Source organism: Tupaia chinensis, unplaced genomic scaffold, assembly GCF_000334495.1.
Source record: "Tupaia chinensis unplaced genomic scaffold, TupChi_1.0 Scaffold000272_1, whole genome shotgun sequence".
NCBI lineage: Eukaryota > Metazoa > Chordata > Mammalia > Scandentia > Tupaiidae > Tupaia > Tupaia belangeri.
Genome location: NW_006159754.1, coordinates 5141183 through 5259771, shown reverse-complemented (window position 1 = coordinate 5259771; position 118589 = coordinate 5141183). Strand labels below are relative to the sequence as shown.

General features: G+C 36.4%; 2 protein-coding genes across 2 annotated transcripts in view; both read left to right on the top strand.

The window, feature by feature from the left end:
* The first annotated feature begins 12139 nt into the window (after nt 1-12139).
* Nucleotides 12140-89743, top strand: GPR149 (G protein-coupled receptor 149). The gene is made up of 4 exons (XM_006149762.1): nt 12140-13120; nt 13972-14164; nt 20706-21154; nt 89171-89743. Exons 1-4 carry the CDS (start codon nt 12140-12142, stop codon nt 89741-89743), a joined length of 2196 nt encoding a protein of 731 aa, XP_006149824.1.
* A 13234-nt stretch (nt 89744-102977) lies between these two features.
* DHX36 (DEAH-box helicase 36) overlaps nt 102978-118589 on the top strand; it is a 48908-nt gene continuing 33296 nt past the window's right edge. The window contains exons 1-5 of the mRNA XM_006149761.3: nt 102978-103295; nt 109720-109844; nt 110828-111062; nt 114827-114865; nt 116476-116646. Coding sequence (XP_006149823.1) covers nt 103056-103295; nt 109720-109844; nt 110828-111062; nt 114827-114865; nt 116476-116646 — 810 coding nt within the window. The 5' untranslated portion in view covers nt 102978-103055. The remainder of the gene's footprint in view (nt 103296-109719; nt 109845-110827; nt 111063-114826; nt 114866-116475; nt 116647-118589) is intronic.

Below are 118589 nucleotides of genomic sequence, written 5' to 3'. Positions count from 1 at the left end.
GGGGGGGAGGCATGGAGGGCAACCGTGGATGCCAGGGACAATGGGGAAGGAGGATGGGACATAGCAGAGGGTGGGGGATGGGGAATCAAGGATGGCAAAACAAAAGGCAAGGTATGCAGGACATAAGAATTGGAAAATTATTTGCTGAGAACATGTATGTTGATGTGCTTGATTGAGCCAATGCACAGTGTATTTTGGATGGAAAATTCATTTGTGTGTTGTGATGGTGTATAGTGAAGTAATGTAGAAAATGAAAAAAAAAATAAAATAGTTTTAACTTAAATCAAAGAAACACTAAGGGACTTTGCTTAAAACTTAAAACCTCGCCACCTGCTGGCTCCATGCTTGTTATTTTTTTACATGAAAGGATGGGAATTGTATGTTGTTTAACAGCGACATAAACAGTAAAGGAAAACTCTTCTCTGGATATATGCTTAAGTATGTTTTATTGATTTTATTAACCAAATATAAACTAATGTGTAACTTTATTATTTTAATGTGTCTCAAAATCTCATAGAATAGGTTTAAATATAGTGACACATTCATCATTTCCATTATCAAAAACTAGACTTATATTTTGAAAGATTCATTACTTTCTTTAATGAGAAATGAACTCTAGAAGTATAGATTTTTCAGGACTGGAAGAAGTGTTTTATGTCAGTCTAACTTTTAGCCAAAATCATTAGTTATCTTTAAAACTTTCTAAACCAGTGGGAACCCTGGTGTTCTTTGGATACTTCCCACATTAGAGAATGTCATTACTTCAAGAAAATACTCGTTTGAATTTCAGTGTTCTGGTGAGTTTTTCATTTTTAATTTCTTCCTTTCTTTTCTTTTTTTTTTAAATTTTGCCAGAGGGTATGTGTGCTCACCAGAGAGAGGACAGAGAGTGAAACCAAGAGAGACCACACCAGGGGGGCATAGTCATGCCACAATCCCTTCTCCTTCACTTCTCCCTCCTTTCAGGATTTTGGACACACACACACACACACACACGCACACCTAACATTTTTTAAGCCACTCAGTTGCCCATATGGGATCCAATCACAGTAAGCACCAGGCCATGTGCTGGCCCCATTTTTATATATATATATATATATTTATTTTCATATATTCACATTAAATCTTTATAGTTCTACTTCTGCCTAGTCCTAATTTCTCTATTTGGTAAGTCAAAGAATAAATCTAGTCTTATTTCTATATAAAAGCCCCACAAATGTTCAGAGACAGCTATCATAAGTAAGTCACAAGAAGAAATTCTAGCACATAATATGCGCTCTATAAATACAAGCTAAGATTATTTTATCATCAAAACACCTGTTTTGTTTGTTTTTCAGACTTTTAATACATATTTACTTCAAGATCTCCTTAGTTAGAATGTTTTAAAGAACTCTCTCAGGTGGTGTGATGGTTAAAGGCGCTGGACTCCCACATGGCCGACCGTGGTTTGAGTTCCAGTCCTGGTGGCTTGCTTTCTCACTTTCCCTCTCTCTCTCTCTCTCTCACTCACTCTATCCTCTGTCTCTCTCTGGTCAAATTAAAATGAATAAATAAATAAAGTAATCCTTAAAAAACTAAAAGAACTCTCTCTACCTCAACTTTTATATTCATGACACTCAAATTATTTTCAGAATTGAGAATCTGAACCTACGGTGATAGGATGCTATGACTCTATCTTCATCTTACTTTTTTCCCCTTTTTTTCTCTTTTCATAAAGGCAGGTTAATTCCACTCCATGAAACAAATACTAATTGAGTGCCTATTCTATGCATGGTATTATGCAATCTGAACTCTTCCTCCTCTAAGAGAAAATTATCAGGCAGGTTTTTGTTTGTTCTGTTTTTATTTGCCAGAGGGCCCATGTAGACATAGATCCCAACAGGCTGGGAGAGCTAGGAGTGAAATTATAACAAGAGACCATATTGAGGGTACCATCTTTCTGCAAATAAATAAACCCTAAAAATTTGTTTTTAAATTATTTGATTAGATGGGCCAGCACTGTAACACTGTGGTTAAGCACTCTGTACTGGGAGCTGGATCCCACATGACCAATCACAGTTCAAATCCTAGCTGCAGCTGCTTGAAAAATATACCAGGAGTACTTGTGTACATGCCCAACCCCCTGATGGGATGAAGAGATGGAGGAAAAAGGAAAGGACTGTGGTGTGACCATGCCACATTGGAAGGTTCTCTCTCTCTCTCTCTCTCTCTCTCTCTCTCTCTCTGTGTGTGTGTGTGTGTGTGTGTGTGTGTGTGTGTATTTGGCACATGCACACACCCTCTGGCAGTGGAAAAAATATATATTTGACTGTATATACAAGGATTTATTCCTTGATTCTCTATTTTATCCATTGCTCTATAAGTCCATTTTATGCAATAATCTATACTTTATTATAAAAGATACTTTCACAATGCTTGATACTAGTGAGAATACAGGAGAAACAGGCAGTCTTAACACATGTGAATTGCTGCTACTATTATTGATGCAACTTTCTGGCAGGCAGAGAAACAAATCTCTCAAAAGTTAAAGCAATCTGGCTTGGCAATTTCAATACTAAAAATTTACTATGCATATGTCTGTATAAAATGATGATTTATTTTAAGGTAATGTACAAAGATGTTCATGCAACACTGTTTTTAAGTCAAAAAAATAAGGAATTGATTTTAAAATGTAGAATGTGTGCCTATCCATTTGTGGATACCTCTTATCCTGGCTTTGCTAGGCCGGCCGTATTCTGTCCACCCAGTGCCTCACTACCAGCAACACAGTACATTAGCCCAGATACCTCAAGTTTGCTCTCTCTTCTCTTTCTGTTTCTCTCTCCTCTTTCTCCTTCACCTTTTCTCCCCTACCCCCACTTTCCATTACATTCCATTAACCTGAGCATCACATCTAATGATCATGTGCAGAGTAACTTCTGTGCTTCTGACCAACTGAACGTTAAAGGAAAGGGAGGCAACAGATACACCAAAACTGCTTCTCTTATTTCCTTCCACTAGAGAACCCAGAGCATATAATGGTGTTATGTTTTACTTCAGAAGAACCTGCCAGTTATGGACATAAATGTCCTAGAAACTCATCACTATTTACTCTAAGGTCTGAGGATGATTTGCTCCTGAGCTTTTAAAGTTCTTCAGGGTGGGGAACCAGCAGTTAGCGTAATGGCTATGTCGCTGGACTCCCATGTAGTATACCGCGGTTCGCATCCCAGACCCGGTGGCTGAAAACTCACACCGGGTGTGTGTGCATGTGTGCCCAAGATCCTGAGAGGAGAATGGAGGAGAAGGGATTGTGGTGTGACCATCCCCCCTGGGGGGTGATTTCTCGCTTTCTGTCTCTATGTCTCTCTCTGTCTTTTTGGCGAGCACACGCGCCTATAGCAAAAGTCTCTCCAAAAAAAAAAAAAGTTCTTCAGGATGGGCGTTATTAGCCTGTCTAGGAAGGTAGACTGATTGAGCCATAGGAGAGATTAAGCAACTTGCTGAAGAATTAAAAGCGAGTAATAATGAAAGCTAGAAATCACATTCAGGTGGTAAGATACCACCCTTTCCATCATGGTGACTAGAAAATCAATACCACTTTTTACCTCTGTAAGACTCTTATTTCTAATTCCTTACAATATTTTGTTTTCATTCAATATTTTAGGTCTTTCATAAATAAATAAATAACCTTTCCACTTCAAATAGGCCCAAATCTTGGGATATTTCTTACTACATATTTTAGAGAACATCTACCTTTGTGAGTAGACGAAGAATAAAGAAAGAGAAGAAGGTCGATTTAATTTCTAGCTGTCACTGAATTGCAGTATCATCTTGAACAACCAATTTCGCTTGCATGCTTTAACTTCTCAGCTGTAGAATTTGGAAAAACTTCACTTCTCCCCAGGGAAGTAAGAACAACTCAGGTAATTTTTCTAAAACCTTTGGAGCTCAATGATATTAAATGAAAAGAAAGAACAGGAGGCCATTTGCATTGTTCTATTATTGATCTAAGAAATACGTATTGCCCCAAGAATTCCTCTTCTCTAGCAATTTCTCTGATTTATCAAGGTTCATAGTATGTTTGCAAAGGCAAAAAATCTAGAAAACAGGGCAGAAAAATAAAGTACCTACCTTTGTGCCTCTATAAGCCAGGAACCTATCTGAATAACAAAGTTCAAATTTGAACCCCTTCACTAAGCAGTAGTATGACTTTAGATTGGTTATTTTCTGTCTCTCTGCCTCAGTCCTTAGTCTGGAAAATGTGGCTAAACTTAATATCCATATCATAAGATTTTAAAGTTAAATTAGTTAATTCACGTAAATAATTTAGAAGTATGCTTGGAACATGACAGAAAACAAATAAATGTGATCTGTTATTATTGTTGACATTTTACTATTAATAATTATATGGGACTGCAGATGGCATAATGGTTATGTTGCTGGACTCCCACACAATTGACCGCAGTTCCGCAGTTCAAGTCCCATACCCAGTGGCTTAACACTAACACCCGTACATGCGTGCAGTGCTCAAAACCCCAAGAGGAGAATGGAAGAGAAGGGATAGCAGTATGGCCATCCTCCCTGGGGGCGGGGGGATTTCTCTCTTTCTTTCTCTCTGTCTCTCTGGCAGTGCATGCGCCCTATAGCAAAAATCTCTCTCTAAAAAAATAAATATAACTTATGTATGAACATATATTTTATTATCAAATATTATATATTTTTATGTGTGTTAAAATAGATAAGGAGAAATAGATGTGTCCAAATTCACAAATGACCCAAATATTCTACATATCAAAAATAAATTTGCATTGAATTACTCTTCTTTCAGATAAACCAAGGATCAACAAAGTTGTTTCTGAGCAGGGCCAAAAATAAATATTTTACACTGTCTCTTTCAGAAGTACTCAGAATTATACTTTGTTTTAGCCTGAAAGCAACCATTAAAAAGAAAAGAAAGGGGGACCAGCAGGTGGCGTGGTGGTTAAGGCACTGGACATTCCCGCATGGCGACCATGGTTTCAGTTCAGGAAAGGAAAGGAAAGGAAAGGAAAGGAAAGGAAAGGAAAGGAAAGGAAAGGAAAGGAAAGGAAAGGAAAGGAAAGGAAAGGAAAGGAAAGGAAAGGAAAGGAAAGGAAAGGAAAGGAAAGGAAAGGAAAGGAAAGGAAAGGAAAGGAAAGGAAAGGAAAGGAAAGGAAAGGAAAGGAAAGGAAAGGAAAGGAAAGGAAAGGAAAGAAAAAGGAAGGGCCAGTAGGTAGCATGGTGGTTAAGGTGCTTGCTGGATCCCACAGGGGCCAACTCTGCAGTTCAAGTCCTGGATTGGAGACTCAAAAACCATGCCAGGTATGTGTGCATGAGAGCCCAAATCCCAGGAGGAGAATGAAGGAGAAGAGATTGCAGTAAGTGCACACACCCTTTGGCAAAAATTAGGGAAAAAAAAAAAAAAGAATAAAAGAAAGAATGTGCGTGGCTGTGATCCAATAAAATTTTAATTCTATATGCATATATGTGTGTGGGTGCATGTATATATATATGCACCCACACACATATATACAAATTACGTCCAACTGTTTTTGTGTTTCATCCATGGACTTGATTTTTAAATTTTTATAGAATTTTACATTTGAAAGACTTTTGAAACAGTTCCCCAAAATGTCCAAGGTTGCCTTTGGGTTGAACAGGTTTCAAAAGATCACATGCATGGAGTTAGTGCTCTGACTTGGAGACAAGTTCAATTCTGTCCTTAATTTAGCTTGTAGACAATATTAAGATATTGTAGGTTTCTAATGAGTCACTGAAAGAGAGGAAAATAAATCACAGCATTTGAGATATTCTACGATGCGAAATTGCCAGTCTCCCTCAGAAAACTATCAGCTTAAATAGTTATTTCATATACACACACAATCATACAAATGAGAAATTCATATTTTTTACATATTTATGCTTATCATATATTTATATATTTATCATCAATTTGAATGTTATATTTATTATGTATTTCTATTTTAAGTTACATATACATTCATATTATTAATACACATATGGATTTTATTTATATTTTTTTGTGTCTGTGCATTGGATCATTTGTAACTTTTTTTCACTTGATATTTGATGAACTAGTAAGATCCGCCAGCTGAGCCAGTACTCTTAAAATATTTTTGTTGCACAACACTAAACAGTACCCCCTTGTTATCCATGAAGGATTTATCCTGGGACCAGCAAGGACAGTATAATCTGAGGATGCTCAATGAGTATAGCCTATGCACATCTTCTCATGCACTTTAAATCACCTCTAGTTACTTAGAACACCTCATCAGTTGGGGCAGGCAGTTAGCATGATGGTTAAGGGCTCTGTACTCTCACATGCCTGACTGTAGTTCTAGTCCTAGACCTGGTGACTTGCTTTCTCACTTTCCCTCTCTCTCTCTCTCTCTCTCTAGTGAATTAAAGAGTAATAAATAAATATAATTAAAAATTAAAAAATTTTTTAAAAAGTACCTAAGTTTCTTATAATACCTAATACAATGTAAATGTGATGCAAATAGTAGTTATACTGTATTTTTATTCTATTTGTGTTTATTTTTTATTGTTTTATTGTTATGACTTACTTTTTTTCCTAAATATTTTCAAATCCACAACTGGTTGAATTCATGTAAATAGAATCCACAAAGGCAGAGGGTCAGCTCCATTTTTAGAAACAAAGAAGTAGTATACCTTCATAATTAATTTTATCTGTGATTTTTTTTAACTTTCATAAAACAAGAAAAAAATGTTTCCATTTGGTCCTGTGGTTTCTTTTTTATTATCAAAGTCCCACATTGCTAATAATGTTACCTTACAGTATTCCACAAGAATTTTTTATGCTGTTTTCTAGTCTGAGGAATTTCAGATACTGTATTCAGAGAATTTTCAGATACACTGTGTGTTCAGAGAATTTTCAGATACACTGTGGACTTATAGAGAAATAAATTGCCTACAGTGCTTTTCAAAGGTATAATTACATAAAGGGCTTCATAAAATACAAGTCTAATTAAATTATTGCCACATAACTCTCTGTAGATTGTTTACATTCTCTGTCATTTATTTCCATTCAGTTTCTCTAATTTAACATGCTATAGGTCAATTAACAGTCTGTAATACTATGTTACGTATAGTACATTTTAAAAACATACATGTTTTAAAGTAGCCAAAGAAGCAGTGGGCTAAAAATAAGTTCTCAACTTAACTGTTCTGACATATCATAATTTCTATTCAAATCAAGGTAAATTTGCATATTAAGTAATTTGATGAGAGAATTTTAAATAATTGAAGACATAATCTCTGTCATTAGTGAGACAGAGGAACAAGCTGACTCACAGGAACTGGGTAAAAAATTTTAAGGCATAGAGACTTCTCAGAAATATTCTTGATCTACTAAAAAGATATCTTGATTATTTGAAGCTACTTCTTACCCCCACACATCCCCAAACAGGGCATTTTAAAGAAATGAGATTATAGTAACAACTTTCAAGAAACTCATTACTTACATATAACACTGTATAAACTCAATAACAATTCCTTACCAATATATGTTTTATAATATATATTCAATGCATTATAAAACATATATGTATGTATTATATATATTTTATATAAACATCCTACTAAGATATGTGTATATATGTTGTTTTATGATACATATATAATGGTTTATAAAACATATACACACACAAATACATATACACAATGCTTTATATAAAACATAAGAACTGGTAAAATATTATAAATTAAAATTTTGAAAAATGAGACATTTAAAAATGCTTTGTAGGGGGAACCAGCAGTTAGCGTAATGGCTATGTCGCTGGACTCCCACGTAGTCGACCGTGGTTCGTGTCCCGGACCCGGTGGCTTAAAACTCACGCCGGGCGTGTGTGCGTGCGTGCCCAAGATCCCGAGAGGAGAATGGAGGAGAAGGGATTGCGGCGTGACCATCCCCCCTGGGGGGTGATTTCTCGCTTTCTATCTCTATGTCTCTCTCTGTCTGTCTGGCGAGCACACGCACCCTACAGTGAAAATCTCTCCAAAAAAAAAATGCTTTGTAGGAAAGGGAAGCAGAAACAAAATTTTATGATTGTCAGTATCATTGGAAGTGTTTCCAAAGAGGGAGTACTATGAGGGAATAACTAGAAAATGTACCTGTGCTGGGGTTAAGAATGCAGAACCAGGGCCAGTGTGTGGCATGTGGTTAAGGAAGCTGCATCCCACATGGCTGATTGTGTGGTTCAAGTACAGGACCCAGCAGACTGAGAAACATATCAGGCGTGTGTGTATATGCCCAAAATCCTGAAAGGAGGGAGGGAGGGAGAAATGAAGGGAAGGGGATAGTGCTGGGACCATCTCCCTTGGAGAGTGCATTTACTTTCTCTCTTGTTTCTCTCTCTCTCTCTCTTTCTCTCTTCAGCAAGTGCAGGCACCCTCTAGCAAATTAAAAAAAAAAAAAAAAAAAAAAAAAAAAAGAAAGAAAAGAAAAAAATGGAAAACCTGACAATAATTTTTCAATTTGGCTCCACTTACTAAATATGTGACCTTGGACAAATCAGTTAATCTCTCTGTGCCTATGTTTTCTCACTTATGCAATGGGGGCAATAGTATACCTAACCACATTAGGATGAGCTAAGATGCCATTCGGTAATAATCAGCCCCAGAACACAGTGACTTACATGGCAAGTTTTCTTTTTTTCTTTTTTTTAAGAATTAGGGACAGCAGTTGGCGTAATGGCTATGTCTTTGGACTCCCTTGTAGTTGACTGCGGTTTGAGTCCCAGACCTGGTGGCTTAAACTCATGCCCAACGGGTGTGGTACATTCCCAAGATCCCGAGAGGAGAATGGAGAAGAAGGGATTGCAAAGAAAAAGGGATTGCGGTGTGGCTATCCTCCCTGGAGGGTGATTTCTCACTTTCTGTCTCTCTGTCTTTGTCTTTCTAGTGAGAACATGTGCCCTATAGCAAAAACCTCTCAATTAAAAAAAGATATATTTAATTTTATTTATTACCATTATTATACTTCAATTTGCTATACTGCACCTGCACTCACCAAAGAGAGACAGAGTGAGAGAGAAAGAGAAAAAATGCAAAAAGTAAGCCACCAGGTCCAGGACTCAAACTGCAGTCGATCATGTGGGAGTCCAGCACCTTAGCCACCAAGCTACTCACTGGCCTCCACAATATATGTTCTCTCATATTAAGCTTACAAGCCAAAGTGTCAGCTAACTTTCACAAAGTACTCTCAAAATAAGCAGATATTACTGTTCTTTGATAATCTCAAAAATAAACAAGTAAAATGCCTAACGCATCCAAAAAAAATGTTGTCAAGCCCTTTGCTCTTGACCAATCTGCTTTTGTTTTGTCGGAACCACTTCCACCCCTTGATAACCACTGCTTTGCTTGTGCTTGATCTCCAGGATGGTACGAGTAAAGCCACGTTTCATCTCCTGTTACAATTCTTAGAGGACATGGCTCAAGATCCAGATCTCACTTGTTGGAAATTTGTACTGAAAGCTCTGCTCCTGTCTTCAGCTGTCTGGTCACAACAGTTTTGGCACCCATTGGGGCAAAAAAGTTTGCTCACCATTCATTTTTTCTGTTAGAATTGTGTAAGCTGAACCAATTGAAATGTATATGGGGCTAGCTATTGTTTCTGCTATTAATCACTGATTGTCTTCAATTAACAGTCCAGCAGTAGCCAACATCATAACACAATTAAGAGCAATTACCGCACGAGCAGCATTAACTTTTTGCTCACAAATTGATATGGATGGTCTGCCACTGCAGACATCATCTTTACCATTGTCTCATCTTTTTCTTAAGACAAGTTATCCATTTGGAAACTGCTAATTTATTTGGGGCACTGCCTCCATAAACATTCTATAAAGTACCAGTGATTTCACAACTCTTTCACACAAGTTTCTTCATAAATTTTATGTTTGTGCTTGCTTCTATTTTAGCAGAATTCATATCGCTCTGAGAGGGGCGCTTTTCAAACTGATGTCTTCTTTTTTCTTTGTGTCTCCAGGTAGACCATGTTCAGACATGTTTAACAAGTTAATAAAAATCTATTTTTACTCCGACGTTTTTGAAATCATGCATAGTTTTTCATAATATGTATGCATTCGTGTTTTTGAAGAACCCTTGTATCTTTGCTATTCCAAGAAAGGATAAGGTCTGGGAGACAAGACAGAATGCATGCCACAGAACACTAAAAATATTCAAAAACAATGCCTGTTGATCACTGTAATTACTAAATCAAAATTATTTTCAAATGAATTTACTCCCAGGCTCACCTACCCAGCACTGCAAGGTCTATTACTGTCAGTAGGGAGAGCTAGAGCGCTGAGCTAGCTTTCCCACGTGGGTTTTATTTTCCATTTAGCTAAAGGAAGGGCAAAGTCACAGTCAACATGTCAAGATAAGTAAACTGCCTACTGTGTTTATCGAAGGGTGTGGCTGGCAACAACTAGCACAATCATTTTCTGCTCGGACAGATTCAGATTCAAAAATGCGGTCTTAGTTTATTTCTAAAATGAAAGATTACAGTTCTATTACCACTCCCATTCGTTTAAATAGTTACCATCTCAACTTTTTCTTTCTCTTTCTCCTGCTTCCATTAAAATCTCCAGCACCATGTGGGGGTATGCAGCCATCAGGTTGCGAAGCTGAACTGAGAAGGAATGTGCCCTGAAACGTCCTGAGAAATGCACTCCAAGTCTACTGCTAACAGCTACTTCTTAGCGAAGCCATGCTTCTTGCAAAGCTGACAATTCAGAGATGAAACTATTGCATGCAGACACCCTAAATACTCTGTGGTTAAAAATGGTTTTTGTGTGGCAACCTTCCTTTGAGGCCCTGTGTAATGTCACCTGACCTTAAGAACAACTAAAAACATGTATTTGAATGACAGGAGAAGAAAATATACACTTATTAAGAATAATGTCTACAGCTACTCCTCTACTCCAGGACTTGCATAATCTTGTTTATTGTGATGAGAACCATAATGACATTGTCGAGTGTATTTCTCAAAAGGAAATCTGGTAAATGTTATTCATACAAATGGCATTGATGATATTCTTCCAGTGGATTATGAAGCAAGGAAGTCTAGAACGAAATAAAAGCAGCTCTTTATCGGACCAGCTATGGTGTGCTACACAGGTGGGAAAGTGCTACTCTGCAATGCTAGAACCACATAGAAGATCACGGATTTGAATCTTAGGTAGACCTCAAACACACCAAGGAGCCTGGTGGTGGGGGTATCACAATGTGATGAAACCCTGATAAGCGACCCTTCTCTGTGTGTGTGTGTGTGTGTCTTTCAAAATAAACTTTAAAACGCAGCCCTTTAGTTAAGGGAGTAGTTTAGAGTTCTCAGAGGTGATATCTGTAGTTTGCGTCAAGCCTGAGCAAGTATCTGGGCTAGTTTTGTATGTCAGATCCAAGGGGGAAGGCTTAGCAAGGACAATGCTTCTTGCCTTGAATGAGGCAGGCCAGCAAGATATACATCATTTTCCTCATACACTGAACTCCCCTCCCTTTTTTTCCCTGCTTTTCTCTTGCTTGAAGCTGACTCCTCCTTCCTGCAGCTCTGAGGATCACAGCCTGTTTGAAGAACACTGTGGTTTGGATGGGAGCCTGTGTTCAGACTCTGACTGGCTCTCTCTCTCTCTCAGCAGAGCTGAAACCTGACAATCTCTCTGCCTCTGAATCCAGCTCTGGAACCAAATGCATCGGTTTTACTGCACTTGAAAGTGAATAGTTTGATTATCTCAAGCTACAAGTTGCTTTGCTCCATAACAACGACCCAAAAGGATTCAGACATCACTGCTTTGCTACCTGAGGAGTTTCGCTTTCTTGCCTGAAACTTGATGGTGGGAGGGAGTTTCTGATTTGCTTGTTTTTAATTGAAAGGCTGAAAAGTTTCTTATTGATGCTTGAAAAGGAACCCAGATTTTAAACATGGGTTGAGTCGGATCTGAAGGAGATATGCCTGAACATTTTCTGCAGGAGTGACCGGGAACATCTAGAGGAAAACTTGGTAGGAGAAAGGAGCTGTGATTTGCAGCATCCATGGTTTATTTTGAGAAAATGATCAGACTCACTGAAGAGGGAAATTAAAAATTGACCAAGGACAATGTCTTCCCTTCTCAGGAACCTATCAATAAATGACTCTAGCCTGTGGAAAGAAAATCATAATTCTACGGAGCTTTTCAATCCTCCAGGAACTCTGAATATATATCTGTTTTGCCTGACATGCTTAATGACTCTTGTAGCCCTGGCGGGCGGTATTTATTCACTAGTTTCTCTGCTGAAAATGCACAGCAGAACTGTTGTGTCCATGCTTGTGGCTTCCTGGTCTGTGGATGATCTTATGAGCGTCCTGTCGGTGACCATCTTTATGTTTTTGCAGTGGCCCAACGAGGTCCCTGGCTACTTCCAGTCGCTGTGCACCACCTCCGCCTTACTGTATTTATGCCAGGGTCTCTCGAGCAACGTGAAGGCGACTCTCCTAGTGTCTTACAACTTTTACACGATGCACAGGGTTGTGGGGAGTCAGGCTGACTCCAGCAAATCCGGCCAGGTGCTCGGTGTGGCTCTGGCTGTGTGGGCGGCGAGCTTGCTGCTCTCCGCGCTCCCGCTGTGCGGCTGGGGCGCCTTCGTGCGCACACCCTGGGGCTGCCTGGCCGACTGCTCCAGCTCCTACGTGCTGCTCCTCTGCGCGGTGTACGCTGCGGCCTTCGGACTCCTCGCGGGCCTCTCGGTCCCGCTCACTCACCAGTTGCTGTGTTCAGAGGAGCCGCCGAGACTTCATGCCAAGTACCAGGAAATCTCCCGCGGAGCTTCCACTCCCGGGACCCCTCCTACTGGGGGGCGCGTGCTTGCCTTGTCCCCAGAGGATGCTCCAGGGCCAGCCCTGCGGTGCTCCGGCGGCTGCTCCTCGAGCTCCGACACTGTGTTTGGACCTTGTCTGCCCGCTGCTGCTGGGGCTGGAGCCTGCAGGCGTGAGAACCCGGGGGTTCTCTATGGCACCAGGAGCTTCACCGTGAGCATAGCGCAGAAGCGCTTCGCTTTGATCCTAGCGCTGACAAAAGTCACCCTCTGGCTGCCCATGATGGTAAAAGTGCAGTTGCTCACAACGCGTGGGTGTGTGTGCAGACAGTGTGGGTGCGTGTGGGGACCAGCGTGGCTGGTTTGGGAGTGCCCACGCGCAGTTAAGTCCGCCCCAAACGTGTCTCGCTCGGTGTTAAAGAGAGGGACTTTGAATGAGGCGGTGCACCGGTAAAACTACTTAGCCGCGAAGCCTCCACTAAGCGCTTGTGGTTTGGAAATTGAGGGGGTTGGGGCGCGCTTCGGTCGCGAGCAACTTAGTTTCCTAGATTTGTCGTGGCCAAGAGTGTTCGCGTCTCTCACAGCAAAATCTGGCAGTATTCAGAAAAGGAGAGGAAAGTAAAAAACCGCCCATCGAAGAAGGCAGAGACCAGAGAGGAGCGTTCCACTGTGGAGCGAAGAAAGAGGGGACAAACAGCCTAGAGGCTTTTGTTCCAGTCTCCGGGTGGGAGCCATTTGAGGGGTTGGGAGTGGTTGAGGTGGGGAGTGGCGCCCTGGTCATGCGCGCTTGAGCAGAGGCGAGAGATCTGGGAGGTGACAAAGGGCATTTGGAGTACCAGATGCCAGTCCCATGGACGCCTGCCGGTTTCCCTCGGTTATGTCCCTATGCTGCAGAATGCACCTCCCTAGTGGAGACTTGAACTGGCAGCTGGTGCAGTCTAGCACTGGAGCAGAAAACCCCGAAACCCTGTGCGTCTTGCCCGTTCCCAAGTCGAGTGTGCCAGCCCAGGAGCAGAGCTGGCTCTCTATCAGGAAAGGGGGACTAGAAATGGGGGCGAGGTCAGGGTGCCTGCGGGAAAGGCTTGCGAAGTGCAAGATGCGACTCCGAATTAGGTCTGAAGTTCTCTGCCTTTGCAGATTCACATGATGGTCAAGCACGTGGTGGGGTTTCAGAGCCTTCCATTCGAGACACTCAGCTTTCTACTAACCCTGCTGGCCACCACTGTAACTCCGGTGTTTGTCTTGTCCAAACGCTGGACCCACTTGCCCTGTGGCTGCATCATTAACTGCAGGCAGAACACGTACCCGGTGACATCAGATGGGGAAAAAAGTAAGTCCTCGCCAGCGTGGTGGTTGGGAGTATGCATGCATTCAAACACGCGAGACCGGCTGACTGAGAACGCTGCCTGAGTAGGAGAGGAAGAGTCCAGGGACAAATGTACAGTAGATGGTAAATAAGGAGAACCAAATCATGAAACAGTTCTTAGCATAGTGCTGGAGTACTGTTTTAAGAGGTGAGTTTTAAACACCCCCGTGAAATACTTGCACATTGAACAATTATTTCCAGGAAAGAAAGGAAGAGAGTAGAATTCATTCAACACCGCGAGTCAACAAAAGCTCTTAAACGTTATAGCCACCATAGCACCCGGCACCAAGTAGAAAATAAATTAGCCTCCCAAGTCTACACAGAGAAAGCAACATAGCTCCGAGACACCTGCGACTGAAAAATTAAACATTTGTTATGTTGGCCAATATTATCAATGGAACAGTAAAGAAAAGCATTCTCAGGTTTTCACCGCTTGTATTCTTCGGGGATTTGGAGTTTGCAGAGTTAAGAAACCAAAGTGCCTGAACCACACTTGGAACCACAGGTAGGAACCACAGTTCCAAAACAAAATTTAAATACAGGCCTCTGCTGTTAGAGACACACACAACAGCTTTTATTAGCTTCAAGTAAGAACAAATGTGGCATATTTTGTCATTATATGTTCACGTATGAATCTAGCCATGTCTTTTGCTTAAAAATATGGATATGTTTCAAAGAATACATCTAGAATGGGAGTGGGACACAGGCTCAACTACAAAATTTTTTATAATTGTTTTCATATTGGAAGACAGGAAAAGTGGAGGAATGAGCTGTATATTTTGAGTCTGCCAAGAAAAAAAAAAAAAAAGATAGTACTTTGTCATTCCAGGCAAAAAGATAAGATATTCTACTGTTTTATAAATTGAAGAATACATTAGTGTATGCTGACTTAACTGTCCCATTGTCTTTTGCTTAATAAGCAAGTCTATTATTCTTTAACAAAAAGAAAGATTGGATAAAACACAATCTGTCTCAGAATACCTTAGAATTGTAAAACTGCAGAATATCAAAGTATATTCTGTAATCAATTCAGCAAAAGTGTTATTTTATAATATTAATAAGTCATGAAATAGCCCTTTCCATGTATTGATGACATTTAAAATTTTCAAAGTCTACATATTTTTCAAATAACCAGAAGATATTTGTATCATTAAGATTGTCATAGTTTTATGATTGATAGATGCCAAATTCATCTGTACTTTTAAAAATAATCACATTAATGATGTGCTTCTGGGTATTGCTACCCAAAGCAATAGTGACAGAGAATATTAATAACAAGCCTTTATGGGCCACTTATTAAAGATGCAACATATAAGAAATCACTTATAAGCCTGAAGAATCGAAGAGTCTAGCAAATGCTAATATATTAAATATGAAGTCTTATCATTTTATAAGGAAGCGTGATTTCAATAATAAAGCATGTGAGAAATATTAAGCTGCTTATAGTTCAAATGGCCCGATTTGCTCTGGGCTATGCCATAAAAAATTCTAAGGATAAAAACTGATGTTTTTCCTGTCTAAGAAAAAATTTTCCTGTTGCTAAGATGACAGAACAGAATTTTGAAATCCCAAAGGCTGCTCATAAGTAGGGGGCCCACATGTTTGATCGGCTATAGTACTTTTAATTCTTTGGGAGCATAGCTCCAGTTTTAAGTTTAAACTTTTTTCCTTCATAAAGTTTCCCTATCTTTACATTCTTCATCAGTGAATTCCAGAAACAAGAAAGGGAAAAGATATTTTCCTAATTCATGCTTACCATTGGTTAATTTTGAAGATATCATTCTCTATCTCTGCTTCACTGAATGAGAAATGAGAGATGTGCAATCAGAAAATAAGTATTAGTATTGGGAATTGTTTGCATAAATAATCATCTTCTCTTGTTTCCAACAATAGTCTGTATTACAGGTATCTCAAAACAAAAGCATTTGCTTTGTTTTGTTTTAAAAGAGGTTAAAAATAGAGGTCTCAGGTGGCAACCATCTGGGTTGGATATGGCTTTCAGATGCATTTTGTTTATCTGACATGATGTTTTCTGTTTTGTTTAAACAGCTGAAAATCAAATATATTATATAAAAATCAGATTTTTAACTAGTATATTTTGGTAAAATCACAATCGCTGGTGACATCTTGCCATATAAGTTGGTATAAGTTATTTACATCTAAAATTAGAATTGGCAACATGTGATTAAGAGAAAACAAAGTTTATTTATGTTGTATCTAGGGTTGTGGAACAAAGAAACTTTAGCCTTCCAAATACAACACTCTGTTTATTTTCAATAGTGTGGTATAGATTTCAAAAGATCCCAGATGATATTCTAATGACCTTTAAGTTTCTTACAAGTTATTAATAAGTGAAAGGTCTACACACAAAAAAAGTTTCAAAAAAACAACTTAATCTTTTTTTAAAGTGGATTAAATTCTGGAGTTATAAACTCTATATTCAAAGTGTTCCCTCTTATAAATAAATAAAACATCTTTGAAGAGGTTTTTGCTATAGGGCACGTGAGCTCGCCAGGAAGACAGAGAGAGACAGAGAGACAGAAAGCAAGAAATTACCCCCCAGGAGGGATGGTCACTTCACAATTCTTTCTCCTCCATCCTCTTCTCAGGATCTTGAGCATGCACGCACACACGTCTGGCGTGAGTTTAAGCCACCGGGTCCCAGACTCAAACCATGGTTGACTACATGGGAGTCCAGCAACATAGCCATTAAACCAATTGCTGGTCCCAACCACCAGTCATGACACAACAGTCTACTCCCAGTCTTAGCCATGTGGCTCATGGGTGTGCACATTACTCAGGAAAGTCTCCAGCTGTGACATGAGAACCTTCCACATGAGTCAGCATTATAATGTTGCATTTACTAGTGTCCCACTATACACTCCCAATAAATCAATATCATTTCTCTTGAAATCATATTCCATTCATTTAGTACCATTTGAGTCACCTGCTGGTCCCTATGTAAGTTTTATTTTTAAACCAAATTTTAAGTTACTTTTAACTGATTTTAATTATGGGCCAAAATTTTAAGATCAGAATATGTCATATAAAATATATAAATCTAATTTATCTGAAAAATCAGAGTAGCTAACAGCAAAGCCCCTGTGTCTCCACAGTTGGCTGGAGCTGAAAAACGAGCTTTAGACAGAGGGAGATCTTTCCCATTTGCTATAATAAATGCCTAATATTTTTAAATTATTAATGTTAGCTAACTGGACTCAATATATATTTAAGGTTTTCTACCTTAAATTAACAAAAAAAAAAACAATAATAAGACATAGTTTTTGCCTTTAAGGAACTTAAAGGTGATCAGTTTTGACTCTCACAATAACCTTTCTTTCAACATAGTTTTGATTTTACTATGTGAATTTAAATACATTTTATAGAGGTTTTTCCTTTTGCAATCAGAATTGAGTCAAACATTGTCAATTCTGTAATATTGTTATAACTTATTATTTTAGGTAGCTTTAGTTACCTCAGTCAGAATTCACCTTTCATGTAAAGTCAATAATAAATGTTTTCACTGGCTACATTTCATAATTAATCCACTTCATTTGACTTAAAAACAGTATATCCTGATCATTCTGCTTCCATTAACATATTTTTTCTCATGATTCTGATTAGCAATAAAGCAATTTCTCATAGAAGGCCATTAACTGTAATTTCTGGAAACAGTTATCTTTAAATTCAGATCTTTTTTACCAGGTGACTAATCTTATGTAGGCTTCATCTATCAGCTTCGGTTTTCTCAAGTGTAAAGTAGGAGAGGGCCAAAAAGCTGTTTATGGTATAGAGTTGTCATTTGTTAAATGACATGACCTATGTGCATGGCTTGACCTGGGAATGCTCTGTAACATCATGGTCTTTCTCCCATCTTACTTTCTTTTCAAAGCTGACCTCAGACTGCCTCTTGCACTTCATGGCATGAAGGCAAATTCTTCATTCACACATTTCGCACACTCCTGCAAAAACATGACTCATGGACTAGCAGTTGGCATAATGGCCATGTCGCTGGACTTCCATGTAGTTGACTGCGGTTCAAGTCCTGGACCCAGTGGCTTAAACTCACCTTGGGCATGTGTGCATGCATGCCCAAGATCCCAAGAGGAGAATGGAGGAGAAGGGATTGTGGCATGGCCATTTCCCCCACCCCCACTCTGGGAGGTGATTTTTCACTTTCTGTTTCTCTGTCTTTCTGGCAAGGGCATACACCTTATAGCAAAAACCTCTCAAAAAAAAAAATCTCATTTTTGCTCTATATATTTCATATTTCAGAGTTATTTTATACAACTAATTAAAAAATAGTAACAGACACTAGTTTTATCAACTGTTCTATCAGAAAATTGGGAGTTTGTTACATTTTCTATTTTCTTAATGGTCCTGAATTGACATTTTGTCACTCTATATATTTCCTTTTTGGAGAAAAGGAAAGTCCATCAATAACTTAAAACTTATTTTAGTTTTCTTCACTTTTTGTGCTGCTAATGTAAGTTAAAAATCTTGTTTTAATTTTACTGAACTATATTACTAGAAAGAGTAAATAGAAATATAAATGAGGTTTCTCTGTCTTTCTGGCAAGGGCATACACCTTATAGCAAAAACCTCTCAAAAAAAAAAAAACTCATTTTTGCTCTATATATTTCATATTTCAGAGTTATTTTATACAACTAATTAAAAAATAGTAACAGACACTAGTTTTATCAACTGTTCTATCAGAAAATTGGGAGTTTGTTACATTTTCTATTTTCTTAATGGTCCTGAATTGACATTTTGTCACTCTATATATTTCCTTTTTGGAGAAAAGGAAAGTCCATCAATAACTTAAAACTTATTTTAGTTTTCTTCACTTTTTGTGCTGCTAATGTAAGTTAAAAATCTTGTTTTAATTTTACTGAACTATATTACTAGAAAGAGTAAATAGAAATATAAATGAGACAGTATGTGATATTTGAACGTCTGTTTCTCTTTTTCCATTTACTTTGAATAGAAATTTTTCTTGTTTGCATCCTGGCTCAAACACATGAATGGTAATGATAAATTCCATTTTTCAGTTAGTAAAATTGGTTTGTAAATCTTAGATTCTGGAACATTTCAGTAATGAAATCAGCCTGTGAAAGACACAAGGGCATATTGTAAAATGAATCAGAATTTGTCCGTTTTTCCTACAGAAACTTGATAGCTTTTCACACATATTTTCCCACCAAAGATAGCTAAGCATCTAATTATAAAACACTGAACTACCAAAGTAGAAAATGTGTTTGAAAAAAAGCCTTGTTTGGGGCTGGCTGCATGACTGAATGGTAATGGACTGGTTACAAGAGGCTGGATTCCACATGGTCACCAAGGCTTGAATCCCAGGCTTAGTCAACCTGAAACATGGTAGGCACACATACAAGTGCCCTATGGGAAGGAGGACTGGAGGAAGGGGGTCACTGTGTAACCAGATCCTGCAGAGGTTTCATCTCTCTCACTCTTTGTCTCATATAGACACTATCACATGGATGTCCATGAACTTTATCAAGAATAAAGGGGAAAAAATTTTAAGCCTAAGTTTTGAAAGACAAACACTAAAACATTAAATTTCATTTTGTCTATTACCTTAATATAACTTCATTCTTAAACTTAAAAAGTCAGTACTGCATGACATTTACATGTAAATATTGTATCACTTTCTCTCACATTCACGTTTATTATTTTAGTAACACTTGGTATTATGTCCACCAACTAATGGTACTATGTTTAAAACACAGTATTTTAAATCAGAAATCGTTTTATGCATTTCTGCTAAACTCCACTTGTAATTAGGTGATTCAGTTCACAAAAATATAAATTCATGTTTTACTAATTTAATCCTATTTATTTGTATCATAAAAGTACATGCTATTTTTAAAAGTTTAAAAGCTGTATTGTAACATAGCCTAATTTTTAATGTATATATTTATAGACATAAATGTTAGAAATAGTATATGTTAAGTTGTTTTAAACAGTTCTATCTATTGATAGTGTTGTGTTGTCAGATGTATAGTTCATATAATAGTAAGGCTACTTAATAATTAATTTCTAACAAAATGAAATATAAGAAATATATTTTATATCAAATAATATGATGTATAGAATAATGATAGACTAAAAAAGCTAAAATTGAATGTATTTGAGAGTTTCTTAATTTATGGCTAAATTTTCATTATGTAAAATTGCTTTAAAGACTGAAAGGATCCTTGCGATGATATACATTTCAACTCTCGCATTGTGCAAGAGTAAAAAATTGGGCCCAGTGTGATGATTATTTTGGGAGGCATAATTGACAAGAAGTGGAGACAGTTTTTAAACTCATAATAATCAGATTGAATGCACTTCCTATTTTGTTATATATATAGATAAAAATAGATGATAGATAAATAGATAGATTATAGATAGATAGATAGATAGATAGATAGATAGATAGATAGATAACTGTTTGTATCCACCATACTAGCCATGAAATTTTGTTCTTGTTTTCACTTAGCCAAGAGGAAAGGCTTTGAATTCAATCTATCATTCCAACAAAGCTATGGAATTTATAAAATAGCACGCGAAGATTACTATGATGATGATGAAAATTCTATATCCTATCACAACCTGATGAACTATGAGTGTGAAACTACAAAAGACTCTCAGAGAGACAACCGTAATATCTTCAACACCATTAAAGTAGAAATCAGCACCACGCCTTCTCTGGACAGCTCCACACTGACAGGCGTCAACAAATGCACGAATACTGATATTACAGAGACAAAACGAGATTCCGACCCAGAAAATGGTGTGACTTCTGACAAAACAGGAGGTGATATTAACCATGAAGAAAACACATTTTTGGAAGGGCCAGAAAGAAGACTATCTCACGAGGAGAGTCAGAAACCAGAGCTTTCAGACTGGGAGTGGTGTAGGAGTAAATCAGAAAGAACCCCTCGTCAGGTACGGTAAAGGTTGTTCTTCCTGTGAAATTAAAAGCGAGACTACATATTGTAGGCATGAAAAAAAGTGATCAGTTGCTTATTTCCTTCCATCAAGTTCAAATTTAATTTCATTTCTGTCAGTTAATTTCCATAATATTTAACTTTATTCCAAAGTGTCTTTTGAAGGACTTTTTAGTTTTTCAAATTATACATTTTCATTCGTATTCTGGAGTCAGCAAAGTTAAATATTACCTGTGGGGACTAGCAGGTGGTCTGCTGGTTAAGGCACTGGATTCCCACATGGCCAACCTAGAGTTCAAGTCCCCGACCTGGTGGCTTAAAAGTCACACTGAGCGCATGTGCGTGCATGCCCCAAGATCTCAGAACGAGAATGGAGGAGAAGGGATTGTGGTGTGGACATTTCCCTCTGGGGAATGATTTCTCACCTTCTCTCTCTCTTTCTGACTCCCCAGAGAGTGTATATGCCCTATGGCAAAAACCAAACAAAAAACAAACAAATTCTCTGTGAAAGAGGTAGGAGCATTCTTTTTCAAACTCAAGTAATTGTAAATTCAAGCTAGACTTCTGGAACTCATGCTCCAAATTAGTTTATATATTGCATTGTTCTGTCTTCTGTCCCTAAAATATCTCCTAAGTACACAAGAGCTTTTCCTTTATGGGCAAATATCTATACAACCAGCAGTGAGATGGGTTGTCCTACTGCAACTGTACCAGACAGCTTGCCTGTCAGTCCTCTGTTAGTTCTTCCAGCACTCAGCAGGCAAAAAAAATGTTTTATTCTGGAATGTGTTCTGCCTTTGCAAACCCCGCCAAAGGTCCCATCCCCTTAAAGATGAAAGAATGGCTTTATAAAACAGAAAGAATTCATGCCTAAATCTTACTTCATTTTCTTCTAGATCCCAGCCTGCCTAAAAGATGAGGGATTCTTCTTATTTTATTGACATTGCAGTGTTTTTTGATGTGAGATTTTTCTTTTCTCCAACCCTCCTATCTGATCATCAAAATTGCCCCTGTTTTCCATATTATTGATTTATTAAGAAGAATGTATCTTTTTCTATATAATTTCATAAAAATTAGTCTACTGGTACCTAGTCTCTGGATTCAAAAAACAGAATTCTAAAAGCATTCTGGTAGAAATAATGCATTCACTAATCAAAACTTTAACATCAACCATGAACAGGAGCAAAAAATATGAGATATTCTGTATTCTCATTAAGTAAAACTACTAGTCTCATTCTGATACCACCATGTATAAAAGTAAATTGAGGGAACCAGCAGTTAGCGTGATGGCTATGTCGCTGGATTCCCATGTAGTCAACTGGGGTTCACGTCCCAGACCCTGTGGCTTAAAACTCACGCTGGGCGCGTGTGCGTGTGTGCCCAAGATCCCGAGAGGAGAATGGCGGAGAAGGGATTGCGGCACGCGCCCTCTAGCGAAAACCTCCCAAAAAAAAAAAAAAATAGTAAATTCAATAGTAAGACAAAGTATAAAAAATATATTATTAAAAAGATAATCATTTAGTTATTAGGAATATCAGAAAAGTATGACTAACTATTTGCCATAAATGTTACAGTGAAATGTGAAGGCCCAAGGGACACAGTGCTCCATATGTTTAGAACAATGTTCCCTCCAGCTAAGAGTGGAATGCTACACATCCACCATCGAGTTGGTCCTGAACACTCTAAACCTCCTGGTTTTCTTGCATTAAAAAATTGCTAAGCAGGACCAGCAGATGGCATAATGGTTATGTCATTGGACTCCCACATGGTCGACTGCAGTTCAAGTCCCGGGCCCAGTAGCTTAAAACTTGCCTCAGGCACATGTGCATGTATGTACAAGATCCCGAGAGGAAAATGGAGGAGAAGGGATTGCTGTGTGGCCATCCCCTCCCGGGGGGAGGGGGTGATTCTCACTTTCTGTCCCTATATCTCTCTCTCTGTCTCTCTGGCAAGTGCATGTGCCAGAGAGCAAAAAAACTCCCTAAAAAAATTGTTAACTAATATTCATGATGAATTGTGTGTGTATGTGTGTGTGTGTCTCCCAGTAACTTACAATTAACTTATGTATTATTCTCCCATACCAACCTCATGGTTACCCCTTTAGGGGTTACAGGTCTCTCAAATTTTACACATGCTCTTCTGATTTACTACATTATAACAAATGTATTTACTTTTAACACAACATCTTGTTTATTTTTGCTAGTCTGAAGCTTTCTAAAGATGATATAGTATATACAATCTCCTGGAACTTGTTTTTTTTTCACCCAATATTACTTTAAATGATTTAATTTTTCTAAAATTTTGTCAAAACATTGAGAATTATCAACTAAAATATAACTTATAGCCTTGAGCTAAAGGCCTTCATTATATAATATTTTGGGACAAATTTTCAAATAACTACACTTAGAAAGCTATGAAAGAATCAGACACTAATTACACGTAAGTATATTGTTCTATGAAAATAATGAAGCATGGCTTACCCACAAACCTCTTTAAGGCAAAAATAAAATTATATCTAAAATTATAAAACTATGATTACTCCAAATATCTTTTTGTTCTACTTCTTCTTCACATTTAATTGTTGTACATCTCCATAGCACACAATATAGTTTTTCAAAAACATGCATTACATTACTATCAAATCAATAATACTATCATATATCTTTTCCATTGGAGAACTTTAAGTTCTTATATCTACCTAGTATTTCCTCCCGATGCCCCTTCCAATCCTCTCATCCATCCCTTGTCCTGTAGTGTCTAATATCCATATTTATCTTTTCTACCATTATATTTTTAGATCTTTCAGTTTACTCCAGGTATCTTTCCACTCTAAAGGCTATGGGACCAGCAGTTGGCATAATGGCTATGTCACTGGACTCCCATGTAGTTGACCGCGATTCAAGTCCCAGACCTGGTGGCTTAAACTCACGCCAGGCATGTGTGCGTGCATGCCCAAGATCCCGAGAGGAGAATGGAGAAGGGATTGCAGTGTGGCCATCTCCCCTGGATGGGGTGATTTCTCGCTTTCTGTTACTCTGTCTCCCTCTTGTCTTTCTGATGAGCGCATGCGCCCTATAGCAAAAACCTCTCCAAAAAACATAAATAAAGACTACTTATTAAATATTAGTATTTTAACATCTGTATTGAGCAAGTAGTTCAGGAAACCTATCTGAAATGGTGGTTATGAAAAAACTGATTAATGATAAAATTGGTAGTATTCAGGAAAGGTAAAACTGTATTTCCAGATATCATTGAAATTAACTAATATGCTATCCTAAATTTAAAAACAATAGTAAGAAATCCTAAACCACAGAATGATGTTGACATGATCTTCCTTTAGCAAAATTGCCTGTGATGCTTTAGGTTAAAATTAAATTACCACATTTTAAATTAGAAAGTTCTACAAAATTTAAATTACAAAATTTTAAATGTTAATAAAAATAACTTTAGATCTAACTTGTGAGAACTTTTCCTGACTAAAGACAAGTTTTTAACTCTTAGTGCTATTTTGTAGCAGCAGGTATTAAATGAGGAAAGAGGGTGAGAAAGCATTTCTATTTTCATCCTTTTCTTCTAAGTGTTTTTTTTTTCTCTTCAACAGTGTTAACATATGTGTCTTATAGTGATACATTAAACTGTGACAAACTCTTCAGTTGCTCTTTGAAAGCACTACTCTTTTGGTTTTCTTTGGTTAGCTTTCAAATCTTAGGCTCAATGTTTCAAGTTGCATCTAACAGCTTATCACTGAATAGTGTGTTTCTTAGGATTTTTTCCTTGCATAGAGGGCCTATATACTTGTCAAAGAGAGAGAGGAAAAGAGAAACTGAGAAAGCACCCCCCATGGACATGGTCATGCTGCAACCCCTTTTCCTCCATTTCTTCCTTCTTGTAGCATTTTGGGCATCCACATTCCTGGACTATCTTTCAAGTCAGCATGTTTTTCTAGCCTCAGGCTCTGGGACTTAAATGATGTGGTTGGCCATGTGGAATCCAATCATCTTATCCACCAGGTACAGACTAGTTCTCTTCTAAGGATTTTTAAAATCAGATTTGATTTCAAATATATTTATTGGACCCTACTTTATTTTTACAATATGCTGTGCTCATTTTTCTTTTTTATTAGTAAACTAATTCTCAGTATATTTTGTTGCAAGAACTGGTAGGAAGGAGGCTATCAGATCAAGGTTAATGTGTAAAAAGATGGCTGTAGAATGGCTTTGGGGGGCCAGCAGGTGGTTTGGAGGTTAAAGCAGCTGGAACTCACAAGGCTGACTCTGTGGTTCAAGTCCCAGAGCAGTGGCTTGAAAATCACTGCAGGTGCATATGTGTGTGTGCCCAAAATCTCAAGGAAAGAGAGGCAGAGAAGGGATTGCAGCATGGCCATGCCCCCAGGGTATGATTTCTCACTTTCCTCTCTCTGTCTCTGTCTGTGTCTCTCCGGGAAGCACACATGCCCTATATCAAAACCAAAATAAGGCGGGGGGCGGGTCACTTCAGTAGACTTATATGTGATCCAATTAATTTGATCAGAGTGGAGGATATTTGCAAGACTGAAATTCAGTGTTAATCCTGGCAACATTATTACTTCTTTTTGAACTTCTAGTAGATACGCTCCTTAGCAGTTCAGTGTTAAGATGTTCAGAAGAAATAGAAATACGTCAGAACTCTTTAGTAGGAAACATTCAATGTGGTAGCCATTATTTGACTTTGGTTCTGAAATAAAATAATTTTTAGAACCCCAAACTTTGTCAACAAAGAAAATATGCCTTATAAAATAATTTAGTGGATTGTGGGTGATAACTCTATTCTTCTCTTTTAGTACTGAGATCATGAAAGTACCCATGATTCCATCTTATTTTGATATCTACTTTAGAGTTTTATAAGGTCACTTTTTTATTATTGTAAATCAGAAAGAAACATATGTTGCAATTATGTCACTTAAACCTGTTTATAATCCTACATCATAGCTCTCAAAGGTAAAAGGTACTCGTTACACAATAAATATATATAAATATATATATATATATGTCTGTACATATATAAATTTATAAATTAATATAAATACAAATTTTATTTTATATATGTACAGACATATATATACACACACATACATATATTAACAATTCTGAAATAATCCTTCTTTAATGAGAGACTAGCAGACAGAAGTGATCATATCTGAATTTGTTACACAATCAGCTTAAAGGATAAAGTCAATGACTAATTTTAAAGTCACTTGAGAACCAAGGAAATTTTATTTTCATTTAAGAAAAATGTTTTAATTATCTAAAAATAGCTATACAAATCAAAGTTATATTTCATGATTTGTTACCAGAGCTCAGTGGCAGCATCATTTTCTATAATCTTTTTTTTCAAAGAGAGGTTTTTGTTCTAGGGTGTGTGCACTCACTGGAGAGACAGAGATAGAGAAACAGAAAATAAGAAACTACCCTCCAAGGGGGGTGGCCATGCTGCAATCCCTTGTCCTCCATTCTTCGTCCTACCCACGCACACACACGTATGTCCGGTATGAGTTTCAAGCCACTTATTCTGGGACTCAAACCGTAGGTGGCCATGTAGGAGTCCGGAGTCCCTCTATAGTCTTTTTTTAATAGCATAATTTATTTGACTAATTTCCCGAGGAAATAGAAAACAAAAACCAGTTTGACTATTTGGGGCTCTGTAGATCAAAGATTCTCAAATTTTAATGTCCATACAATTCAAATGGGAATCTTATAAAAAGTTGGAACTGATGGTGTATAGCGATTTAATGTACAAATAGTAGTAATAAATAATGATAATAATTTTTTAAAAGAAGCATTACTCTACACACTAATCACTAAAGAATTGATATGAGTTTAAGGAGCAGGGAAAAATTATTTTTTCCATTTAATATATGCCCCATAAAGTAAACTAAGATTGGAATACTTTAATTTAGATATCCCTTTCCTATTCCTAAGAAAGTTCATCTTTTCTTTTCATTTTAAAAAAGAAACTATTAAAAAATCAGCCATCACAAGATGTTAGCATTTCCTATAACATTGCTAGCTTAATAAATACAGATGCTTAAATACAAATCTGAGTAATTTTTGACATATTTTTTAACTGGAATGACCACAGTAGAAAATCTATCTACCACTTCCTATTAGTAGCTTCTACCAGTCCTCCCACACCGGAAATGACTATCTGGAGTGTAGATGTTTTATTTTTAACTGCATCCTCTCATTTGAACTAGCTAATTCATCACTTACTGTTCAGAGACCTGAAAAATGGTTACACTCTTTTCTTATAAAAACATTACTAACCTTTATTGTTTTTATTATTTTGAAAGTAATACTACTGTAAGAAAATTAGAAATTCCTGAAAAAAAAAATTTGCTTTTAACCACCCAGTTAATCACTGTTAACATTTTGTCACAAAGACATGAAGTTCTTTCCTATGTGTATATTTTTTAATTTGGGGAAGAAAAAAAATGGGTTCATACTGAATGTACTGTTTTTAGAATCTGCTTGTCTCCACTTAGCAGTATAACTGTCACCTCATTTGAATTGTTTGAGCCCTTTGTGTCATTATCTTGTATAGGTTAGAGCAGCTATTTGGAGTATGACTAAAAATTCATACATGGATGTAAATTTATTCTCATATATTTAAAGTCTTGGAAACTGAAGTTAAGGGAATTTTATTCTTGACTAATTCAGATATTTCATAATACATTTTGTGATTTCACAGCATGCATCATTTGTGGCTATGAGTAAAACAGAACTAACTGCTCACTTTCTAAAAATTCAAGGCAATTCGTATTAGACCAAACTTTTTTCAAAGCCTACATTCCACCCTTTAAACAAAGAATTCCATTAATGTTCTCTAAAAAGTCTCATGACAAAATGAGTCTTTAAAGGTTTTACATTAATGGGGCCAGCAGGTGGCATGGTGGATAAGGCACTGGACTCCCATGTGACTGATTATAGTTCAAGTCCCAGACCCGAGGCTTGAAAATCATGCCAAGTGTGTGTGCATGTGTACCCAGAATCCCAAGAGAAGAATGGAAGAGAAGGAACTGTAGCATGGCCATCTCCTATGGGGAGTGATTTCTCACTTTTCCTTTTCCTGTCTCTCTCTTGCTAGCCCACATACCCTATGGGGGGAAAAATGAACTAAACTTAAAAAGAGAAAGTTTTTTTATTAAAACCACCAGCTATAGTTGGAATCTCTTTATGACCTTCTATCAAGTTTACCCCCTACTTGAACTCCAGTGACTTGAAAATCACTGTATTTTTAAAACTTTTTATTGTGAACTAATTTTAGACTTACAAAACAATCATTAAAAAGTCTAATTTTAGACTTATAAAACAGTAAAAAAACTATTTTTATAGTTATTATACTATACTATACTACTATACTATACTATACTATTCTATACTATACTATATACTAAACTATACTGGATGAATATATTCTTCACCCAGTGACCACGAACATAAACGTGGTATTTAAGTATCAGGGAATTAATAACATATCTGTGGACCTCACTTCAACTTTGCCAGTGGTCCTACTGATATCCTCTCTGTGGTCCAGGATCTAACCCCTGATCTCATACTGCATGCGCTGTCAGTCTTGAAGAGTATTTAGTGTCCTCCAATCTGTGACAGCTCCTCAGTCTCTCTTTTTTAAAAAAGTGATGATTTTCATTTGGACCAGGGTAGGATGATTGTCCAGACATCACAAAATCCCAGTCCTGCAAAGGTGTGCCAATGTACCGCAGACTTCAGAACGACTTTGAAGGGAAAAGTCACAAAAAGGAAGGGACTCTAGCAAGAAGTCTTGCAGAGCAGTGATTGGCTAAATTCTATGAGAAAGGGAGCAGGATGACCTTATAATCACCTGGACTCATTTTGCTTAGTCTTCAGACACAGTGAGTCTGGAAGGTAAAAAAGGAATGTATTTCAATATGTCCATAAAACAAAAAGTATAATCAATTTAGACAGCATCTGAGCTATTTCAGATTCACTTTTCTAGGAAAACCACAAGATGTGCATATGTGTTATTTCCCTATAGCACAGACTTAGGCAGTCTGGACTCTTATTTTCAGAAAATACTGGTTTGTTTTATTTTCAACTTTTTATTTTCAGCTTTCTTAACACTTTAGTTTGATATTGTGACATGGTAACATAAATGATTTCATTTCGGTCTGGTCTGTTAGGGTCTAGAGCAAAAGCTTAGTCCAAAATAGTGCCCTCTTAAATTTTTTATTTAACAACACTATCTTTTAAAGTTAAACTTTCATATACACCATGACAAGCATTTCCATTCCTGAGTTTATTTATAAGAGAAAGAGCTACACAGGAGCACTGGGAAACTGTACAGGGAGGTTTATTGTAGAACTGTTTGTAACAACAAATGCTGGGGAATAACCTAAATGCAGAGTAAACAGTAATTTACTCACATAATGGAATATTACAGTCCTCAAAATAAATGAGCTATAGAAGCATGCATCAATAAGTCTGAGTAATACAATATCAAGTGAAAAAATTAAATCCAAGAAGATAATATATAGCATGCTACTCTGTTTAAAAAATTAAAGCCACCAAAAATAAAAAATGCTACACACAAACACAAACATACACACACACACACATACCTACACACATATATATATTTTAAATTTTTGATGGCTCTAACTTATGTATGTATGTATGTGTATATGTATATACATATACATATATGTGTGGATATTTATATAGATATGTATGTGTGTATATATATATTTTAAGACTATATCATAAGAGAATTTTACATAATCTCTTTTCCCTCTAAGAATTTGATGATCTTGAGTCTATGAAGTAAACTGACAACCAGATTAACAGGAGTAAAAACATTAATTTTATTTAAACATACTTATGTATATAAGAGCCATATAAAATATGAGACTCAGGAAAGAGTCAAGTGACAGAGGATTTTTACATCTTATAGGAAAAAAAATAGACTTGAAATGAAGCTGTGAAAAGAGGAGGGGACCTTCAGTCTGCCTTTGTTTTTACATGACATCAGTTTTTGAGAATACTGAACAGTTTCTTTTTGTTTTTGAAATAATTCTCAATTTGCTGTTGTCTTATCCTTTCTATTGTTTACATTGAGGTTACACATTTGTAGCAAGAATACCACTGAAGTGATATTTATCCTTTCTAGTGCCTTACCTCAAGAGGTACATAATGTCAAAATGTCTTATCACGGTGATATAAACTTTCATAAAGGTTATATCTGCCAGATTCTTCCATGTACAGTTACTATTTGTCTTTTGTAACTTATAAATATCATGTGGAGAGACATTATGAGACTATGCAAATATTCTGTCTCATATCATACTTTTGTCCACTCATTTTAGCATTCATTGGTAAATGTTGCCTGAAAAAATTACTGTGTATTATAATTCTCTATTTTTATTATTCCTTCCAAATTTATTATTGGAATTCTACTGTAAGGAAAAGCTGTTCCTTTCCCTCCATTTACTTCATTCTTTTCTTCAGTATGGACACACAGATATTTATTTTAATCTATAGGTTATAAGCCATACGGTCATTTATTTTGTTACTTTAATTGACATAGATTTGGCCATTGGGAGCTCTTTCATGTTGGTTCCTGTATCCACTGAACATCTGAACATGCAATCATTATACTTTTGGCACTGTCTTACTTTCTGGCAGCAAAGATATTCCTGCCTCATCTTGTGTTTTCTCTGACCCAGTGCAGGACTCGGCCATTTTTCTAATGAGCTTTTCTTCCTTTTATGGAAATGGTATTTAGAAACCATGATCTGGGTGCTGGGTATGCTCATTGCTACTGAACTACCTTGCTTCTTGATTGTCAAGCCTTTTCCTTTTTTTCTTACTTATGACTTTATTTTTAGTAGGTATGTGTACTCATCAGAGGAAGAGGGAGAGAGACAGATGAGAGAAAAAGAGAGAGAACATACATAGGGTTCAGTCATGCTACAATCCTTTTTACTCCATTTTTTCCTTTCCATCAGGATTTTGGGCATGCACACAAACACACACAGTACATTTTTCAAGACAATGGGGCTGGATTTAAACCAAGGCTAGCCATGTGGGATTCAGCTGTCTATGTACAGCACTTAACTTTTGCACTATGGGGCCAGCCCCCTCTTATTTGTAACTTCTTTTCTGACAGTAAGAAAACTGGCTTTATTACACATACATACAAACACACATGAGGGGTCTCTATAAAGTTCATGAAAATGCATATTATGATGAAACTGCATGGATTTCAATTTTTTTGCACCAAAATAAACTTGTACTTTAAAATCTATTTTTCCAGGAACTTTTTGAAATTACTATATATATAGCACACATTTTGCCAGGAAAACATATTAATTATAGTTTAACAGTTGTGTACAGTTCCTTTAATCTTGGCTTACTGTTTATAGTCAAAATACAATCTTCCAAAATTGTTTAAGTTAACTTTTTTTGCCTCCATCCTCTTCATTTTGTATTACATTTTGAGTTTTTCGCATCCATTTTGAATTTGATTATTTATGCTTGGGTATATGAAACATCACTATACTTCCAAGAGTCGAACCATATTAAAGGTATATTCTCCTCACTCATTCTCTTTTTCTTGTTCCTGTTTTCCCTTTCTACCATCTGTAAGAAACCAGCTCTGTTCCCACTTACGTTCTATAAGAAAACCAGTCATGTGGTATACGATTACCTTTTCTGTGTTTCTTTTTGCACAAATGGGCAGACACATGTATATCTCCTTATGTTTTCTTCTTTCTTACCAATATTAACTATGCTTTTGCACTTTGCTCTTTTCACTGAACAGTAGATCATAGGCGTCACAATATCAATTCACAGAAATGTTCCTCATTCTTCTTTCATAGCTGTATAATAATCTAGTGCAGATATATGTAATCAATTCGGCCACACTCTTTAAATTTTTTTTAATATTTTGTCATTAAAAATGAAGCTATAATGAGTAATCTTATGTACAGGTATTTTCATGTTGTTAGAGGTGTGTTTTCAGGATACATTTCTAGAACTAATGTTTCTAGGTAAAAAAGTAAGCATAGTTTTGTTAGGAATTGGCAAATTCCCCTCCAAAATGATTACACCAGTTTGCACTCCCACCAACAATGTATGACAAAGGGCTCTTTCCCCACCACCTTAGTTATAGAATGGATTATTGCACTTTAAAATTTTTGCCATTCTTATAGGAGAGAAATAATAGCTCATGATTATTTTAATTAAATTGATCTAATTATAAACAAGTGAGAATGAATAGCTTTTTTTATAGTTAGAGGACTTTTCCTTTTTAAAATGGTTGTACACTTTGTGTTTTTGCCTTTATTTTTATAGGGAATTTGCCCCTTCATCCTTCACATTTTAAAAGTTCTTTACATTACTATGGATATTAGCCCTTTGTCCATGATATATAACAAATATATTTTCCTAGTTTGTCAATTGTCCCCTGATTTTGTTTACGGTGTTTTTCACTGTGCATAAATTGTTCATTTGTTAATAGTAAAATTTATTAATATTTTCTTTAATTGCCTTTGAATTTTACATCATAGTTATAAAACCATTATAAAAAGGAAATTCAAATATGTTTTCTTCTGGTACTTGTATGGTTTAATATTTTACATGTGGATCACAGATTCATTTTTAGTTTATTTTTGTTTATTTTTATTTTGGTGTAACATAGGAATATAATCTTATCTTTTTTCCAAATTATTTCTTGTAATTTATTAAAAAGCATAATTTCCTAAAAGTTAATCACTACCCATAATTAATTGAGGTATCATTATTACCTCATATAATATTTACACATTTACTTGGATCTCTTTCTGGACTCTCTCTTTCTGGACTTTCTGGATTTCACCATTTGTCTATTCTTGCACTGGCATCTCATTGTTTTAGAAAGGCTATTATAGTCAGTATTAATGTCTGGTGGGGCTGATCACTTGTATCTTTTTTCTTATTCAGTATTTTTCTTTCTATTCTTTTGTGTTTGTTTTTTTTATATCAGACTTAACTTCAGCCGGTCCTCTCCCCCCAACCACCCTCCTACAAAAAAAAAAAAAAAAAAAAAAAAAAAAAACTTCATCAGGATTAGAAGTACAAATTTACTCAGAGAGAAAGAACATCTTTATAATGTCAAGTTGTATTATTTAAGAAGAAGCGATGTCTATTCTCTTGTATCTTGTTCTCAAAGATTTTCAAGTTTTCTTCCTACAGGTTTAATGAACTTCTAAAAGGTTTATTCCTAAATCATCCATTTTCATTGTTTCCATTGTTAGTAAGGTATTCTCTACCATTATGACATACCATTGATTTAAGCCTATTGTTTATATATATTAAAGGTATTGATTTAGCCTGCTAATATTATATTTGATACCTTACTGAATTCTTTTATAGGCTAAATGATTTTTATCACTGTAGGATTTTCTAGGTATAATATAATATCATATACAAATAGGGATTGTTTTACTTCATTATTATCAATTGTTATGCTTCTACTTTATTTCTCTTGTTTATTTATAATGGCTAACATTTCTAAAACAATATCAAATAGTGGAAGAAACAGTGATCCTCACTGCCTTATTCTCGATCTTAGTAGAAAGGTTTCTGATTGTTTTGGTTCAGTATTGTATTGCTAACAGAAATATCTGAGTCTGGGTAATTTATAAAGAATGAAGGTATTTTTGGCTTATGATTCAATGGCTGGAAAGTTCAAAGGCATGGAGCTGGCATAAGGCTGGGTATACCACAACATGGTCCACAAAAGCAGAGGACGTCTGGCATACGAAAAGAGAGAAGCCTGGTGCTGGTCATCTTTCTTTTATACCACTCTGCCCTCATTGGAACTAACCCCTTGTCATTATAGTGGGAATTCTCTTGGTCTCATGAGATGGCATTAATCCACTCATGAGGGTAATGACTCTAATCCAGACACCAGCCACTAAGCGTGACTTCTCACAGGTCTCATCACCTCTCAGTGCCATTATTCTGGGGACCAAATTTGAAAACATAACTTTTGGGGGGACAAGTTATCCAAATCATAGTCCTACTGTTTCCCCATTTTAGAAGATGCTGGCTCTCACTACTAATTTAAGTGTTTGATAATAATGATGATAGTGATGATTATGATATTTAATGTTTATTGAATATTTGCTGTGTTTCATACAAGGTTCTAAGCACTTTACATATAAGTGCTAATTTAGTATTCACAAAGACTTTATGTAATAGGTACTGTGACCCAACTTTGCAGATGAAAAAGTTGACTTACAGAAAGAGTAAGCCTAAATTCTATCAAAACCTATGAGCAAATTTAGGCCATCTGTCTCCAGATACAAACACACATACACATACATACACACACATATATGTATGTATATATCTGTATATAACTATTCTATACAGATAGCTTTAATGGCTATCAAATCTATTTTCCACACAGGAGTAAATTAATACTGGCTACATAACCTTTCAAAATGCCCCAATCCCAGGTCTAGTCATGATAGCACTACCTGGTAGGCTAGGACTACATAGGAGACCCACGTTCAATACTCTGCCCTCCCTAAAAGCCATGTGCAGTGGTGTGAGCCTGTAGCCACAACTACTCAGGAGCCTGAGGCAGGCGGATCAAGACAAGTAAGACTTTATCTGAAAAAAGAAAAAAATAATGCCCCCCATCTTACCCACAAAAATTCTGCTTTGATTGATCAGAGTGAGATTTGAATATTGACATTTTTGAAAACTCTGTATGCAGATATTTGCAAAATATATAATTAATACAGAACTTGTGTTACATATAAAATTTATAAAGATCAATAAATAAACAATAAAATGACAGACAACACAATAGACTATGAATGAGAGATTTAGATTAGTACTTCTTATAAGAAGAAATCCAAATAGTCACAAACATTCATAAAGGTGAACCACATCATTAATAACCAAGAAATTTCAATTAAAATAGCAATGAGATACCAGCGCACATCCACAGTAATAGCTTAAATTAAATAGTCTGACAATTTTAAATTAATGAGACTATAGAAAAACAGGATGTTCTATAAAACTCGTGTAAACTGCTGGTGGGTTAAATTGCTAAAACCACTTTGGAAAACAGGGTATTTTAAATATATGTACGTCTCATCATCTGGCAATGTCACTTATAGTTAGGCATCCTAGAATTGCTTAGTCAAATCAGATAACTACATGTAACAGTTATTTGAATCTAAATAAATGTGAATTCCTTACATTTAAAGTTCATTGCCTCAGTTGTATTAGCCACAACTCAGCCTGCAGAATCCAAAATGTGGCTAGTGGTTACTGTGGTGAACAGCATAAAAATAGAACATTTCCATCATTGCAGTCATAATGAACAGTGCTACTTTAGAACAGGTTTATATTTCTGGTGTCTCTGTTTTGAAAAGCCCTTACATTTAGGAGTAGACTAAAAGCCCTCAACATTAGAATGGATAAATAATATTCAATTCTTTACATTAGAATACTACACATAAAAGCCAATCCCATAACCGAGTGGTTAAGGGAACCAGATCCCACATGGCCGACAACACGATTCAAATCCTGGCTTCAGCAGCTTCCTATGGAAGCACATTGGGTGCATGAGTGTGTGTGCCCAAAATTCTGATAGGAGTGAGAAATGGAGGAGAAGCGATTCATGGCATTATCTTGTCCCATGGAGGGGTGCTTTCTCCATTTTCCTGTCTCTCTCTGTCTGTCTCATTCTGGTTAGCACATGTACTCTCTGGCTTATAAACAACAACAAAACAGAGTATCACATACAGAAATGAATTTTCCACGAAGTGGATGAAGCAAAATCCTTGGGTGCCTTGCATGTTTGGTGGGAGGGTACCCTAGCTATGTGTCCGTTTGGCCATTATGTGTTTTTTAAATCAACAAAAACACAATTTCTCTTAAGGGACACAAGTAATATAAACATCAAGCCCTCAAAATACGGTTCTACATGTGACTAGACAGCACTGAAATTTAAAACTGCATAAAATGTGTAAGAGTTTTGCAAATGTAATTTAAGGAACTTACTAGAAAGGCTGACACTCTCAAGCCTTTTGTGCATGCTGCTGCTCAGACAGAAAGCCTCACATTTGTAGTCTATTGTTGGACTTGATCACACTTATCTCTGCTAAATTTTATCTCGTTCCAATAGCCTGCTCTCCATTATTTTCAATAGCCTTTTCTAATGCTATGAAATATGCTTTCAGATTCTGATTCTAAAACCTGACTTCTATACTATCGTCCTCAAATATGTGTCTCCCTTGGACTTAGAAGTTTACTCTTTTATCCAAACTATTGATTAAAATTAAAATGAAAATGGAGCAAGACACAGCCAAAGACAAAATCTGCTGCACACCACTAGAAATATGTCATTTCATTCACTCTTCTTTATTTAAAAACACTTACAATACTGCAGTTCCAGGAGTTATTAATCTCCTTAGTTGCCTTTGAAATCAGTATATTTCTTGTCCTTCTTACTCACACAGATATTAGAATATTGTAAGATTAGAAAGTGATTAGAATGAAAGATTCTAAGCCTAGTGTAAGTCTTTAGCTAAGAATAAATGTGACATTTACTACACTAAGTGATGAATGACAATTTTTTTTAATGCCAGAGGGCACTTGCATGCAAGAGAGGGGGAGAGAGAGAAACTGGCTCCAAAGGGTCAGTCATCCCTCCCTCTCTTTTCCTCCAGTTCTCTATCAGTGAAGATTCAGGACTTGTGTGCATGTACCTTGTGTGGTTTTCAACCCAACAAGGCCAGAACTCAAAACCCTGTCCACCATTGGGATGTGCTTCCTCTGCACACCACCTAACAGCTATGCTATGAGACTGGCCCATGATTGGCAGTTTTTAAACACTTGTGGGAAAAGAAAGGCTCTAACTGGCTATTTGCATCTTCAAAATAATTTTATAGTAGCATCTATTCACTTTTTAATTTACTTAAGCTCAACTTCAACAGAGAATTAAAATATTTTTACAAAGGTGGAAAAAAAATATTGTAGCCTAAATCCTTGACAAGATATTCACATTATGGATATAAGCTCGGATTTTTCTTTAATATTGAGCCTTAGAAACGTACCTACTAAAGAAAAGCATTGTAAATTCAGCCAGTGGTTCTCACCCCCACTTGAACCTTAAAGTTATAGAGGTACCGTTAAAAACTATGAATCCCCAGACCCCACTTCAGACAAACCAAATGAGGATCTCAGCAGGTTGGCTCTAGAATTCAGTGGGTTTTATTTGTTTGTTTTGTTTTGTCTTAAACCAGTGACTCCAATGAGCAGCTGTAGGTTGAGCACCACTAATCTACACCTGATAAACCAAAAGTATAAAGTAATGAGAAAAAGTGCCCCAATTATAATAAATCCCTTCCACTTCCTCTTCCTCCTATTTTTACTGGGTCACATGTAGCACTATGAATGAGGAAAGACATCATTTAACACTTCTGTATCAGCAAATAGTGAAAACTAAGCAGGGTTGACTTGATCCAGTCTCTCCTCAGTCGGCCAAGTCAATCTAGTGGTACTAAGTATACACATCACAGAACAAAGGATATTGCCTCCTCGGAGTCAGTTCCTACATGGATGAGATGAGCCAGGGCTATTTTTAATTAAGATCTAAGAGTACATGTGTAAATAGCTGGGATTTTGAACTGATTTCAGCCAAATTTCAGTGTTAGTAACAATGCTGCTAACCTCATTTCCCCATGACATTACAGGGCTGTTGTTTCTGTCTTTGTAAATTGCACTCAAAGCTTCCTATTCTGGGACCAGCAATTAGCGTAATGGCTATGTCACTGGACTCCCATGTAGTCGACCAGGGTTGCGTCCCAGACCCAGTGGCTTAAAACTCACGCCGGGCTCGTGCGCGTGTGTGCCCAAGAAGAGAAGGGATTGTGGTGTGGTCATCCCCCCTGGGGGATGATTTCTCACTTTCTGCCTCTCTCTGTCTGTCTGGCGAGCACACGTGCCCTATAGCAAAAACCTCTCAAAAAAAAAAAAAAGCTTCCTATTCTCAGCTCTGTCTATTGGGGACTCATAGTGGGTTCAATTCAGATTCAAACTGAAATAACTGTTCTGAATGATCTCTTTTGTAGTTTAGTATAACAGACCATTAAAATAATAAAGAAAAGTATCAAACATAGATGAAATGGACGCAACTTTACTAACTCAATATAGCAACTTTCTTCCCTAGTCAGTCCTACATTTTAAGGAACCAAAATTCTTTCCTTTTAAAGCCTTGAAGAAAGCCTGGACCAGAAGAGAAAAGGTGCTACAACTTTCCTGGATCATTATCTTAATGGGTATTTGTATAGTACTAAACAATTCAAAAAAAAAAAAAAACTTTTCCATATGTTGCCTAATCTTACCCTCTTTCCAATTAGTGTTCCAATTAGTCAGGGAAGATGTTTTCTTCCATCAATAGATAAGTAAATTGAATTGAGATTAATAGTCCACTAGCGTGAATGGTAAATGTTTAATGACGCTCTGTGAGGAAAATGTATATGTCTATCTCTACATAAATGTCTATGTATAAGTTTATTATAAACTTTATTGATATGAAGGGTGCATAGAATATTATTTACATATAATATTGAAATAGACATTATCTTCATCATAATGCCATAGAGTAAATTGAATCTCATAGAGTTCTTTGGTTGATTTTTACCATAATCATATATCCCCAGCCTACCTATGGTTTCAATTGGCAATATATAAATGATGGTTGGCATTTCATACATTAATGAATGAGATTAAAGTTAAAAAACAAAGACATATGTTAAACTCATTTTTAATGCTATATATTATTTCTTTATTAAATCAGACAATAATTCTCAAATGTTCTTTTTTTGTGCTGTTCATAATATAGTGGCTATAGACAGGACACACTTAATTTTCATATGTGTTATTAACCTTTGTTTCATTACTTTCTTAGCTCTAGATAATCAATGAAATAACAATTCAAGCATTAATTGGTAGCATTTCTGACTTCATGGGTTAGCTACTCCCACCTTGGCTGAATTCAGGCTATCCCTGTGAATTCACTGAGTTCAGAGTTGGAAAGAGATGTGCAGAAACACAACACTGTGTAGTATTTCCAACACACAGATACAACAGATGTCAATAATCCTGAGAGTACTGACAATAACAAAATAGAATAGAATAAACTGTAAGTGGTGAGTTTTGAGTATCAATTACCTTTATGCATTGTAATTTTAAGTAATTTCACTTTTAACATGTGGTTGGAAAGATTCCTGAAAATTTCATAAGCCAGAATAAGCCAGCTACAGCACTTGACTGCATACTTCCCTTTTAAAGAAAACAGCATAAAATACAGGCAATAACACCCTCTAAGCTGATCATATTTCGACCTTACCATCTATAAGAAAGCATATGTTCTAAGGGAACCAGCAGGTGGCATGGTGGTTAAGGCACTGGACACTCCCACATGGCTGACCATGGCTCAAGTTCTGGACCTGGTGGCTTGCTTTCTTACTCCTCCCTCCTCCCTCTATCTGTGTGTCTCTTTCTCTGGTCAAATTAAAATAAATGAATAAATTTTTAAAAATTTAGAAAAAGGAAAGCATATGTTCTTTTGACAAAGCAAGAAGGGAGGAGTCAGACTGATACACAGTAAATGGGTTTCTATAAATTGGAATGCCACTTAGATGGTAATTATCACTAGGATCCTGGCAGTTGACTGATAGGTGCTAGCCAGTCAATATCTGCACATTGTATAATGCAGTGCTTCAGGTATTTACTGTAGATTTGGCATAAGGCTTCAGTATCTAACTTTTTTCCACTTGCATTTTTTTTTTTTTTAGAGAGAGATTTTTGCAATAGTGCACATGCACTTGCCAGAGAGACAGAAAGAGGGACAGAGAGATAGAAAGAGAGAAATCATCCCCAAGGGAATGGCCACACCACAATCCCTTTTCCTTCATTCTCCTCTTGGGATTTGGGGCACACACACGTGTTCAGCATGAGTTTTAAGACGAGTTCGGGACTCAAACCGCATTCAACTATGTGGGAGTGCAGTGATGTAACCATTATGCCATCGGCTGGTTGTTTCATTTGCCTTTTAAAGTAACTCATGGTGGTTAGTTTAGTTAATCAAAATTGGCCAGTTCATCTCAGTTTTCCAGGACCAATAACTCTATACTCGTAAGATCCACTGTACAGTAATGCAACCCCTAACCACTTGTGACTTTTTAAATTGAAATTTAATTAAACAAAGGCCATACAGTGGCCCAATGGTAAACGATGATACTCTGGAAGGCTGACTCACAAATGAGTGTTCCAGATGCACATCTGGAACACCCTGAGTACACTGGGCGCCCACATGCTCATGATTTGGGGCTAAGTGAGGTTGGGGTTCGTTGTAGACTCAAGACCTAGTTTGTGGTGTTCTCTTCCTTTCTCTTGCTCATGGAAGGAATAAATAACCTTTTAAAAATTTAAGTAAAAATTTGAAATTTGAATCACTAGTGACATTTTTGTAATAGCCACAGGGCACATGCACTCACCAGAGAGAGACAGAGAGAAAGGGAGAGAGCATTGCCTAATTGGGCAAGGTCATGCCTCAGTCCCTTCTCTTCCATTTCTCTTCCTGTCAGGGCTTTCGGCAACATTCACACATGTCCAACATATTTTTGAAGCAGCTGGGGCTAGAATTCTAATTGTAGACAGCCATAGGATCTGACTCCCTTAACCACTAGGCTACAGGCCAGTCCACTAGCCACATTTCAAATGCTCAGACACAGGTCTGGTGGCTACGTCATGAGACAGTGAAAACAGAACATTTCCATCATTGTAAAAAGTTCTATTGGACAGACTTTTCCTGTAGCTTTTTAATTTTATACCTCACTTAAATAGCTGAAGTTGATTTTTTCCCCCTTCTCATCTGTTACTGCCAAAAGCAAGTGATCACATAGAAGAAATCAGAAATCAGGACTCAAAATCCATCCTGCCTACTCTCAACTAGAGTTTTGCAATCAGCCCAAACCTGGGAAATTTAATTTCCACTACAGAATCTAAACACTTTTACTTTTGTATGTAATAATCTGAGCAGAACAGTGTTGCCTTTGTTCATTTCTGACCTAGAAGACTTATAGGAGAGAAGGTCATTTCTAGAAATGGTTTGGGTCCATTTTTCCAAGTGACTTCAGTATGTTAGGGTGTACTTTGTCCCCAGCCTAAGATTGTCCTCCCTTCTGTGCCTCTATTTTTAAAAAGTATCTCTCTCTTTTCCCTTTTATGATATATTTTGTAATTTTGTTTCAGCCATCACTAGACAATAATAGATTTTTTTAATATCTATTTTTATTTTATTATGGTAAGAATACTTAACAGACTTTTTAAAGCATACAATTAAATATTGTTAACTACAGGCACATTATTGAGAGCAGATCTCTACAAACTTATTTATCTTGCATTACCAAAAATTTAATCCATTTTTCCCATTGCCCAGCTCCCCAGTTCCTCAACCTCCATACCTGTAATCATAGTTTTCTTCTCTGCCTCTATGTTTTTAACTGCTTTAGATATCCATATAAGTAAAATTATGCAGTATTTGTCCTTCAGTCACTGGTTTATTTCACTTAATGTAACGTTCTCAAGATTCATCTATGATATTGCATATTGCAGGATTCTCTTCTTCAAGGCTCAGTTGTTTCCATTGCCTGTATAAGTGCCACATTGTCTTTATCCATTCATTCACCAAAGGACATTCAGCAGTTGAACGTATTGCCTAGTGTGAACAGTACTACAATAAACCCAGGAGGCTAATATTTTGTTGAGATCTTGATTTTGATTCCTTTGGGAAAATATTCAGAAGTGGATTGATTGTTGGAATGCTGGATCGTAGGGTAGTTCTATTTTTTTCTTTTTTTTTTTTTTTGAGACCCTTCATACTATTTTCCATAGCAGCTGCACCATTTTTACATTGCTACCAAAAGTGCACAAGGTTCCAATTTCTCCTTATCTTTGCCAATACTTGTTGTCCTTCATTTTTTTCACAATAATCATCTCAATAGTTGTAAAATTAGGTTATTAGAAGCTGCGTATGGTTCAAATTTCAGTGTGCTTTCCTTTAATAACATTAGGAAAAAAAATTTCTCTCTTTTAAATATTTTGGTGCCTCAAGGCACATTAGGAAAATCAGGGCACTACACACAGACACAAAAACAAGGTATGGTTGGGTTTATTTTTCTCAACCTTTGCTTCAATTGTCTAAGGTTACACTAGACAACAAGATCTTCAAAAAGTTCATGGGAAAATGTATTTTATGAAGAGAACTACCCAAAGATTTCAAATTTGTTTTGCATCAAAATGAAATAATACTTTAATTCCATTTTCCCACAAAAGTTTTGAAGTACCTCACACTTCACAAGATGTGTACTGTTTAATAATAGAAAATAGCAGAAGTAGAGTGAAAACGTTTTTAGTTTAGTGTCTCCCCCCGCCCCCACTTAGGGTAGATTTTCCAGCACTCTGGAGAGTGCCTGGAGCTTGCTTGATGTGATGATAAATAATGTGCTTTCTAATAAGAAACTCGGGTTCTGTATATGTCGTCTCCTTTATTTTCCATCATTCCTATGAGGTAAAGAAGGTACAGTTTTTCGAAGTTTAATAAGACACCCAGAGGTAGTAGATTATTGAACAATGAGAATAATATAGGTTAACTGACTCATACTCTGCAAATTAGAGAGACATGAGATCTGTCCTCTGCTCTGGTCTAAACAGGTTTGAGCTATGGCAGGTCATTGCATTTCAACTTTAGGCACCATGGAAACAATGAGAGGATCTTACATTATTTGCTCAGCAAACATTCATTGAACTTGGGACTAGGTGCAAAACCTCAAAGGCAAAGAAGACAGAGCCCTTGCTCTCAAGTAACTCAGATCTCAGGAGGGGACTGGAGGTGACAGATAACGACAGTATCTTGAAATCATTATTACTGCAGTTTGTGCAGAATTGTTACAGGCACAGCTGATCTTGCCAGAAAGAGAAGTGAAATCATCACAGCTTTCACTATGAGCCTTGAAAAGAATAATAGTTCACTCTGCAAAAAGGGTAGGAGGAAGAGAGCATGCCCTAACACACACTGGCATAAAAAGTCCTGCAACTTTCCATACTTCATTTAGGTATAAAATTTCAGTTCAAATATTACAGTGACAGGTATTGTTTTATATGTATTCAGTTACTCACTTTAAAATGTGGTGAGCCTGGGACCAGCAAATGGCATAATGGTTACATCACTGGACTACCACATAGTTGACCGTGGTTCAAGTCCTGGACCTGATGGCTTGAAATTCATGCTGGGTGTGGATGTGTACGTGCCCAAAAATCCTGAGAGGAGAATGCAAGAGAAGGGACTGTAGTGTGGCCATCCTCACTGGGGTGATTTCTCACTTTCTGTCTCTCTCTCTCTTTCTTTCTCTCTGGCAAGCACACATGCCCTATAGCAAAAAAGAAAATTAAAAAAAAAATGTGGTGGGACCAGCAGATAGCATAATGGCTATGTAGCTGGATTCCCATGTAGTAGACCATGGTTCAAGTCCCAGAGCTGGTGGCTTAAATTCACGCCAGGCATGTGTGCATGAATGCCCAAGATCCCAAGAGGAGAATGGAGGAGAAGGGATTGCAGTGTGGTCATCCCCCCTGGGGGATGATTTCTCACTTTCTGTCTCTCTGTCCTCTTTCTCTCTCTGTCTTTCTGGTAAGTGCATGTGCCCTATAGCAAAAACCTCTCCAAAAAAAAAAAAAAACTGTAGTGAGCCTCATTTCAAGATTCTCTTGACTATTTCCTTAAAAGGAATGAATAGGAGAAAAATACACTTCAATTATTTCTTCCAAAAGTGAAGTTGGATTTATCCAACAGAAATAGTAGGAAAATACATAAAATATTATAATATTTTTTAAAATATTTGCCCTTCTATTAAGACATTTTTAATTTATTGACTGAGTGGATTTGTAAGAAAATGTGTAACTTGTTTTTTAGCTGAGCAAATTTTAGTATCAGCTCCATGAGAATTAAGTCTACAAGGACTATGTTTCTTGTTTGTCTCTAATCCTGTTTTGTTTTGTTTTGGTTTGGTTTGGTTTTCTTTCAGCAATAACTTTCACAGCTATATCTTGTCCATACAGAGTTCACAGTTTCTCTAAGGCCGGTCCTGGATGGAATCAAAGAGTGGAAGATGATTCCTTCTGAAAGGATGATGCATGTTTTTTAAAATATTGATTTATACTACAAAAAGTTTCCAGTGCAATAGGAAGATGACTGAAATTTGATCCCCTATTTTGAAATACCTGAACAAACAACCCTCCCTTACGATCACAGAGTCATTCCATGAAACATCCACTGTCTCTCAAGAGAGTGCCCTTGAGATCAAGTCTGGAAGTCTCTGACAAGAACTTGTCAGGCTGTCTCCACTGTTGAAAACAATTTAGGCAGGTGTTTTGGCATATTCAGAAATGATGTCTAGCTCCTTACAAATGTTTACATTATAATTATAATTCTTTGGAGTCAGACCCAAGCACTTCAAAACTGGCACTTTCTAATTCTGATCCACAACTATTATTTAAGCTTCTTTTTTTTTTTTTCTGGAGAGGTTTTCGCTATAGGGCGCGTGCGCTCGCCAGACAGACAGAGACATAGAGACAGAAAGCGAGAAATCACCCCCCAGGGGGGATGGTCACACTGCAATCCCTTCTCCTCCATTCTCCTCTCGGGATCTTGCGCACGCACGCACACGCGCCCGGCGTGAGATTTAAGCCACCGGGTCCGAGACGCGAACCGCGGTCGACTACGTGGGAGTCCAGCAACATAGCCATTACGCTAACTGCTGGTTCCCTTATTTAAGCTTCTTTTGACCCTTAATTTCCTAAACTGAAAAGAGGGAGAAGATACAGAGTAATGAAATGAAGGAAACTAAGTGTGCTAAGTATTTTTAAAATATTAGTTGTTTGCTGTTCATTAAATACATATTTATTCATGTATTCATTCAATTACTATTTGTTATAAGCCATTAGTCATTTCCCTTATCTCCATCTGAAGAGTAAAAAGGTTACAAAAATTTGTGAAAGTTATTGAATTGTGTCTTTGGGCTCATACCTGTTTTCCCCTGGCTTCTAAGGGGTATATGTAGACTCAATGGTTAAAAAAAAAAAAAAAAAAAAAAAAAAGAGCTTCCCTAAAATTCACACGGTTGTCAAGCTTGTCAAGATTCTCCCCAAACTATCAGAATCCAGGATTCACATTCAATGCTCCTTTCACCATACTCATTCTTCCCAGTAGCTATGAAGGGAGTAGGAGGTTATTTACAAAGAGAACAATGATTAGTTTATTAAAATTTTACAAGGAGTTTGTACCCAGGGTGCTGTGCCTATAATAAAGAGTTCCTTGTCTGAGCTTTTAGCTTCTCAGTGCTCATAACTAATAGAAAAAGTAAGAAAGCAAGCTCACTTTGGATTTTGTATCTTTGAAAAAGTCTCCAGGGTTTCGGAGTGATAACCAGGTGGTTATTCATCATCTATGCCCTTGCCCTATGGCAGATTTACCACAAATTTCTTTTCAGCAAATTATACCTGCAGTCAACAACAATTCAATACCAAGTCCCCAGACACAGACTGTAAACTCAGGCATTGACTACACACTTGTATCCTTAAGAAACACATTCACAGGACCAGCAGATGGTGTAATGATTACATTGCTGGACTCCCACATTGCTGACCGTGATTTAAGTCCCAGTCCTGGGAGTTTAAAACTCTCACTGAGCTTGTGTGTGTGCCCAAAATCCTGACAGGAGAATGGAGGAGATGGCCATTCCCCTGGGGAGGAGGGGTGGTGATTTCTCACTCTTTCTCTCTGTCTCTCCAGCAAGGACACACACCCCATAGAAAAAATTGTTCTATAAAATTTTTAAAAGAAAACCTTTCATATCACTTAAGAAACAGTATTTCTCAAGAAAAGTAGGCACACGACCATACTCAAAAACAAATAATATGCACTCAAGGCAATAGTTTATTTATATGTTTATTTGGGTGAAGTCCATATGAGGAGTTAACAGAAGAGAAGGTGGAAACAGCAAAAGCTCACATGTTGCCCTCTATGAGAAGCACTAATAGCTATTCTATAGTTATATAACCAAAGAGAATGATCATCCTTGATGATAGAATTCTAACATATGTTGCCTTCTTTGGGAACCACTAAGAGCTAATCTATAGTTATATACTATATAACCAAAGAGAGTGATGGTCCTTGATGATGGAATTCTAACAATGGACTCTAAATAACAAATTTTAAAGAGAGAGAAAGAGAGATTTTGGTAATTTACTTCACTCTCTTGGTCTCAGTTTTGTCACCTGTAAAATGGAGATGAGAATGCACTACCTAACCATGTTACATAGTAATTAAAGATGATTTTCATAAATCTCTTAGAAAAGTAAAAATAAATCAATTCTATCCTGGCACAGAGTAATTACAGTAAAAGGCACATGGGCCCCAGAACTTTGGATGACTTTCCTGTTGCTGGGCAGAATTTGAAAATCTAGCTCTATATCTAGGGCTGATTAACTGTGTGACAACGGGAAGGATCTTTGTCTTTGTTTAACTCATCTAAAAAAATCAGACATTTAATGAAAATAATGAAGATTGGCACTAGGTTACTTCAGGTCTTTCCAGTCCTAAAATTATATAATTCTATCATGCATTGCATGATCCCCAAATTCCACTTTGAAAAGCATCTTTCTTCAGAATATAAAGGTTTTCTCCACCCCGGTTATATAAACTCAACTTTTAGGCTTCCATGGCAACCATATAATACCTTCGATAGATATTTCCTGTTGAAGTTAAAGTTGTTCATATCAGCTACAAACCTTTAGGCAGTTATTGATGAGGCAATTAATCTTTGGTTTTGAACAGTTCTTTTATGTTTGAGTGTTCCTGGTTGCTTTATAAAACTAAAGTCTGCAAATGTAGAAGCAGTGGAAAAATGGAGACACTTTCACTTACTAATAATAATTGTTTATAACTTTGCTTTTTAAGCTTAGTTTACTGGAAATAAAACCTCTCTTGAAGCTTTAGGAAAACGCCTAGAGCTTTTTAATATTCCCAGTTTTGTAAAAACTCCTCTGAACTTTTAGCACTCTGAGTGCAAAGGCTGTGATTTTAATCCAGTATCTTATATGTAACTGTTTTTTCCTTTTTTTCGGTCTGGACTGCTATAAGAAAATAGCATAAATTAGGTAGCTTATAAACGACATACATTTATTTCTCACCATTTAGAGGATAAGAAGGACAGGATCAAGGTACCAGTAAGTTAGGTATCTGATGGGGACCCATGTGGGGCCTTCTCATTGTGTCTTCACATGGTGGAAGGAGTGAAAAACTCCCTTGGGTCTATTTTATAAGGGATCTACTCACCTACCCAAAGGCCCCACGTTCTAGTACCGTCACAGTGCGGGTTAGGGTTTTCACATATGAATTTTAGGGGGACACGTTTAGACCCCAGCTTTTCATCAAAGGATGACTGTAGCACTTCTCTTTCTAATGTACATGCCCATGGAATGTTGGGCTCTGGGTACTGGAAAATTTGCCACACAAAACATATGTCAGAAGTTTGTCATGAATGAGGTTACAAGCATGTTGAAAAGAGTTTTCAAGAGTCCAAATGTAACTATTTTAAATCAACAAGTGTTTTTTAGACCTACTTCAGTGTGTTCGGGACTGTGCTCTACATTCGTTGTGAGGGACTCAGACAAAATAAGGATTAGAAAAACCTATATCCACCCTAGGACAGCTATCTGTACAGAAGCAGGTATCCCTAGCCTCAACCTACTTGAATTGTCTCCGGTCTTGATACCCCTGTGATTTCAAAGAAGCAGAGATAATAGTGTGTGGTCTGAAATGGTTTAAATGTGACTTAGTGAAACTTTTCACTCCCATTCCTATTTTCCCAGTTTCTGTCTTCTCCAGTCCACCCACAGCTGGATAAACTAATCTTATCTTCAGCAGATCCAGCCTCACTATTTCTTTTCAGAAAAATTTGGGTTTAGCAAGATATACGTAAGTAGCCTCAGGCCCAATGCCGCCACTCACTCAGGCCCATTGTAGCATCACTTTTCTTGTATGCTGGTCCCAGATATGGGACATAGGCACTGTGTCCTGAGTTGCTCTCACTACAGTCTTAACTAGAGTCATTCTCTACCCTTTCCAAAACTTGCCACCCCCATCATGGCCCTAACCTTGCCCCCAATTCTAGTTGACATAGGAAACAGATTAATTCACCAAAAAAGTAATTCCCTGAAAGATCCTATTTTTGAATGACTAATTCACTGAATAAATGTACCAATATGCCAATAATTTATTTTAAAGAATGTTATTTATAAATGTATTAAATGAATTTGAACATATTCTTATTAATAATATATTTAAGGACACATTTTCCTTAGATATATGATCAAGAATACATTATTTTTTAATATATTAAATACTTTGAGAAGCTATTTTTTAAATATTATTATTTACATTTACTCACTATACATCTTTATAGTGTACAACATGGCTTTTTCCAACATAAATACCATGCATATCAGTCAAGACAAAGATATTACCAAATACATTGTTATCAACAAATAATTTTTCATTTTTGTGTCAATTAAATGTACTTTTTTCCCTTTTCCCCCCCCTCGCACTATTGCCCACCCCTGACCTTACTACCTCTAGTTTCTATAGTTGCCATCATTACTACTATACTTTCCAATCTTTCATGTTTTGCTATAGAATGCAGATATTTGGTATATATTGAGTGGGGACATAGAAAGTCTGTCTTTCATACTCGGGCTTGCTTCATTTAGCATTAAATATTCCATATTTGTCCTCTTTGTATAAAATGTCAGGGTCTCCTTGGTTTTTTTTTTCATGACTGAGTAGTATTCAATAAAGTACATATGCCACATTTTTTTCAATTCACTAATTTATTTTTGGGCAATTGGGTTGACTCCATGTCCTGGCAGTTGTAAATAATGCTGCAATAAACATGGATGTGCAAGTGTGTTTCTGACTGGGGATTTTCCTGTCCTTCAAGTAAATATCTAAAAATGGAATTACTGGGTCATATATTATTTCTGTTTGTAGGTTTCTGAGGAATCTCTATATCATTCTTCACAGTGGTTATACTTGTTTACATTCCCACCAACAGCCTTGCCAGCATTTATAGGTCTTTATTTTTTTTTTAATTTTAGCCATTCTGACAGGAGTTAAGTGGTATCTTGTGGTTTTGATCTGCGTTTCCCTTACGATAACAGAGGTTGAGCATTTTTTCATATGCTTCTTGATCATTCATATGTTTTCCTTGGAGAATTGTTTGTTCAGGTCATTGTCCCATCTTTTAATTGGATTTTGGGGGGATGAGTAATCTCCCTGTATTCCCTGTATATTCTGGTTCTCAGTCCCTTATCTAAGATATAATTTGCAAATATATTCGCCCACTCTGAGGGTTGTCTCTTCATTCCAGTTATTGTTTCTTTTTCTGTGCAGAAGCTTCTCAGCCTAATATAGTCCCATTTGTCTATTTTTGGGACAAGTGTGCATGCTTTGGGGGTCTTCTTTAAGAAGTCTTTGCCTACTCCAAGGTCTCAAGAGTTTTCTCTGTGTTTTCCACCAGTATATTTATATAGGTTGAGGTTTTATGTTTAGATTCTAAATCCATTTTGAGTTGATTTTTGTTAGTGGTGAGATAAGGGTCCAGTTTCAGTCTTCTGCAGGTGGATATCCAGTTCTCTCAGCACCGTTTGCTGAAGAGATTTTCTCTTTTCCACTGGATTGTCTTCTGCCCTTTGTCACAGATTAGCTGGCTTTATGTTTCGGGGTTTATTTCAGCATTCTCAATTCTGTTCCATTGGTCTATCTGTCTGTTTTCTGCCAATACCATGATGTCTTAATTATCACTGTTTTGTAGTATGTTTTGGGGTCAGGAAATGCACAGTACCGCTTTGGCAATATGGGACCTTTTATTATTCCAGACAAATTTTATGATTGTCTTTTTCTATTGCTGTGAAAAATACCTCTGGTAATTTGATTGGAATTGTGTTGAATTTGTAGATTAATTTGGGTAGGACTGATACCTTGATTATATTAATTCTTTCAATTCAGGAATGTGGGATGTTTTTCCACATTTTCTATCATTTTTAATATCTTTTCAAGTGTTTCATAGTTTTCCTTGTAGAGGTCTTTGACATCTTTGGTAAGATTCATTCCTAAATACTTTGTTTTTTTGTGACCATTGTAAATGGGATTGCTTTTTTCAATTCTGTCTCAGTTCGTCCATTGATGTATATAAAAATGCTATAGATTTTTGTATATTGATTTGGTATCCTGCCACTTTACTGTATTCATTTATCATTTCAAGCAGGTTTTCTTTCTTTTTGGTGTGTGGATTCTTTTAGATTTTCTATGTATAGAATCATATCATCTGCAAATAGAGATAATTTCACTTCTTCTTTTCCTATATGGATGCCTTTTATATTTGTCTCTTGTACGACTGCATTGGCTAGAACTTCCAGTACTATGTTAAAAAGGAGTGGAGAAAGTGTGCAGCCTTGTCTTGTTCCAGTTTTTACAGGAAAAGCTTTCCACTTTTTTCCATTCAATATGATATTAGCTATGAGTTTGTCATAGATGGACAGGAAAAGCTTTCCACTTTTTCCCATTCAATATGATGTTAGCTATGAGTTTGTCATAGATGGCTTTTATCATGTTGAGAAATGTCCCTTCTATGCCAATTCTGCTAAAAGTTTGGGTATTTTTGAGGGTTCTTTCTGTAGCTGATTTCAAGTTTGATCCCATCATGGTTGGAAAAGATGCTGGATATAGTTTCTATACATTTGAATTTGTAAAGGCTTGTTTTGTGCCCTATTGTGTGGTCAGTCTTTGAAATTTCGATATAAGAGTGAAAATAATGTACATTTTTTGGTTGTTGGGTGAGATACTCTGTGGATGTCTGTCAAGTCCATTTCATTTATGGTATCATTGAGATCTTGTATCTTTTTGTTTATTTTTTGTCTAGGTGATCTGTCCAGAGGAGACGGGGGTGTTGAGGTTCCCACTGAATATTGTGTTGCAGTCTATCTCTCCCTTGAGCTCTTACCGTCTCTCTTTGATGTATTTAGGTGCTCCAGTGTTGGTTGCATAGATAATTACAAGTGTTATATCTTCTTGGTGAACAAGTCCTTTCAGCATTATATAATGTCTTTTGTCTCTTCTTACATCTTTCATCTTAAAGTCTGTTTTGTCTTATATCAATATTGCGATTCCAACCTTTTTTTTTTTTGGTTTCAATTTGCATGGAATATCTTTTTCCAGCCCTTCTTTTTCAGTTTTATGTCCTTATCAGTGAGGTATGTTTCTTGTAAGCAGCATATAGATGGCTTCTGTTTTTGTATCCATTAAGCCAATCTGTCTTTTAATAGGAAAATTTAATACAACAACATTCAATGTTATTATTGATATTTGTGAACTTATCCCTGACATGTTGTTAGCTATTTTCTCAGTTGGTTTTTGTTCTTTTATATCTGTTTATCTCTCTTTAGTTTTCCTAATAAAAAACTCTCCTCAGTACTTATAGAGCTAGTCTAGTATTGGTGAATTCTTTCAGTTTTTGTTTATTTGAGAATATTTTATTAGTTCCTCCTATTTGAAGGATAATCTTGCTGGATATCGTATTCTTGGTTGAAATTTCTTTTCTTTTAATGTTTTAAATATGTCTTCCCATTCTTTCCTTGTCTGCATTGTTTCAGTTAAGAGGTCTGATGTTAGCCTAATAAGGTAACCTTTATAAGTAACTTAACATTTCTACCTTGCTGTTTTTAGAATATTGTCTTTGTCTTTGATTTTTACCAATCTGGCTATGATGTGCCAGGGGGAGGATCTTTTAATGTTGATTCTATTTGGACTCCTTTTTATTTTTGGGATCTGAATTTCTTCATGTTTCTCTTTACTTGGAAAATTTTCAGATAGTTTTTCATGAAAGAGGTTTTCCATTCCTCCAGTAGCTTCTTCACCTTCAGGAATATTCATTCTATGGTTATTTAGTCATTTTATGGTGTCTTGACTTTCCTGTATGTTGTCCTCATTTTTTTGTTTGTTTGTTTGTTGTTGTTGTTTTTCCATTCTTTTTGATGATTTTATGTTGGAGACTTTGTCTTCCAGGTCAGAAATTCTTTCTTCTGCATGGTCCAATCTGCTGTTAATGCATTCTATGGAGATTTTAATTTATTCTATTGTAGTCTTCATTTCCAGAAGTTCTGTTTGATTCTTTTTTAGGGTGTCTATCTCTTTACAAAATTCCTCTTTCATGTCCTGAAATGATTTTCTCATTTCCTGGAACTGATTGTCAGTTTTCTCTTGAATCTCTTGAGTTTTCTCACTAAAATGTTCAGAATTCTTTTTCTGACATTTCTATTTCTTTGTTCTATCCATTGTTGGTGAGGGGCTACTGTGCTAAGCTGGGGAAGATTTACTCCCTTGTTTTCTCATGTTTCTGTGAGATCTGTGCTGGCTTTTGGTCATCCCATGCAGTATTAATTTTTTACAATTTGTTGGAGTAGATTCTATAGTTTTAAGAGAGGAAATTTCACCCTTATGTGAAATGTCTCCCAGCAGGTGGGAAAAGCCCAGGCCACTAGAGCACTGGAAGCTGGTCTGCTGCAAGTTCCAAAGTAATTCCCAAGGACTTGAGGTGCACTCACGAGAGGAGGCCCAGAAACCAGGCCCAAGTCTCCCAGTGGGTGGGTGCTGCAAGTTCCAAAGTAATTCCCAAGGACCTGAGGTGCACTCACGAGAGGAGGCCTGCAGAAACCAGGCCCAAGTCTCCCAGTGGGTGGGGTGAGCCCAGGTCACTAGAATACCTGGAGATGGTGTGCCACAGTTCCATAGTTGCTCCATGGACTGGGGATGTACTGATGAAAAGAGGCCTGCCGAAACCAGGCCCAAATTCTCAGCAGGTGGGGCAAGCCCAGACCATTAGAGCACTGGGTGATGATATATTGTAAGTTACAAAACTGCTCCCAGAAACTGGGGATGCACTCATGAGAGGAGAGTAAAGCTATTATTTTAGCACTTACTTATGAACAAGCAGGTGGCATGGGGGTTAAGGCACTGGACTCCCATATGGCCGACTAAAGTTAGAGATCTGAACGTGGCAACTGACTTTCTCACTTTCTCTCTCTCTCTTTCTTTCTCTCTGGTGAAACACATATGCCCTGTGCAAAATTTTCAAAAAGAATAATAATGATAAGTAAAATTAAATTTAAATAATTCTTGAAGAAAAATAACTTATTCATAAGAAAACTACATGACCTTTGTAACTCTCAGAATTTAAAACACTAAACTTTTTTTTTTTTTTGGAGAGGTTTTTGCCATAGGGCGCATGAGCTCACCAGAAAGACAGAGAGAGACAGAGAGACAGAAAGCAAGAAATCACCTCACCGGGGGCCATGCTGCAGTCCCTTCTCCTCTATTCTCTTCTCAGAATCTTGGGCACGCACACACATGTGCCCAGCGTGAGTTTAAGTCACCGGGTCTGGGACTCGAACCACGGTCGACTACATGAGAGTCCAGTAACATAGCCATTACACTAACATTGAATGTTATTTAAAATATAATCAGAGTAAAATATATTAATTTAATATAACCAAGAGAACTACTCTTTAGCATGAGATTTTGATAATTGGTAAATTTGATCAAATAGACATTTAATGAATTGGCTTTCTGCAAACTGATTTTGATCTAGAGCCACCTGGATGCATACTTCTTTACTGATGCCCAGCCTTTTTGGATTTCTCTCACTATGGGGAGCTCTGCTCTATCTGGCTCTCTGCTACTCTCTGGAATGTCACTCCGTGAAGTGCCTAAGTCTTTTGACTCTAAAATCAAGTTTTAGAACATTTCCTTGTTTATATGATAATAAAGCCCAAGTTTTAGGAAATCTTGAAAATTTCAACTCCCTATGTTGAAACAAAATTTTTCTGCCTTTTACAAAATGACTTTTATTGGAAAAATCCTTTTCATTGGTAGTATGAGAGAGGTAGATGGGCATGAAAGAAACTATTTTAGCATCCACTTAATTCATTTGGTTGGAGAATAACATTTCCCCTAATTTCTTCATAAAACAAACATGTATTCCTAAGCAATTTGTGCTAGAAAGTAATCACGTATTTTTGTAAGTACATATTACCAAAATCAGTATTGAGTATTATGACTTAGCATGATTTTTCCTGCTCTTTCATAAATTTAAATTATGACTTTTATTTCTTCAGTTGGAGTTAGGTAAGTTGCTAGGGTAGCTCCTTCATACTTCTTAAACTGTTTTACCTTGCAGATCCTTACCCCACTACCAAATATAATCATAGTTTTATACTAATGATCTTAAAGTGCTTAGACATTTATGGTATGGTATTGAGCATTTCAGAGTAAACATTAGTTATATGAAACACTAAACTATAAATACTCAAAGAACTATAGAGTTTAATTCATTTATAAATACAGTAATTCAAATAGTAAAATCTTATGTTTTGGTAGGGCACTTTGCCAGCTAACAAAGCTCAATTTCTCAGATCAAGGTGATATGACAATTGGTCACCTGTAACATTTATAATGTGCAAGAAGTCTTTAAAATATTTGTGGAAAAACAGAATTTAAATTAGATAAAATAGCATTAGTTTATTGGTGCAAAAAGTTTTTGAAATCCATGCATAGTGTTTTTATACTGTACATTTTCCATTAACTTTTTGAGGGTCTCTCATGTAGTTATCTGAAAAATTAGTATATAACAAACAGCAAGAACACATCGATCCCTTGGGTTACTTTCTATTAGATGTGGCAATGTAAACTGAACAGAGAGGTCACGTGACCAGTGACAGGTGCTGCAGACAGGAAACACACTGCCATGGTCTGCAATGACCTTCTTCCTGGCATCCATTTTGTGTACAATACATTTTAACCTGGAAAAGAGTTACCCTTACATCAATCATGATGTCACAATTGACTGCCTTAGGAGGTTTTATTTAAAACAGTGGTTCTTATAATTGCACATTAGAATTACCTAAATGATGCCCAGTCTCCACTTAGACAGACTAATTAAATAAAAACTTCTGAGTATGTAACCCTGGTATTTTTTTAAATTTCACCAAGATTCTAATGAGTGTCCAGATTTGGAAAACATTGGTTTAGAGCATCGTATCTGCTAGATTCCAAAAATAAAATAGCTACAGAAATTTTCCTTCAGTTCTTTCTGTTTCTGGAGCCTGGTCATTTACTTGATGTTCCTGTTTTTAAAATAACACATGTGACATTGGCTTAGCTCAGAAGATGTCAGGCTTGGGTTTGCTTGGGATTTATTTGGACAGTTAATTTAATAACAGGTAGTTAAGCAAATGGACTTTCTTAAAAGCAAAACGAAACAAAACAAAAAAATTCCATGGAGTAATTTAACACTTAAATATTTTTATATAATTGGATATTGGCAGTTTGGGTTCAATTTATCTAGGGACAACAATTTTAACCTTGAAATAATTAATTTGTGTTCATTATTAGTTCAGAATATTAAATTTGGAACACTTCTAAAATAAACAAGAAATTGGCCCAAGGAAACACTCATTTTTTATTTTGCTTCTGTTTTCAGAATGAAAGATTCTATTTGCAGAAACACATGGTAAAACAATATATTTTTTTTTTGCCAGAGAAGAATCTACATAATTCTCATCAGTAATTTCCATTTCAGATTTATTTTTAACTAATAATGGTTTAGTTAAGGTACAAGGAAAAATCACAAAATGCTTCAAGAAGATTCAGCAATAGATATAAGATGGATCTTTGGACACCTGGTATTAATAATGAAGAAAGGCATCAGGATAATGAAATAGTTCTGTCACTACTTTATGAGTTACTTTTCGGGTTATTCATACATCAGTATTTTCATTCTGTGAGAGCAGTACTAAGCTGCCACGTGATCCCTTACCAGGAAACCAAATGTGGGATATTGTAGATGGCACTTCAGAGCAACAGGTTTATAAAGGAGAGCACATTAAGTCAATGAATATGTTATAATTAATTCTTTAAATGCTTTTTTCATTTAAAGAGAGTTTGAATGGGCCTTCAATAAAGTAAAATTTCTATAATTCACATAGATGAGTAATTTAATACATCACAGAAGTAAGAACTAGCATAGAAACAGCTCTATTGCAAAATATTGTTTGTCCCTTCCTGCCTTAATTTTATTTTGTTTTCTTCCCTATTTGTGTTAAATTACTATGACACTGAGGTTTGGAAGATGACAATCAGTTCAAATGGCAGAAAAATATTTCCATCAAACACTAATTTTGCACAATTATTTGGATTTCTGCAACACAATACAACACATGCAGTTAACTCTCTGGAAGTAGACTGATAGAATAAAAGTTCTACTCCATAAGTAATTGCACATCCTTGATAATTTACAGGTTGAGCCATTAGGAAATCTCTCTCTCTCTCTCTCTTTGTCTTTCTCCTTCTAATATTTTATCAGCGGTATTAGTGAATAAGAGCTAGCAGATGTAAACTGTGTATGAAAACAAAAAATTTCGTGTTAATTTATGACATGTGTCTAATTCTTTGATTTTCTAGGAAATAGAAGAGGGTAAAGAGTTACTTTGGTTTGGGTTGTGTTTGTTGTTTATTTATATTGTTTGGTTCTAAAGGTTAACAGAAAATATACATACACATAAAAATTTATTCTGTGTTTAAATCTCCTATTTTTAAATGTAAAGACTGTTACAACAACAACACACACAAACAAATTTTCAGCACTTACACTATCTGATCCTAAAACTTACTATAAAGACTCAGTAATTCAGACAGTATGAGACTAGCATAAAGATAAATATGTAGATAAATGAAACAGAGATGAGAGTTCACAAACATATTCTTCCACTTACGACAAATGGTTATTTTTGACAAAGGCAAAGAATTCAAAGGCTAAAGGACTGACTTTTCAGCACATGGTGGTAGAACAATTGAACATTAATATGCAGAAAAGAAAAGAATAGTTAGACCCTTATTTTATACCACATAAAAAAATTAGCTCAAAATGGATCAAAGATATAAAAGCAAAGGCTAACATACAAAACTTACAGGAGAAAATATAGGGAAAAAAATCTTTATAACCTTGTGTTAGGCAAAGAGTTCTTAGATATGACACCAACACAATCTATAAACAATTAACTGATAGCAGGACCAGCAAATGGTGTAATGGCTGAGTTGCTGGACTCCCATGTAGTTGACCACAGTTCAAGTCCTGGACCTGGTGGCTTATACTCACACTGGGCATGTGTGCATGCATGCCCAAGATCCTGAGAGGAGAATGGAGGAGAAGGGATTGAGGCATGGCCATCCCCCCTCCCCCGAAGGGGGGATGATTTCTCTTTTACTGTATTTCTGTCTCTCTCTATCTTTCCGGTGAGCTCACATGCCCTGTAACAAAAACCTCTCCAAAAATAAATAAATAAATAAAAATAAACTGATAAAGCTGAACATCAAAGTAAATAATTGTATAACTTTAATGTATTGAGGAAAGTAAGTAAACCACTTTTGTGCTTCAAGAAACACCATTAAGAAAATGAATAGATAGGCCACAAATTAAGGGGAAAAAATTGCAAATCGTATGTCTCGTAGAGGATTTATATGAAGAATATATAAAGAATCCTTGTAAATGAGAAATAGACAAATAACCCAATTTTGACCATTTTCAAAATGAGCAAAAGATTTGAACAAAAACTTCCCTGAAGATATAGGAATGGCTAATAATCACATGAAAAGATCCTCGGCACCATTAGGGGAGTACAAATGAAAACTACAATGATATGTCAAGACACATTCACTAAAATGGCTACAGTAAAAAAGGTAGATGGTAATAAGTATTGGTGAGAATGCGAAAAAAAAAACTGTGACGTCATAGACTGCTCTTAGGAATGTAAAATTGTACATTTCCATACAAACAATTACACAAAATGTTTGGAAAACAAAATTGTGCAAGTTATTGGGAAACAGTTTAGTAGTTTATTGAAAAGTAAACATAAACTTAGCACACGATTCACACTCATTTAGCAATTCCACTCCTAGCCTTCTACCCCAGAGAACTGAAAATGTCTTCATACAATGACATACATGAATGTTTATAGCAGCATTGTTTATAAGAGTGAAATACTGTAAATAATCCAATATCCAACAAGTTAAGAATGAAAAAAAATGTAGTACATCCCGACAATCAAATTATATTCAGCAACAAAAAGAAATGAACTGCTGATACAAGCTACCAAGTGAAAAAAACTTCAAAAACATTATGCAAAGTGAGAGAAGCCAGAGCCAAGAGACTACATATGGTGTGATTCCACTTACATAAATGACCGTAAAATTTAAATCTATGTAGACAGAAAGCAGGTCAGTGATTGCCAGGGGCTTGGAATTGGACCAGTGATTAACTGAAAATGGGCATGAGCAGACTTTTTGGAGAGTGATGGAAATGTTTTGAAACTAGAATACGTGATGGTGGCACAATCCTATTAATTAAGTAGATACCATTAAATAGTCCACTTTCAATGGGTGAGTTTATCAGTAGGTAATTATCCCACAAAGAAACTGTTCATAAAAATAAAAAAGAATTGCAGAGCAGACCAAGAAGGTCTTCTAGCCCAGAATTCACTTTATAAGTTAAAAAACAAAGCATCGTGGGAATGGTGGCACATACCCATAGTGCCAGCCACTCAGGAGGCTGAGGTAGGAGGGTCACTACATGACAAGACTCTGTCTTTAAAAAAAACAACAAAAAATAACCACAAATAAATCCAGCATACAAAGCTGTTGTAGTGCATTTTTAGATATGTTGATTATTGATATATAATGGAGAATATTAGTATCTAAGAAAATTGAGGGACCAGCAGCTGGTGTAATGGTTATGTCACTGGACTCCCACATAGCTGACCACGATTTGAACCCTGGACCTAGCTTATAACTCTTGCTGGGCACATGTGCATACATGCCCAAAATCCTAAGAAGAGAATGGAGAAGGGATTGCAGAATGGCCATCCCCCCAGGGGGTGATTTCTAGCTTTCTGTTTGTCTCTCTGGCAAATGCTTGTGCCCTATAGCAAAAATCTCTCTTAAAAAAAGAAAAAAATTTAAACCCTGACTCTATGATGTAGTATAAACAACGAGGTAGATACTATAAGAGATGCCTCTTTCATCAACTAAAGGCTGAATAATTAACAAATAAGTTATAAAAACAGAAAATAACATACACTTTGTATTCATCAGTTTCTAAGAGAAAAAGTATATCTGTATTTATATCTCAATAGACAGACAGATAGATGATAGGTGGATAGATTTATTATAGGAATTAGCCTACAAAATTATGGAGGCCAAGCAATCGCATGATCTCTTGTCTGCTAGCAGGAGAACCTAGAGAGGTGGTGATGTGATTGCATCCAAGTCCAAAGTCCTTGTAACCTGGGGAACTGATGGTATAGGAGTCCAAGTCTGAGTCCAAAGGCATAAGACCTGGGGGCTCATGGTCTCAGTTCCATTTCAAGTTTGAAAGCCCAGGAAGTAGGAATATAGAGCTCTAAGGGCAGAGGAATGTAGATATTCCCACTAAAATAGAGAATAGGTTTGCCATATCTCTGCCTTCTTGTATTTAGGCCCTCTGCAGATTGAATAATGAAACACCAGCACTGGTGAGAGTAAAGGTCTCTACTCAGTCTGCTGATGTAAATGCTAATCTCTCACAGAAACACCCTACAGACTCACAGAGAAATATGCATTTTTTAGCAGCTATCTGGACATTCCTTAGTCCTATCAAGTTGACACATATAATTAACTATTATATACTTTTTCTAATAAGGGATATGAACATACACTCATTTCAGTATAATTCAGGATTTTTGTTAGGTCTGACATCAATAAGGAATGTCAGTAATGAGAACATACAATTTGATTTATGAATGACTTGTGTGTTAGGATCTATTCAGCATGTTAAAAGTTAATATTTTGGCACATCTAGTCTTCTGGGGAAAACAATGTTCTAGTTTCAAGTTGACTAAATAGCTTAAAGGCATTTTAGACAGAAATTTATGCAGATTTAATAGTAACAAAAATGTCCCATATTGGCTATGACAAGGTATCAAATAGAGTTCAATGGGAGAAAAAAAAAATCTCTTTGAAAAACATTAAAGTCATTTGAAAAAAAGTACAAAACTTATAAAATGTGATGTTTGGGCATGGAACTTTTGAGAACAAAATATTCTCAAATCATTTGTTAAATTTTTAAGGTTATGTTTACTACTTAATCCAAATAAAACTGCATATTAATACTGTTAGTATACCTCTGCTAGGAAAAGAAAAAGAAGCAAGCAATATGAAAAAGTGGCTCTTGGGTGAACATTTGGATTAAAATTTTACACTGAATATTTCCTAAGAGCATATGATATTTGAATTTCCAGGAACAAACCTTTGTCAAAAGCTGCTATACGACTAATTCTAAATATTTATCTTTGCCTAAAGTGTACCACATTATATAGCTTGGAAGACTATCCACAGAAAACAAGACTATTAAGTGCTTCTGCAATAGCAGTCTGTTAGAAAGGATGGGATGGTTGTTCAAAATGCCAGGAAGTTTGCTAAGCTCATTCCAAGTTGCTCTCTGAGGACCAAAGTCTGCCTCTCCCATAATGGTATCACAAATGTATGAAGCCAGCTAGCAGGCAACTACTTTTCAATCTTCCCTTGCTTCCCAAGATTTGCCAAGAAAGATGTTTTTGTACTAAAATATACCCTGTATATAGTAATCTAAATTTCACATCACTGTTCCTCTCCATTGCTATGAAAAGTGTTGGGATATTTTAGTTTTGTGCATTTTGACTGAGCCTGGCTTGAGAGTCTGCAACATTCCCTTATTAATGGGTATCGTGGGGCCAAAACCCCTTCCCACAACCATCTGATACTTGGGGACTTTGGAGAAATATTAAGACTTGTGGGCCACGTTCAATACACGATTGCGCTCTCAAAGAGCTCATACATTTTTTAAAACTGGTCAGGCAAAAAACTCTAAACGCACCCAAAGGATAGTCCCTGTTAGTTCATTTATTTCTTCCACTAGAGAGAGGCAGACAGGCACCTTCAGCACAGGTCTCATGATGCCCTCACTTCTAGTCTCAGCCAGCCTGAATCATTGGCACACATCTGCACCCAAAATTCCAGGATGGGAAACTAGGGTCTCCTCAGGGAGGTCCTGGGCTCAGAATTCAGGCCCTTCCCCTGAGGTTCAGTTGCTCTTATTCTCCCTACTGTAGTCGCAGGTAACTTTACTCTTCCTATTACATTTTATGACACTACAATTCGTTCTCATCTGTCTGCAGTTTTGTTCTCATTAATCAACATCTTTTATTCTCACCACCTCCCAGCCCTCCCAGCCTGTAGTCGTCATTATTCATCTCTTCACTTTTATGAGGTCATTTTTTTTTTCAATTTCTACATATAGGGGAGAAAATGTGATTTCTCTGTGCCTGTCTTATTTCATTTAATATAATGTCCTCTGGGCGCACCTATCTAATCTCTAAACTACTGACTAGGTTCTCAAAGCTATTTCTTTTTCTTTTATTTAATTTACCAGAGGGCACATGTACTCACCAGAGAGAGACAGAAGGAGAGAGAGAGAAAGTCGCCCTCTATGGGACACGTTCGCATAATTCCTTCTCCTCCTTTTCTCCCTCCTATCCGGATCTTTGGCACGCATGTACGCATGTCCAGCATGTTTTTCAAGCTCCCAGGCGTGGGGCTCAAATCATGTTGTCAGTCATGTAGGATCCAATCACCTCAACCACTGCAGTACTTGCTGGCCCCAAAATAGCTATTCTTTTATTGTTTTTACTTTTCTTTCAATCTTTTTATTGGGCATGAAGTTTAGACTCGGGGCCCAGCCCCCAGGCTGAGCCTGGCATGCTCACACTGTCTCTAAATCTGTTCTGGAAGAACCTACATGTCTGGAACCATTTCTGGAGGTGAGAGCCATGTAAAATGTAGCTAGGCACCCTGCACAGTGGCCCGTGTTGGGCGGTCCCTCCAGGGAGTCAGGCCCTGCATAGCTGCAGCAGGTACATGGATGAGAAACTTTTTTCCTTTTCTTCATAGCCAGATGTCCAGAGTTTCCCAGGATAGTTCTCATATCCTGTGACTATGCTTTTCAGTTTAGATGATTCAGTAAATGTACAACTAAGTGTTAAAAAAAAAGTTAAGTGTTACCACTTCTGTTTTCCTTTGATTTATCCCTGGATAAACATTTATCAAGGATCTATCATGTGCTAGACACTATCTTGGGCATTGAGAATATAGTAATGAATAATCATCAACTCTCCTTGAGGTATATTATCTTTACTTAAAATGGCCAGATATCAGTGTGGTACACAGGAGCTGGGTGTAGATGCCTGATCAAAGGAGACCCAAGGGAAGTAGAAAAGGATACAGAATTATGGATTCAATCTATGTTTTGTCTAGGTTTTCAGTGTACGAGAAAGTAGAAAGCAAGCTGAGCTGTATCTTTTTCTAATCAAGTCTGTCTATTCCTAAAATATGCAACCATATTTTCTCAAACAAAAACAACAAAATCTGATGACTAGTGATGATAAGCATAGTACACATTGCAAGAGAAGATTTTTATAAAACTAAGACTGTTAGATAAAACCCAGGCTATTTGATCTAAGTACTTGAAGCTCATGGTTTTGTCTTATTTTTTAATTCCTAGGGGGCTCTATCAGCTATTGTCCCTGTACTAGTCTCTGAGAGGAAAGAGAGTACATGTTCATGTTTGCATTGATTCCATCGTGATAACCTGATTCCTCATCTTGTATTCTCTACTCCAGTCCTTGTCTTACTTGACATTTCAGTAACATTTGACTCTATTCTCCTCTTTCCTTGACTTCCATGACATCATACATTCCTGATGTCTCTCAAACCTCTTTGCCCCACTCCTTTAGGCTTCTCTGTGGTCTTATCGCTCTCTGCCCATTCATAAAATCTTAATATTCTCATTTCACACACTCCCATTCTTCAGTTTCACCTCCTTCAATTGTACATCCAAGTGCATACTCAAATATATGTTTCAGGTCAACTTTCTCCTGAGTCCTAGTCTCCAAAACCCATTTTCCTACTGATTTATCCAACTGGTCATTCCACAGATATTTCAATTTCAGCTTTCTAACACTGAACTAATAATATTGTCCTGATCCCTCTATTGCAGCCCCTTCAACTTGCTTTTCCCCTATGTTCCCTCTCATTGGAAATACCATCACACTTATAGTTGCCCAGGCCAGAGAGTCAGCATTCTTGATTCTTCCTACTCTATCACAACTCACATCAACTCATTCAAATCCTATACTCTAAATATATCTTGATATACTGATATCTAACCACAGGCACTGCTTCTCCCTTATCTAATGACCATCCTCTCTGAATGGCCTCCTAACTGGACCTCCTACCTCTATATTTAAATTCCTCCAATTATTTCACAAAGTAGAGCCCAGAATAAATTTGCAAACCTGTCATTATTTCTTTTTTTCTTTTTTGAGAGGTTTTTGCCAGAGGGCACGTGCGCTCGCCAGTCAGACAGAGAGAGACAGAGAGACAGAAAGCAAGAAATCACCCCCCAGGGAGGATGGTCACGCTACAATCCCTTCTCCTCCATTCTCCTCTCTGGATCTTGGGCACGCACGCACATGCACCCGGCGTGAGTTCTAAGCCACCAGGTATGGGACGTGAACTGCAGTAAACTTACATGGGAGTCCAGCGACACACCCATTATGCTAACTGCTGGTCCCCAAATGTCATTTTTTTCTATGTCAGTATCAGCTTAGATCATATTAGTGATTTCTTTCTACTTCAGGACAGATTTGAAACTCCTGAATATGGCTTATGTAACTGTTCCCTGTGGCTTTATCTCTCAACCTCCTTGAACTGGACAATAGAGAAAGTAGTATCTAATGTCTCTATTAGAGCTCTAGTCATTCTATTAATTTATTTCTTAGACTGTGCCACACTTTTTCTTTCCAGAAGACCCTTGCACACGCTACCCACATTTTTCTTAGAGGATCCTTTAAAGATTATCTATTGTAATAATGTGTGTTATCAAGTGATCTCATGTGTAATGCTTTTCCATTGGAGTTTCTCTATATAGATTTGATATTCCTTCTTTGATAAATAGTTATCCTTTAAGAAAAAAGTATATAAGTAACAAATACAAACTAGGTACGAAAGTGAATGTATATTTAAAACAAGGAAATAAATAATAACAAATGTATTGATGCCTCAGAAATTCGAACTTCATTCTGAGATTTCTTTAGGCCATTTCCCAGATACACTTAAGTAGAATGCCTTCTGTTATAACCCAACTTCCTCTCCCCAGTCAGGATGCCACTACTTCCAACAAAAATCTGTACTCAGAGTCATTCATACATGTGCATGGCTCTGGAATTTAAGCTTTGTCAGCTTCATGTTTCCTTCCTGAAGTTTTTATATTTTTAATAGTTTTTAAGTTTTCAAGCTAATGCCCATTGGTTTCTTTGGTTGTAAATGTAACCAAAACTTGAAACGTGGGAGAATATGGGCATTTAGCAAGATACTTCTCTATGTCCTTTCCTGGGGTGGTTAGTAAATTAATCAGAAAATTATTAACTCTGTGTGACATCATAACCTCTTTCTTTACTGTTAGTAACTCCCAAGACAGTGGTTCCTAAATCTGATTGTATATTAGAATCATCTAAAGAGCTCTTTATAAATACTAACTCTTGCTTCCAATTCTAACCTATGAAGTTAGAACCTCCCAAAGTGGGAACTATGTACCTCTGTTTTAACAAGCTCTACTGGTGATTCTTATGTGATCAATTCAGCTTCACTCTAAAACTGACATTTAGAAACAACTGGTCTAAAGAATTGAAGACCAGGTTTGCAGGCTTAGATCCCTGAAAAGCAAATAGTCTCAATTTTTTCCAGATACTTTTATATTACAATCATTGGTTCCAAGAACCTAGATGCCTTATGCAAACTCCTAGGACAGTAAGAAACACTAGTGATTGTTGATAAAGAAGAGGAAAAAAGCACTCTACACTGCCAGTTTTTAAAAAAGATTTATGAGCATAATTAATTTTGATCTTGTGTAATTAAACTATGCATTCGTGCATATGTTTGTCCTATTCATTACACAAATACCTAGTGTCGATAAAACCAAAACCAAGAAAAATTTAGTGTATATATCTTAGTAATACCAACAATTAAAAATAAATATCTAGCATGTTATAAAAATATGTAAATTGTATTAGGTCCAGGACTTTTATCTATTGCTGAAGTAGTTATATATGTGTATGCTATTTTCTTTCCAGGAGTTAGACTAGTCAAATATCCTCCTGTCACTTTCATAGGACTCATTTCTTCTGAAGGCAAGTGGTTAATTTTTGAAAAGTGTGCATTTGGGTGATGTTCTATGTATAACTTCATTATTAGCATTCTTCTGTAAGGTCCCATAACATCACTAAGGTTTTTAGTTAATATTTTTCTAAAGTATCTTTGTAACAAGGTATTTTAAAAAGAATTGCTTTAATTTTTGCTGTGTGGGAAGGGAAGATTTTGGAGACCTTGACTTCTAAATAAGTTTTAGAAAACAATTTTCCACACATCATGTTCTATTACTATGTAAGTAATAGGAAGAAAGAAAATTTAAGAGTGAAAAGAAAGAACAGAGCAGTCTTTTCAACCTCTTTGAATTTAAGACCTGGAAATTTTACTTTGCATTTTATTCAAAAGAGAAATGAGTTGCATTCAGTTTTGTCTTAAGAATAATTATTTTATTGTTTTTATAAAAATAGCATGTGCTCATTATTTTTAAAATTCAAGCAACACAAAAAAGCACCAAGAAGAGAGAAGGAACTATCCTAAAATCATACTACCCAGAATGAACCCATGGTTCTTTCTGCACAGATGCAGAATTAAAGGTCGATGGATGGATAATCCTTTTATTTTTCTAGTCCCTGGAATAGTGACTGGCTCATATTAGGTACTTGATAAAAATATAGTAAATAAATAAATGAGATTATACTTTTTTTTTCCTGAAGCAATATTGCTTATGTTAGAATTCCAGTTCTACTACTTACTGTTTGACTTTCTTTTTTTTTTTTTTTGGAGAGGTTTTTGCTATAGGGCGCATGGACTCGCCAGAAAGACAGGGAGAGACAGAGAGACTGAAAGTGAGAAATCACCCCCCAGGGGGGATGGCCATGCCACAATCCCTTCTCCTCATTCTCCTCTCAGGATCTTGGGCACGCACGCACACGCACCCGGCATGAGTTTAAGCCACCAGGTCTGGGACTCGAACCGTGGTCAACTACATGGGAGTCCAGTGACATAGCCATTACGCTAACTGCTGGTCCCGATTACTATTTGACTTTGAAAAAGGCAGTTAACATCTCTGTGTCTCAGTTTCCTTATCTGTAGACTAGGGAATATAATAATATGCACCTTCATCAAGGATATTCGTAAGTGAAATTGTTGGTTTGCTTTTTACTCTGTGTGTAGTGATGAAACAGGCAGTGACTACTAAGAAAATTCAGTGCCCCAGCCTTAATTCATGTTAGTGCTGACAGTTTTACCCCTTATTGCAGATATACCACCAGTGAAAATTGTCAACAAAGCAAAATGGCAAATAAAGTCTTAGTAACATAATCAAATAGTTTTGACCATGCAGATCCCCTAAAACTGCTTGCAGAATGGGGTCTGAAGACCTTATTGAGAGAACCACCACTTTATATCACCTTTCACCAAATGACTGTAGCCAAAAGTCTCAGGGTATTTTTCAAATCATCTTTGTGCACAACTGCTTATGGAAGGGGATGACTCTTCTATCTGCTTGTGGCCGAAAGAATTCTCACTCTAAAGCTTATGCTGAGACTGATTCTTTCATTATTTAGTGGTTGCTAGTGAATCTATGGCTGCTGTTTTTTGTTTTCACTTTTGTTTTTCATTTTATTACTGGATAAGAGACATTCTGTGATTGGACTATATACCTCCATCTTTATCCATATTTGTATTTGGATCTTTGAATTAATTAAAAATTATCATCTTTTTATTGTTACTGCTATAATTGGATTTTATCTCCTATAAATAGGACTTGGTATCAGTCAAGGCCTAGTCACAGGAGCAAAGGTACTATATGTGTTACAGGATAAAAGGTTTATTTTAAAATTATGAGAAAAGCTGGAGTAGTGAAAGTCTTGAATAGCAGTTGGAGGATCAAAGATGGAAGTACGATTCAGTCAGTCTGTGAAGTCAAATATATCTAACCATCAAAGTAGGACCATGAATGAGGAATTTGTGAAGAAGTCTATGAAAATCTATTTGCTTCTAAATAACAACAACCTGTATGAGTTGATAGTCAAGCATCTAGGAGTAGACCTGGGCCATGGTTGGCCAACAATGCTAGCAGACAAGAAGAAAATTTAGATATGGAGCACGGGAAGTGTTGGCAAGGCACCTGCCAGGCACCTCTTCTGTCTGTCTCTAAATCTGCTTATGAAAAGATTTCTAAATGTTTATGACCACTGCCTTATTTCCATCTTCCAAATGTTGTGCAAGTTCTGTTCTTGACCAATTCTAACCTGGAAGCACATAGGAGAATATTGGAAAAGTAATTCCTAGCTTAGCTACATTGACACAGCACAAAGCATTGGAGGATAAAGACATATATTTTCTTTTCCTAAGGCATAAATCAAATAATTTTCTAGATAAGATTTTTCTATAAATTACTTTCCATCCTAAAAAAAATACAAATTTGCACAATATGAGAAAAAATCCACTTATTTACATAACATATTTTCCATATAGGCTCTAAAGAGTTCATGACTTTTTTTCCCATAAAAATTAAAATTCCTGGGGCTGGCAGGTAGCGTGGTAGTTACAGGCATGGGACTTCCATATGACCGACCGTAGTTTGAGTCTCAGACCTGTCAGCTTGCTTTCTCACTTTCTCTCTCTCTCTTTCTCTCTCTCTCTCTCTCTCTCTCTCTCTTTCTCTCTGTCCTTCACTGGTCAAATTAAAATAAATAAACAAATAAACTTTAATAAAACAATTCTTTAAAAAATTCTTAACATTATAGTAACATGGAGGGCCTCCTTATTTTTGCTATATGATTTAAGGACCATGTGGTGCATGCTCTTCAGACCTTATTTCAGTCGCAAAAATTTAGCAGTAATGTATTACAGTTATCAGAAAAAAGTTGACTATAAATTACATATATACACATGGGAACACACAAATACATATTGGGTTGTTGGAAAAGTCATGATGCATTCTTGCATACAAAAATATAGAAAAAAATATGTCATGACTTTCCAACAACCCAATAATACATACATACCCATACCATACATATATATGTAGGACCTCATATGGTTTCTGACCTATATTCACTGTTCAATAAGTGTTTCCTGTTGATGGAAGGTTTAAACTAGAACCAAATAAAAAAATCACTAAACCCTCTTTACAGGTTTCTTTCTAGATTCATAAAGGTCTACATTGGTTTATAATCTATTTTGCTTTCTTTCTTATTGTCTCTCCCAATCCAGAAATTTTTATTATAGTGTGAATAGAGGCTTGGATTTTGTATATTTTGAAAACATAAGAATATTCCATCAGCAAAAATGCTTTATTAATAAATAAAGGGTCTTTGAAGGGTCTTAGAGTCAAATTTTCTTTCAGCAAGTTTTTAAAGGAAATTTTATGGCTTTAATTTCTTTCAGAAGATATTTCTCAAGTGTTCTTCAAGGAACAAAAGTGCTTTCTTTGCCAAAAAATAAAAAACATAGAAAGTTGGACTAGAAAGAGTCAAGAGATACTTTGGGATTCACTTGGCTCAATCCCTTCTTTATGGGTAATTAAACAGAGGTCTCCAGTGAGAACACTCCTTGTCCACAGTTGGTCCCACAGCTAATCAATAGCAGAAGAAGTACTGTATTTGAGAGCCTCTTGAATGTCAGTAAAATACACTTTAAAACAAAACAAAAAAATTATCTGGGGCTGTCAGGTGGCATGGTGGTTAAGGGCACTGGACTCCCATATGGCCAACTGTGGTTCGAGTCCCAGACCTGGTGGCATTCTCTCTCTCCTCTCTCCCTCACCCCCCCGTTCTTCTCTGGTCAAATTAAAATAAATAAAGTTAAATAATTTTTAAAAGTTATCAAGGAATATTTTGCATATCATGTAATTCACCCATTGCAAATATACAGTTCAATGATTTCTAGTAAGTTTACCAAGCTGTGAGATCATCATAAATTAGTTTTAGAACACTTTCATCAGATCAGTAAGATCTCATGTGCCCATTTTGTCTTAAACTTTGTCACTACCATCTTGGCCTTAGGACACCTTTAATCTACAGTACTATCTGTCTCTATAGATTTTTCAGTTTTATGTTTTCTATGATGCGCTGTCTGATAAAATTTTTTTTCTATACTTCTATGAACACTATCAATATGAAATTAAACATCTTTTCTGGAGTATAGTGATCTTACTCAAACATTGTATTTACCCCTTTGAATCAGTACTGCAAATGAAAATATATTTTCATTCCTGACTTAATTCTGATCAATGAGGTATGAGAAGCTTTTTTTTGAAGCTGTTTTTAGTAGGATATTCCCAACTGATATGATAACAATTGAAAGCATGTTTACCATTAAGGAAAAATGATTTCATTTCTTAGGATTCATTTATTTCTCATGAAATCTTATTTCTTTTCTAAATATGATCAACATATGTTTCCCTTCATGTTAGTTTATTTTCTTTTATTTTGTTAGAAAAATGAAAAGAATGAGTACTACATGAAAAACTTGAATACACATTGTGTCTAAGTTGAAATGTCATTTTTGGAAATAAGTTTATATAACACAAAAGAATGAAAAACCTTAATATTTCCAAGAACAGCAACATACTTAAATTCGAAATTTCCATAAGATTTCTTGTAGCCATTATGGTTGTTTCCATGGGCTTGAACAGAACTAAAAACTATGAATTAGATATATAAGAATACCAATTTACATAATAAGAAATAGAGTAATTTAAATGCAATAATATATTCATTTTGGAAGCTCATATTTTAGCCATAAGATCCTTGTAAAGTGAGTTTTTATGCTGAAACTTGATCATTTTTCATCAGAATGGTTTCTCAATTGCAATATAAGTTCTTTGAATAACACATTAGAATATTTTAGAGATCATTTTGAAAGATTGAAAGATCGTTTGAATGATCATTTTGTTTTTCAATATATTTAACTATAAAGTTGACTGGGGGGGGTTCTAGTATCCCTTCAACTGAAATTAAGTTCTTTTACTTAAATTTGCTATAGGGCAACTGTGTTCACTGGGGGGAGACAGAGAGAAAGTGAGAACATCCTCCAGTGAGATGGTCACACTGCAATTCCTTCTCCTCCTTTCTTCTCTCTGGATTCTGGATGCATGTCCACACACCCAGCATGCTTTTCATGAACCAAGGTGAGGGACTCAAACCATGCACTGAACCAGGTGGAATCCAGCTGCCTTAACCACTACACCATGGACTGGCCCCCAAATCATGTGATTTTAGAACTAGTGACATATGGAGCCAAACAGATTATATGTATCTTGATGCCCAAAGTATGGTCCAAAGTTCAGAAACCTCAGCATTATCTACAGCTTTAAAGTTCAGGGTCTCAGGTCCTGTCACAGACCTACTGAATCAGAATCTGGATTTGCATAGAACAGAAGTTTCAGATTTTGGTGAAGTCTAAATATCAAATTTCCTTTTATGGATCATGCTTTTTGTTGGTAAGTATAACAGCTCTTTTCTAGCCTTAGATCTCAAAGATTTTTTTCCCCTACATTTTAGAAATGAGCTTTAGTTTTATATTTTACATTTAGGTTGGTGATCCATTTTGAGGAAATTTTTGAGTGTGAGATAGTTCTAACTTAATTTTTTTGCTTATGAATGTCTGATTTTTCCAGCACTGTTGAAATCGCTATCTTTCCTTCATTGAATTGTGCTTGCAGTTTTGTAAAAATATCAGTCAGGCATATCTGTGTGAGTCTACCTTTCTGTTTTCTATTCTGTTCCATTGATCAATATATCTAACCCTCTGCCACCAACACCATCTTGATTATTACAGCTATTATTAAAATTTGGTAGACTAATTTCTCCCCTTGTATTTATTTTTAAAAATAATTTTAGCATGTGCCTTTCTATATAAATTTTAGAATAATCTTGTCTATATCTACCAAAATATATTACTGGGATTTTGATAGGAATTCCATTAAAATCAATTTGGAGAGAATTGACATCCTTACTTATTAAGTCTTCCAATCCATGAACATAATTTATCTCATTTATTTAGCTCTTTGATTTCTTTAAGAGTGTTATGAAGTTTCCATCATGTAAGTTCTGTACATGTTTTGTAAGATTTACATGTAACTATTTAATGCTTTTTTGAGTGATTATAAATGGTACTATGTTTTCAGTTTTTTGTTAGTATGTAAAAATATATACAATTTTTGTGTGTTTGTCTTCTACAGTCTTTCTTAATTCAATTATTAGCTCTAAGAGTTTTTGGTAATTTCCTTGGGTTTTCTATATAGACCAATCATGTCATCTCCAAGTAATACCTGTTTTATTTCTTTGTTATCTGTATAACTTCTGTTCCATCTTCTTGATTTATTGCACTGACTAGAACTTCCAGCACTATGCTGAATAAAAATGGTGAGAACTGATATTCTTGCCTTGCTCCTGATTTAGGAATAAAGTATTCTTTCACAGTCAAGCTATTGTCAACTGTAGGGTTTTTATACATGCTCTATCAAAATGAGGAAGTCACCCTTTATTCTTATTTTCCTCAATATTTTTTTTAATCTAATGAGTGAATGTTGAATTTTGTCACTTCTTCCTTCATCAGTTAGTATGAACATGGGATTTATCTCTTTTAGCCTACTAATATAGCAAATCACATCAGTTTTTGGATTTTTATACTAACCTTGTATTTCTGAAATAAACCCCATTTGCTCATGGTGTATAATTCTTTTTATAGAGTGCTGAGTTCCATTTGCTAATATTTATTAAGGATTCTTGCACCTGTATTTATGATTGATATAAATCTGTAGGTTTTATTTGTTTGTTTTGTTTATTGTTCTATACTATTCTTGCTGATTTCCTGTCTACTTATTCTATCAATTGTGGAGAAACAAGTATTAAATTATCCAGCTGTAATTGTGAACCTATTTTTCCTGTCAGTTTTATCAGTTTTACTTGGTAGATTGCATAGCTCTGCTGTTTGCTATAGAGACATCTAAGGTATATGTCTTCTTGGTAGGTTGATCCATTTGTTTTTAATCTTCCTTGTGTATAGTACTTTTCTTTGCTCTGAATGTTAATATACCTATTCTTGTTTTCCTTCAACTGATATTTGCATGGTATATCTTCTTTTATTCTTTTATATTCAACTTGCTCATGTCATTATATCTGCAGTGAATTTAATATAGACAGTACATAGCTGTGTTGTTTTTTTTTTTATTTTTTTCTTTTTTGAGAGAGAGATTTTTGCTATAGGGTGTATGTGCTTGCCAGAAAGACAGAGAGATAGAAAGTGAGAAATCACCTTCCTGGGGGGATGGCCATGCCACAATCCCTTCTCCTCCATTCTCCTCTCAAAATCTTAGGCACGCCTGCACACACACCTGGTGTGAGTTTAAGCCACCGGGTCTGGGACTCAAACTGCAGTCAATTACATGGAAGTCCAGCGACATAGCCATTATGCTAACCGCTGGTCTCAAGCTGTGCTGTATTTTTAATCCATTTTGTAAATCTCTACTTTTTAATTGGTTAATTTCAGCCATAAGAACAAAATACTGTAGAGGAATATACTACTGATTAGAAAATAAAGATTGTAGAAGTAATATTGAATTACCTATATCTTACCAAGCTTCTCGTCCCAACCACGGGTACCAGGAGGACTAGAAAAGTCAAAACTGTCTCAGATTCCTCTATCTTACTTTCCAATAATAGCACTTATTATGTGTGAGGCACTCAACTAGTCATTTTGCATGCATTAAGTCCAAGTGAGATAACGGACCCTTAGAGAGGTAAGGATTACAGAGGTAGTGACTCAACTGGATTCAAAGCCAGGTGTATATGACTCTACAACAGTACCTCACCATGACCCTCCCACAGCATTGAGAATTTTGCCTCTGCTATTGTCCATCCTACATTTGCCATTTCTACAATTTAAGTTCACATCCTCTTTTTTTTCTTTCCACATTCTTTTGTTTTGTTTTGTTTTGTTTTTTATCTTTGCCTTAGAGTCCATGAGCTTGCTGAAGACAGAGAGACAGAGAAAGTGAAAAATCACACCCCAGGGGGATAGCCACGCTGCAATCGCTTTTCCTACATTCTCCTCTTGGGTTTTTGGGCATTAACGCAAATGTGCCCAGCATGATTTTCAAGCCACCAGATCCTGGACTTGAATCTCACAGCTGACCATGTGAGATCCAGGTGCCTTAAGCTCCACGCCATCTGCTGGCCCCTTTCCACATATGACTTAAAAACCTCCTAATGGCTCTCTCCATTACCATACTCTCCTTCCAATCTACTTTTCAAAGGATTTTTGGTTATTTTCTTAGACCCTGAGTGCATAGTGTGGAGTCTGAGTTGAGCTGAGTTTAGATCACAGTTCAAACCTTCCTTGCTATATAACTTAGGCAGGTTAGTTAACTATTTCACAGCTCGGTTTATTTATCTGTAAAATATAAGTAGTTTTTACCATCCTTGTGATTATATTAGATTCAATATGTAAAGCACCAAGAGCAGTACTTAGTACACATGACAGACACTCCAAACATCTGTATTTCTTTCTCTTCTAAAATGAAGAAACAAGTCAGTGGTTCCCCTTGCCTACAGGATACGATCAAAACTTACCTCAGTATCCAGGACTCTCAGCTCTGGGCCTAACCTGTTTCCAGTCATTCCCTTTCACTGTATGATTTTCTCAAAATTCCATTAGCCTTTGCTTTGCCAGTCTCCTCATTCTGGAACACAATTCCTCCCATTTCTGCCTACTGAAATTCTCTGTCGGGACTCTACTTAGAAACCATTGTTTTAGGTGTCTTCTCTAAACACTCCCTTCAGTTCCTAACGTGAATAAATCTCCTTCCCTTGTCATTTCTACAGGACTTTGCAGGGTTTTAATTGAATTGTGACATTAAGGTGTTATTCATTTCTTCCTTCATAACACTGTCCCTTGAAGTAGAATGATTAAGAACAAAAGAATTGAGACTGATAATCCTGGGTTTGGATTTGATGCTACCATTTACTGACTCATGTTCCTCTCCATTATTCACTTATATCCATCTATAAATTTGGGATAAGTGGTGTCTCTATTTCATAAAGTTGGTGTAAATATTAAATAAGAAAGTGTACCTAAAGTGCTTAGCAAAAAATCTGATACATGGCTGGTATTCAGAAGGATAAGCAAAAGTTTTTGATAAATTTAATCCTAAATCTGTTACTCAGTTGTTTGATTCTTCATCATTAAGAAGGAAATGCTTGGAACCAGGAGATGGTGTAATAGTTCCATTGCTGGACTCTCATATAGTCATCTGCTGTTCAAGTCCTGGACCCAACAATTTAAACTCAGGCCGGGTATATGTGCATGAGTGCCCAAAATCTCAGAGAAGAATGGAGGAGAAGGGATTGAAGTGTGGCCATCCCCCCTGGAGAGTGACTTCTCACTTTTTCTCTCTGACTATCTGTCTCCTGGTGAATACACACATCCTATAGCAAAAACTCTTGAAAGAAAGAAATGCTTAATTTATAGCTCTAAAGTCTGTGAAAATTAAATGTAAAATGTCTTAAAATACCTACAACTTTCCATGCCGTATAGTGGGCCCATGTAAAACCCCTATTTGCCAGGCCCTATTCTCTTTTTCCTTGAGTAATTCATATATCTTCATCTCTTATTTTGGTCTACTAAACATTTAAATGAGGATGATAGGATGACATGAGAAATATTTTCAGAGCTGATATGTGAAAATACAGTAGCCATACAGTTTTACATATTGAATAAAATTCCCAGAAGTAAAGAATTAACAATCTACTTTCATTTTTCTTCTACAACATTCTTGCTCTCTTTGCCATTTTTTTTCCTCTTAGTGTCTATGCTTCTTTTCCCTCAAACCATGATTTAAATTCCCCAATGTCTGTACTTTTAGAAGCCTAAAAGTTGATTAAATCACCCAAAAATTATCTTTATAACTTTAATTGGGACTAAAATTGCCAGCCACTTGGATTACTCATGCGAGAGTGACTTCTCACTTTTTCTCTCTCTGACTATCTGTCTCCTGGTGAATACACACATCCTATAGCAAAAACTCTTGAAAGAAAGAAATGCTTAATTTATAGCTCTAAAGTCTGTGAAAATTAAATGTAAAATGTCTTAAAATACCTACAACTTTCCATGCCGTATAGTGGGCCCATGTAAAACCCCTATTTGCCAGGCCCTATTCTCTTTTTCCTTGAGTAATTCATATATCTTCATCTCTTATTTTGGTCTACTAAACATTTAAATGAGGATGATAGGATGACATGAGAAATATTTTCAGAGCTGATATGTGAAAATACAGTAGCCATACAGTTTTACATATTGAATAAAATTCCCAGAAGTAAAGAATTAACAATCTACTTTCATTTTTCTTCTACAACATTCTTGCTCTCTTTGCCATTTTTTTTCCTCTTAGTGTCTATGCTTCTTTTCCCTCAAACCATGATTTAAATTCCCCAATGTCTGTACTTTTAGAAGCCTAAAAGTTGATTAAATCACCCAAAAATTATCTTTATAACTTTAATTGGGACTAAAATTGCCAGCCACTTGGATTACTCATGCATTAGTGATAAAATTCTAGCTTGGGGGAGAGGGGGGAGGGGGGAGGGAAGCAAAGCAACAACAACAAAAACCCCACCATGACCAGCTCCTGACTAAAGCAGATTTCTTTTAAAGTAAAAGCATGGTGCACTGGAAAGAGTTTTTAAACAACAATTAAGAAACCTAAGTCCTGGAGCTAGTCCTACTGCTGCTACCTGAGCATCCGGGGTAAGTAATCCCACCTCTCTGACTGTCTTTGGTACTCCCTTTCTAAAATGAGGAATTACATCTCCATGGTTTGTGGTTAAGTGCTGTGAGCTTTTGTGCTGTAATGTGTCTTTCTTAGGTTGAGTGAGTCAGATAATCAACAGAATACATCACCTTGTTAGGAGAGAAATTTGGAGACACTCTTTTATATTATAATTTCACCCTGAATTCACCTAGAAGCTTATAGTGAAGAAATAAAAATGTTCAATATGCCCAAGGTCAGAAAGCCTGAATCAATTATCACAGCAGATTATCTGTGCTAATGTGTTTACATGGCATGCTCTCTCCTCCTGGAGCATTTGTGAGGTTTAGAGGCTGCTTTTCATTACCAAATAAAAGAACTCCCAGCCACCTACGCTCAGGAATACAGCAATAATGGATTACCATTATTCCTGACAGCATATGCTAATTTATACATGTTTAAATGGAAAGAAAGCAGAGACTATGAAATGAATAGTTTTATGTTCTCTGAATCTATCATTATTTATCATGCACTGAAATTTCACATTCAATCTCATACTACTTTAATTTTATGAAAAGAAAATATTCTAATATGACCTTCTGATGCACTTGTGACTATCATCATTTATTATATAGGACTGTTAAAATATAAAACTTACAGTTTAAACAGCAATAATTTTAAAAGATAATCCTATTTCTCATGCTTCAGAAAGTTAAAATATGGACTCTAAAAAGCACATTAGGTCATTGTTGCAGACTCATTCATTCACACACACTTTTATTATATATTCGACAAATATGTTTTGAGGGCCTATTGTGTGCCAGGCACTGTTACAGATAATAGAACAAAAAAATATCAACAAGAAAATGTTCCCTTCCCTTGAGGGGATTTCACTCTATGTGAATTTGAAAGAAATGACTACAAAGCCCAGTCTACAGAAGAAAATGGGCAGATATAGAACTTTGCAAAATATCATTAAATTTATTTTTTATACCTGTTTGTATTAAACATTATATTACTTTCCTAGGGTTGTTATAACAAATGACCATAAACTTAAGTGGGTTAAAACAACAAATTTGTTGTCTCATTTCTGGAGACCAGAAATTGGAGCTAAAGATGAGAGGAGGATCACCCCCCTCCAAAGACCTTATGGGAAGATACTCTGTTGCTTCTTTCTAGCTTCTAGTGGCTCTCAGCAATTCTTGGTGTTCTTGGCTTATGACAACACAACTCCAATGGATGTCGTCTCATGGCCATTTTCCCTCTATGTGCATCTGCTTCAAAATGTCCCTCTTAGAATACTTGTCGCTGGATTAGGGTTCTTCCTAATTCAGTATGACATCATTTTGATTTGATTATATCTGCAAAAACCCTATTTCCAAATAAGGTCATATTCACAGGTTACTGGTGAACATGAATTTGAGGGTAGGAAGAATGCGATTTCAACCTAGTACAAATGTGAAAATAAATTAAACCAGTACTAACAGTCTTTTGTATTTTTCTTCCACTTTTTACAATGAATATTTATAGTCTTGAGAGTTTATATTTTTACTTTTAGCTTCCTTTTGAAATTATTCTTTAACTTTTCTTTTTTAAGAGAGATGTTTGCTATAGAGTGCATGCGTTCACCAGAGAAACAGTGAAAGACAGAGAAACAGAAAGCAAAAAATTACCCCCAAGGGGAAATGGCCATGCCACAATCCCTTTTCCTACAGTCTCCTCTCGGGATTTTGGGCATGCACACACATGTGCCTGGTGTGAGTTTGAAGCTACGAGATCTGGGACTCAAACTGCAGTCATCCATGTGGGAGTCCAACAATGTAATCGTTACGCCATCTGCTGGTCCCAAAAATCATGCTTGTTGAGAAAGACAGGGACTTTATGCAACAATCTTCCAGCCTATAGTAATTTTTGCCATAGGGCAGACGCTACCACACCCTCTTGAACTTTTTAATATATAATCAAATCTGTTGGCTACACTGTGGCTTGTAATTCAAGTTGTATTTTTTGTGTGTTGGGAGGCAGAACTCTTTACTTGAACTTAATGTTTACAGGGACAATTTGTTGGTCTCAAATATTTACAGTTTTTCCAGTAAAATTATTGAGGAGAATCTGACTTATGTTAGACTTCTAGCTTCTAGTGGCTCTCAGCAATTCTTGGTGTTCTTGGCTTATGACAACACAACTCCAATGGATGTCGTCTCATGGCCATTTTCCCTCTATGTGCATCTGCTTCAAAATGTCCCTCTTAGAATACTTGTCGCTGGATTAGGGTTCTTCCTAATTCAGTATGACATCATTTTGATTTGATTATATCTGCAAAAACCCTATTTCCAAATAAGGTCATATTCACAGGTTACTGGTGAACATGAATTTGAGGGTAGGAAGAATGCGATTTCAACCTAGTACAAATGTGAAAATAAATTAAACCAGTACTAACAGTCTTTTGTATTTTTCTTCCACTTTTTACAATGAATATTTATAGTCTTGAGAGTTTATATTTTTACTTTTAGCTTCCTTTTGAAATTATTCTTTAACTTTTCTTTTTTAAGAGAGATGTTTGCTATAGAGTGCATGCGTTCACCAGAGAAACAGTGAAAGACAGAGAAACAGAAAGCAAAAAATTACCCCCAAGGGGAAATGGCCATGCCACAATCCCTTTTCCTACAGTCTCCTCTCGGGATTTTGGGCATGCACACACATGTGCCTGGTGTGAGTTTGAAGCTACGAGATCTGGGACTCAAACTGCAGTCATCCATGTGGGAGTCCAACAATGTAATCGTTACGCCATCTGCTGGTCCCAAAAATCATGCTTGTTGAGAAAGACAGGGACTTTATGCAACAATCTTCCAGCCTATAGTAATTTTTGCCATAGGGCAGACGCTACCACACCCTCTTGAACTTTTTAATATATAATCAAATCTGTTGGCTACACTGTGGCTTGTAATTCAAGTTGTATTTTTTGTGTGTTGGGAGGCAGAACTCTTTACTTGAACTTAATGTTTACAGGGACAATTTGTTGGTCTCAAATATTTACAGTTTTTCCAGTAAAATTATTGAGGAGAATCTGACTTATGTTAGACACTGGTCACTTTGAGAGTGCTATAAATTTTTGTCTTAAAAAAAAATCCAGGGGATTACTGAAATAACTTTTCCTTTTACATAATTCAAAACTTTTATTTTTCCTGTCATAGGTAGTATGTTTACTACTTTAAAAATGTGAATAGGAAACTGACTATACTCCCATTGGGACTCAGGAAACCAAACCTTTAGAGTAAACTTTGGAGACAGAGCACTTCACCCAGCTGTCTCCTCTCCTAACCTAAAATAGAACATTCTCTGAATGCAGCATAAATTCCAAATGTTGACCACTTTCATAGGCAATACAAACTCAGTACCCTATCTCTCTGCATCCAGTGTGCCTTTCCAGCAATCTCTCTCCCTTATTACTACTGAATAAATGCACAGGAGCAAAATACTTGTAATAATAATTTAGAAATAAGTAAAAGAGAAATATCTCAGCACTATCCTCTCTCAGAGGAAGTAGTTTGACGTGTAACCTTTCAAACCTTTTCTCTATGCTTTAATATATGTGTGTGTTTGTAAACCTGTATACATATTTTTATTTCTATACATACATAATTTTCTGGGTTGATATCTAATGGACTGCTTTTTAATAAGAAAACTGTATTATATTATACATAATATTTTGTAATTTTTTGAAAAGCTTTTTGCCATAGGATACATGCACTCTCTGGAGAGAGAGAGAGAGACAGAGAGAAAGAGAGTGAGAAATCATCCTCCCTAAGGGGTTAGCCATGCCACAATCTCTTCTCCTCCATTCTCCTCTTGGGATTCTGGACACAAATGCACACATGCCTGGTATGATTTTCAAGCTGCTGGGTCTGGGACTCAAACTGTGGTCAGGCATATGGGTGTCCAGTGACTTAACCATGCCAAATGCTAGGTCCTATAATTTGTTTTTATAACTTAAAGTACATGAAAATTATTTTACCCAAGCAGAACTTATAGCTTTACCCCATCACCTCAAGATAGCTTTTCGGCACATAATGGTATCACTGGTTTTTTTAAACTATTTTCTATATAATGGAGCTTCAACTTGTTTCTAATTTAGGGACCTAAAACAGTGCTGAAGTAAACATCACAATGAGCTGATATTTGGTGGAACTGACTCAGAAATGGGATTTTTAGTGCAGTCACAAAGTGTTCCAGTGGTAAAATGTGATGCTTTGAGAGGCAGTTCAACAGGAGAAGGTTCCTGACTCAAGCTTGGAGACCTCCCTGAGCACCCTGGGCTTCTGATTATGGTTCCTGGACAGCAGAAGGCTGGAAGCGTATCACAGTTTCAGGACTTTGTTGGGGGTTTTGTCTCTCCCTTGTTTTCACTCTTTCTTGTCCCTCATGCTCTTAGAAAGGACAAAACTTTAGAAAAAGAAGTAGGATTGCTGGTAACTATACTGAATTTTTATATTATAGTAAATACTGTCCAATCAAGATGTACTCTAACAATGGCAAAACTCTTTTTAGTTTGAACTTATTTTATACATTCAATTATTGTCCATCACTACAGCTTGTAAAATAAATGCACCCAACATGAATGCACTTCATACCAGTCCAGTGGAAGATATCAATATGCTTTATCAACAACAGACAATCCTCCATTTCCATGTTCCTCAAATGTCTTGCCTCTCTATTTTTCTCTTTGATTTATAACTCTTTCTATTTCTTCTGGCTCTTTTTTAGCTGTTGCTTATGTGTTCTATGGAGGACACATAAACTAAAAATGATTTTTTGCTTTATTTATGAATTTTATTATTGGTAAAATTTGAACATGATTTAATGTGTTTATACTCCATTTTAATTTTTTAGTTATTGAATATGTTTTGATGTGTTTATACTCCATTTTAATTTTTTAGTTTTGCCTACTTCCCATTTCTGCTGGGTTGTTTCTCTTACCAATTTATAGGACTCTACATCATGACTATTAAATGTAGCCTTAGACTACAGATATCTTCTCCTAGGTTGACATTTGTCTTTCACCTTTGTTTATAGCATATATTACTATACGGATATATTTTTTTAAAAATTTGCAGTCAAACCATTTGTCTTTTATTTTGTGATTTCCAGTTTTCATTCTAGATTTGTCATTCTAGGTTTGGAAAGATCTTATTCACCCATGACTTTAAAAAAAAGTATTAAGAATGAAAATAGCAGCCAGCTATAGGTATAATGGTTTAGATATATGGATTCAACAGGGTAAATTGCATGGTTCCCAAACCCAGTGGCTTGAAAAATATACTCGGAGTGTGTGTGTGTGTGTGTGTGTGTGTGTGTGTGTGTGTATGCCCCAAATCCCAAAAGGAGCAATAGAGAAGGAGTTGAAGCATAGTCATTCCCCATGGGGTTACTTTCTCACATTCCCTCTCCGTCTCTTTGATGAATGCATACACCCTCTAATCAAAATTTTTAAAATGCATTTCTTGCATGTAACATGAAAAGAGATCTACTTTAACTTTTTAATAGATGGTCAACATTACATAAAAAAATACATGTAAATCCTTACTCTTTTGGGGGAACTGCTATTATTTTAAACTATTGTATAATTACCACACGTGTTTTGAAATGCCATCAAAATATGTTGGGTTGTTGGAAAAGTCATGATGTATTTTTTCTAAGCATCATGACTTTTCTGACACACCCAATACTATATCTGGTTTCTTGATTGTCTATTTTCTTGTGCAGATTTGTCAAATCTTGAAATTGACACCCTGTATTAATTATTATAGATTCATATTATGCTTGGAAATCCACCTCACTAGTTTGTTTCCAAATTTCCTTGGTTATCCACACTAGCATGTATTCCTACAAATAAATCTTATTGCATTAATAAATTAAAATTGCCATATTTACAATATAGAGTTTCCCCATGCAGAAATTATTTTGTCTACTTATTCGATACGTCTTTCATTCTTGCAGTAAAAAACTCATTATTTTTCTCATAATTTCTCGCACATTTTTATAGTTTTGTTACTATTTTGAAAGGAACCTTTTAAAAATATATTTTTTGTTTGTTAATGACTATTGATTTTTGAAGGTTTACCTACAATTTGGCTCCCTTATTAAACTCTCTAATTAGTTATTTTAAGATTTGCTTCCTTAGAATTTTCTAGATAGATAATATTTTCATCTATAAGTTTTGATAATCTCATCTCTCTTTTGGTCAATATTTATATTTATTATTTCTTGATTTTTTTCCTAGCTAGGATCTCTGAATCAATGTTAGACAAAAGCATTGCTATCATCTGTAAAAAGTAAACCCTGTCTGGGAAGGATTCTCAGAGCTCTGTACCTAAGTTAGATATCCTTATGCAACATTCTCAAACGGAATATGGAATGTTCCATAGATCAACCTGGGTCTACTGAAGCATTAATCACATGATAATGCAATAGTTTATGAGCTAGAGCCTTTCCGTATTCCGTGAGCACTCAACAAGACCCTCTTCACACCATTGCCATGGAACTACCCACTAACTCAGTCCTTGGCGCTGAGTTGTGGAATTAGTTTGTTCTTTTAGCTTCCAATCTTTCTCCATTTTAATTCCCCCTCTATATTCCTAAAAGACATAGAAAATTCTATTGATTTTACTAGGATTCCATCAGCTCCCACCTTCTATCTCTATCCCTATTTCTAGTTCTTGAGCTCAAGCTCTCATTTTCTCCTACCTAGAGTATCTCCTACTTAGAGTACTTTCTCTAACCTAAATACTATACAAGGCCCTTTACAGGCAAAAAATCTATGAACCCCACTAACAGATCAAATTTTTGTGACTTTACTTAAATATGTACAAATAAAATTGGGCAGAAACTTATTACATTTATAGCTCTTACTCAACCCAAACCAATTTTATACATCAAATACTTTCAAGACCAACATAACTAGAGTTACTAAACTAGCTTAAAATGACAGTATGATTTTGCTGAAACTAACTTGCCAATTTTGGATGAAATTTATTTAAAAAAATATGCTCAGATCTATTTCTAGATAGTCTGTCTCTATCTTTAGCCTCCTAATTTTAAAAAATAATTATTTAATTTTATTCATTATTATTATTGATGTTTAATAATAATGACCAGAGAGAGACAGAAAGAGAGAAAGTGAGAAAGCAAACTACCAGGTCTGGGACTTGAGCTGCAGTCAGCTATGTGGGAGTCCAGTGCCTTAAACACCATGCCACTTGTCAGCTTCCTCCACTAATATTTTAATGATGGTAAAATATACATAAAATTTACTCTCTTAATCATTTTCAATTATACAGTTCAGTGGTATTAAGTACACTCATATTGCTGAGCAATCCTCACCACCACCCATTTCCAGAACTTTTTTCTTCTGGTAAAAGTGAAACACTGTACTCAATAAACAATAATTTGTGCCAGTCCAATTGCCTAATGGTTAGGGAAAGCTGGATTCCATATGGCCACCCTCAGTTCAAACCTCACTCCTAGCAGCTTGAAAAACATGAGTGTGAGTGTGTGTGCATGTCCAAAATCCAGACGAGATGGAGAAATGGAGAAGTGACTAAAGAATGACTATGCCCCATTGGAGGTTCTTTTTTTTCTTTCACAGTCTGTCTCTCTATGGCAATGCATGTGCCTTCTGGAAATTAAAAAAAAAAAAAAAAAAATTTTCCCATTTGTCTCTCTCCCCAGCCCCTGGTAACTATCATTTTACTCACTGTCTTTACATTATAACTATTATATACTTCATGTAACTGGAATCATACAGTATTTGTCCTTTTGTAACTAGTTTATTTTACTTAGCATAATATCCTTGTGGTTCATCTGTGTTGTAACATATGTCAAAATTTCCTTTATTTTTGAGGCTGAATGATATTGTTGTATGTATATATTATCCCCACATTTTGTTTATCCATTTTTTCATCCAAGGACCTTTTGGCTGCTTCCACATTTTAGCTATTATGAATAATGCTGCGAGGTGTACAAATATGCCTTTGAAATCTAATTTTTAATTCTTTTGAGTATATGCTCAGAAATAGAATTGCTGCATCATATGCTAATTTTAAAAAACTTGCTGAGAAACTGTAATAATGTTTTTCACAACAGTCATGCCATTTTACATTTATATTACTTGTGTGCCCAGCAGGGCACACAACTTCCAATTTCTCTACATTCTTGCCAATTTTTATTACTCACAGATTTATTTTTTTGTTGGTGGCCATCCTAATGGGTATGAGGTGATACAGTATTGATTAGCATGTGCATAATGATTAGTGATGCTGAATATCTTTTCATGTGCTTCTTGGCCATTTATATACCTTCTCTTTTTTGTTGGCCATTTATATAGCTTCTTTAGAGAAATGTCTATTCAGTCTTTTGCCCATGTTAAAATCAGGTTATTTGCATTTTCGTTATTGTCTGTTTTTATCTCTATGACTCTAAAATGAGACTCTCCATTTTAATAAAAGTGTTTCACAAAATAATTTTAGTAAGTTGGGACTTTGTATGCTGTTTCAGAAAAATGAGACTTCATACTTGGCCATACTGTGACACTATACAGCTCTCAAATGCCATTTTAATGAGCTGTCATTTAAATATAGTAATGCTTCATTGTTCATTTGAAGATAATATTAACATGAGAGAGTTACTGAAATCTGGACTACGTGAACGTATAAAATCAAATGCAGAGAAATTCTTCATTGCATTTGCTTTTATATTAACTGTTCATCAGTTATACATGTTGGTACACACAGACATGATTATATTGTTGAAGTTCTAGTGAAGGTTCTTTTAATAGACATATTCTGGGTCAGCCCTGTAGCGTGCCCTATAGCATACAAGATGAGAGAGTCAGATTCCAAACGAATGGAAGAGGTTCCAGTCCCAGCCCTGAGCACCGTGAAAGACATGCCAGGCACATCTAAATGCCTGCACAATATCTTGAAAGACTAAAGGGGTGGAGGCCATGGGACAGTGGTATGACCACATCCCATTCGGGGTGCTTTTTCTCTCTGTTGCTGTCTCTCTCTTTCTCTCTGTTTCTCTGGTGAACACATGTATTCTCTGGCAATTAACTGTAAATAAATAGGGACCAGCAGATAGTGTACTGGTTACATCACTGGATTCCCACATGGACAAACATGGTTTGCGTCCTAGACCTGGTAGCTTAAAATTCATGCTGGGCATGTGTGCTTGCATGCCCAAGATCCTGGGAAGATAATGGAAAAGGGATCATAGCGTGGCCATCCCTCTCCCTGTGGGGGGAGTGATTTCTCACTTTCTCTCTCACTGTGTCTGTCTGTCTGTCTCTCTCTCTTCAGCATACATGCCCCTAAAGCAAACCTCTAAAAAAAAAAAAAGTAAAAAATAAATAGACAGACATACATGTTCACAATGCTGGACACTGTTTGATAACTTTCTCATTATATTTTTCTGATTTAAATTACCATATCCTGTAGCACTTTGCTTATACAGTATAGCATGTTGAACAGAAAGCTCAAAAATATTTTTAAAGAATTACTTAATTTTTTTATTATTATTATCATTATTATTATTAACTTGCTATAGGGCACATGCACTCACCAGAGAGAGAGAGAGAGAGAGAGAGAGGAAAAGAGCAAGAGAGAGGGAAAATAAGAAAGCAAACCACAAGATCCAGGACTGGAATCATGGTCAATCATGTGGTAGTCCAGTGCCTTAACCACCACACCACCTGCTGGCCCCTTAAAAGCAATTTTTAATGCACCTACCTTGATGGGTTTTCTTATGAATGTAAGAGAGTTCAACTTACGAATTAACTAGCTTGTAGAATAAATAAAAAGGCTGTATTTATAATTCACAATATTAAATAGCAGTCAAATTTTCTAACTGAATGTTTCAGTCATTTTTGATTTACAAAGTAAACAGAAGTTTCTGTCTTTGATAATAAAAATGTTTTATGAGGAGAGAAATATTTTAGGAAGGCCCTTCAGCTCATGAATTATCACTCAGAAAGCAAAGCTTTTAAGACTGTAAATCTTTTCTTATGATCAGTTTCAAATGTCGCTCCTATATGAAATATCCCCACTAGAGGTAATCATTTCTTAGATCACATAGAACTTAGTTCCTATCTCAATTACTATATTTAAAGTTTAAATTTTATTTAGTTTCTTCTCATGTCTTTCTTATTCAGTCATTTGTGATGCCCTTGAATGAAGAAATAGTATCTCTATATCTAATGCAAGCTCAGAATCTTGCTTATAATGGATACTAAGCAAATGTTTAATGAATAAATTAAAAAGCAATGAAGGTAACATTCTCTTCATCAAAAGTTGCTACCACTCAGAAAATGCAGTAATGAACCAATGCTGTCCCCTTTTTTTAAATAGAATTTTCTTGGTTTAGCCAACATCATACATGTAGAGTTGACAGAGTTCTTTGTTTTGGCAGCATGTTTTCAAAGTTTCTAGCCCATTAGAGTGCAACGACCCTAAAGTTAGGTTCCTAGGTCTCCTTATGGATAAACAGAATTCAAGACTTCTCCATTGGAGTTAACTGTAAAAGATTAGTAACATATCTCACACAACTGAGATTGTATTTTTTGTGGTCCATGGATTCAAGGAGTGGTACATGACAGCAGTGAAATTTATGATTCATTCCCTTTCAAAGACTTCTTTAAATTAAAGAGAATCCGTACTGTCCTCCAGTAGTGGGGACCTATCCTAAGCCTTCCTTTAGCTACTCTTGGGTCCAGATGCAAAATGATCATGGCAAATGGGGTGATCAACCTTATCCTCATGTATACATCTAAAACATAAACAGTGAAGGCATCTTCCAATACTACCTGGCCATTCCGAAAATCCTGTTTCCTGCCATTCTCCATCTGTCAGGATCCTGAGCATGCATGGTATGCCTCTGTATTTTCAAGTCACTGAGGCTGGTTCTCCAACCCCAGTTGGTCATGTGAAATACAGCTTCCTCTGGACAGTGCTTAACTACTGTGCCATATGGTTGCCCCCTTTTTAAAAGCGTGTTCATTCTATTCATAGCATGGGCATGTGCAAGGGAAAGGATAAGGGAAGAGAGAGAGAGAGAGAGAGAGAGGTGCATCCTCAACAGGATCTCATCACACCATGATCTCCCTTTTATAGCCTTCAGCTCATGGGATCTTGAACACGTGTGTGTACCAGGGATCCATCCTGTGGTCAGTCATGTGGCTTCCAGTGCCATAGTTCAGTTCATTACCAGCTGTGCCAAAAGGCTGGGCCATGATTGGTCATCCTAAATTGTTAGAACATCATCAGTCCCATGCTACTTTCCTTGGTGGACAGACACATTTAGGCCAATCCAGTTAGTAACTCCAGGCTTTAGAGATGGTAAGCATGTTATCTGGTAAACCACTCTCCCTTCTTCCTCTGGACTACATTTCCTTAGTTAGAACAGCGGATCTCAAATTTTACTACGCAACAGAATCACCTAGAAGGCTTGTTAAAGCAGATTGCTCCACCTTGTGGCCAGTTTATAATTTAGAAGCTCTGAGGACAGGCTTAAAAATTTGCATTTCTAACATATTATCAGGTAATGCTGATGATGTTGGTCTGGGACTCAGGTTTGAGAACCACTGCTCTAGAAGTTAGGCACATCACTATTTTCTTTTGAGAGTAACATGTAATCAAATTGAAAGTATGAAGGTATGATGCAACAATATAAAGCACAGACTTTAATAAGAATCCATCTTATTTTCTTAATCATCTCTCAATGGTGATTTTTTTTTAAGAATTTTTGCAATACGGTGTGTGCACTAGCCAGAGAGAGACAGACAGAGGAAACATAAGAAAACACAAGAAATCACTTCCCTTGGGGTATGGCTGCATTGCAATCCCTTCTCCTCCATTCTCTATCTGGGACTCTGGGCATGAACACACATATGCCCGGCATGATATTCAAGTCACCAGGTCTGGGACTCAAACCACAGTCAGCTATGTGGGAATCCAGAGCCTTAACTACCATGCCACCTGCTGGTCCCTGAATATGTTTCTTTAAAAGACAAAAACAAAACAAAACAAAACAAACAAACAAACAAAAACCTTTAATATAAAAAGTGCAGCAGATTGAGAAAGCAAGCCGACAGGTCTAGGACTTGAACCAGTCAGATATGTGGGAATCCAGTACCTTAAGCACCATGCCACCTGCTGGCCCTAGGAAGTGCTTTTTTACCTCCACCCTATCTCTCTTTGATGAGCACACAAGCTCCCTAGCAAAATTTTAAAAAAGAAAAAAAGCACATGTTATAACAGCCTGCATTTGTTTTAACCTGTGGAAACATTTTTTTTCCAAACATTTTAATGTAACTGATAAGAAAAATATAAAAGCAATTCTAAATTTTAAATATGCATTCCATTTTACACCCAAATTATGTCCTTGGAAACATCTGTTCCTTCCATCAGTACAGATTTTGCCTTCAACTGTGGTAATATGTCTCTTATCTTCAAAGAAATGTTCCTGAATGTCTTCCTTTAGATGTTGTTTTGACCTAGAAGAGACTGAACTGTGGCACTAGGGTGGCAGAATTTAAATCCCAAATCTGTGAAAGGTTTCTAAGGAAATATATTGAAAATAGAAAAATCTAACCATTCTGATAAATAAAATAAATTTCTAACTGTCTCGATCCCAGAAACTAGTTTTCAATAATAACACCTTTTTTTTGTTTGTCTCTAGCGTGCTGGTGGTACCCTGGCCATTCCCTTGTGTGCATTCCAGGGGACGGTGTCTCTCCAAGCTCCTACAGGGAAAACTTTATCTCTTTCTACCTATGAGGTAAGTGCAGAAGGGCAAAAAATAACCCCAACATCTAAGAAAATAGAAGTCTATCGATCCAAAAGTGTTGGCCATGAACCAAACTCAGAGGATTCTCCCTCCACATTTGCGGACACCAGTGTGAAAATACACTTGGAGGTTCTTGAAATTTGTGATAATGAAGAGGCCTTGGACACTGTGTCAATCATTAGCAACATCAGCCAGTCCTCCACTCAAGTCAGATCTCCATCCCTGCGCTACTCACGGAAAGAAAACAGATTTGTTTCATGTGACTTAGGGGAAACAGCCTCATACTCCCTCTTTTTACCCACGAGTAATCCCGATGGTGATATCAACATCTCCATTCCAGACACTGTGGAAGCACACAGGCGAAACAGTAAAAGGCAGCACCAAGAAAGGAGTGGCTACAAGGAGGAAATCCAGTTGTTAAACGAAGCTTACAGGAAAAGAGAGGAAGAAAACAAGGGTAATTAGTGGCCACTTGGGCTAACTTTTGGAATGGACCTGCAACCTCAACTTGTGAAACTAAGACTTTTGGTCTGAGACTGATTTCCTTTCATTCGTTGGTTTACATAAGCTTTTCTGATTTATCTATTTTTAGTGTCAACAGCTGGAACTAGTGTAAACACTTAAGTGCATTTGATGTGTTACCTAAAGATCACACACTGTGGTAATTAAAAGATTTTGTTTCTTATCTGATTTCTAAAATATCTTTTCTAAATCAAATCTTGGCCTAGTTTACTAGTAATGTTTTTGCCTCTGCTTGTCAACCTCTGAGTAAATAGAAAATTGTATAAACTCAAGGAGGATACTGTTCCATGCACGGGTTTCTACACACAGTGTTGGCCTTTACTGCAAAGGGTAAAAAAAAGAGACATTTGGGGAATGGACTAAATGGGACCAAACTCTTAAGTTCTATTTGAAGAGGCTTGCCTAAACACAGCTAGCAAAACAAGTTTATTACAGTTACCTGCTTTAGCTTTATACTCATAATTAGGAAATATGTTCTTGTGTAAAATGTCAAACTAGCCTCCAACTTGGAAACATGCATGTCCTTAGTCTATAGTTTCCTTCTTTTCTATCAAATACTGTTTGTTTACTAAGTGGTTTTTTTTTTTTTCATCTTTCTCTTAAACGTAACAGTATTTTCCTTTTATCTTTTGGTACATAAAGACTGACCCTCGCAGGTGGAATTAGAAATAGGCTTTTCAAATACTATTTGTTTACTAAGTGTTTTTTTTTTTCATCTTTCTCTTAAATGTAACAGTATTTTCCTTTTATCTTTTGGTACATAAAGACTGACCCTCGCAGGTGGAATTAGAAATAGGCTTTCATCCAAACATTATTAGAAAAGGTTGAATTGTATACTTCATCCTAGAATTGTTTTGGTTTGGAAATTGGGGGATATGACTACCAGATTAAATTTTGAGAGGTGCACCCATATAGGGTAACAAGCTTCTGGATAAAGCAGAGGAAGATCCTCTAAGTTGAAAATAAAAGTGTCTGTTTTGAAAGCTGCAGATTGAGCAAACTGTCTTCCCATTACTGGAGCACAGAAAAATTTACTATATATATGATTTACTTTCAAGTTTAGGTGGATTTTTTTTGTTTTTCTCTAAAGACATGTTATCTTTTTTCCCCTTTTCATGATAGTTTATGCACATACACACGTGAACTAGAGAGAAGGAAAGAGAGAGAAAGTGCACCCCAGAGGGGCCTAGTCACAACCCAATCTTTCTTCCTCTGATCTCCACCCTGGCAGGATCTTGAGAATGCACACGTGCACACCACAGTACTGCTGCCAGAGCCAGGGTTTGAAGGCTAGTAGGCCATGTGGGATACAGCTTCCTCTGTAGAGTGCTTAACCACTATGCTATGGAGCCAGCCCCAAAGACATGGTTTCTTGAAGAAGAAATTCAATGTATTTTATTACCATTTTATGGTATACATTTCAAGATTAATTTTAATATGCTTAACATCACAAAGAGGTAGGAATTACCTCATCAGATTATGAGTAACATAAAGTTCAAAAATTATGAAGTAGTTGTTGTTTGAATTGCTTTATTCTAATTTTTTGTAAACATATATTAAATCAAGCAAACATTACTTAAGTATTTATTATCCAAAGTTATTGACTTGACATGTTACATGGTCTTAGACTGTGCATTTCCACCTCACTGACATATTTATTTACAGATTGAGGAAATTGATTTTTTATTTATTTTTTAAAATTTTTTTAATTTTTTTTTTTGAGAGGCTTTTGCTATAGGGTGTGTGCGCTCACCAGAAGGACACAGAGACACAGAGACAGAAAGAGAGAAATCACCCCCAAGGAGAGATGGCCATGACACAATCCCTTCTCCTCCATTCTCCTCTCGGGATCTTGGGCACGCACGCACACGTGCCCGGCGTGAGTTTCAAGCCACCGGGATCTGGAATGCAAACTGCGGTCGACTACATGGGAGTCCAGCGACATAGCCATTACCCTAACTGCTGGCCCTGGAAATTGATTTTTTTAGAATCATTTATTTTGGTTTCTATTTCATTATATTGAATCAGTACCTTAAATCACTTGACATAGGCTTTCAGATTGTTTCATCTTCAGAGAGTTTCAGAAGGTTTTTATTTGTTTTTTTTGTTTTGTTTTGTTTTTCCACCAAGACAAGTCATTTTAAAAATAATTATCTCAATGGACTTTCTCCATCTCTCATGTAACTTCTCAAAATCTCATGTAACTAATCGTAGATGTAATGCCATTAGTACTGTTTGTAAAGCAAGCTTCAAATAATGCATAACATATAAATTCAAATTAAAGTACACTCTCATTATGAATCCATTTTATTTTAAAAGATTTTATATCTCCAAAATCAATTGCTAGTTTAACTAATGGCAAATAGGTAGATCAATCTGATAATATAAGTCAGTAGTATTAAATGCCTTTTTAAAAGAAAATTTTAATAGTCTGTTATTTATTTATTTATTTGGAGAGGTTTTTGCTATAGGGCACACATGCTCTCCAGAAAGACAGAAAGAGATAGAGAGACAGAAAGCAAGAAATCACCCCCAGGGGGAATGGCCATGCTGCATTCCCTTCTCCTCTATTCTCTCAGGATCTTGGGCACACATGCACACGTGTCCAGCATGAGTTTAAGCCACTTGGTCCAGGACTCAAACCATGGTCAACTACTTGGGAGTCCAGTGACATAGCCATTATGCCAACTGCTGGTCCCAAAAATTTTAATATTCTAGTAATCTTTTGTAAAATACAGGTTTTAATATCCAAAATATACATATCTATTTCCAAAGGGAAACATTACTTTAAAATGCAATTTTTGGTGACAAGAAATTAGAAACATGAAAAAATAACACTGAGGAAAAGAATGAATAAAACTGAGAAAATAATAAAGATTTTAACACAAACAAATCATTTTGAATTGCATGGGACTTTGACTAGGAAGGAAAAGATGATGAAAATCAATATGTAAATAGTATCAAACTGGATTATAAGATAGTAATACCCATTTTTCCCTCTTACTTTCCATTTTCTTTTCACTGGACATGGACCTTGGATAGGGGAATTGGAAAAAAAAAAAAACAACCTTGGATATGTCTCTTGGTTGGTGAATTGTACAATGGGTACACTTAAAACTTCTGCTGTATTAAAGCAATATTAGGATTATGTAGTCCAAATACATAGTTTGAGAAGTTAATCAGCATCATATTACTGACCTGTAACACTCTCAACTCTGCCAACAGTAGCTGAATCTATAAGAAATATCTGCTAGGTTTGTGCCTACACATGGATGGCTCTCCAAATCTCTGTCAAGAGAAAGAAAGGTAAAACTACAGTTAAGATTACTGATGTCTACTTCTTTAGAGTGATTCTGATGGTAAAATGTGATTCTAGTACAGGAAATACCTCTATAAATATTTCGTACTCTATCCAAATATCTTACTTTTGTATAGTTCTGTTGTTCTTGTTATTAATAAATACTCTAGTTCATATAGCTGATTTCTTTTCTATAAATGTCTCTGAAGACAAAATCTACTTTTTACCTAATAAAAATATCACCACCTGGTGGTGACTTCAGTAAATTGCAAACACATAATCCCTATAACTTTTCTAATAATATAAACCCATGATATATAAACTTCTGAGAGTTGCAGCCATCAGAGGCAAGTCATTTTGAAGACAGAAAGCATTGTACTATTACTCAGAATATAATAAAAGAGACATGGTTATGCATTATTTAGAAGCTTTTCTTGACATGGCTCTGTAGTATTGATTTCATAAATAGATTTTCTCTTAGTTTCTTACACTTTTCAGACTTTATTTAGTTTTTTCATTCCAATATTTAATGGACGAGTTATTATACACTAGAAATTGTTCTAGGTGCTTGAGGTTATTGTAACTGTGAACAAAATCAAAACAAACCAAATATACAAATGTATTGTGAGTTTAAGTCAACTGCAAACTGAAAGAACATAGTCTACATGCAACTAACCTTACTCTTGAGACCAACAGATGGCTTAATGGTTATGTTGCTGAACTCCCATGTAGTCGACTGTGGTTCGAGTCCTGGACCCAATTCCTTAAAACTCATGCCAGGCACATGTGTGTGAGTGCCCAAGATCCAGAGAGGAGAATGGAGATGGGATTATGACATGGTCATCCCCCTCAGGGGTTGATTTCTCGCTATCTCTCCATCTCTCTGTTTCTCTAGCAAGCACACATGCCCTATAGCAAAAATCTCTTAAAAAAAAAAAAAAAGACAAAAACTAACCTTACTCCTGATAACGAATTATAAGCTCAAACCACTGTCCTCCACAAGGATTCACTAGAACTTCCAGAATTCATGGAAAGGTGTGCATGTGTGTGTGTACATATATAACACTATCATATATGTTTACATACATATATATGCATGTAATTTTTTATCTTAGGATTTAATTTGTATATGTACATAATTTTTTGTCTTAGGATTTAATACTTCTGATCTCTATTTTTGATAGTGCTAAGCTTATTTTGTATATGTACATAATTTTTGTCTTAGGACTTAGTACTTCTGATCTCTATTTTTGATAGTGCTAAGTGCTACAGTAAATAGAGATCAGAGGTACTAAATAATGGAAGGAGTGCGTTTTCTTAACTATTTAGTTAGGAGAAAGGCTCACCAACAGGATAACATTTTATCAGAGGCTCAAATAAAGTGAGGAAACATGCTGTGTGATTATCTAAGAAAATAAAAGTCTAACAAAAAGAACCACAAATTTCCAGAAGTAGAAGTTTGCCTTCTGTATTTTGCAAAACCATCAAGAAGGTCAATGTGAATGCAGACGAGTGAGAGAAGGAGAAGGCATTTGGAGATAAAGACAGGTAAGGACAGGTGAAAATTAGGACATCAGTGTTTGACAGACCGATGGTATGGATTCTGAGTGTTATTCTAAATGAAGTGGGAAGCCATTGGTAGGTTCTGGGCAACAGAGTGATGTAATCTGACTTCAGAAATCTCTATTTGTTTTGAGAGGCCAAAGATGACTGTATAAAGACCAATTAGAAAGTTATTTAATAGTCTGGATTGAAGATGATTTCTAAGACTAGGGTGATAGTAGTAGACACAGTAACAGAATGCATTGATTCAATTAAGAGTAACAACAATTAAGAGTAACATTAAATAAATTATACATTTCTTAAGTGTTTATCTATAGGAGACCAGCAGATGGCAAAATGGTTATGTTGCTGGATTCCCATATAGTCCACCCTGTTCAAGTACTTGACCTGGCAGTTTAAAACTCATAGCGGGTGCTTGCGTGTGTATGCCCAAAATCCCTAGAGGAAAATGGGAGAATAAAGGATCATGGAGTAGCCATCCCCTCTAGGGGGTGATTTCTCACTTTCTGTCTCTCTGTCTCTCCAGTGAGTACACATGTCCTATAGCAAAAATCTCTCTTAAAATAAAAAAAAAGTCTACTTATAGAGCTTAGAACTGATGGGGAAAAATTATCCCGTTACCCATTTTTTCTCAATACTTTGTAATATCCCAACGTTTTAAAACTCCTCCATGTATTATAGGGTCTGCCTGAAAACTACTTTTCTCAGTCTCACATCAGCAAAATTCAGGTTTCACATCTTTTTTTTTTTAAGTTATTTTATTTAACTTTCTTTATTCATTCATTTATTTATTTCAATTTAACCAGAGAGAAAGAGAGAGAGAGAAAGTCGCTAGGTCCAGGACTTGAACCGTAGTTGGTCATGTGGGAGTCCAGCACCCTTAACCACCAAGCCACCTGCCGGCCCCAAGTTTCACATCTTTCAATGAGAGCCATTTGTCTAAGATTTGGAAGCAGGTTTAAGAGAAGCAGCGGCAGTTAAAAAAAAAAAAATTCTTAAAATCAATTGGGCCTTTCTTCTCTCAGGTATGGCTCAGGGGCCCATATTCCTTCTATTTTGTAGTTTCAGACTTTCAATATAAGATTTTTATGGTAATTATGCTCATTTGCATTAAAGTGGTAGAAGGGGAAAAGGCATAAAGGATCCTGCACTAGTTCTTAGCGGTACTGGACTGGAAGAACTGTAACTCAGTCACTGTAGCTTCCACTACAGTGGACAGAATCCAGTACGCAGACACACCTGAACTCCGTAAGAGGTTAGGAAATATATCTCATTGTGTGCAGAGGAGAAAGAAACCAAAACATGGTAAGTAGCCAGTCTCTACCACATGCCCTGTAACACCAACCAATCAAATAGCATATCATAATAGAATGTGAATAGTAACCCCCCTGGAAGATGCTAAAGCAGAGGCACTGCACGCAATAATCCAACAATGATACATTTTTCCAAATTTGATTTATTTGGTCTTGACTAAATTCAAGATATTAACACTCAAGTCCAGACTGTGCTGTCCAAACATAAAACAATGTTTATCTGAGCTCCTCTATAACTCAAGATATGAAGAATATCATTTCTACATATCTTGGAGTATCAATTTTGAAAGCAAAAAGAATATATGTTCATTTACATGCACAGAAACACATATTTGTCCTAAGAATGAGCAACAATATGTTGGCATTGAGCATTCAAAAATCCATATATAAGCCCAGCTTCAGGGGTGCAGGCAATTAGGGTATCTCTGTGTAACGCTGGAGCCATATGGGTTTGAAATTTGGGTCACCCTGAATACACTGGGTGCACCTGTAGATGTGCTGTGATCCTGTCCAGTTGCAAGGCTGGGGAAAGATCACAGCATGGCAAGAACCTGCTAAGGGTATCTGTCTTGCTGTCTCTTTTTCTATTTCTCTCTTGGAATAAAATATACTTTAAAAACTCAAATGTAAAACTGTGATGACGATAATCTTTAGAGATATATAGAATAACTTGCTGGGGCACATTCATTGCCTTGAAACTCTTTGCTATGGAGGATCTTGTTTTATCTTTACATAAGCATAGTCCCACTAGGTAATTTATCTAAAAAAGGAAAAAAAATCTCAGAGTTAAATTTTACTCTTTATCAACTAAGCAGAAATACAACTCCTAAGATCCTTAAAATGCCAGGGTCAAAAAATACTAGGATTTATAAAAGCCCCAGGTTGCCCAGTTAGAGTAGTAAAGTTACATAGCACATGTGGGCAGAACCCTTAACACTTCATTTCTATTATCTTTTTTAAATTTAGAAAAAAACTTTATCACTTAACATTTTTTTTTGTCAGTCTTTCATAAGACCTTCTGCTGAGATCCAAAATTGCATGCTTAAGTTGGTGAGAAAAATCCACCTATTTAATGAGATTATACAGTTTTCAAAAGAAAGTATGTTGTAGAAGACCCTCAAGGTCTTTATATAAATCCTGTAAATTTGGACCTCAGGAAGCCATTTTTTTAGTAGGAAGCAGATGAAATCATAAGATAAGGCAATTGTTCATACAAACATCTTTTTTTCCAGGATAGTCCTGTTTCACAATTGTTTTCCTGACATAATAATTGTGTCCTCTCTAATTTTTAAAGCTATCTCAGTTTGGACAATACGTTATATTGTAACCCTATCTATAGTTTTCAAGCAAGTTATTATATCAATCTATATGTTCTTTCCCCACAAAAACATAGGATACCTGCTGTATCCTATGTAAACTATGCAATGTCAGCACGTTTCCTGCTAAAAGTCACTCTTACTTGCTTTTCATGTTTGTTAGAGAATAGCAGAAATCTCTCTTCCAGTATTCTGAGAACTATGAAAATTGATGGGCTCTCATCAAAGATCTACTTAGTTTAAAGGTCACCCCAACAGCCACCCTTATCTTTAAAATGCTCAAAGTCACAAAGAAAACAATGCCATCTAGCACCATTGAATGTTTGTTCAATTAAACTCAAACAGGAGGCAGGAAGTACATGGTATCTATGATTAAGGACTAAACATGGACATCCTCTAATTCATCTCTGCCTCTTAGTGACATGGTATTTAAAATTTATTGCAATCATGAGCAGCGGCTATCTTATCTCTCCTCTAGATCCACCTATTCTTCTCTGTTCCTTTGTTCCAAGTGATGACCTGCTCCAACTATGCCAAGATAGTTTACATATCCTCTGCTTCCCTTTGGTTTTGGCCAATAGTGACTTTTGGTAAGAGATCAGAGAGGAGGCACATGAGGTAGGGTATTTATTCTATTTCTCTACAAAATCACCACAGGCTAGATCTGCCCCTTTATCAATGGTCAGTGCTTCTTATAGGTAGCTGACTGTATTTAGTTCTTTCAAGATACCAATACTTGTTTCTTCTGTTCATATACGTGGGCCTAGAGATGGTAATATCCCTGTTGCTACAAACTTATGATATCTTTATATTTGTACACAAGCACATAGTTTTTTTTTAATAAGTATTCATAAATATCTGCTACGCAGAGGAAGTCAGATGCCACATGGCCAACCAAGGTTTAAGTTCCAACCTCAATGACTTGAAAGACATGGCAGATATGTGCGTGCCCAAGTACTGATGGGACAGAAAACTGGAAGAAAAAAGACTTCGTCATGACCAGACTCTGCTACACACACTCTATTTTATCTGTAAGCATTAAAATACACACACACACACACACGCACTCTCACAAAAAATGTGGTAGTTTTCAATAATAATGTTGTTCTGTGTGGCTCACCCTTGCTACATGCTAGAGGTGCCTAGATTCTGGAGGGAGTAAGTATATGTAGAAAATGGACACCAAATGCCATGTGGTTTAAAGCAATGGTTGTGCATATTACAAACTAGCCCATGATCAGTGAAGAGGATACTCAAAAGAGACCTATGTGTAGGCTGCCCAGTCCATAACACACAGCCAAGGACCAGTAAGAGCAACAATGGCAATTATAATGAACTACTTCCTTTATTTTATGACATTAGGTAACCTGAAAATGTTTGTGGTTCCAATCAAGGCAGGGGGAAAACCTGCCTAGGCAGCAACTGATACTTTCCTTCTCACCAGTATCTTTCAGGTCTTTCCTTGGAAATCTTTCTTTTGTGTGAATTTTTATTAGTGACATTTGTTTTAAAGTGTCTGCCTAAAGCAAGAGTTGAAAGGAATACCTCAAGTACTACTTTATGTGTGGAAAAATTTAACATCTTTAAATTTATATTTACAATTCTGCTTAGGGTCAATACACATGAGATAAAAGAGAAATAATACAATTTATTTTATAATAGAGGTGACGCTACTTTCTCTGGGGTTTTGAGGACTATGTGACATGAAATAAGGAATTGTTATGCTTTCTATTGCTGTCATAATAACCACAAACTCAGATAACATACGTTTAAATAACATAAGTTTATTATCTTACAGAACAGTATTTGTACATAATTTTTTGACAAGAGTCATTAATAGGTTAAGTCAAGGGGTTAGTTAGCAGGGTAGTGTTCTTTCCTGGAGGCTCAGGAGAAAAACCCATTTCCTCTTTCAGCTTCCGGAAGCCGCCTGAGTTCTTTGGCATATGGCCCCGTTCTCCATCCTCAAAGCCAGCAACAGCTTGCTGAATCTTCATATCACTTCAGTATGACCTTCTCATTGTCAGTATCTTCAACTTCTAAGGGCCTTTATAATTACACTGAGTTCACTATACAATCCAGAATAATCTATTTTAATGACAGCTGAAAAAGAACTAATAGGATATACTTGGACACACATGCAAAAAAAAATCATGAGGAATTGATTCATGGGGTTATGGAGGCTAAGAAGTCCCACAGTCTGCTGTCTGGCTGTCTGCAAACCCAGGAAAGCCAGAGTTCCAGGACAGCAAGTCTTTGGAAAACCAGTGACATGGGTCTAGTCCAAACCCAAAGACCTGAGAATCAGAAGTGCTAACATCTTGTGAGGAGGGAGAGGGAGATGGATGTTTCAGCTGAATCAGAACAAATTCATCCTTCCTCCACATTTATGTTCTCCTTGGGGTCTCAATGAATTGGATGAGGCTCAGTATATAATGAGATTAATCTTTTTTACTCAGCATATTGATTCAAATGCTTCTACCTTCCAGAAACACCCCACAAACACTCCCAGAAATAATTTTACCAGTTCTCTGGACAGCCCTTATCCTGGTGAAGTTGGAATATATTATAAACCATCACATCAGTTGATTAACAATCATCATCTTCCTTGGTCATGTCTGCTTTCATTGTGTCTTCATCTGTTTTGTGCTGCTATAAAAGAGTACCCGAGGCTGGGGAATTTATAATGAACAAGTTTACTGGCTTACAGTTCTGGAGACTGAGAACTCCAGTATCAAGGTGATAGCTTCTGGGAAGGGCTTTCATGATACATCATCACACAGCATATGGTAAGAAAGAAAGAGAAGAAGGGGCCAGATATGTCCTTTCATAATAGCGCAAATCCCATGAGACAGACAGAGAGACAGAAAGCAAGAAATCACCCCCCAGGGGGATGGCCATGCCGCAATCCTTTTTCCTCAATTCTCCTCTCAGGATCTTGGGCATGCATGCACACACGCGCATTGTGAGTTTAAGCCATCAGGTCTGTGAATTGAACCGTGGTCGACTACATGGGAATTCAGTGACATAGCCATTATGTCAACTGCTGGTCCCCCTAATCACCTCTTAAAGGTGCCACTTTAATAATGTTATAATGGAAATTAGATTTCAATGTGAATTTTGAAGGTGACATATTCAAAACATAGCAGAACTACCATAACGAAATTTAAAATACTACAGACTAGGTGATTTAAACAACAGAAATTATTTTTCACAGTCCTGGAGGTTAGGAAGTCCTAGCTAAAGAGGGAGGTAATTAAAATCTTAGTGAGGATTCTCTTCCTGCCTTATAGATCAGGACTCTATCCTATGTCCTCATTTGGCCTAAATTACTTCTACAGAGGCTCCATCTCCAAATACAGCCACACTGAGGGTTAGGGCTTCAACATATTAATTAGGGGAAACAAAGAGTCAGTTGATAACTCTCTCAACTAATGATCCAAATAATTTCTTTTTCATTTTGCTGCTACAACCTCCAATACGCCTACCCAATCTTACCTACTAAACAGCTCACATGCCTGTCATATCAGGAGTGCCTTATGGGGTGCTTTTATAGTAATTATCCATTCCTGTATCTTACTTTTATTTGCCAAATATATAATGTCAGTCTACTCTCTCGCTGTTAACTCTTAAACTATATCGTTCTAGACATTCAGTTTCATAGGCTCTACAAACTCTATTTGCACAAATAAAACACATTAACTCAACCCTATTCCTTCCTCCAATAAAAATAATCTTTGTCCTAGACCAGTCACATAGCATAGTGGTTAAGTGCTATATCATAGAAAGTAGTATCCAATGACCAACTGCAGTGTGAACCCCAAACCCAGTAACTTAAAAACACCCCAGGCATCTGTTCATGCATACCCCAAATCCTGACAGGATGGAAAAATAGAGGAAAAGGGATTACAGCATGATCGTGCCCCATGGGGGGGAGAAGTAAAATTCTTTGTCTCTCACTTTTTCTCTCACATGCTTTCATAACCACTTCCAGGCAATTAATTTTTTTTTAATGTTCCATGTCCTGTATTCCTCATCTCAGGATATGGTACCATTTGTTAGGCATTGGAATATTAAAACAAAGTCATCTCATATTTCCATCTAATTCTCCATATTCAATGAAACATAAAATCTTGGCAAATTTATCTTCTAATATCCATTAAATTCAATTATTTCCATCTCCAATGCCCTGTAACCCCACCTTGTTTAGCCTAGATTCAGCCTATTAACCAGTTTCCTTCCATTCCTTTCCACACAAAGAAGCCAAAGTAATCCCTCCTCTACTTACAACCTATTATTTTTCTTTATGTGGCATATCAGGTCTTCCTTGATCTAACCTCTACCTACCTCTCTGGCCTTCCCTGTCAGTCTAAATTTCTGTATAGTCTTCTCAGCTCTTCCATATTTTATTCTCTGTCTTAACATATACTGTTCCCTCCACCTGCAATATTCTCTCTCTCCCCCCTCCTATGAGCATGGCTAAAGTCCACCTACCTATCTAGAAAGCTAATGCTTAATCCCTTGTTCTTTAAAAGGGATTTACCCAACTCCTAAATGAAATTCTTTTGCTATCATTGCTTACCTGTCATAGAGAAAATTTTCTTCTCTCCTTTAAGATGCAGTATTTGGAGCATATTAAACTGACACATGTATTAGCAAGAGAAAAGTCAGACTTGCCAATATCCATAGAAAATTATGACTCATAGAGGACATCAAGAGTTTGGGGTTTATATACCATCTTAACAGGGGGAGGAAAGAGAAGGGCATTTATGGGACAAAAAAAATGAATTTTATAAAAGATAAATGGGCCCTTAGAACGAATAGGAGATATGATAGTTTTGTGACAACGTCTGTTCAGGTACATTATTGACACCTTATTTCCAGTAATAGGAGTCAATCTTCTCTAGTTCCCCTCCCACAGAGGCGGCTTATGAAAATTGAGTTCTTTTAAATTCCTTTGGGAGGCTCTGCTTTTAGGCAGATAAGAGACTTCAGGAACTCATATACTTCCTGCTCAAAATAATTTTTAGGTCACAATGGCATAATGAATTTCCCTTTAATTCAATGCAATGTGAATTAAGGTTGTAAGCAAAAGAACTCTAACCCCATATTCGTTTTGTTCAGTTGGTATGCCCAGCACCTTTAATTTGTTAAATGTAGAAATGAACTGGAGATGCCCTAGAGAACAAACAAGCTTGTATAGCCCAATCACTTGATCACTCAAGAACAGCTTGCACAATTATACTAAGCTGTCAGGTTAACAAACAGCTTCAAACGAACCTATCAATCTTCAGTGCTATTTATTTCCACTGCCTACGTATTCTGTAATGAATCTGGGTAGACATGCTCCATTTACACTACTGGAGAGAAGGAGTAAATAATAACAAGCCTTTAAAGGAGGCGGGGACACTTCTCATTGGAAGCAAACTCTGGATTCGCTCAGGAAGAATAAGAAAGTAAACCTCAGAGCTACTCTCTTGCTTGCCAGGCCGAAGGGGGAAAAGTCCGTGAGCCTTTCCCTCGCTCTCCCTCCATAAGCACAGGGACGCCGACCACGCCAGGGACAGAGCTCACCTGAGCCCGCTTCCCGACCGCCGCCGCTGTCCGCCCGTGACGTCACCGGAAGCGGCTGCCTGTGACGCTAAATAGCCCTCCCTCTCGCCCTGGGCGCCGGAAGCAAAACGGAAGTGGACGTGCACCCACTTCCGGGCTCAGACGCCATTTCTAGCGGTTGCGGGTTCTCACGGGTTGTAGTCTTCGGGACAATGAGCTATGACTACCATCAGAACTGGGGCCGCGATGCGGGGCCCCGCAGCTCCAGTGGCGGCTATGGAGGAGGTCATGGAGGGGGTCACGGGGGAAGCCGGGGCTCTGGAGGTGGCGGCGGCGGAGGTGGTGGTGGTGGCGGCCGGGGCCGGCATCCCGGGCACCTGAAAGGCCGCGAAATCGGCCTGTGGTACGCGAAGAAACAGGGGCAGAAGAACAAGGAAGCGGAGAGGCAGGAGGTAATCTGAGGTTTGATAGTGGAGCAGATGAAGCAGGACAGGTTTTCTTTGCCTTCCCTCCGCCCTTTCCTTTTGTTTCTTAACTGCACGTGCTTCGAAAAGCCTAAGTGAGGTCTGAGTCTATTATGCTAAAGCTTTCTGTAGCGGATCTTAATCCACATTACGTTACCCAAGCGCATCTGACACGAAGCAGTCAGCATATTTATGCAGGCTGTTTGTGTACATTGTTTAACGGACGAAAGAACTGTGGATAAAACAGGTGTTAAGTGTTGCTTCCAACCTTATTGAACTTGTGTTATGGTCATTCTCTGGCCATACTTAACGTTAGAATAATTATCGTCACTTTCATGTAAGTTCTTTGGCCTGGTGAAGTTGAAAAGAGGTTTTTGTGGAGCAACAACATTCAAGCGGCTCGCTCTGGAAAATATACTCCTTAACTTTTATTATTAGGGTTTTTACTGATTTCTTTAAAAGCGCTTTTCATTTTAGAGTGTAAATTTCCATTTAGGCCAGTATAATTTTAAACCATTCTGTTTGTTTATTTATTTATCTTTTAACTATGTCACTTTTATCAAAGTGTTTTTTTGAACCTTAATCCATTTATCTTCACAACTACCACATTCTTCTCTCTAAAAGAAAAAAGCCTATTCTGACAGCCCCAAATTTGTTTCATTGAGCAGTCTCATTTTTGAAAATCGGGTGAGCACATCTAAGTCATCTTGGAAATGGAAGATGATTATGAAGAGGCATACACAGAAACTTTTATCAGTTTTTATTTACCCTTCCTTTTTAAACAGTGGGTTTTGATATGTTGCTACAATGATCTGAAGAAGTATATTTAAGAAGCTTACAGTCTAGTTGTGAAAATAAGAGCTAAAGAGATGAAAAGTTAAATTGGGGAAAATTATTGTTTTTCCACATGTAGGGCGCTATCAGTTGTGTAGTGAATATTATGAAACTATTCCTTTTAACCCATATTTCCACTAAGATAAATGGCATTACCATTTATTCACGTGCCAAGGCCTAATTAGATTCAACTTTTAATTTTTCCCTTTCAACAAAACTGCTTTTTAAAAAAATATGTTTCAGACCCAACCATTTATCTCTATAGCAGTTAACCGTACATACAACCACTATTTTGTTTTCTGCTTGTAGCCTCCTAACTAGTCTTCTGGCTTCTACTCCTGCCTCTCACTAAGTCTGTCCTTTATAATAGAGCCACCCTTGTGGTCTTTAAAAGGAAAAATTAGATCATTTCATTCTCTAGCTTACAGCTTGTGATTGGAAGCCTTGCCACGTCTTTCTCAAGTCTAATGCATTTCAGCAGTATGTTAATATGTTTTCTGGGAGTCTTGGTAATCTGGCTTCAGTATATCAAGTTACCCTAAATGTAATTATCTTTCTGAGCCCGTGTCTGCTATCTGATATAATTAAATTCTTTATAAACATATTTTATTTTTGCTCTTTATTACAGTGTCATATCATTCTTTTGGGTTTTGTTTGTTTGTCTTTAGATTTTTGCTATAGGGCGCGTGCACTCACCAGAGAGAAAGTGAGAATCACCCCTCGTGGGAATGGCCACACTGCAGTCCCTTCTCCATTCTCCTCTTGAGATCTTGGGTACACACACACCCACACACATGTGTCTAGGGTGAGTTTCAAGCCACTGGATCTGGGACTCTACATGTGTCTAGGGTGAGTTTCAAGCCGCTGGATCTGGGACTCAATCCGTGATTGACTACATGGGAGTCCAGCAACATAACCATTATGCCATCTGCTGGTTCTGCATCATACCATTCTTAATATGTACCTCTCCATCTTTAGATAGTGTTTTTCAATTAGTTCATGGGCTTCTTCCATTAGGCTGATTTCATTGCTTCCCAGCCAGAATTTCCATAGCTTTTATTTTTAGAGTAATCCTTGTGTAATGGTGCATTCTTGTTTATTCAACAAATATTGAGAATATAATAGGTTTGAGACAGTATTTTAGGTACTGTGTAATGGTACATTCTTATTGATTCAACAAATATTTATTGAGAACATAATAGGTTTGAGACAGTATTTTAGGTACTGTGTTAATAGGACAGATGCTGCACCTACCTTACAGAGACTGGTATGTTAAAAGCTATAGACAATTAGAATAATGTTGAAATATTACAATAGGGAGACTATGGGCTGTTGCCTAATTCAAAGAATTTTAGAAGACTCCAGGGGCTCTAACCCTACCTAAAACTTGAAAGATAGCAAAGTAGGTGCATCTGTGTTGGGGTTTTAGGGTTTGGAAAGGATTTTCAGGCAAAAACTGCAGCATGTGCCACAATGCAAGGTCAGGTAGAACATGTTCCAGAAACTGAAAAGTCAGAAATGATGAAATGGAATGTTTTTCAGCTGTTTTGCTGTGAAGAGGAGAAAGAAAAATAGAACAGTAGCTGATAGTCTAGGGGAATTAAAGACAGGGATTTACTTGTGAAGATTTTTTAAAAAGTTTTTGCTGTAGGCCATGTGTGCTCTCAGGAAAGAGGCAGTGAGAGGGAAAGTGAAAAATCACTCTTATCTTCTGGCGGATGGACAGGCTGCAGTCCATTTTCCTCCATTTTCCTTCTGGGATTTCAGGCATACACACGTCTGGCATGATTTTCAGGCCTCCAGGTTTTGGACTCGAACTGTGGTCAGCCATGTGGAAACCCAGTGCCTTAGCCATCATGGCACCTACTGGCCCTTTTGAAGTTTTTACAGGTGAAAAGATTTGACTGTATTCATTTACTAACGGGAAGGAGCTAATGGAATGAAAAAGTGTATCAGAGTATTGGGGATTGATTTAGGGCCCTTGTCCCCACCATGAATACCAGAATCCAGTAAAATCCATAGATGGTCAAGTCCCTTATATATAATGCAGTATTTGTATATAATCTACACTATAAATAACCCCTCGCTTACTTATAAGTAATCTTTGCTGCAGTAATGAACAGTTTTCTCTTCCTAATGAGAAATCAAGTGTTTCGTTTTTCTACTCGCATCACTTGACCATCTGAGTTCAGTTGATAGTTCTGCTTCACATTGATCATTATGAAACCTGTTTGGAATGTTGCTGGGTTTGTTGCTAGAGAGGGAATACCCCTGAAGGACTCTTACACATTTCACTGACCAGTAATTCACAGGACCATGCTTAACTTAGGGGTGGGAAAATGCCATTCTACTGTATAGTTAGAAAGCAACCTAGAATATCAGACAACCACCTAAGGACTGCTAGAGAGGTTGGTGATTTAGGAAAGGAAGGTAATATCAATAAACAGAAGTAGAGTTGTGGAGGTGAAGGAGATTTGGACTATAAAGTTCATCCTTAAACAGGAAATGAACAAAAGAGGAAAGGGTAAAGTTCTTACATAGGTGGTTTTAAATTTGATGGTGACAAGTTGAGGACTTTTCCTTTTTAGGCCTTTTGTTTTGTTCAGTACTGTTCGAAAAATGTTGAGGTCAAATAGGTGGTATTGGTGTGTCACAGAGAATGGAGAAAGTTGAAAATAGTTGCAGATAATTTGAAACCTGATAAAGATAGATGTAGACAATTTGCTAAAAATGATTGAGGGCCTCCTTAATAAAGACTTATAACTGGAAGCAGGATATTTGATGAAGTCCAAAAGAAAAGGGAAATGAACAAAATCAAACAGTTGTTTCTTTGGTATCTATGGGAGATTTTGGTATCCCCCACTGTGGATACCAGAATCCAGTAAAATCTATAGAAGGTCAAGTCAAGTCCCTTATATAAAATGTAGTATTTGTATATAATCTACACTTTAAATCACCTTTAGCTTACTTACAAGTAACCTTAGCATTAATTATAAGTGAAAATAAAAATATGTAGATAAACTTGAGCATTATCTTTCAAAGTGCTGTCCCTCCTTCCATCTTACAACAATTGGTGTGGCCTGACTGCATCCATGGATAGAGAGGACTGACTATACTGTGGTAAAATACTACTCCATGGATAGGAGGGCTGACTATACTATGGTAAAATAAACTAGTCATGAAATATAAACTATGTGCTTGAGATCCTCGAGGCAGGAAATAAGGTGATATTTTTCTAAAATAAGAAAATTGCTTTATCTCTGTGACTTCAGTTTCTTGCTCTTTGAAGAACACACTATCATCACATCACAACTCTAAAAACAAAATCTCACTAGTAGTCCAGTCCATATTCCATCTGCCTAGTAATTATTACAGTTGAGAATTTGACCATTGATGTCAGTTGCCTGTAACTCAAAACTTAGCATTCTCTTTGAGCTCTGCCACCACCAAATGTATATAAAAACACATATTATCCCGTAGCAGCCTCCTAACGCTTGCTTATATGCTGTCCTTTCAGCACCCACTCTTGAATTTGGAGCAGTTATCTTTGACTCTCTCTCCTTGCCTCCCTCCCACCCCCCATTAAATAATCATTAAGTCGAAAGGTTTCTTCTCTGATTTTTTTTTTTAAGAGATTTTTTTAGCATGGACTCCCCAGAGAGATGGTGAGAAATCACACCCTGTCCAGGGGCAATGGCCATGCCGTAATCCCTTCTCCATTCTTTCAGGATTTTGGCCATGCAAATATATGTGCTTAGTGTGACTGTTCAAGCCACCAGGTTTGGGACTCAAACACTTGTCAACTACGTGGGAGTCCAATACTTTAAACACTGTTTATCTGCTGCCTGCCCCCCCTTCTCTGATTTTTAACAATATTAGGTCATCCAAAAAGTCATGACACATTTTTGCATAGAAAAATGCAAAAATGACTTTTCTGACAACTCATTATTTTGTCTTCATTGACACTTAGGCCTTCCTTATTTTTTTGCCAGAGGGCATATGCACTTGACAGAGAGAGGGGGGTAGAAAACTCCTCCCACTGGGGTGTAATTACACTGCAATCTCTTCTTTATTTCTCCAGCCTGTTGAAATTTTGGCAGTGACACGCACATGTGCCTGGCATGTTTTTCTAGCCACAGGGGCCAGGAGAAACCACTTGGTTGGCTCTTGAATCATGAGGACATGAGTCTGGCTCCCTCTCTTTTTTACTTCTTTAGCCGAACAGACTTTTTCCTCCCCCCCTTTTAAAGAGATTTTTGCTATAGGGCACATGCCCACTGGAGAGACAGAAAGCAAGAAATCACACACACACATAAACATGGAGGATGGCCATGGCACAACCCCCCTCTCCTCCATTCTTCTCTTGGGATTTTGGTCATCCACACACATGTTCCTGGTGTGTTTTAAGTCTCCAGTTCCAGGACTCAACCATGGTTGACTATATGGGAGTTCAGTGATGTAACCATTACCCATCTGCCAGTTCCACAGACTCTCATTTTTACCACTCGTCATGCATTTCCACTTGCCTGTAGGTTCATATACAAATCATGAACTCCAGGTCTTCCAGAACATGTGATTTGTAGGCCCATAGATTTTAGAAGAATCATTTTTAAACTTGCTATATCTAAAAAAAAACAAGTCCCAAAGAATTGGATTTGTCATTCATTCTGTTTTTTAAACCTTGCTTGTGATTTCATTTCCTAGATGCATAGTTAAGGTTTCTATAATTTTCATAGCTCAACAATTCTTTTTCAAATCTGGTATTTTTAATTCTCATTTTCTGAGGTAGCTGTTGCATTGGCCACATTAGATCACCAATTTCCATGAGTACTGAAAAATTTATTTCCTCACTCAGAGGTCAGCCTTCTTACTTCCCAATTTCTTTTTTCCTTATTTTATTTCATAGAATATGTGGGGATAGGGGGGAGAGAAAAAGCATCCCCTCCAGGGCCTGATCACACCACATTTTTCTTTTCCTCCAATTCACCATGTCATCAGGATCCTGGGCACATTCAACCTATGTGTTCTTCAAGCTTCTTTAACCAGGATTCAAACTCTGGTTGGCCACATGAGATCTTGGCTTCCTCTGTACAGTGTTTAGCCTCACTACTAAACCTTTATTCATCTTTTTAATATAAAAGTTTTCAAATGCTCATTGCAACCAAAATATTATTTCCAGGTGTCAACAACTTTTTTTAATGGAATATAGAAGTTTTAATGGCTGAAAGTTTAAGATAGGGAAGAATTCATAAATATTAATATGTGAGAATTGGAGGTAGCAGAACCAAAGTTATAGGAAGAAACATAAATATGCTTTCATTGCCAGTCATGTTAGAGTGAATTTTATATTGATAGATTCATGATAAGAAAAGATCTAGAAGGATGTATATAAAACATGGTGACATTAATTAGGTCTAAGAAGTGGGATTGGGCTAGATGACAAGTATAGGTAACTTACATTTTCCATGTGTTGTTGAACATATATTTCTTTGCTTTTATTTGTTATTTTTGTTAGTATCAGATAAATTTGCATGTTTTCTTTTGTTTATAAAGATGCTTTTTCCTTTGTACAAAATAGAGAGCTGTGGTACACATGGATGAACGACGAGAAGAACAAATTGTGCAGCTACTGAATTCTGTCCAAGCTAAGAATGATAAAGATTCAGAAGAACAGATATCTTGGTTTGCTCCTGAGGATCATGGGTAAAACAAAAAATTTTCTTTTAAAGAATAGGCAGAGAATAACACTTCGCTTATAGCATTGGCTAAAAAAATAATAAAAATAACATCTTTACTTATTTACATCATCAATAAGTAAAATTTAGTCCTTAAGTAATTCTTTTACTTAAATTAAGTAGATATGGGAGGGGGATTTAGATGGTACATTCCCACATTAATGCTAAATCATAGCAATGTATCAGCTATATCTTAGAATGTATTTGTGTATTAAAAATGTTAAGTTGCTATTTATTGTTCTTCCCACCCATCATTTCTGTTTCTGAAATTCCTCTTTGGGCGGTCTCATGGAAGTTAAATTACTGCTGTATAGTAAGATTGCAGGAACAGGGTCCAGCAGGTGGCAAGGTGGTTAAGGTGCTGGACCCCCACATGGCTGACCACAGTTCATGTCCTGGACCTGGCAGCTTGCTTTGTCACTTTCCCTCTCTCTCTTTCTCTCTCACTCTGTCCCTTTCTGGTCAAATTAAAATAAATAAATTAAATATAGTTAAATAATTCTTTTTTTTAAAAGATTGCAGGAACTATATCGGAGTAAAAAGTAGTAGAAATATGTAAGTAAGACTGTGTAATGTAGCATCATATTTATAGCTGGGAAAGGGTAGCAGGAGAAAATGAAGTTGTGGAGTTAATTAAATAAGGTCAAGAAAAACAGAAAAAGTAAAGGACTGTCAGTAATTTCAATGGAGGAATGACTATTTGTGTGGATTTTTTTTTAAACTGCCACAAAGAATAACTTATCTGACAATATCTATTTATTTTAAAGGGCGAGAAAATGAATTCATTCTAACAATCTAAGTATATTTTATGCTTATTTTACTAAGAGTAAAGCTTTTGGTTTTGGAGATTTGAAATATTAAAGCAGTGTATTTTTTGTTATGGGACTGTGGGGCTGAGTGGCTGAATATCTGACTTTCTCTTTCTTTATCTCTCTCTTTTGGTCAAAATAGATATGGTGCCGAAGTTTCTGCTGAGAACAGATCAAGCTCAGAGAAGAAGCTTGACAGCCAGGAAAAGAAATTGATAAACCCAGAAAAAAGATCATTTAGAATCAGGGACAAGTCATTTATTGACCGAGATTCTGAGTATCTCTTGCAAGAAAATGAACCAGATGTAACCTTAGACCAACAATTATTGGAAAATCTACAAAAGAAAAAAACTGACCCTCGGTATATTGAAATGCAGGTAATGGAAAGTAAGATGTGTAAAACATTTTTACTTGTCATTCTTTTCTCACACTTGATAAAATGTTTATGGTTAGGGATAACTGCATAGTATAGATCTGTGAGATTCCTCAACAAGACTTCCTCTAGGAATTTTTTTTCCTTTTTAAATAGTAGATAAAAGCAGTAGGAATGAAATGACACAGCCTACAGTATCCTGCCTTATCCACAGAAGCGTATGTGTTTGTATTTGCTAGTGCAGATGAAAAACATCACTCTAAAACATTATGGGCCAGTTTAGTGAGTGTTTAAAAAGTTGAGACAGTTAGAATTAGAAAGGCTCTTCCAGATCATATCTTTTTCCTTTTGCAAATGGTAGAATTAAATCTTTCAACAGTTACGTGATATTTTTATGTTTATTTTTTTAATTTAAATTTTTTTTAGATCTTTGCTATAAGGTGTGTGCGCTTGCTGAAGAGAGACGGAGAAACGGGAGGGAGTGAGAAATTTCCCCCCAGCAAGGATGGTTTTATCACAGTCCATTCTTCTCCTTTCTCCTCTTGGGATTTTGAATACTCACACATTTGCATTATGGTTTTCAAGATGCCACATCTTAACCATTATGCCACCTGCTGGCCTCTGTATATGTATTTTACCAAGGGAATTCTGATAGCCATATCTTTATTATGTTGATACATTTAATCTTTTATTATTTCTGTATTTATTTTTTAAATTTTGCTAGTGATAGAGAAAAGGAAAGTGGGAAGACATGCCCAGGGGAGATGGCCATGCCACAGTCTTTTCTCCACTTGGGGTTTTGGGCATGCACACACATGCATCTGGCATGTTTTTCCAGCCTTCTAGTCCAGGACTCAACCACACTGTCAGCCATTGGGGGATCCAGCCACCATGCTACCAGCTGGCCCCCTTATAACCAATTTTGAGAAAGGCATGTCACAACTCCTTTAGGAAGGAAATGATCTATTATGGTCAATGATGGAGGTTGGATTTCCTTATTTAAACTGGTAAACAAAGGTTGTCCATGGGCTAAATTGTATAGCTGTTTATGCCTGTTGAATAAAAATGATTCGAAGGTAGGGAGATTTCAAGATGAATTAATTTAGGATCTTGTGGTTGAGAGAACTGTTTTTATGGCCTCAGAAACAGTGAAAAGTTTTGCTTTGTATGGTAGACAGAAATCAAGTATTAATGAAGATGAGTGATCTAGTTCAGAGAAGGAAGAAATGTATAAAACATACAATCAGTTGGTAACCTATTCCCAGACACTTGTGAATTCTTCACACATACTACATCTTTTTTTTCTTTTTTTGGAGAGGTTTTTGCTATAGGGCATGTGTGCTCGCCAGAAAGACAGAGACAAAGAGAAAGTGAGAAATTGCCCCCCAGAGAGGATGGCCACGCCACAGTCCCTTCTCCTCCATTCTCCTCTTGGGATCTTGGGCACACACGCACACGCGCCTGACATGCGTATAAGTCACCAGGTCCGGGACTCGGACCGTGGTCGGCTACATGGGACTTCAGCGACATAGCCATTACGCTAACTGCTGGTCCTGCACATACCACATCTTTTAAATATCCTAACAATCTTGTATAACCACCTTGCCACCTATGGGCCCCAACCCAATCTTTTAATTCTTTTGGTAGTGTACAATATTTTTTCTTTGCCACTTATGTAGTAAATACTCATTTTCCCCATATCAAATGCCTTTTATTATGCTCTTTTCTGCAGAGTAGAAAAACATTCCCTGTTCTCAAAAGGGATGTAATTGCGTTATCTCACTTGTACATAAAAAATAAGAAATAAGAGGTTTAGTGTCCTTGGAATGATTATGGGCTTTGACGCTCTCCAGCAGCATTCAGATATAAAAAGCAAATATAAATTAATGCTAGTTTGAAATACAGCACGATGTCTTGTATTTGTGTGTTAAATGTATTGAATTTGTCCCAGCCATGGGATCTGAGTGGTAGGGCTCTGCTACATGATACTGGAGCCATGTAGAAAGGCCGAGGATTAGGATTTTAGTTCAACTTGAACCAGCTGGGTACAAGCATGCTCATTATCCTTGCAGACTAGGAGACTGGGGGAAGGATCACCCTGTCGAGGTCCCTGTGTCTGTCTGTCTGATGAATGAAATAAATTCAAGTTGTGTCATATTTAATTAAATGGGATTCTAATATTTTTAGATGTCATTAATAAATGAGTTTACGTTAAATATTTTTTTCTTAGTAAAGGAGATTTGTTAAAACTGGTTTATTTTTATGCTACTGAAGTTTTTTTAATCTTCATTTTACATGATAGAACTAGGTGAATTTAAACTCTAATATTGCTACTTAGTGTTTTTAATGTGTGCCGGTATTGGTTTACATAAAAAGTTACAAAATTAGAAAGAAATTGTCACATAAATTTAAAGAGAAATTAATTACTACCTTTTTAGCATTCCAGTTGTAATTCAACAAATTGTAAATTTACTGAGTATCTTAGTTAGGTGTGTCAGAAACTAACTTCCTTTTCTTTTTTTTCTTTTTTTTTTTTTTTAATTTAAGATTTTTGCCATGTGTGTACTCACAGGAGAGAGACAGAGAAAGTGAGAAATCTTCTCCCTCTCCCCCTAGGGGACAATGACCATGCTGTAATCCCTTCATTCTCCTCTCAGGATTTTGGGCATGCATGTGTCCTGTGTATTTTTCAAGCTCTGGAGACCAGGGACTCAAACCAGAGTCACCCATGTGGGATCCAGTGCCTTAGCTACCATGCCATCTGCTGACCCTGTTACTTGCTTTTTACATAAAAGTTTTTCATTCACAGGCCAGCAGGTGGCATGGTGGTCAAGGCACCTGACTTCCACATTGCTTACCACTGTTCAAATCTCCAGACCTGCCAGCTTGATTTATTTTTTTTTCCTCTCTCTCTGTCTATCTCTGGTGAGCACATGTGCCCTGTAGCAAATTTAAAATAATAGTAAATAAAATGGATCATTTTAAAAAGGAGATTTTGATTCAGATCATGTGGCAACCCCATGAAATTAAACCTTTGAGGCACTCACTCCAAGGTTGACAAAGATTATAGTTCTAAAATGGCAATACTAGATTTTGACTCCAGATATTGTGTAGGTTTTGTCTTACACTAAAAGAGACATGCCCTAAAATAAAATACTCTTTGAAACTCATCCAGTGCCCACTGCACTAGTAAATAGTATACTGATGGCTGGGGAAAGAATGTGATTTAGAAATCAAAATTTAAGATGAATGTACAATATAGCAATAGGAAAAACAGTAATTTAGGGATTGTTAAGTGTTAGATAATAGATCAGATTCCATTTTACTGGCATCAACTTTTTTTTTTACTGAGAGATTTTTGCTTTTAGGAGGTGTGCATGAGACAGAGACAGAGAGAAAGAAAGTGAGAAATCACACCCCCCCCCCAGGGGGGATGGCCATGCCACAATCCCTTATGATCTGTGTTCCTTCGGGAACTTGGGCCCACATGCACACGCACTCAGCGTGAGTTTAAGCTGCCAGGTCCAGGACTCAAACCACAGTTGACTGGTTGACTATGTGGGAGTCCAGCGACATAACCATTTCGACATCGGCTAGTCCCAGTAAATCTTTTTTTATAAAGAATTCTTTTTTTAATCTTGATAATTCACAAGCTGCAAAATAATACTTTGGGTTCTAACACATACCTATGATGTATTTTGATTACGATGATTGTAATTTGATTATATTTCCTTTGTGGAAATTAAAAACATTATTTTTTCATTTCAGCATTTCAGGGAAAAGCTACCTTCATATGGAATGCAAAAGGTAAGATGCTTTATTTTATTTGCAGACAATTATACCATTTTTTAAAAAGTTTTCTATTAAGAAGACATAGAAAATGATTATGCTTCTCCTGAAAGGTATTATTAGAAGTTAATTTTATTCTTTTAAATTTTGTTGGACAAAGGAGAAAAATATGTCATGAAGTAATTTTTCTGAAATATTCTTATATTTATATCCATAATTGAATCTTTGGAATTTAAAAACAGAATTTTCACATGTGAGTTACTTTGGATAAATGCCCTGTCCTTAATTCAAGACCAAACATTTCAGTTAAAATTGAGGTCCTATTAAAAAAATATAGTGCTTTAATTGATATTATACATCATTATACAGTTACCCAATATAAAATAATATGGTACCCCATTCTTTGTCTTCCCAATCTAATTTTTTTTTTGCTTTTCATAGCAGTTAATTACCACTTGACATCTGTGTTTCTTCCCCTCCTAGGCCAAATTAAGTTTGAGGAGATAGGGTCTGTTTTGTTCACTGATAGCTTGACTCAGAACAGTGCATAATATTCTGTAGATATCCAGATTGAACCATGTTGTCCATTGCAATATTTACCAGCTATAATTTCAGTTTTCAAACTTGGAAATCATTCTTATATAAACATTGTGTTAGAATAGACAGGAAATTTTTAAGAGGTAGGTTTTCAAGTTAAACTATTCTATAGATGTAAATAGCCCATTTTTTAAAGTAATAAAATGGTTAGTTATTGAAGTAATTGTGAATATTAGTATTGAAAATAATGGTATATATCTAAAGTTTTTGAGAAAGATGATCTTCCCCAAATATAAGGTTTTCTAATTAAAGTTTACTCATTTGATTTAGGTATTTAAAAAGTAGTTATTTTAATTATTCGAAGGGAAATATTCTTAGCTACAGTATAGTTCTCCTGATTCCTAAAACAGTATACAAAATTTATCCTGCACACAAAGTAATATTTATGAATAGGATATAAATCTGTAATGTCGTCAGTAGTTGTTTAAGGTAGAAGTTGACTCTGTACTCAATGGCCTCAGATATCAACAGTAATTTGATGTTAATTCTTTTTTTTTTTTTTTTTTTTTGAGAGATTTTTGCTATAGGGTGCGTGCGCTCACCAGACAGAGAGAGACAGAGAGACAGAAAGCGAGAAATCACCCCCCGGGGGGATGGCCACGCCACAATCCCTTCTCCTCCATTGTCCTCTCAGGATCTTGGACACACATGCACATGCACCTGGCATGAGTTTCAAGTCACCGGTACGGGACTCGAACCACGGTCGACTACATGGGAGTCCAGCAACATAGCCATTATGCTAACTGCTGGTCCCATGTTAATTCTTATACATGGAACTTAAGAGCTATATCTTCCTGTTCTTGTCAGTACATTTTTCTATAAAAGTGCTATGGCTCTGTTCTTTATAATTTGGTGCTACTTGTCTCTTGAAAATTGGTAGACACAGATACTCATTCTGCCACAATGCATCTAACACAGCTTAAAAGCATTAGTATGTTATAAGCAGTTACCTTCAGTTTGGTAGAATTTTGATAGGTATCTTTTAGACTTAGCTAACATGATGTTCTTCACTTATTTTCACTTTGAAATAGGAATTGGTAAATTTAATTGATAACCATCAGGTAACAGTGATAAGTGGTGAAACTGGTTGTGGAAAAACCACCCAAGTTACTCAGTTTATTTTGGATAACTACATTGAAAGAGGAAAAGGATCTGAATGCAGAATAGTTTGTACTCAACCAAGAAGAATTAGTGCCATTTCAGTAAGTAATCTCTTTTTAATATTGCCTCTTTTATCTTCCATCCTCTTTTAAGTAATCTTGCTAGAACTTACTCATTTTGATAGTTTAGAGTGAATCTTATCTAGGCTGAGAATTTGTTACTATAAAAGGTATGTGATTGACAAACACTTGGTAGTAAAGGCCAAAAGATTGAGTGACCTCTGTCTCACATATAATAGATATTTATGAAGGCCAAAAGATTGACCTTTGTCTTATATGTAATAGAGGTTTATGAATTCCAAATAAATGATATGTCCGGGCAAATTTTGGTGTAAGTCCAAAAGAATGAAAAATCGATAGGCTGTTTACAGAATTAATTATAATTTTCCAATTACCTTTATAATTAGACTTTTTTTAATTTATTTTTTATTTTTTGCTAGAGTGTATATACCATTTGCCAGAGAGAAGCAGAGAGATAGAGGGAGAGGAAACAAGCACTCCCTAGTGGGTTTGGTCATGCGCAGTCCTTTCTCTTCCATTCTTTTATCATGTTGAGATTTTGGGCATGCAAAATCTCATGGCTGGTGTGTTTTTCAATTGCCATGTGGTCAGCCATATCTGGTGGTGTTTTTGTAACATAAGTATAGCAAATGGTGACATGGGAAGCCTTGCTCTTTATTTTTTTTTTAGCTGCATTCCATAGTCAGTGACTTTTGAATGCAGTTACTCAGTGAAAGGAAAATTATTATGAAGTAAAGCATTGTTTAAGGTTTGTCATGTTTGCTTAGGTGAACTAGGCTACCTAATTTTTTTTTTTTAATACCACAGAGTGTGTCCATACTCAACATTAAGAGTCAGAGAGAAAACCCTCTAATGGGACCTGGTCACACCACAGTACCCCTTCTTCTTCCATTTCTCCAGCTTATCAGGATCCTGAGCATGCACACGGTGTCATGTATTTTTTAAGCTTCCATGCTGAGATTTGAGCTGCTGTTGCCCATGTGAGATTTGGCTCCATTGGCATAGCATTAACTGCTGTGCAAAGGAGCCAGCCCTAGACTATCTAATCTTGATAGTTCTAAAATTTCAGAAAGGCAATCCCATGTGCCCATTATAAGTGCATGTTGGTAATATATAAATATTGGGTTCTTTTTGGAATTTTTGGCATTTACTTAAATGACCTAGCTAAATATTAGTTACATTTTATTAAGAATTACTTACTTAATTTTTAATTTATTATTATTTTTAAATTTTGCTATAGGGAACACACACTCACCAGAAAGAGATAGATTGAGCAAGCTTCCAGGTCCAGGACTTGAACCACATTTGCCCATTTGGGAGTCCAGCGCCTTAACTACCATGCCACCTGCTGGCCCTGAGTTACATATTTTTAAAAGATGTTTAAGGTTTTTTATAACAATGTGTGTAGCGAATTTATTTACATGTTACATAATTATGTGTAAATCTAAATTATGATTTATGTTTCTTTTGGGTTTTCTGATTTTGCTGTTGATCACCTCTGTAAATCACTTAATAAAGAATCTGTGGTTCATAACTATGTTACCAATTGTTATGGCACTCTTTGGGGGTAAATGCAGTGTACATTTTAAGCTATGCTTCTAAAATAGTGTAAAACTATTTGAGACTAGTCTTCACCATTTTTGGGGGACTATATTTCTAGAAATAGTGTAAGAACACAGAATAGTGAAAAATAATATACTTTTATCATAATTATATGGCTAGTCTTAAATATTATTTTAAGTCTAAATGTAATTTTCACTAATGTTTGGCAGTTACCATATTTATTGACAGTAGGAAGAAATGGTAACCAAATTATTTTTTGCTTATTTTTCCATGATCTGTTGAAATTTTGAATGGGCTAGGTTAATGTCTAAGTCAGCAAAAATTAGATATATTGATTAGGAAATTTTGCTTCTGAAGTATCATTTTTTTTTTTTTTTTTTTTTTGAGAGGTTTTTGCTATA

Coding starts and splice junctions, on each gene's coding strand:
- GPR149 (XM_006149762.1), top strand. CDS start 12,140: ATGTCTTCCCTTCTCAGGAACCTATCAATAAATGACTCTAGCCTGTGG. Junction 13,121..13,971: donor CCCTCTGGCTGCCCATGATG/GTAAAAGTGCAG, acceptor CTGCCTTTGCAG/ATTCACATGATGGTCAAGCA. Junction 21,155..89,170: donor CAGAAAGAACCCCTCGTCAG/GTACGGTAAAGG, acceptor GTTTGTCTCTAG/CGTGCTGGTGGTACCCTGGC.